At 39.1% G+C, this 114,491-nt stretch overlaps 10 protein-coding genes and 1 non-coding gene across 18 annotated transcripts; 4 read left to right on the top strand and 7 right to left on the bottom strand.

Moving 5' to 3' along the window:
• Positions 1–3,978: 3,978 nt before the first annotated feature.
• LOC103722787 (transcription factor LAX PANICLE 1) lies at positions 3,979–4,602 on the bottom strand. Its single transcript, XM_008813468.1, has one exon. The coding sequence runs from the start codon at positions 4,600–4,602 to the stop codon at positions 3,979–3,981; it is 624 nt and encodes a 207-aa protein (XP_008811690.1).
• An 11,773-nt stretch (positions 4,603–16,375) lies between these two features.
• On the top strand, positions 16,376–21,811 carry LOC103722772 (BAG family molecular chaperone regulator 4). The gene is made up of 4 exons (XM_008813447.4): positions 16,376–17,082; positions 17,454–17,710; positions 17,808–17,954; positions 21,410–21,811. Exons 1-4 carry the CDS (start codon positions 16,881–16,883, stop codon positions 21,605–21,607), a joined length of 804 nt encoding a protein of 267 aa, XP_008811669.2. The 5' UTR covers positions 16,376–16,880; the 3' UTR covers positions 21,608–21,811.
• Positions 21,812–23,824: 2,013 nt separating this feature from the next.
• LOC103722773 (mRNA turnover protein 4 homolog) lies at positions 23,825–32,510 on the bottom strand. 3 transcript variants are annotated; one of them, XM_026799838.2, is made up of 8 exons: positions 32,334–32,510; positions 30,615–30,780; positions 30,146–30,236; positions 30,005–30,063; positions 28,947–29,007; positions 27,438–27,498; positions 27,219–27,295; positions 23,825–24,280 (listed from the first exon to the last, which is right to left on the bottom strand). In XM_026799838.2, the coding sequence occupies exons 1-8, from the start codon at positions 32,359–32,361 to the stop codon at positions 24,164–24,166; spliced, it is 660 nt and encodes a 219-aa protein (XP_026655639.1). In that variant the 5' UTR covers positions 32,362–32,510; the 3' UTR covers positions 23,825–24,163. The 3 variants fall into 3 exon arrangements, with proteins under 3 accessions (XP_026655639.1, XP_008811673.1, XP_038988348.1); XM_008813451.4 differs by having other exon boundaries at positions 27,438–27,528; positions 32,334–32,509; XM_039132420.1 differs by lacking the exon at positions 32,334–32,510 and adding an exon at positions 30,872–32,296 and having other exon boundaries at positions 27,438–27,528.
• A 3,237-nt stretch (positions 32,511–35,747) lies between these two features.
• On the top strand, positions 35,748–35,821 carry TRNAI-AAU. Its single transcript has one exon. It is a non-coding gene; the product is annotated as a tRNA-Ile (tRNA).
• Positions 35,822–37,334: 1,513 nt separating this feature from the next.
• On the bottom strand, positions 37,335–41,130 carry LOC103722776 (probable phytol kinase 2, chloroplastic). The gene is made up of 6 exons (XM_008813453.4): positions 40,766–41,130; positions 38,749–38,816; positions 38,544–38,675; positions 38,252–38,367; positions 37,888–38,002; positions 37,335–37,792 (listed from the first exon to the last, which is right to left on the bottom strand). Exons 1-6 carry the CDS (start codon positions 41,051–41,053, stop codon positions 37,615–37,617), a joined length of 897 nt encoding a protein of 298 aa, XP_008811675.2. The 5' UTR covers positions 41,054–41,130; the 3' UTR covers positions 37,335–37,614.
• Positions 41,131–47,592: 6,462 nt separating this feature from the next.
• On the top strand, positions 47,593–50,369 carry LOC103722788 (U-box domain-containing protein 1-like). Its single transcript, XM_008813469.3, has one exon. It carries the CDS (start codon positions 47,952–47,954, stop codon positions 50,025–50,027), a length of 2,076 nt encoding a protein of 691 aa, XP_008811691.2. The 5' UTR covers positions 47,593–47,951; the 3' UTR covers positions 50,028–50,369.
• A 1,023-nt stretch (positions 50,370–51,392) lies between these two features.
• LOC103722778 (UTP--glucose-1-phosphate uridylyltransferase 3, chloroplastic) lies at positions 51,393–67,507 on the bottom strand. Of its 4 annotated transcripts, none has more exons than XR_005514370.1 (19): positions 66,700–67,507; positions 64,817–64,997; positions 64,548–64,697; positions 62,636–62,797; positions 62,301–62,473; positions 62,115–62,181; positions 61,574–61,740; positions 60,357–60,515; positions 58,519–58,610; positions 58,323–58,417; positions 56,121–56,198; positions 55,522–55,617; positions 54,092–54,166; positions 53,931–54,022; positions 53,683–53,845; positions 53,545–53,605; positions 52,450–53,117; positions 52,181–52,223; positions 51,393–52,075 (listed from the first exon to the last, which is right to left on the bottom strand). XR_005514370.1 is itself a non-coding variant. In XM_039132418.1 (17 exons), exons 1-17 carry the CDS (start codon positions 67,377–67,379, stop codon positions 53,005–53,007), a joined length of 2,604 nt encoding a protein of 867 aa, XP_038988346.1. In that variant the 5' UTR covers positions 67,380–67,507; the 3' UTR covers positions 51,393–53,004. The 4 variants fall into 4 exon arrangements, 1 of the variants encoding a protein (XP_038988346.1); XR_005514369.1 differs by having other exon boundaries at positions 51,393–52,223; positions 52,450–52,543; positions 52,631–53,117; XR_005514368.1 differs by having other exon boundaries at positions 51,393–52,223.
• Positions 67,508–70,197: 2,690 nt separating this feature from the next.
• LOC103699823 (GDSL esterase/lipase At2g40250) lies at positions 70,198–72,748 on the top strand. Its single transcript, XM_039132671.1, has 2 exons — positions 70,198–70,821; positions 72,425–72,748. Exons 1-2 carry the CDS (start codon positions 70,198–70,200, stop codon positions 72,746–72,748), a joined length of 948 nt encoding a protein of 315 aa, XP_038988599.1.
• A 2,156-nt stretch (positions 72,749–74,904) lies between these two features.
• LOC113460966 (transcription repressor KAN1-like) lies at positions 74,905–77,017 on the bottom strand. Of its 2 annotated transcripts, none has more exons than XM_026799840.2 (5): positions 76,493–77,017; positions 76,294–76,370; positions 76,140–76,170; positions 75,913–76,021; positions 74,905–75,811 (listed from the first exon to the last, which is right to left on the bottom strand). In XM_026799840.2, the coding sequence occupies exons 1-5, from the start codon at positions 76,737–76,739 to the stop codon at positions 75,205–75,207; spliced, it is 1,071 nt and encodes a 356-aa protein (XP_026655641.2). In that variant the 5' UTR covers positions 76,740–77,017; the 3' UTR covers positions 74,905–75,204. The 2 variants fall into 2 exon arrangements, with proteins under 2 accessions (XP_026655641.2, XP_026655640.2); XM_026799839.2 differs by having other exon boundaries at positions 76,134–76,170; positions 76,493–77,016.
• An 8,532-nt stretch (positions 77,018–85,549) lies between these two features.
• LOC103722779 (SAM50-like protein SPAC17C9.06) lies at positions 85,550–94,478 on the bottom strand. 2 transcript variants are annotated; one of them, XR_003382795.2, is made up of 5 exons: positions 93,884–94,478; positions 90,959–91,444; positions 86,750–87,271; positions 86,298–86,661; positions 85,550–86,013 (listed from the first exon to the last, which is right to left on the bottom strand). XR_003382795.2 is itself a non-coding variant. In XM_008813460.4 (4 exons), the coding sequence occupies exons 1-4, from the start codon at positions 94,412–94,414 to the stop codon at positions 86,581–86,583; spliced, it is 1,620 nt and encodes a 539-aa protein (XP_008811682.2). In that variant the 5' UTR covers positions 94,415–94,478; the 3' UTR covers positions 86,183–86,580. The 2 variants fall into 2 exon arrangements, 1 of the variants encoding a protein (XP_008811682.2); XM_008813460.4 differs by lacking the exon at positions 85,550–86,013 and having other exon boundaries at positions 86,183–86,661.
• A 12,716-nt stretch (positions 94,479–107,194) lies between these two features.
• On the bottom strand, positions 107,195–113,007 carry LOC103722780 (protein MALE DISCOVERER 2). Its single transcript, XM_008813461.3, has 6 exons — positions 112,560–113,007; positions 112,321–112,456; positions 109,408–109,694; positions 109,139–109,329; positions 108,918–109,050; positions 107,195–108,080 (listed from the first exon to the last, which is right to left on the bottom strand). The coding sequence occupies exons 1-6, from the start codon at positions 112,654–112,656 to the stop codon at positions 107,515–107,517; spliced, it is 1,410 nt and encodes a 469-aa protein (XP_008811683.1). The 5' UTR covers positions 112,657–113,007; the 3' UTR covers positions 107,195–107,514.
• Positions 113,008–114,491: the final 1,484 nt, after the last annotated feature.

Genomic DNA, 114,491 nt, shown 5'->3' with positions numbered 1-114,491 from the left:
GGTCCCGCAGTTTCGAGGCGAAACCCGGGCTGGAAGAAAAATCGGGAGCGGATTAATTCCAACTCCTCCCCCGACAGACTTGACCCAACCTCCTCAGGACCGAGACCCATTTTTACAGAAGAGCGAAATGAGATTGAAAATGGAGGATGAAAACTGGGGAAGGAAAAGGAAGAGGAACCCTAGCAGTTGCAGGGTAGGGACCTACTGGACATCGCCGGAAATCGCTCCGGGCACCGACGGCAGGAGTTGGACAGGGAATAGAGCAAGAAGGAGGATAGCAAAAATAAGAAGCAGCCAAATAAAATCTTTAGGGCAAACTCGAGGGGTTTATATAGGCCCCCCTGACCGCCCAGATCGGCAGGGTCGGTTCCCATCCCCCGGCCGGATTGCGCCACGTGTCGACCTCGGAGGCCGAGGCACCGTATTCACTCCGGATCAATAAATCGGGTACGAAATCGAAATGTTGTCCCATCGGATCTCGGGGCCTCATCATGGGCCCGCAGAATCGAATCGCCTTGAAGAACGAGCGGACGGCACCCCCGCTCCCCTCATTTAATAAGGCCCTGGGGCACGTGGAGCCCCGATGTAGCCTCCAACTCGCCAGATCCATGATCCGGTAACACGAGATCGGAAACGTCCGACCTCAGATCATGCCGCGTGTCCATTTTGAAACACAAAACGGCACACTCATTGATGAACGGGGAGCTTCGACCACAGGATCAAGGCGCCGCCTCGCCGAGCTCGAGGACCCTCATCATGGGTCCGCCGCACGAAGCGACCTCGGTGATCCAAGAGGCGCCACCCCTGTTACAGCCGCCTCGAAAAACGTAAGGATACAAGCCTCATCATAAGTTCACTGAATAAAGCAACCTCGAGGCACCAAAGGGCGCAAGTTTCACCATAAAAACTCCGACAAACACAAGGGCGCGGACGAGATTCGCCCAACTTTAATGATAGACTTTACTTCCCACGTCCGAGCCCGCAAGCCGCTCGAACTCGGAAGTCGGGGGTAGTGTTGGGGGAATAAGACTTTTCCCCCCCAATGACACGAATGCCCCCGAGAAGCCGCACAATCGCCGACCCTGGACAGCCGAAGTCGGCGTCCGACCTCGGAACGCCCGACCTCAAGACATCCGACCTCGAGACCTCCGACCTAGAAAAATCCTGATGTTCAAAGTCTACCTTTATCAGCCACCTACTACGGCCATGCCCCTCTGAGGTCCGGCCGAGGACCATACTCTGACGCCCCCCCCGGCATTTATTGCGCATGGCTACTGTAAACCTCCAGTTCACTCAACAATTAATGCGGATCTCCGGCTTACTCCACAATTAATGCGGATCTCCGGCTTACTCCACATTTAATGCGCACGGCTCCTGTCATCTACGGACTCTCAGCTCTCCACGGCAAGTTAGCCCAGCAGAGTTTAGTCAACCATGATAAGTCTCTGATCTCGGCCATACCTCCGACACCAATGCAATAATTCGTCTGGTAGCGTGCAAGCCCAGGTCGTACGACGACCTCACCGCCGACATCAACGCAATGATTCACCTGATCGTGCGCCGACCTGAACAACATGCCGAGCCGTACTACGGCCTCGCCCCGTTACATCACAGGTAAACCGACCCCCGCCTATAAAAGAGAACCTTGGCCCCTCAGGTGGGGGGTGTTGGGGGGTAAAATTACGCACCCTACAAACACTATTCTTCTCCTCTCTACACTATTTGCCCCCTCCCTGACTTGAGCGTCGGAGGGTCGGCGCCGGAAAACCCGGCCACCGGCTTGTCTGCAGGCACCCCAGACGGAGGACGCCGCCCGCCGACGGATCGCCGCCCCACCGTGAGGACCTGCTGCTCCCTCTCTCCGACCACCCCAGACGGAGGACGCCGCCCACCGACTGGTCGCCGCCCCGCCGTGGTGACATCCCGCTGCTCCCTCTCCTCGACCGAAGATTGCCCCCGGGTCTAATTTCCAGCAACAGGTGGTTTCAGTTTGTGGGATCATGTAATCAGCTCTTTTAAGAGAGCTGATCAGATCACTTGATGTATATTCTTTTATCTTCTTCCTTTCAATAAAATCCAGATGGCTTACTGCTTCCCATTCTCTCTCTCTCTCTCTATATATATATATATACACACACACACGCACGTGTACCGGCAAAATAATAATTTCCGGAAGGAATACGCGCGTAATAAGCAATTTTTACAGGGATATATGGATAAAACATTTATAAAATATCTAAGACTTATATAAACATACATAAATTACTTGCCTTGACTTTCCATCAACTTCACACAATATCGGCATTTCAAGACGTTTGGGCTGACACGATAGAGATTGCAGCTGCTACGTTGGTGTGTCTGATGATCTACTTATGTCGTGTCTTGCATTCTACGACGGCTAGTGTACACATGTTCGCAGGGCCTTTTGACGCCTCGTCTCAGCCTTGTGCAGCGCATCATGGACTGCGGACGCGTGTAAGTCTGGTAATGTGGCAGTTAATCTAGTAAGACCATATCAGATGTTGGCCTTGCCACATCATCACTTTGCTGGCACCGTATTGCCATGTCAATTATGATATAAAGTTGGATAAGTAAAATTATGAGGGGGAATAACATTACTTGTCACCATTTCTTTTCTTTCTGTAAGCCGATGTCTTTCGCCAGTTTAGTCACATCATATTAAACATAGCAATACGAAACACGAACCCCGCGTGCCACAAAGTTAATCATAATGGTTTGAAGACCTGAACAGTCGTAGGTGTAGAGTAGTTGCCATCACAAACTTCTTTTGCGTCAAAGGGATGGTTATAATATGAACGAAGATAACAAATGCTTCGCATATCTGTTGGATATTTCAAAACACAGTATATACAGGCTACTAAAACCAGTACCAGAGAGAGAGAGAGAGAGTTGAAGGAGATTTTTAGGTTTGCATCGAACACTCAAATACTGGGAAACTGCAGTGATACGTTGCGAAATTCAGACCTCACTTCTAACGTCGATCATATCTTATATCATAAACCTATTCCCTAAACCATTTACCATGTCTTGCCACGTTGTACAAGGAACTCGAAACCATTTACCGTGTCTAGCTACATTGTATAAGGAACTAGCCTATTTGCACCATGCATGCGATAACAAGATGGGTTCTTCATCAGTGCTGCAACCTTCTTTACCTAGATAATGTTCACGACTCACAAAGTTGGCGAAACACACGCCTCTGGTATTGTTCTTGTGAAAGAAGAAAAAACATGCAGACAAATGAGTATATGAATTTTGTCTAAAGAGAAAAAAAAGAGAGAGTAAAATGTGCAAATTAATATGGATGAAGAACTATATGAGAAAGGAAAATGTTCCAAACTAACGAATATATTGGAAGCATTTACGTTTCGTAATTTCTTCCGTTATAGGAATCAGTGGCTTCGACGTGCTCCATGCAACCACCAATGCTCTAGGTAACTGGTGCTCGTGGCGACAAAGTTGGTAATAACGACTTCTCATGTGATCGATTGTCAGGTAGTCACCTCACAGTAATGGATTAATACCAGGTAACCAACTGAACATACGCAAGAACCTTTCTAAGCCTTGTTTCTACGGTAACTACTGTTTTTTCGAGAAACAAGACAAAGAAAATGGTATGAAGCAGCATGAACGCATCCCATGCACAAACAATTGACAACAGATTGTGTCTTTAGAGATTAAACCTTCTCTACCCTAAAGATGTCAAAATTTGGCAAAGCAACAGTCTTCTTCTCTTGTGAAAGGAAAGAACTGTCTTCATATACTAAAATGTTCGGATATTTTCTCTTACAAGTAGGCCTAGCAAGTACACGAGTGTACTCATTCCTCTCCATTTTTGTTGGTCGCAACACTTTCAACTACAACGCAGGTCCATCTTTCAGCAGCAATGCATGAGAGAGAGAGAGAGAGAGACAAGTAAACCTATAGGTATCATTACTTAGCAGATAAGCCAGAAGGCTAGTAGTTGAAACTGACATGATGGAGAATCTCTTCTTCACCCTGGAAACAGGAGAACGGGAAAGGAGGAAGAGATGGTGTTGGAGGGGGCAACGAGTTGCTTAAAATCTGCTGAGGAGGAAGCTCGCGAGAAGAATAAGAAGAAGGAAACACACTAGGAGCGAAGTCACTACCACTGGCACCTACGGTAGGTGTAGCACTTCCAGAAGCAGGTGTAGCATTTACAGTAGATGGGAAAGAAATAGGAGTGTCATCCAGAGGGAGCATCAAGGCAGCCTGGTGGAACAAAATCTGGGCCTTGAGGAACTTGACATAGTGAATAGCTTCCTCCAGCATGGACACCGTGTCCATCTTGCTCCCCCCTGGCACCAAGCTCTTTAGAATCCTGAACCGGTCACTGATCCGGTGCCGCCTCTGTCTCGCCGCCACACTTTGAGGGTCTGTCGAGAGCTTAACACCACTCCCTCTCCTCCCTCCCCTTCTACTCTCCCTGGGGTGCTGCAGAAGGTAGGAGGGTTCTCCCTCCTTACCCCAAGATGAAGGGGGTAGAGGAGGAGATGGGATGGGCGGTTTGTAGTGACAGGCTTCCATCAGCTCCATGTGTTGGTCTCCAGATGTATCCATTTCTATATTACCTTGGTGTCTTGATGCTTTGATACAAGATAAATAAGAAGAATGCAGCTCAACTGAGTAAGGTATATATGGAAGAAGGTAGAGAGAGAAGACGGAGAGAGAGAGGAGATATGGATGCGGCAAGCGGCACTAAGGGGTGAGTCGTGAGTGGTCATGTGAGTCAGCCGATCTCTGGCGCGGGATACGGGTGGCCAAGGTCCTGTTACGAAATCCTAGGGTTTTGGTGAGGATTGGAGTTAGGGAATTAAAGGAGGGAGACGTACGCCTTCACCCTGCATTTCTTCTACAATTATATTGATATGATATATATTGTCTTGGTCTCCAGCTTTCACTCAATTGTACGGTTGACCAACCTGCAGCCCCACACTTGTAGGCAATATGAATTCTGTGGAATTTCTTTTCTTTCGAACCTGTTGATGTGGCTGGTTTTTCTTCTGTCGAGACTTGGAGCGAATCCGAATTAGGGACATCTTTTAGCAGGCCAAGTAGCTCCTTACTCTACCGTATGTTTTCCTAGCCATAGGACGACCAGCATTTAATTGTGTCATCTATTTTAACTAAATAAAGGTTTCCATCATTGATGAATAAAAAATAGAATTATTCATTTAATGGTTCCATTAGTTTGCATATAATATTCGTTATTTTTGCTGATATTGGTTATCAGAAAAGTTATGACTCACCACTCAATAGTTAATAATCTATGAATTAGTTTCTTAGGCTGCGAAAAAAATATAAAAGCTGGGAATGCCTTTAAGCATTTCTTCTTCCTTGGCCCCATTCTTATCTGCTTTATAAGAAAGCTCATTCTTAGCTACTTGGTACTGGCTCAACTAATAACTAGAATGACCTGAGATATAGGTTTATCTTAGCTAAGACGGACAGTGGAGAAACTTTAAAACAATTGGGATATTTTGATTTCTGGACATAATGGGACTAAGATATTAAAAATCCATCATTTTAGAAAAAAAGAAGAAGGATAGACTACCATGTAGATATTTTAATAAAAAAATAATTATGAAATAGTGAAAAGGGATGTGTTGGTTCACGTATAGATGTGCCCCTGGCTGATACGCAAAATATATTAGTTCATATCAATTGACGTCCCATCCAAGATGAAAAACCATATTAGGACGAAAATTCAATAATGCGATACCCAAATAATGGACCACCTTGATTGATGTTATTTGCCTAATGCAGTCCAACTTATTAAAAGCTTAAAACTTCTAGGTTGTATTTTTTTGAAAATAAAACTATGGTTGCTATAATTCATAATGACTACTGCGATGGAAAAATTAGGATAAAGTAATGGTGCTATTTGGTTACATTTTAGTTTACATGACAAAATATCATTTATAACTAACATATGCAGTATTAAGAAAAAAAATTTAATTGGATGGATATCAAAATTCGCATGCAATAACTATTGTAACAAGACAATCTCCAAGTAAAGGCTGTCATTTGAATACCCATCACGGCAACATGTAATTAATGGAGTAGATCCTCTAATGTCATCACAATGGTCAATATTATTCTAATAATTATGGTAAAAGCATGATAGACCGTGTATTTATTCTCGCATTCAAAATGTAAATAAAGCATATCATGTGTAAAGTAAAGTGCTGAATTATAGCCATATATAAAGGTTAACCAAAGGATAACTTAATTAACACCCCGATAAATTGCTGGAGAGAAGTTCGCAGTACCACCACCAGAACCGCACGGACAGATAGCTTATCCCGAGAAATATAGTTCTATATTCAGCTTTTCTGTGGACTTTGCACATCAGCTGATTCATGATCTTGTTTGTTGCCTCGGAAGTCAGGAGAAGCACAAGCGAGTCGTCACGTTTCTCGTCCTTTCTCCACCAAAAGAATGTTATTTTAGCAGCTGCCACCCTCACCTAAACCACTACTAAATTTCCCACTTCCACTCTTCCACACTGAGTCTGTTCTTTCTGAGTTCAAACGATAACAAACAAACAGACTAGAAACGGATGAAACCGAGAGACTGCTCGTTCTATGTCTGTTGCTGACGTGCGAGTCGAAGTGAAGGAAGCCTTCTTGTACCCCAAAAAAAAAAAAAAAAGTGAAGGAAGCCTCTAGGGTTAGAATATAATACCTTGTCCCACTGAAACACCCGTCATTTCTATATAGATATCAGACGGGTATAGAGTGGACGAGAAAGAAGCAAAGGACACAGGTCACGAAACAAAATGAAGAAGAATAGATGACAGGTGACTGAGCAGGGATTGATGGATGTAACCCTTCGATTGGATTTGGCTGCAGCTGCTCCAGGGCCACCTGCTCCTCCTGCTGGCTCCCAACGTCTCCTCCTCGGCGGTGTTTAATATTGTAGGAGCAGTCAGCTCTTGCCATTTCAGATCAAACATTTGGTTATAACATGGAAAAGAAGGGAAAGATGTTGAAGATAATTCTCTTGCCGAGTCCAATTCCGTTACCAAGTAGCTTCGGTTTCCGTGATAGAGACCAACTCAAAGTTCGTGTCCATGGTCGATCGAGTTTCTTCACATGCATATTGCAAAGTCCTAATCATGCTAGGATAGAAAATTAATTGAATATTAATTGGTATTCTCTTGAGTGCATAAAATCAGCATACTTAATTTGTCAAGTTAGCTAGGACTGCAAATGGACCAGATGAAATTAGAGCATTTTTTATCTTGACCTAACCTGATTTCATATTCAAGTATTGCTTTTGATTCCGGACCTATTAGCCAACTGGGTCAAGTTAGATCCATGAAAAAAAATCTAGTTCCAATGAGTCACTCGAGGCAGGTTGAGTATGATCTGGCCCTACCGAATTTTTCGGTTTCGATAAGGTTTTGTATCTAGTTATTACTTAAAGCTAAAATATAATAATTGATAGTTAAATATAAAAAATAAAAAATAAAAAAAATCAAGTTAGACTTGAATTTTCAATCAAAATTTTTTAATTTTATCTGGACAAGCGGATCATCCTTAAGTTTACAAACTACAATTTTTAAAATATATTTGACATACTTGATAGAATTACAATAAGAATCCATCAAAATAAATAATAAAAAATGAATAATTAAATATAATTAAGTGAAAATAGATGAACCGAGCTATAGATATTGAGGTTACAGAAAAAGAAGAAATTAGTTTAAATGAGAGCTTATTCAAGTTTTAGGTTGCAATGGATTGGTTCGAGTTCATTTAAGTTAATCAAAATTAGACATGATGACGCATGGGCTAGCTAGGGCCATAGGTTGACTCAATCCATTTGCAACCCTAGCACGCTAATGCTTTGTCCTATTAGAAACCAAGTAGTACAATGTTATTGGAGTGTAAGTCCAAAACTTCTCATCTAACCAGAAAGCATTACACATAACATTCTATCCCTTGGCTTTATTCAAAAAGTGAGAATAAACTCACCTTGCGTTCATGAAATGTCTTTTCTTATTCATTCACATTCTGAAGCTATTTTGAGTGAGGCGTCAAAGTCCTCTTCCCATTTTTGTTTCGCGAGCTACGTATCATGCATGCGAGAGATGTATAAATTTGATCCTCTAATACTATCCTAATAAGAGAGTAGGGTGATATGCCTCATGTTAAGGATGGCACACATGCAACAGCCATGCATATATGGTAAGGAATTGCTAGGGCGGGGGCCGTGGCATTCACCAACTCCGGCCTGCGCCTATTCATAGCCCTTTTATACGTCGTATTCTAGAGCAGGCCAGGCTTTGAGATTGCCATGGAGGCTATGATATATGCCAATAAAGTTGTTCTCAGGTGCTGTTCCATAAAAAGCAATAAACCATACGGCCATCTGTATACTGCGGTCACGTAATGTTCTCAGTGCAATGCCATCATCCGAATTAAGACCTCTTTGAATATGTTGGTAGGTGTTAACCGAGTACGTCCAGCTAGAAGCTCATTGCGCAGCAAACTATCTTGCATCTGTTGATATCGTTGGCCGCATTGCCGATTGCAGCTCGGGGTATTTTAACTTAGTCTAAACGAGGCTTCACTGTTTCCTTGTCAATAGCATACACATTATTATTATTATTTTTGGTAAATGCGGTACTTTATATAGCTCTAACTTGAGTACATCCTGCCAAATCGCGAGAAAATAAAAAGTACAAAGAAGAGGAAATCTCTCCTATAAATATTCATAGAAAATTTCCGGAGTGCCGGACGACAAAGGAGGTGACTCAGTCTGTTGCCCTATTCTCCCAAAACATATGTGCTGCCTGTAGGCCACCCATCTCACGATTTGCAATATATTAATTCCAAAACAAATCAGCATAGTTGTCTCGTACTTCAACTTGGACTTACACCTATGCTCGGATCATTATATGGCCATAGCCATTATCACTCCTAAAACTTGCCATCTTCACAAAAGGACAAATTTCCTGGCAAGAAATTTTGTCGGCTGATTTCTTGGCTAAGAGTGACGTCCATCTCTATGGATTTCTAAGCGAGCATGAGTACTTTATGGTGCCCGATCGATTTGTATTATAGAGTTCGGTATATCGCTCGATGGCTGCCATCAAGAGATAGATGACTATTATCTTTATGTGTTATATGCAACATATCTTGTTTGATAACTATTCATCCTCCGAAGGAGGCCATCAAGCATTGCACGAGACCCGGCAATGCAAACAGGGAATCCTTAGCCTTTTCTTAGTTCTCTCCAAAGCTTATCTATTTATCCGATGTCTTGTTTCCTTTCTTAAGCATTTCTAATCCTTCTTTCTACCAAAAAAAGAAAAAGGCCAACCATATAAATCCATCTAGATCATGACGCACCCTACCACATTGAGACCAGTCGAGGCCCTCAAACTTCTAGCCTAGTGGCATATATGGTTTTTTTTGGTAGGCTACTATCACATATGATTTGTTAGGAGCTAAAATCGACCCAATCTATTTGCATTCACGCAGATATGCGAGGACAAATCCATATAATCCCTTCCTTTCTTCAGTAATCAATCCTTGCCAAATGTTGTGGTCGTCTATAAAGGAAACATGGCATAGGGGAAAAGGTGGGGAAGAAGAGCTCCTATCATCAAATAGTGGCCAAGGTAGCATAGCCAGAACCAGCGGCGTACAGAGAATATGAAAGCCGAGGCGGTAAGGGGGCATAAAGCGTCACATGCATTGACTGCTCCACATCTTAGGTTCTCCATGTTCCTTTGCTCAGAGGCTCGAGCTAGCTAGCCCTTGACCTTGGGGTGCTTTTCATCGAACACAAAGCGGATCACCGGCGTCCTTCGAGGATACGCTCTTTAAGTGCCTATTCTCACATTTGCAGCTATTAGAGATGCTTTCTCCGTTTCATTCGTTTATATATATATATATATATATATGGACATGGTGAAGTTACTTCTTTTTTTAAAAAAAAAAAATGAAAAGATCAGTCCTTGGTAGAAAATTTCTTTGCTTTTGTTCTTGTTGTAGAAATTTTTCTCTTATTTTATGACAGCCATAAGAATTGGGCTATGCATGCATGCACCTGAAGAAACAACCAATGGTGCCTTTGATTACTATAATGGGCGTAATGAAATTGTAGCGTTTGCCATGTCCAAGCCTAACCCACTAGAATCTCTATATGAATTCTGCCCATATAAGCAATAGAATTTGTGTGGGATTTGATTTGATTCTATATAATATATAATTTTCATTCTTAATGCATATTGTATGGAATTTGATTCTGTCATATTATGTGAAATTGGGAGTTATGTGGTATGTGCAGGTTTTATATCTATGCTACTTATAATGGGAAAAAGGCTTGTAGTGGAGCCACGCTTGGCTAACTCCGCCTTTGTTTCTAAACATGCCTCGGGATAAGCCATATAACTATATAAGCCATATGTGACGGGCTCCTATTTTATGAAACATTTTTATGCTTATTTCTTTGTCCATGTCTATGCTTCTCAGCTTTGTGAAGATAGATTTTAAACCCCACATAAATTCTAATTGGACGTGTGTCTCTGTTCCGAGAACCATCAACATACTTCTGCTCGATTACTCTTCTCTCACGTAGCAGTTGAGAAATATCAATTTGACATGGTTTACTAGGCGTGGATTATATATTATATCGAGAATACAGTTCAAACGTCTACTATCCTGGTTGTAGAAAAATTTTATAGTTAAAAAATATAAATAATTCACTAGAATGTCTGATCTAATTCCTTTTTTTTTTATTTTTTGCCACACAATCAAATCAAGTCATAGAAATTTCCACATCGAGCACCAAAAGATAGGGGGGTACCGCTAAAATGCTAAAAAAAAGATGTGGATTATCCCTCAGCTCACACGGCTCTTGCCCCGACAAACATGGTTGAGGCTCACTGCCATACATGTGACAGCAACCGAGGTGGTGGCTGCTGATAGATCCCGAGGAAAAAGAAAATGAATACAAAAAAAGATTGGACGGGACATAACAAGTTCAACAAGTCACCCCGAACTCGGCAACCTCGAGACATGTGCAAGACTCACGTGTACCCGTATGCCACCCCCAACATTAGCCAAGTGTCCTCCCCAATCCCTAGAACCATCGTGAGCAAGGAGAAAGAAGAGAGAAGTGAATTTTTTTTTTAAATTTGATGAATTAGGGAAAAGAGAGAGAACTCTTCACAAAAGATTTTTTTTTTTTCATCGACAACTCATATATAATGGATGCGAGTATTATTTAGTAAAATATACTGCAAGAAGAACAGAATAGAAGCCTGATACACCCATATAAAATTGCCTGAATGATATACCGCATAGAAGGCCATCCAATTCGCTGCACTATTGCTCTCTCAGTAAGCATGAGAGATCCGACGGGACAAAAGAATATCTTTCTTTTGTTACCGACAAAGAAAAGAATATTCGTCCGTACGTGAGCCGAAAATAACGCAAGGGGGCATTGAAACTAGTGTCGCCATGCATCGACCACGAGAGTCGGCTACCCCGAAAGTACACCGACGATGGCTAGGGAGCCTAGAAGGACATCTCGCTGCCGGTGGAGTTGTTGAACCCCATTTCTTTGTGGGCCTGGTTCATCCTTTGGGCTTGGAACGGCTATGTGGGCTACTCAACGTGCTCCATGTGAGTCAGGGAAAGAAGACTCTTGATTAGGAGTCTTCTTCCTCTCCCAGTCTGGCAAGGAGCGGACTTCAAAGGTATCTTGGACTCCGGCAGTGCCTGAATTTGGCCTATAAAAGAGCCATCTGTCTTCCTTCTTGGCATCACTTCTCCTTCTCGTTCAATCGCCGGTAATCGCATCGAGTTTTCCTTCAATTTTGCCTAAAAGAATTTCACCATATCACCATCGATTCAGTTGAGGGAGCTTGTCAGAGGTAAGATAAGGTTTTCCAACTCCTCTCTCTCCTCCTTTCTTCCAGTTTGGGCCATGATTCGCCTTGAATTGAGCCAGCAAGTCACTAGATTTCCGTCTGAAACAGGGTTGCTCTATTTCTACTTCTTCTTCCGAGCTCCGTTGCATTCTAGGACCTTTGGGATCATGTGGACGTCAGTCAGGAAGATCGGCTGTGATCTAGGCTGAGTTACTATGAATCAACCTATATTTTCTTGGTTTTCCTCCCTTCTTCCTTGTACCAGCTTGCCACCGTCGCCGACGAGGCTGCGGGTGAAGGACCGTCATGGGCTGCCGCCATCGGAGCAGGCTGCCTTGGCCACCACCACCCTAATCTGAGAAGAAGAGAGCGAGAGAACAACTCTCCCCTATTTTAGGGAAGAAGAAGAGAGCCCTCTCTCTTCTTTCTCTTTCTTCTCTCCTCTCTCTCTTTCTCGCTCATTTCTCTCTCTTATTTCTATCTCTTCCTCTCTCCTTTCTCTCTCTTCTTTCTCTCTCTTTCCATGGTCCTATGGACCCAGCAGGAGGGTCCTAGATGTTTTTATTGTGGACCTGGTTCGACCCCAACAGAGAGTCTTGGACTAGTTTCGCTGCGACTACCCATCCCACTAGCCTTATCCCGACCATCATTGTGTACCATTGAACTTTATCATCATGAATCTCTATTGTGTTATCTGTACCATAGTTTGATTCTTGTTTCATAATTTGACTGGTTGGATTGGCTAGAACGGACTGACCCGAACGTCAGATGCTGCTACCTAGTCAACTATGTTCGTCCTGCACTCGACTGTTGTTGGCCACCATTTAGACCCATAACTGATAATCCTTGATCTATTTTCTTGATTGGATATATATTTTTTGATCAGATAGATTGAGTTATACTATACTGATCGATTCGAACAAGTGGGCGTTGTCATCTAGCTAGCCTCGTATATCTTCATATAAGAATCTATTTTCACAGGGGCTAAAGTCATCCAGACAGAAAGAAGCCCAACGAAATTTTATATTGTAGTTTCTCTCTCTTTATATTGGTAATATCTCTCTCTAGCTTGATTTGGAGAAATCATTGGTTGAGAAGGGCTACTGGATAGTCCTGGGTTGCTATGTAATGGTGAACCCTGCAGTGGACAAGTAGAGGGTTCTAGGTTGTCGGATACCTCGGATAATTTTTGATGTTGATTTGGTTCTATAGAAGAACAATCTTTTGGACAAGAGGACATTGAGCAAGATTCTGTGCACCTCGGTTCGTAGATCACATAGTGGGCAAGTGATTAGTCTATTTGGGTTGTTAGCAAAGAGGTAAAAATTTTTATACACCGACCTGCATGATACAGATATTTTTGTACCTATATATGTATGATATACTAATGATCAAGATAAGTAAGAAGCAAGAATAGTTTCATGATGATTTTTGTATTAAATCATATTTTGATCAAGTATACTTATGATTGATAGTACGATATTTATGTATATGAGCACGACTTGCATTTGCATGAGCGGACTAATAAATGTGGTGCTCTGAACTAACCATATTATATTGATTGCTCCGTCATTGATGGAAAACGCAACCGTGGTTAGTCTAAAGATGGAAATAAAAAAAAAATTGATGTGTTGATGTGAACTTGATTGAATGAATAAGGTCTTTGGGTATATCTCGTTATCATTAGTTGCCCCGTCATAGGCTAAAAATGTAAAACTATTAGTTGCCTTGTCACAAGCCGAAAATATGAAACTATTGGTTGCCCCATCATAGGTCAAAAATATGAAACTATTGGTTATTCTGTCACAGGCTGAAAATGTGAAACTATTAGTTACCCATCACAGGCTAAAAATGTAATACTATTGGTTGCTCTGTCACAGGCCGGAAATGTAAAACTATTGATTGTCCCGTTATAAGCCGAAAATGTGAAACTATTGGTGGCCCGGTCACAGGCCGAAAATATGAAACTATTGGTTGCACCATCATAGGCTAAAAATGTGATACTATTGGTTGCCTCATCACAGGCTAAAAACATGACCGAGATTTGGCCCAAAGTTGAAAAGATAATTGATTCGGATCAGGTTAAAAAGGAATGGAACGAAAAGTATTAAAAATACTAATGAAGATTTATGAGATATCATATGATATATCACTCTTTAGTAGTTGGATTTCTATTCATATTTAATGTACATATTTATACTGATTATTCGAGCATTATTGATAGTAGGTTTGTGATTTCATGATATGTACAACAATTTCTTGCGGTTTTCATATTTATATTATTATTGTGTTGGTGTGGATGTGTGAGAATTCTTATTTGGCTGTAAAGCTCACAATCTATTCCTCTTTCTCTCTTTCAGTGTTGTAGGTCACTTGGTACTTGGTAAAAAGAATGATTAGATAGAGCATTACTGGTACTGGTTGGATATTCATTGATACTTCTTTTTTTTTCTTTTTCCTTCGTAACCATTTGTTAAACTTCTCTTCTGTAATGCCGAACATGTGCTAATTGTACTAAGGCATGCTTTTATCACAATGTGTTATATCTTGAATGATTAATTCATTAGCAGTTCTTTTCCAGTCCTTGAGTGCACATCAAATGTTCTTCATCAAACAAAAAGAGTATACATCAAATGTTTAGGAATAATACACTATGCAAGTATGACAACACCCATCCATATGATCAATGAGCATACCAAATGTATTGGATACCATCTATTAATTGTTCAGGTTGTCAACACTCGATAAGTCATGATCAAATAGCCTATTTCACTCGCCTGGCATCCTTGTCGTGGAGGTCGATTGCAAGAAGTAGCGAAATCTGAGACTCAGGAGTCCAAACATGCATGGTCTGGTAAATTGTGAAGTGCGCCAAATGCTGAATTGAGGAGATCAAGGGTTGTATATCAATTACCACATCAAATTATTTACTGTTGCTGGCCGGTAGGCTTGAATAGCCCTGGAGAAATATAGAAAACAAGAAAAGAAGAGAAACCGGGGGATTGGATACAAGATATGACCAGTGGTGATTCATGCGTGGGTCTCGGCTGCCAATGCGCCATGGTCCAAAGAAGTCTTGCTCTAGAAATTCGATGAGGGTTGCATGAACGAAGGGTTCACCTTCCTTTGTACGAATCTATCATCAGATAATACAATAGCCGCTCTAAGATTTATGCAAACAAATAATGGATGAGTTAAGAAAGCTTTGAAATTTGTGCAGGGTACGATGCAATAGTGAACTCCTCACAATTATTATATCGCATGAAGACTCTGGCTGCTTGTTGGAAAAAAATTTGGCTGCTATATATCGCAATACATGACCGTCGGTGGACGAACAGAAAAGGATAGATTTAATTTAAATTCAATAATAGTCCTTTGCACTCAGAAGTCGTATTTGAGGTGTGGGTCGACTCATATTGTAATATATGGCGATCAAAATCAATTCCTCAATTTGGACAAATATATCGCCTTCATGAATTGTAATGTATGTCTATCAGCTGTCGTGAAACTCCTAGGGCAAGGCTTGGACCACAAAAGCTCAAGCTGGCTTACAATGTGCTCGCCTATATTTTCAAGCACACATATTATTCTTGTATAAAAGGTGGATTGTGCTGCTCCCAATTGAATAGTCCAGCATCTACGCAAGCATGCATAAGATTTGGAATTGAATTAATCGAGTCTTCTGTCCATGGTGCCCGATGTGACAATGTGATTCGGATTTCTAGGGAAGATGGGAACAATGGGGTTGCCTGCTAACTTTTTTTTTTTGGCTGGTTATAGTTCATACGGTGTTGGGTGTCTCGATGACCACGGCAGGCCAAGTTGATATAAAAACATGGGGGAGCACCGCCACGGCATTGGCTTGCGCCTTGTTGCGTTACACATGCTGAAAACTTATCTAATCCGCGACCATGGTGACATGATGTCTTGGACACTTTGATGATTTCTTTTTGAGTAAAGATACATACTATGATGATCGCAAATATAAAGATATTTTAATTTTTTCATTTTGGTTGCGCAGGACCAAATGAGATCTTGTAATTACTTTTATCTTCTTTTTAGAGCTGATTATTGGCCGGGCTTAAGCACAAAAAAATATCAAATTTTATATAAATCCGGCCAGAAGTCTGATTGAAAATGAATAAAATTTAGACAGGTCTAAAGCCCGGTTCATGATCAGCTCTACTCTTTTTCCCATAGTGAATTCAACAATGAAAGGTGAGACCTTGCCGCTCCATGAATTTTGACAATGTTATTCTCAAACCAAGTGTATTTTGACCTCTCTCTCTCATATGCTATGTAGGGATTCTAACAATTCTCTACTTTCCCCAGTTTTACTAAACAAAAGGAAGGAGGAGACTTTATCAGCTTAAGCCAAGATCTAGCAACCAAACCCCAATCTCATGATGCCATGGATCACAATCTATCACCTGTATACAGCCAACCTTGGGGTTGTGCAGTCCCTATCCATTCCACCACCTTCCTCTTCCAACCAACACTAAAACTCCTCACATGTCGACTTATCCACCTTCCATTGACCTTCCACCTTCCACCCTAAATGTGATAAACTTCAACACTACAAACATATCCCCATGCCCCTCTTTAAATCCCCAATAAATTCTTCTTACGAGCTGTTAAATATATACAAAACAAATACCAAATCCATTTAAATACAAACAGCCTCTTCCCCTGTCTCCCCTTTCCTACCAAGTTTAGCTCCCAAAATCGTCTCTATAAAAATCTATCCTTTTTCTGTGTACTTTGAAGCTGGCAGGGACGGTGGCTTTATCAACAACCGTCTCTCCTCCTTTCTATTTGTTTGCCGAACCCTTGCTTCTCTGGGAGGGAAGTCAGAGAGAGAGCCTTTCACCATCTGTCGCCGACCATCCCTTTCGCTTTAGCTTGGCTCTCTTTTCTTCCTTTTAGTCCCCTGGGTTGGCCGAGGATGAGGAGATCGAGCTCGAAGCCGACGGGTTCGGAGAACAGCAACGGGAGCAAAGAGGGGATAGATTGGGAGCTGAGGCCTGGAGGGATGCTGGTCCAGAAGAGGGACGATGGGGTTCGGGCTGCTGGGCCTATGATCAAGATTAAGGTCTCCCATGGCTCCTATCAGCATGAGATCACTGTGCCCGCCCAGTCCACCTTTGGTAATCCCCGCTCTTTTCTTGGTTTTCGTCTAATTGTTGCTGGATCCTGCTTATCCTTGCGAATTTCGGCCGAATTCTGCATCAAGAGATGATCTTTGATTGTTTCTGCCACTTGTTCGATTGTTTGCTTGTTTGATTTCTGTTAAAAATTCCATCTTTTCTTGGAAAAAAGGATTTGTTGAACGAGTTTGTATGTTTCCATCTTTTTTCTAGTATCTATCGATTTCTTCCATAAAATTGTGCTCCTTTAGCGATTTTGGCTCATAATTTAGTACTTCTTGGTTCATTTTTTGTTCCTTAATGCCGGAAAAAAAAGGGGCCAATTTTTGGTGAATTACATTGTATTCGCTCTTTTTCTTTTTCGTGCGAAGGGGAATTGAAGAGGGTTTTAGCCCAGGAGACTGGTTTGGAGCCTCAGGAACAGAGGCTGTTGTTCAGAGGGAAGGAGAAGGAAAATGATGAGTGTTTACACATGGCGGGGGTCAAGGACATGTCAAAGGTGGTTCTTTTGGAGGACCCAGCGAGCAAGGAGCGGAAGCTGGAGCAGATGAAGAGGGACGAGGGGATCTCGAAGGCGTGTGAGGCTGTTGCCCGTGTTAGGGCTGAGGTAGATCAGCTCGCTGAGAAGGTGGGTGGGCACTTTTTTTGAGAACGCGAGGGGTTAATACTTGGCCCAGAGCCATAAATGATCTTTATTTGGTGTTGATATGCTTGTCCACCTCTAGGTTTCTTCTTTGGAATCCGCGGTGCACAGCGGCACAAAGGTTGAAGAGAAGGAGTTTGTTGTGTTGACTGAGTTGCTCATGATGCAGCTGCTGAAATTGGACGGCGTAGAGGCAGAGGGTGAAGCAAAAGTGCAGAGGAGGATCGAGGTAACTTGGCATCCATTTATTTAATTCTCTTTGCATTGTGAATTTGCTGCCGGATCTTCTGGGGGATTTTCGTTATTAGTTGGAGTGGTTGATAAACCTAGTCCCCATTTACATTGCTTTTGATATATCTTGATTTTCATTGTCTACTCTTTATTGATATATGCATATCATTTGTTTATTTATTTGGTTGTCAACTTTGTTTAAAAGAATGAATGATGCAATGTGGCCTAACCAATTGCTTATGTTCATCCTAAGAAGAGTCTGCTTTAAAAAGAGGAAAAAAATGAAAACTGTAGTTGCCAATACAACTAAATTTGGGTTAAGATATATTGGGATCATTTACCCTGGAAACAGCCAGCTCAGTTTGGAAGGACTGAGATGCTTTCACTTGAAACAACAGCCATAATGCAAATAACAGTAGAGAAATATAGATCAAAAGCAGGACAAAAAGGCTGGTTGAGTTCTTATATGTGAAGAGATCAACTAGCAATTGAACCTTGAAAGCTTTAAACGATGAAAAGGAAAGCAAACGTGCTGAAAGCATCTACATACATTGTCATCCAATTACTGGACTTTCTCAAGCCTGCAACATTGTAACCTCTAATCTTGTTATCATCCATATTGACACTCAAAAAGATCTTTCTTTTTTTTTCTTTCATGAATCCAGACTTTCCACTAGACAGGAAGCATGCATGATTTGATGCAGACTGCTAGTTTTCAACATATTTAACCACTTGTAGCTGAAAGAATAATGTCCCATTCAACGAGCCATTTCACCAAGCTATTCAGCAAAGCGAAAGGCAATTCTTGTGTCACCAACATGATGCAAAATTGCAAATAGCATTGCTTTGGTTGTGAAAATATATAAAATCCAATCTGGAGTAGCCACTTGGGCAATAGGTTGTGCCCCAACTGGAGCTCTTGATTTCGCATCTTCATTGCTTCTCCTACTTCTTAAATTTTTCGAAAACAGTCATCCTTTCTCCATCATCGGAATGCTCTTCCTCACTTGGACTTGATTCAAGTGTCTTATTGTGAGACTGTTTTCTGGATTATTTTGTTTTTTTGTCATCTGACAAACCTTCTGTTCATCTTTATTGGAAAGTTAAGCATATGTGCTGCTAAATGTTACATCAGTCGCTTCTTCTTCTTTCTTTCAATAGGTAGAACCATTTGTTTAGATTGCCTGTCTGAAAGTTTTTGCCATCTCTCACCTAGAATTGTGCTATGGTTATAATTCAACACTTATGTATCCTTATTTTGGTTCATTCTGGAAGTTACCTTTTCTTTGCGATTAACTCCTTTTGCCCACAACTGCTATGTCTCTAGTTGGTCCATTAAGACCTTTTAGAAGCCTGCCAAGGAGGAAATTCATGTGTAGCATTCCACCATAAACTTGTTTCTGATATGGTATTGATGGCTATTGAGTAAAAATACATCTTCTTATTTTAATTCTCATTTCTCTTTGCCTTGGTCATGTCTGCCTCTTGGATTTCTCACCCTAACCCCCCACAATTCTTACACCACATGACTTCATATGCATCTTCGTGGCTTCACATCATCATTTTCTTATGCTATGATTCTCACGCCATTCATCTCTAAATATGTTATATACAAGCATTCTTACCACGTATTGAAATAATTATAAACTACATATTTTGTTACATACATTTGTCAAATTTCTAGGCTTACACATCATCACTGTGCATCTTCTTTTTTTTATCCACTGTAACGGCAATTGACAAAACTTTAATATATGGCTGGCCTGTAAACACATAGTCAATTCAAAGAAAGCTGCAGAATTTTAACATATTCCAATTTTTCAAGGCTCTCTTCATAGAAGTTAGCATCCTTGTATTGCAGATATAATATTGTTATAATGTCTGTCCATGCATTAAGACTCTACCCTGCATTTCCATTTTGGCTCTTTCATTCATTTAAGAGGTGATAACTCTGCTTTAACCAAACAAAAGGGCAAAAAGATTTTGACAAGATAAAGGAAAGTGTTGCAAATTACAATTTTTTACTAATCAACCTTGCACTACGTAATGCCTGTCCTTGTAGTGCTTCAAATGTTCTATCTTTCACCGTATTACATGTCTTTGCCAAATCCTCTCTAAAGTAAACCTTTGAGCTGTCCCATATTTTAGACATCATTGCATATTTTAACTGTTACTATTTGTAATTTGGTAGTGTCTACACTAGGCCCTTCATTATGATCTTGAAGATTGTTGAATAAATTGATCGACTTACGCTCCTTGTTTCCACATGCATTCTCTCAATTTATAATAACATAGCAAAAATCATACTCAATGTTCTCAAGGAAACCATTGTCGCAGGATTCATATAGGTTTTTATCACATATATGGTAATGGGCCAAAATTGTAGATAAGTAGAAATCATATATTTCTTCATCCCTTCTCTGCCATCACTGGCAGCAATTTTCTCCATACTAGAATTTCAAATTTTCTGATCTCTGTATTTCTGTTCATCATTTATTCTCTCTACGTATTTCATCCATGCATATCTCATCCATACTGTGTTTAGTTATTCCACGACTCTGTTTAGACTCTACAAGGCTAATAAATACAATAAATAATTTTTGGCAATTCAGATTCACATTCTTCCTCATATTTGCTCATTGCAAGCAGAAAACCACCTGAGATAATGTATCCTCATACTTAATTATTTGCCCTAGTCCATTAGGTGTATTCTTGCATTTCTTTATTACCATAATTACCATACAAGTACTTTATTTTCATGCAATCTATAGTAGAATTTATTATTCTATAACGGGCACTGTGCAGATGCCAGATTAGATGGCATTTTCTTCATAGCCTAAGTGGGTTGGCATAGTAACAGGTGTTGATTAAGACAAACACTGCAGAAGTCAATACATGATGATCTTATGATCATGCACAAACTCTGGGCAATGTCATCAGATGTGTCTTGATGTCATCATTCTTTTTGCTGTTACAAAAATCATAGGTGCGCCACTACTATATGATGTTTGGGTAAACATTAATTTGGACTACATATAAACTTGGATAAGTGGAGTTTCTATTTTATCCTGCCAAATATTCTCTTACACTCCTTTGTTATTGAGGGGTAAAATGGGAATTTACTTTAAGAAGCTTTTTGGACACTTATCTCAAATGTTGTATAAAGATATTCTACCTTTATGGCAGAATACAGGTATTCTACATATATTTGTACAAATCTACGTTATCCCTCCTTTAGGCAGAAAACTTTTATTCTTGAGCTCTCCGCATACAAAGCCTAGCAGCACATTCGCTTTATATTGAAGTAGGGAGAAGCAATCCTTCATGATAGATACGATATTACCGCATTAACGTGAAATTTCATGTGTTCATTATCTGATTAACTACTTATCAGTAAGATCACTATTAAGGAGGCAGTGCCTTTAACAATGCTGTTTCAAAAAAACTTTTCAGGTGTGCCGGGTACAGAACTTTGTGGAGACACTCGACTCGCTGAAGGCCAGAAACGCCAACCCCTTCAGCGACAGCAGCAATGCCGTTTCAGTGACAACCCAATGGGAGACATTTGAGGCTGGGTTGGGCAGCCTGAATGCACCTCGTCCAATGGCATCCTCGACTAAAATAACCAATGACTGGGAACTCTTTGAATAGCTTCATAACAGGAGCCAGTTATCTTCCTTTTAGTTGAAGTTTCTTCTTTCCGAGTCCCTTATTTTTCTTGGAGCTCAAAAGTCTTCTGCTCAGATAGTGAAACTGCTGTACATATTGACTCCAGAAATTGCTGCATAACAAATTGCTGTAGCTTTTATACTGAATTCCTTATATATATCCATCAGCTTTTACAGTTTTATCTAAGAGTTTGGTTCTCAACATCATCTCTGTTTACACCATTTTTGTGCATTGCTGGGATGCTCTCCTATAGTTTATGCTTCTCCGACCCCAGTCATCAGGAGCTCCTCAGGCATCCTCAATGGTACAAAAGTTCTAATGACAAGCAGAATGATGGATGTAACCACGGCATTCTAACCTATCACAGAGCATGCACGAGGAACATTCTGCATGGCATGTTAAAGCCCCGCAAGAATTCAAGCAATGGGTGTGCAGCATGCCAAGCGTGTCATCCACCTTCCGCAGCAGCCTTGATTTCTTGTTCAGATGCATCATGGTGTACAAGAGGCGACTTGTTGTGGCGCCGATGTTCGAACCTTGCCGGGACAAGGTTCGCCGAGCCAGGGTGTAGATCCGGCTCCGGATTATCCCTTGAAGCTTTGGGAGAAGGAAGCTTCGTTGAATTGGAATTGAAGGAAGTTGGCCATCATGCTGCAGAGTCGGACAAAGCCTCTGCAGAGAGATCCAAATCTTCCTCTGGTAATTCTACTGCACATGAGGTGCACTTTCAGAACCTTAAGCAAAAGATTGATCTATAGCTCATGCAAAAAGGTGAGTCTTCTCAACAGCCATTCAGTAAGGAATCGTTGTAGCTTGGCATAGGGACTTGGGGTGAGTTAGCTTTACTCATGTTGATAGACAAGTGGCCGTTGGTCTTTATCACCCAACAAGATGGGACCACTTCGGGAGTTGAACGTAGAGCTCTTTGGGAGCAAGCATCCCTGGCCATATCCTTGGGTTTTCCTTGTCTCTTTATAGGAGACTTCAATTGTATCCTACAAGCAGGGGATTAAAAAGGTGGCAAATCCCTCAAGGCTGATTGATTTAGGTTTTCGAGGGCCAAATTATACCTGGTGCAATAACAGGTTGAGGTTGACTAGAGCATGGGAACGCCTCGATAGAGCCTTTGCCTTCGATCAATGGATTGACCTATTCCAAGGATCTACCGCGAGTCATTTAGCAAGATTTGCTTCTGATTATTGCTCTATCCTATTATCATTGACCAACGATAGACCTAGAGACTCCACTCCTCTTCCCTTTGAAAAAATGTGGCTCAATTGCAAGAGCATCAAGCGGGTATAACGCCTTTGGCGCATGGGTTGCTTGGAGTTTTATGGAAAGCCCGCAATAAAGGGCTATTCCAATAGGTGCAGCATAGTCCCAATGAACTTATGAGAGGGATTTACATACGCTGTGCTGCAATGGTTACTGATATGTTCTTATTTTTTAATACTCCGTCAAGGCTTTGGGACGCTGTTAATTTCTTCTAATATTATTTCATCAACTCCTGTTAACATTGTATGGTGGCAACCTCCTCCCTTCGGAGTGTTAAAAATAAACTTTGATGCAACTGTGGCAATGCATAGGGCGGCATCTGGCTTCGTGACCGGAGATCAAGATGTTGGCTGCCGGTGGTAAGTTTTTATCTGTGGCCACCTTTGTTCCTAATGCAGAATTTAGCTGCCGCTTGGTTGGGCCTACATAATGCTGTAACTAAGCTCCAGGCAGCTAGGGTATGGCTGGAAGGAGATTAAGCAACAGCAATTAATTGGATTCAGCACTTATCTAATTCTAAACATGTTCAATTCCCTCTGTTGTTGGATATTGACGCTGGAAAATCTACAAGAGGTTACTTTCATGTTTCTAAGCAAACACGGTTCTGTTGCTAACAAGGTTACTTTCATTGTGGGTAATGTATGCAGATCTATTGGCTAATCATGCACTCAAAGGGAAAATTTCTACTAACAGAAGGCTCACCAGTCTCTCCAGCTTTACATTATTTGCTCATGGGATGGGCTGAGAGCGGATTTCATTAGGCTAAGATCGTTCTGTTTTCTCAATAGCCGGTTGTCTTGGTTTTTCACTCTAGAGTGTACCTGCTGTATGTTTTATTATGTCTGTCATACCGAGCTCAGCTTTGCTCCTTGTAATACCAAAAACGAAAAAAAACAGAATTTAGAAAAAGAAGGCAAGGAAATATAAGCGAAGGCAAGTAGATTTCCTCAAATGAGCTCTGCATAGATGTAATATTTAACTTTTAAAAAAGACTAATTAGAATTATCTCTTACAATGGTGGAAGGTGCAAAATTACATTCCAATCACTTCCATAAAATCTTCCGAACGAAGCAGCTCGCATGCTTTAAGTAGGTGATGCAAGGAAATGAAAATTGCAATGCACCGCCAAACTGCTGCCACCACTTGCATCATTAGCACTGCATTGGGGTCGCATCCAAAAGATTCAACCCTTCTCTACAGACTTCAGGCTTCCATGATGGACAAGGTCAAGAGACTTCAAATTTTAGATAGGATGGATGGTCCCTATGAGGATTCGACATCTGAAAGATCCAACCCTTCTCCATAGACTTCAAAATTATCAGGGCTCCAACCACAGACAAGGTGGACGCGGAAGGTAGCCATCTTGATTCCAAGCAAACGCTGCAAAAGTGGGGGTGTCAAGTGGTCAGATCAAGGAATTACATGTTGCAGCCAACATATGTTTACTTGAACTGAGAATTTGACTGAAGTTCTTAGCTGTTCAAATGTTCCGATATTACTAGACAATCTACTTCAAGCAAATAAACTGCTTCATTTACCAGGAAATGATGAGGAAATGAGGAATGGTCAACTCAGAGCTGACCAAGTCATGCTCTTCAATCATACTCTAAACAAACACGATTTTTATTTCCGAGAAAGAACCCACTGGCAAAATCCATGTGAAGTCTGTTACCTAAGAAGCAGCACAACCAAGTTTCAATAGCAAGCAATTCTTTATCTTCAATATTTGCTTCTAGTAATGAAATCAAGTCCATGTTCGCTATGGGACGACCGCTTGATGTCGACCAACCAGCAATGCAGAGATTGCCAACAAGAAGTGAGTTTCTACATTGCTATGCAGTTTAACATGAACAAATTTGTCCAACAAGCTGGTTCCCTATACAAAGGTGGTGAGTGTTTTCACCTCTACATCAGCTTTGCGGGGAAATTTTGGGGGATAAATTAAGCCAACTGAATGGAGGCTGATTTTTTTGCCCCTAATAATTTGTAAGGTAAGCAATCATTGATGGAGCCAAAATGGAGGGGTTGGGGATGAGGGTGGGGTGGTCGGAGGTGTCAAGTTGCCCCGCCTAAAATTTTGAGATTGTTGATACGTGGCCTGTTGCCAAGTGAATCTACATAAGCTTGCCCTTTCTACAATTTCATGAGATAGGATGAAACTTATCACTAGTTCTCTTCCTAAATTTTTGGTGTTGGTTGAATACAGGCATTACATTGGTGGAATTTCCAAATACCCACTTTCTACATGTTTACATACCTGTGCACAAACTTCTCGTGTATTGAAGCTTTTATTTTAAAAGAGAGACGTAGGCTGCTCAAATCTGCTGCTCACATGTTGAATCTCCATATATCATGTCCTCCCTAGCCCACATTCCCCCCTCCCCCCACCCTTGCATCCTAATGCGATATGCTCCTCCAAATTCAAAATAATAATGGACATTGGGTATGTTTCTTAAGTGAAGGAACCTTGCAGAGATCTGTATTTGAATAGGCATGCTCTTTTCTAAATTTTTTAAAAAATTTACCAAGTAGAAGAAGAAGAGGAAACTATAAGTAGACAAATTTTCTTCCATCTTTTTTTTTTTTTTTTGAAGTATGCAATATGACACCTTTTTAGTTCCTCACATGATCTCATCTTGTTTCTAGACTCTTATACGCACCCTAGACCCTAACGGCATAATGCAAATATATCAATTTTATAGTAAAATTCTATTTTCTGGCTACTTCAAATAAGTTTTTAAATTTAACATACAAATGGTTATAAGTTATTATTTCCTCATCTATTGAAATCCTGGCTCCGCCATTGTAAGCAAGAATCCATTGTAGAAGATGCCTAAGATAGTCAATCTTGCAGCATTAAAAATCAAAAGTAGAATATTAAAACTCCAAATATAAGTATGCTTACATAAGTTTAAGAGAAAATAATATTTTTACTCACACAGGCTATGTTGAACTTTCACATTCCTACTAATAGAATATCTTTTTTGTGCCTCAAAATAACAACTAAAGGAAAATGTAGAATTGAAACGATATTTTTACTTCATCATCCATTATTGAAAGATAGCAACTATTGTAACTTTCCTCCATAAGTTGATGAACAAATAATCAGAACATAAGTGAAGACAAATATTTGATGCAATACAAGTAGACAAAGGATTAAGGTTATTCATTTTCTTTGATCAGTTTTTCTAAAGATTATTGGCTTTTTTCTTTTCTCCGATATTTTCTGGTAGAAATTTTATGGTAGCATGTGTTTAGGATTCAAGTCAGTTGCCTTTTCAGAGGTGTACTCAATGAACAAAAACATGATTAAAAGCACCGTTCTTGTTTTGTAGCTTGACTCAGGTCCCAGATTTTCCAGTTTCATAAGTTGGTTGATATTATTTTTAATTTTTTGGACCTTTCTGGTTGAAAGCATCTAGAATGGAGGTAACCTGCCAAGGGGTGTCTGCCTTGAGACAAGTGTATTGATGCTCCAAAAACAAATTTCAAAAACTTGTGATCAATAAAGCCAGCAAATAAGTAGACATTTATGTGTAGCACCAGCAAAGTTGCTTAATTATACATGTGGATGTGAAAGAACTATAAAATGCGCATGAAAGTCTTGCACTAAAAAGCAAATTAAATGATGAATCTTTTGCATCATGAGTTAAACTTCTAGAGTTACGTAATGTGGTGATAATGTATTTAGTTTTTCCTACAAAAAACTGATGTGACAAGGGTGGAGAAATTTAACTAAAAAGATTGTTGTAGTTTGATCCCACCAAATCAAAGATAAGATTTATTTAGGAGAATGATTTTCCTAATAAAGCCTTCTATGAGATTCCACTTCTCACAAAGAAGGATTATGAAATCCATTTTCTAGACATGATACAAGCAACTTCGAGCAGGTTCATACTGTGCAAGCTACAAGAGCCTAAAAGAAAAATCAATACAAGGAACGATGTTTCAATTTTCTTCATTTATATAAAATCAAATGTATTTAGCAAACAAAAACGATCATCAGCAAGGATATCCATACTTCTCAATAAATACCAGAATAATCATTATTGTTTGTGTTAGTAAAATTCTTTTTAAAAACAAATTACTCTGGTCTAAAAGAAATCATGAAACAAACTTTAAAACAAATCACGATCTAGACAAGTTTTGTGGTTGATCTAACAATAATTTCCTTTTGTAATTCACTGCTTTGTTGAACATATTTCATATGATTTCTAATCTCGATTCTTAGCTATGATAAACATTGTATGGTGTAGTTGCCTTTTCCAGCAGACATTACAGAATTGAAAACTCAATAATAACTGTAAGACAGACATACCAATGTTCGAGCTGATTCAGGGGATAGAGCCTGCCCTTCTTCACACACAACAAAGTCGGAGACTAGCTCTATGATTCCTGCTAGAAGAAAATTTCAAAATATCAATTTTCATATACTTGAGGTACAAGTTTTCTTTCTTTTTCTTCTTTGTTTTTCTTTTGCATGTGTATATGATGACAGATGCCAAGGCAAAGATTATCATTCAACAGAAACTTGTACCTTTGTTCAAGCGAACAGGCAATCCCTGTTTGCGGAGAAAAGGCTCCATTTCATGCGAGAACTGTTCCAATGTGCCTTCTTTTAGTTCCACCTGGAACAGACATATATTATACAGAAAAAAATTGCAAGAATGACCTAGATTTAAAAAAGAAAAAAAACAAACTGCATTTCAGTTTCCAGTAAGAGATGTACATCAGGCTAGACCTGCCCATGATGTACTTAAAATAGCACCAGGCTGCATTTAACTTGAGTCTGAAATTTCTGGCCTGACTCAAACATGGCCTGAGCATGGGCCAGCATCTTGCACTCAAATACTAACAAACAAAACCTCATCAATAAATTATTTATTATGTGTACAGTGTATGCATTTTTGGAGAGAAGGAGATGAATAGAAGTCGGACCACATTCTGCTCATTAAAACTTTAGAACTAAGAATCATTTTGACCATGTCTGCATTAAGATTAATATCCTTTAGATTGATAAAGGTGTTCAATGACCATTATTCATTCCTACCACCTTAAAGGGATCAATCTTGACTCACATATATAGGTAAAAAGCCATCGATCAATATCAAAGGTTTGATGAGAAGTGCGCAATCCAACGGATACATGACCGCACATGCATATGCACCTTTAGGTTTTACTTGATTATTGGACTGATATAGAACTAACATCAAGTTGACACCCAGCATGGCCGACACCCGGGCGACCTAGCTTAGCTCATGGTGCTTGGGGCTGAGTGCAAATATCTGGGTGGTGGTTGAACTAAGCTTGGGTCAAGGCTTTGACATCAGGCTAGGCCTGCCCATGATGTACTTAGAATAGCCCCAGGCTGCATTTAACTTGAGTCTGACATTTCTGGCCTGACTCGAACATGGCCTGAGCATGGGCTGGCATCTTGCACTCAAATACTGACAAACAAAACCTCATCAATAAATTATATATTACATGTATACTGTATGCATTTTTTGAGAGAGGGAGATTAATAGAGTCAGACCACACTCTGCTCATTAAAACTTTTGAAATAAGAATCATTTTGGCCATGTCCGCATTAAGATTAATATCATTTAGATTGATGAAGCCATTCAATGACCATTGCTCATTCCTACCACCTTAAAGGGATCAATCTTAACTCACATATATAGGTAAAAAGCCATTGATCCCAATATCAAAGGTTTGATGAGAAGTGCGCAATTCAACTGATACGTGACTGCACATGCATATGCACCTTTAAGTTTTACTTGATTATTGGACTGATATAGAACCAACACCGAGTTGATACCCAGCATGGCCTACACAGGCGACCTACCTCAGCTCATGGTACTTGGGGCTGAGTGCAAGTCTCTGGGTAGTGGTTGAACTAAGCTTGGGCCAAGGCATTGACAATGCAGGTCAAATTCATGTTCACTGTCAACCAAGCCCAGCCACTTAAATGTGCAGATTCTCCTAATAATGTGTAGACAATGATAAAAAAGAACAAAAGCTTGTACCAATAATACCAATTTCAAACCTTTTCAGTTGCAATGCTCCCTGTCCTTGCAAAGTCATGTTCTTCAAATTCTTCAAATAACCTGCAAAACACATTGAAACATAAACTCCAATCTCTACCTTATGCAGAATATTCAGGCCACCATTTATGTACCAAATATATGCTTTCATCTTTCATTAAAGGAAATTCTCCTTCACAAAAAGTAATAAAGTTCCATTGCATCATAAAAAATAGGCAGGCATGCAAATTGTAAGGAATTATGACTGCAAGAATGTCTGCATGTGAATGAATTTATTATATAAATAAGATCAAAACAGCAAGCTGTTCAACAACAAAGTTCATATTGTTCTATCTGGTGGTAATGCCCTACAAAAGTAAACAAAAAAAGGGCCTTTTAGTTTATTGAAGATCTCACTTAAGAATGCTTTCAACCCCATTAACAGAATTTTCTTTACTTTCAACAAAGACCAAAGTAAGTTACATCAAAGTAATACTACTTTTTATTTGTGATTTTCAATATAGTGAACCATGCTTTTGAGATTGCTTTAATAAAATCACAGAATATGCACGTTCTATTTTCGACATCAAATAAAAAAAAAGTGGCTCTCTAATTTAGGATCTCCAAGCTTCCTGCTTCTACAAGCAATCACTCCCTATTTATGTTATCTTGAATTAAAGATGCTTCACAACCAAATAATATCAACAAGATGAAATGTTTACATTGGATAGAATTAGGTTAGATAACAATGTATTTCGTTGAAATGATAATTGAAGAAAGATTATACCGTGATTGCAAAGAATGATAACCAGAGATTACTGAAAAGAAAAAACCTCTTCAGTCCTATTTAAATATGATGCATCTGAAATAATTAGCCCTAAATAGAATGATAATACATGCATGGTTAAACTAGAACACAAAATAAAAGCAAACCGTATAAACTAGATCTCGTTTGCATTTAAATAAAATAAAATATCAGGATGATATCTTTAAATTAAAAAAGATGTGCTCCATAAGTTCGTTAAGAGATGTGAGGTAGAGCATCACTATCATGTGCAACAAAAAGAAAGAAAGCAAATACCTTTGAACCTCCTCTTTTTCCAAATTAGTGAACAAAAGTCCAGTACCACCGCGAAGAAACTGAAAATAATATAGGAATTTTCATAAGCACTGGTGAGAATACTAAAAGTCCTCAAACATTGCAAGCAAAAAAAAAATCAACCTTAGAAAGTTTATGAATGCCTGGCTTGTTTTCATCAGCTACTGATCTGCCCAGGGAAACCTGCATGACTTTATTCGACCCAAGAAAAAATCTGCTAACAAGAGTTTAATGATGCACATTAATGACTAACATGTAGCAGAATGAGTGGATACACTAGTCAAGAACATCTGGATAAAACTATGGAATATTTGCTGCCTTATATACACATTCCAGTTGAAAAACAAATAAATGGTAGTTTCAGTAAGGGACTAGTTAAAGTGGTTCTGAGCTATCACGGAATGACTAGGGACTTATAGTAAAATTTAACTCAATTGTAAGATATATTAGTGTTCTTTTGAGTACAAAACAAGAAAAAGCAGTATGTGTACATCAAGTAATTAGGTTCATATTTTGTATTCAGACAGAAGAGTAGAACTGCAGAAGTATGAGGCATAATATAAATTAAAAAAAGAAAAACTACTTCACGTACCTGCTGCTAGATTTCAGTTGCTCCCTGAGCTCCTTAAACTTCAGATTTCTCATGTTCTCAAGAGTGAACACATAGACAGAACTGTAATCCTCCAGCGCCTGCTTTATACCATTCACTATCGCTTCCTTATGCTCTCTACCCTTTTTCTTTGTCTTGGACAATGTCACTGCATATGAAACATCAGAAAAGCAATTATACTTTGCATGCGAGATAGGGAAAGAGGAAAAAAGAATTTCATAATAATCCAATGTTTGTACATTATATTCTCTCATGATTGATTCTAGTTGGGGAGAGGTTGATGAGAGAGATGGCTTTATTTTGCCTTGATGCAAGGACTTAATTCGCTGAGTGATTAAAACAAAAGCAAAAAGTACAAAAAGCACCAAACAAATGAACAAGATTAAACGAATGGGAACAGATCAACCTTCAATCAATCTCAATTCAGATATCCAGATTCATCTAATATATATGATTGGGAAAAACCAATATATCCTTTAGTAGGACGGATCTCCGCTCTTGAGAAGAATCCTAAACCTATGATAAAGGACTAAGGGAGACCATTCAGTATAGAAAACCTTTCTAATTGTCGTAGAAGTCAACTGTCCCAAATGAAGTCTTCTTGCAGCCTTTTATCATGAAAGAGGAAGTTATTTCCAAAAATAATTTCCCTTGGGTAGCAGTTGCCAGCAGTTCAGTCCTTGAATAACTCTTTTTGTCTAAATAACTCTTCTAGGTAGTCAATTCCGGGAACAAACTACCGATATGGGACCTCTTGACAAGTGGCTAATCATGGTCCCTCCAAGTATCATGAATAAGCAATTATTTAAAAATTATGATCCATATAATATTCTTGATTATTCATTATGGTTGACTTTCTTGATTATTCATTGTGGTTGGCAGAAAGTCAACTACTTTTTGAATGTGAACACCCAAAAGATAGTCTTAAATGAAACCAATTGTAAAGATTGAACAAGCTACTTTGTATTAAAGTGTGTACTTCAAACCAATACAAAATATATGGGTTCCTGCGAGCCAATAAAACATTGAAACATTGTCCTCAAAAGCAAACTTAACCACAGAACTCTTTGTAAGTAGATGGGAGCGCCGGTGTTATACTTCCGATCCAAATTTCCCCAAAGAGAGGTCAAGTTAATTCCAATACTCCTCCAGGATGTTAACTTCTTATGATTTTTTCTTAGATCATACATCTTTCATCACTTATCCCAAAAGCCGGAGGCGAGAGTAGGCAATCTGAACCTCCAAATACCAGAATCATGCAAAAATTAAAAAAAAGTTAGACCAAGGTACACCCAAAAACAACATGTGCATTCATGCTGGTCCTGAGGACAACACTTCTAATTTCTTTGTTTCTTGTTTTTCCTATACCGAATTCTCCCATTCATTGCTATAGTTCGTTGAAATCGAACAGAGTTTTCCTACAAAGTCTTCTAACACCAAGAAAGTTCCGAAATTGAATTCAATAGATGGAACTTCAAAAAACAGAACTCTTTCAGGTGGAACTTCAGAAGGCATTGTTCCAGTACCATAATTCCAAACAAAAAAAAAAAAAACAGTTCTTGAACTATAAAAATATTTGGAGGTTGACGACTAAGATCAGAACAGAACCACAGATCAAGCTATAGGCCCTCAAATATCCACATAAAAAAAACATACAAAAAAGAAAGAAAAGAAATGGTTTGATGATTCGTAGTATCCCACCAGGTCGGTTGCGTTTCGACTTCGGCATCCTCCTGGGGATAGATCGAACGGCTGCTGCAGCTTCGAAATGTCGTCGGCCTTCTGCTCTCTCTCCCTCTTCTTGGAAGGGGTTTTGTCTAGGGTTTTGCGAGGCGCACAAAATTTAGTGCAGACCAACACGCACGAGAACCGGGGCCGTGGAAAGATGCTCGGTTTAAGTTGTGGGCTGAGCCGACGATGAGGCCCGATGATGCGGCCCGAATAAACTTTGATCAAAGGGCCAGAAAAAAAATGCCCTACGATCCGGTCCGACATATAAATATTCTTATTTTTTTTTTGTTGGTTAATCAGATGATTCATACAGATCTAGTACGAATGCATCCAACAAAATCAGAAAATAGCAAATCACGAAGTGCCGTAGGCAACTTCCTCTTCCCACTCCATAGGGTACTCCTGGAGTGGTCGGCTACATACGAGACCACTCAGTCTGCGACCCCAATCGCCTCTCTAAAGACATGCCTGGCCTGAAACTCCATACCCTCGGCCATATCCCAGATATCGCACAATAGGGAATATATAGGGATCCGTGCAGGAAACATCTTAAATACTTATATAGAATAAAATAAATAATTTTGTCTAAATTTTTTGGATGAGGTTCTCTATTGCTACAAATGGTGGCAAAATTGACTCTGCCTATTACCCATATAGGCCAGGAGAAATTGCAGCATATGTCGTTTTAGGATTTGCCCTGGAGCTTATCAGGAGGTTTATGATTTGACTATTTATGTTTGATATTAGAATCTTACTCTAACGAGGATGCCCGGGCTTAAGGAGAGGATATGTGAGAAACTATAGAAATATTTGTTTACTCTCATATTAGTTATATGTTGAGGAGATGTTAGACATTTATATAAGATTAAGAAATATAAATAATACAAGGTAATAGATTGTTACAAATAGTATTAGAGTACGCCTCATATATAATACATTTGTTACTAAGTATCAAAAAGCTGCGTCAAGTGAGGAAGACCGAGATTTAAACCTTAGGCTTGAGCCCCTAACCATATGGAAAAATTCTTTTGACAATATTTGCATAGCATCAATCCATCCATCCGATCGATGTAGAAAACCCAATTTAGAACACCACCATGGCCAAAATCATCAAGCAATTGTTCAAACCACTTGGAGTCAGCTTGTGGTACCCTTATTTGCTGAGCATTTCTCTTCATGGCTGCCTCTAATCTTAAGTTCAAACTGTTTTAGATGTCTCGTGTCCACGTATTCGTCGCAAAAATATCTAAGAATCAGAGGGGGCAGAAAATGACATATCCCGGATGGCAGCACTAGCGGTAACCTTCCAGACTGAGTTATTGCACGACATGGCTGGTGACTGACAAAAGTACCCAATGGCCAGCAGTAATAAATTTGCTCTGGTTCGATTCCTTGGCTAGAAGAAGAAGAAGAAGCAGAAGGAGGAGGAGGAGGTCTGGCCTCCCCAAGAACAAAACAATAAATGGTTGGTGGTATATACCTTCCCAGATCCAATGATCCGAAATCTATGTACTTAGGGAGGGCCACACCTCTTGATAGGGTACAAACACCGATAGAGAATCCAGATGCAGCACATAATCTCAAAAATAAATAAACAAATAAATTTTAGTAACTATTTTTATTTTTTATCAAGCATGAAAAAATTTTTATCTTTAGAGCTCAATCGGAGATCAAAATTCTGGCTACAATCAGCCCTGTATGATCCGAGCAACGTACCGCCGAGCCCTTTAGCATCCCTCTCGGGATCTCACCGTCAAAGTCACCCACGTATTTGAAGCAAGTTCTGCATTATTGAAGCCCTTTTCCTTCTTTCTTCTTTGATTTGTAAACTTGGATTCCATCGAGAAAGTAGGTCCTGCTTCTCACCTCTCTAATATACACCTCCTCCGCATGATGAGAGTGAGAAGTAGGAGGAGAAGAGAGTGATAGAATAAGGTGAAGACAGAAGTCATCTGAAACTCTAGGGACCCGGCCCGTACGTCCTCTCCCACCCACTGAGGATTACAAGGAGAGAGCCTGGCTTCTCACGAGTATGGGCTACGCGTCATCAGTTGCGACGGCTCCCAGTCAACCGGGCAAAATAAAGGCTGCGAAGGATAAAAGCTATATCTTGCATGGAGAGATCATGCTGCTGGTTCTGGTCGCGCTCTTTGCTCTCTTCCTATCCTGCCCGCTGCTCTGCCTTTACCTGAGACGCCGACGAAGGGCTCGACGGGAGGAGTCGGACGCGGCGGAGCACGGCGAAGGACAGGCCCGTGTGGGCTCGGCGATGTACCACAGTCCATGAACGAGGTCCGAGCCGTTGGCCTCGAGCAAGGTTTCATGGCGGAGCACCCATTAGAGTGTGCAGACCCAGCAGACTGATGTCTCTCACGGGAATACGAGGTGTGTGCCATTTTGCAATGCTGTGAGGGCTCCATTGTAACTCGTGTCTCCCATTTGAGGAGCTTTGGTGGCTCCATGGCTCCAAGTTTGATAGATTCTGTTTATCTTTGTGTATGAAAATTATTAATTAGAAGCCCAATTCCTCTTGATAGGTGACTTTGCACTGAGGATCTGAAATCGAATTATGCTAGTCACCTAGCTGCCTGGCAGAATGTGTTGGTTCTCGCTTGGCTATCTTCTTTTCCTAATGGGGGATATGGAGCTAGCCTGTGTAAGATAAGAGAGTGGCGAGAATCTAAAGTGCTCAAGAGACCACAAGAACTCGGATCTTTGCTGAGGAAAATCTATCCTTGCCGATCGATTTGAAGCCCACAACTTTCTTTGGCTGGACTTGCATAATAATTTTGGGAGCTGTCAACCTAGCATTAGCCAGACAACCACTTGTCGCGTTATATCACTTGTATGGTCTCCATTATGATTGAGATGCCAGAGGTAAGCTTGGATGTGGGAGTGCTCTTCCGTTTTTCGATAGTGGAAGTGATGGTGTCTTTTTATGCCCATAGCCCATGTATGGTTCAGTAATATGTGGACACTTATAGATATGCTCACCTGCTCGAGAGTTTGCATTATCCCCTATAAGCGCATCTTTCTTTGATCCATGAATGCTTGCATGTAGGTTTGCTTTCTTGAGGATTTCTTTAAGCTTTCAGTATTTAGGTCTTTATTCTTCCGATTAAAAGATTGGCTCATTCAATCAGTGGAAGTGGCATGCATATGGAAGTGCCAATTCCAAATTGGCATCATGGTTGTTCTACTGAGAGATTTTTAGTTCAAATTTAGTCTTTATTAATCATCAGGATTTCATGTCAAGAGATTAAGAGCTGTTTGGGATAGGGGCATCCTCAATTGCGCAACCTATTTGCTACTTGATTTTTTAATAAAAAAATGGTTACAATTTATTACTATTTTATTTAAATTTTCAGCATACATCTATTAATTGGCCTATTAGCTCAGTTGGTTAGAGCGTCGTGCTAATAACGCGAAGGTCGCAGGTTCGAGACCTGCATGGGCCAAATTTTTAGGTGACAGTCTTTAATCATTTTTAATATATAAATCTTAATTCTTTCAAAATATTACCTGATGGGCCATAATTTTTATTTTTCCTTTTTTAAGAAAAATCAATTTCCACTATTTAGATGACAATCTCAATCATTTTAAATACCCATGTCAATTCTTTCAAAATATTACCTGCATGGGCCATAGTTTCAATTTTTTTCTTGAAATCTCGTTTCTTTTCAAATATTTTTTGAACCTCCACCCCAAAAGATAAAATAAGGAGTAGAAAATATTCATGATTTTATTCTCCTCACTTTTGATGAATTGATTAACCTCAAGATATTTTTCCAGTACTAGGTTGACTAAAGAAATAATGGCTAGAAAAAGGCCCCTCCTTTGGGTTTTAGAAACATCGCATACATGTACATTTAATAGCTATAAAATAATAATAAAAAACATAATATCTTGGTTGATACAAATTAATAGAAAATTTTAACTTAAATATTAAAATATATGATATAATTTATAAGAATGCAAAGGTTGATTAATAGAAAAAGAAACTATAGAATAATATTTTAAATGATAAAACATAAATTTAAAAATATAATAACTTGAATGAAACTTAAATAAATAATAATTTTACTAAGTGAAAGAAATAAATGAAATTTCTAAGAACAAAAATGTAAAGAAAAAGAAATATGAAATCAGTAAAAACAGAAAATAGAAATTGCATATTAGAGTATAAGAACAATAAAAAAAGCCATGAATATTATGCTCGACATACAAAAACAGGAATAAAAAAAGTTTAAGCAACAGAGAGAACTAAAATATCTAAGTGTAGAAATACAAAAAAACTTTAAGTATAAAATTAAGATTGTGAAAAATTTAAATACAGATATTTTATAATAATTTATAAAAATAAAAAGAAGAAACAAATTAGCAAAATAAAGAAATATTGCCGAAGGATTGCATTAAGGAAAGGAAAAAAGAAGACCGACACTAACTAGAAATGGTGGTTATTGGGGTCATTTAAAGAGGGGAGGTTTGGGCGCGAATAATTTAAAGAGGGGAGGTTTGGGCGCGAATAATTTTAGGAGAAAGAAGGATAGCCTAAGAATTGTTAGAAGGTCGAGTGGTTTTATGAGACAGAAACATGGAGGGCTTCGTTTAGATGGATAAGAATAGAGATAGATTAGTTAAATTAGGAGATTTGAACTTAAATGCAAAAAGAAAATTTTCTTTTCCACATTTACACATGCAATTAGTTTCCATTTAATAAAGTTTTATGTAACAACGAACTAATGTTCTACCCAGGGTAATAAGTGATGAACATAAAGAGAACTTAATTGAAAAGAATCATCTAACCAAATCTCCCAAAGCGTGGATAGTAGCCTAAAGAACATATTGTCTGCAAGATTTCTCAATTATTAATAAGCAGATATGAATTTGATAAGCTTGGATAAAATACCGGAGCATTTGCTGCAGCTGTTGAAACTTGACATGCAGTTATTTGAGTTGAACGTGGTAATGTAACATAATTTGTTGTTCCTTCCAGACCTTTCAATGTTTGGTGCAATGGTGTTACATTTATAAAATCTCACAGATCAATTTTCACATTAAAACAAGATGACTGTTTTTAGTCTATTGATTTTGATAAGCATCGACTGAATTGCTGCTCAGAAGCTGCCATTAGAGAAGAATCGCCAACACCTGCGATTTCTCAAACAATCTCCATGCACCATACTACATCCATGTAGGCACATTATTTTTGTGTAGTATACAACATTAGATCCAAGGTTCTCATGCAGAACTAAAAAACAAGGCCAGAAAACAATAGGGAAGTAAAGGGAACTGTCAAATTGTCATCCAGCTCGGAACTGATGGGAAGCGACTCCACAAATGCTGCAGCTAGAGACACGAAAAAGAAGCGTAGGGCCATGTCCCAGCTTTCGTTGACAAATCCAAATGAGTGGTAGTAATGCATGTACCTGGATAGCATCATTATAAACGTATGAAAGATCTTTAGGCTTTCAGTCTACAATGAATTGCATAGAAATAAATGAAACATTTAACCTACGCTTACCCAACGGATGCTATGAAACCTGCAAATACCATTGCAAGGCTACCGGCAAAGGACTTGTTAGGGTTGTAAGGAAGCTTATGGCGCCCAAATCGCCTTCCTACTATGTCAGCCACACCTGTCAGCAAATACATAATTACAAATGCTGTCTATGTAGCTGCCTTGGAGCTTTCAAAGAGCTTTCTTAGATCCCAGAGAAACAATAAAATCTATTTCTTCCGCAAACCATGCAATCCAGAATTTCCAAGTTTCTAATCCCATTCTAATTCAGTCAGACTACGCAGTCAACATACTCAAATACTAATCTGTCAAAGCATTATAGCCAACAACACAAACGGCGCTTAAAAATGAATAGCAGTATGAGTACCATCTCCAGCACACAGGTTGCAGATTGCAGCTATCCCAATAGGAGACGTTCGCCAAAATACAGAGGTAGCCAGAGTTATAGTGCAAGCATAGTATAATGGCCCCTTCAAAAGCTCCCTACGGTAACAAAAATAAGAGGTTATGAATATGAAATGTAGAAGTGTCCTAGTTAGAAGAAGATGATCATCAACTAATACACAATGAAGCAGGCAAAGACCTTTGGATAAGTTCATAATTAGAGTGAGCCACAGATTCATTGTAGCATGGAAAAATATGCCTATAAAAACTGTAACCTGTAGTCTCCATTTCTGCTTATTGACTTGACCATAGCATCATTTCTCCAAATTCCAAGTCCCATGAGCAGCATCCTTATAGCATTGATCCCCGGTGCTAAAGCTGCAAGATATGGCGCCTGGCTTCCCGAACTGGAATAAGCAGGGACCAAGTTATAGGAAACACAATGTATATACATAAAAAATGCTTAAAAAGTATACTTACCTGAACAAAGGCCAAAAGAGCATGAACGCCAGACCAATGCTTATATGTACAAGCTTTCGATTCAATTTCTAGAGAGAGAAAAAAGAACATTATCCCTCGAGAAGTCAATAGATAAATATTTCATATGCATCAAAATAAGGAATTATTTATCCACACATGTACTTCCTTTTTTAATGCATCTGCATTTGAATTGATTTTTTTCTATTTAGTTTAGATATTAGGATGACCATTTGACACTTCTCAATGGAGAAAAGAGCATCTCTGCTTATTTATAGATTCTTCTGGCTAGGTTCTATACAACAGAAGACAATAGAATATGTATCTTAGGGCAAGCATGAGTAACATAGTTCGAATAACAAAGGATGGTTCAGAATTGCAGTAATGCAATTATAATGTTTAAAGAGACTACAATATATATACCCAAGTAGAATGTGCGCCCTACATTTAGATTTCACTGTTATCTTAGGTGACAGCATTTACACAATACATCGAGGGTATTTTGATGATTATGCAATTAGTTTTTGTGTTGCACTACATGTTTATCACAAGTCCTGTTCTACTTTTTATTGGTTTAGCACTGCCTCAACATTATAGGCATACAAAATCTGTACAGTGATGGATGAGGGACAATTTTGTCAAATTTCTTAACGATAAATGTCTAGCCACAGTTGGTTTAATCTTAAAGAATTGGCGAACGTTAGATAACAGTCCCAAAAACTTTTACGCTAATGTTACTCTGATCCTATAAAAGTGCAGCTTATATGTTCTATTGAAATTAGATTGATGGTAAACTTCCTTTCTTTTAAGAAAACTTGTGGTTTGGTGCCAAGCTTTCCACATGATCCGGTGCCATTTAGGCATTTCTCAGGAAAAAAAAAAAGTGAAGTTCTTTGTATAATATCTATTTAATCTTAGTTTATGATTTATAATATAAACAAAAATTATAATATAGGAGGGTGTAGAGAAGAACATATCCCAAACAATCCATAGAAAACCTAAGCATCACCCAATTCCAGGACTTCATATCTGCAACCATATTAATTAAGTCGAAACTTTTGAGTATTCCTTTGAACATACTATATTTGAATCAAAATTTTCAAGTAACGAGTATGGAAATTCTTTTATTATTTCATGTTGCAAAGTTTTCATAGTTGTGGACATAGTGGCTGTCGACTGAGGACTCTTCAATCACATTTCTCCTAAACTGAACTGTTTCTTGGCATGCCAACTTCAACATTTCTTGTTCTGCTTTCAATATTGGCTACTTTTGAATAAAATGTTTTGGGACCCGAAAGATACTATATCTGGTTAGGAACAACCCTCCTTTCCCTATACTTGAGGGATTTTTCTTACAAGAATCATATACAATTTTCTTTGTTCTTCACTTGCTGTAATAAAGTTCGGTGACTTATAATTTGTACAACACAGATCCACATCTCTCACAAAAAAATCTTCATACTTTTTTTGGTTGATCCGAGTTTGCTGGTTCAAAGTTCCAGTCTGCCTTGTCTATACACCCAAGATAGGTACATAGTGGTTTGAAATTGTCATTTGAGAGTGAACTGGGTGTCGCATTCTTGTGGACTCAATCTAAACCGAATCTCTTATTTGTTTTAGTTTTCCGCTTAGATATATACAAAATAAACCCTAGGGTCCCTTTGAACAAAAAAAAAATACTCGCAACACAATGTAAAACAAGCTCCTTGATTTAAGATCAGGGAATAAAGCAGTGCAATATGCTCTATTAACACCAATACTTACTTTTACATTTTTTATCATTACAATCAAAATAGGGAATACCGATCAAACACTATTCCGCTTCAACTCTATCAGCCAAATACGCAAACCACGCCAACTCCCCAAATTCTAGGAGAATGTAAAAGCCTAGAAATTTATCCAAATCCCTAGCTTAAACAAGTTTCTATGAACTAAATAGCCAACTAAAATCGCATCCAAGAAGAGAGAGAGAGAGAGAGAGAGAGAGAGAGAGAGAGAGAGAGAGAGGAAGGGGGAAGACCTGCTCGAAAACTCCTCGCTTGGCCAACTCCTCCCAGAAGCGGAGGAGCCCCAGGGCGACCCCTGCCGTCACCGCCGACGCACACACGTCGCGGAACAGCGGGCTCTCCGGGGACATCGACGCCAGGCTGCGGAGAGCTCCGGCGGGAGCGCGGCGGCGGGCGGGGCGGAGACGGAGGCACAGTAGAAGAGGAGAAGAGCGACCGAAGGCGGCGGCGGAGGGGCGGACCAAGAAAACCGCCGATTGGACGGGGGGAAGGATGGAGTGGAAGACGACCTCCGCGACCATTTTCGCCGCCGACGTTTTTCTTCCCGTTATATATCACGGTGACTTCTAAGCGCTGGGATCTCTCCCCTGCCGGTGTCATCCTGAAGCAGCACCGATGCTTTGTACCCTGGAAAAGGGTACTTTCAATGGGCTTAGATGTGCGACAGGTGTCTAATCCAACGTGTAAATCACTTAGATACGGATAACCATATATGAAGTCGGCAGCTACAAGGTGGGTAGTCAGAAACTAAAAAGCCTTTAGATTTGAAGTATGCTATTGAATGCTTTTTTCTATTATTATTATTTTCTGATCCGATCGACCTCATTCACACTATATAAGACTTCGTTGTACCAAAAAAAAAAAAAAAAAAAACATACTATAGGAGGAAAGATGCATGCATTTTTATTGAGGTGGTTGGACTGCATCTGTTTCAACCAACAAGGACATCAGAGAATTAATTGAACATGGCAAGTACTAAATTGAAAAATTATTTTCTTTTTAAGGAAATACACTTTAAGATAACTAGTAAATTGGCATGTGCAGATGCATGCCAATAAGAAAAGTCAAATTGATAGAAAAAAATTGGCCAGATACTTCATCATAAGACATTAATGGATATTCTCAAAGAAAACAACTTAAATGAAACTAATTACATAATCTTTTGATGCAAGCATCCTATTATATTTCATTTTTTAAGGGCATCATAGTATTTTATTTTTATGAAAATTACTAGTAAAATTTTTTGAATATTATTCTCGTAAAATTATTTTTTTATGAAAGATATTTGCTATCACTTACAATATATCATCAATAGAGTAAAATTGCTTTCATTATGACATTTTATGAGAAAATAATAAATAGTAGACTTTCTATACAGATATTGTTAATTAAAATAATGTAAGCATAATGGAGGATTTTGTTGATTGCTAAGCCATCTGTATAATTTGGAAATAAAATGATATCAATAAAATAATTAGATTTTACGTACGTGCTTTGGACTCTCAACTAGTTACTTAATGGATTCTTGCCAATGTGGGCTATACATTGTTGCTTTGGTCTAGAGTTTATTATGGGTCGGGCTTGGGCATAGAAAATGTCAAAGTTTAAATAGGGCCGACCTAAAACCTAACTAAAAATGAATATAGTTTAGGTCTAAGGTTCGATCCATGATTAACTCTATTTTGGACATTTTGGAACTTGATCACACTGGACCTATTCTGCAAGGGAAAATACTGGACCTACTCTATTGAGATTAAATGTTGTACACTAAACCTACTCTGCAGGAGCTAAATATGTTATACTGGGTCCATGTATAGATAATATCATCATAGTCCTTACGCTATGCTAGGTAAAGTACTTTATATATGAAGAAGCTCAGACTCCAGAGGCTTCAAAAAACCATTAGAGGAGTGAATAATCTTGATGCTTCAAGAGGGTTAAAAGTGTGTGAGGGGTAGTAGTTCGGGGGGAGTGTAACAATAAGAGTTTCACGATTTTAGAATTTTGACAGCAAGCATTTTAGCTTATAATAAAAGGAATTTTAGGAGACTGGAATTTTATGCAAAAGTGAAGAGCTATTTTGCAAACAAAATGAGTCGGGATCCAAACTGCGCAATGTGTCACCATCTTGAATCAGTTTCTCGACGAACAGGAAGAACGTGGGCAACAAAATGCATGCATGGGAGCATCAATCTTGGGGCATATAAAGCTCTTTGTTTTATCTTGTCCACCTTCTGTTTCCTTACAGCCCACTTTGTTTCCCTTGTTACGTACCTACCCGATTTTATTAGTTGGTGATCTTTAGCTATCCTTCTCCAACCCCCATGGCTTAAGGGACAAGTGGAAGGGCATGCTCGGTCCGGCGGAGCAACTCGAGAACGGCCCGAGCTTAAGCCTCAGCAACGGGGCGTCCAAGGCAGCTCTGTTGGAGAGGGTGAGCAGGAAGCTGCAGCTCATGGAGAGCCGTTATCTTGGAGAGGCTGCATGCTTCACCAGGAGGACCTTGTCCATGAGTCCTCGGAGCGAAGAAGAAGGCAGCGGTTGCACCAAATAGGGGTGCTGGAAAAGAAGCAGCTGCGGCTTGGTGAAGGAACTGTGAAGATCCGTGCGGAACGTGCAGGAGATTTTGGATATTTATGTAAGACTAAGGAATCAAGAATATCTTTTGGCTAGCCATTTTGGGTGAGATTAATTCTTTATTACAGAAACAAGCCATCAGTGGAGCAACGCGAAGGGGAAAGGGTTTGGGGCAGCAGCCGCCGGACGAAAGTAACGGGGAGATGGAGAACCAGGATGCATGGTGGTTCGTCAAAGGAACTGCATCGATCCCCTCTTGACCCCATGAGACTCAGAAGGTGGGCTTAAGCAAGAACACTTTTCCTTAATTTCCTTGATCGTTTACCATTAATCTTTTCTTCTTCTTTTGTTCTAAAGGATTAGCTTGAGATTGGAGATCCATGGAAATTTGTTTTCGTACGTAGGCTGCACAACAACAGGATCACTGGCAAGTGCTCGAAGCTAAAGTGGGGGGAGGTGAAGATTCTGGACGTCGAGGACGCGTACAGACGCCAGATGATGAGAGCATTCATGTAGAGCTAGACATGTAAAGCTGTATTAATTACGAAGTTTTAATTCAGCATAGATCTGGTGGTAGAGAATATATATATATATTGATTTCTTTTTTGCCATGTCTCCTAGATATATATAGTTCTCACGAAATCTTGTACATTCTTGTTTAGGTCACTATAATTACCATTTATTAAGCTTGGGAAGATTATAATGATACCATTAACTTATGGGTGCATTGAGCACATTGTTACCGTTGTCTTTCCAAATGCTCATTAAAATAGATAATGTGCTCAATAATTTGCCTGGGTGAAGAGACTGGAACATGTTTAACTCAATATCTTGCATGGATTGTGTTGCTGGAAATTGGACCCGGGGGCGGCCGTCGGCTGAGGAGGAAGGAGCTCCGGCGAACATTGGCGGGCGGCGATCCGTTGGCGAGCGGCATCCTCCGTGGGGGGCCTGCAAAAAGCCGGTGGCCGGGATTTCCGGCGCCGGCCCTCCGATGCTTAAGTCAGAGGGGGGCTTAATTTTGGAGAAGGAGATGGACCGTATTTTCCAGTCCAAAATCTTTTCTTGGGAGGAAGAAGCCATCTTTTCTATAGAAAGAGTGGTAGGGTTACCTGTGATGTGACTGGGCGAATTAATGGGTTACCGTCACGTTGGACGTGGGCGTGTGAAGTAATTGAGTTGCCGTGGATGGCCCGTTTCCATCATGGGAGGAGATGGCGCGTAGCCAGAGCTTGCTTGTGGCGCGCAGTGCAGTACATTCTTGGGAATGGTGAGGCGTTGACAGTCGTAGCAGGGTATGGTCCCTGATTGATATGCCATGGCGTGGCCGGCAAGCAAAGCATGGTGCGGTAAGGCTACTGCAGGGCATGGCCGCAGCATGTGGATGAGGTCGGCCTTTTGAGGTCAGCTCGGCCTTCTATGATTAGCCTTCTGTGCTCGGCGGCCTTCTGGATGAGCTCGGCAGCTTCTGTGCTCGGCCTTCTGGGCCTTAGCCTTCTGAGCTCGGCAGCCTGGATGAGCTCGGCCTGAATGAGCTCGGCAGCTTCTGTGCTCGACCTTCTAGCCTTAAGTCTTCTGAGCTCGGCAGCTTCTGTGCTCGGCCTTCTGGCCTTAGTCTTCTGAGCTCGGCAGCCTGGATGAGCTCGGCAGCCTTCTGTGCTCGGCGGCCTGGATGTGCTCGGCCTTCTGGCCTTAGCCTTCTGAGCTCGGCGGCCTGCATGAGCTTGGCAGTCTTCTGTGCTCGGCGGCCTGGATGAGCTCGGCAGCCTTCTGTGCTCGGCCTTCTGGCCTTAGTCTTCGGAGCTCGGCAGCCTTCTGGTCTCGGCCTTCTGTGCTCAGCAGCATGGATGAGCTCGGCAGCCTTCTGAGCTCGGCTTGCATGAGCTCGGCTCGGCCTTCTGAGCTCGGTCTTCTGAGCTCGGCTCAGCCTTCTGAGCTCGGCAGCATGGATGATGAGCTCGACTCAGTCTTCTGAGCTCGGCCTGCATGATGAGCTCGGCAGCTTCTGTGCTCGACCTTCTGGCCTTAGTCTTCTGAGCTCGGCAGCCTGGATGAGCTCGGCCTGGATGATGAGCTTAGGCTTGTTGTCAGATTTGGGTGCTTTAATTGTACGTGTGGGGTGGTCTATTTTTTCCCCCAACTGATTGTAAAATAACCAAGAATTTTTGTTTCTAGGTGCAGAAGAAAACAAGGGCATGCACTTCCTGGCATGATCTCCCACTATTCTGATCAGATGACACGACAGCGGAGGGAGAATGATGAACTTAGGAGAAAAGTAGCCGGACTCCTCTACCAAAGATTGTAAATGTAATGAATCTAGTAAGAAGCCTTGCAAGCACTCTAAATTGGCTCTATAACAACTTTGTTTTATATTTTTAGCTCAATTGAAGACGAGGAAGCAAGAAGTAAAGCAGTGGGGAAAGAGATACAATCTGCAGCAAGAGTTGCTGATGCAGCATCGCGTGCGGCAAACCAGGCAAATCCAGCAGACTCGGCCGATGCCACTGCAGCGATTCAACATCGCCCATACCGTGGCCTTACTCTATCCAGAATATTCTCCTTCGGGTTCAAAACCAGATACAATTCTACCTCTCTTGGGGTCTTTAGACCTTTACGGAAGATTTTAAATATTCAGTATGTATCAATACGGTACCGATACTAAAAGATAAAATTACCGTATTTCAAAAAATTGATCAGTTTCGACTAAGAGAATTAGTACGGTGCCGTCGATATACACCAATATCGGTAGTCATAGACTGGTACAGGCCGAACAATAAAGTAGAGCTATTTTGGCATCCATAGGACTGCTGGTTTAATGCTGAAATGGTATGATACTGATCGTAGTGTCATGTTTCGGTAGTTTTTGAAACCATGCCTTCATGATTGACACTATCTTTTGTATTGATTAATTGAGCAGAAATAAAATGTAGGAAGCATAATTGTAATGGTTTTAATTATGATGTTATGACTGTATAATGTAAATTATAAGGTAAATGAAGTTCCTTTATAGTCATCACTAACTCATGTAGCATCTTTTCCCTTGTTCTTTCGCCCATTTACAAGAAAACCTTGCTCGTGGACTACCCAATTATGCACCAAATATTGGCATCAGACGTGAAATGCTTTCCTTTTGAAGGTGTAACTTGGTCCGTAGTGATCTCGATCTAACCTAATGGAATATGTATCTTTAATTTATTGGGCGAATTTATATCTGATTTTGGCGGGACCTGAATTTAATCTAACTTAAGTTGGATCTCTTTCAGATTGAGTGGGGTCCAAAGATTGGATAACATGATGCAATTTGATTCTAACTTGAATTTAACTTTTAAATATTTATTTATCAACTTATTAAATTATATTTACTCAGATTGCAGATATCCATGTAAAAATCATTTTTTGCTCCTTGCTTTGCTTGTCATCTAATGATTAAAGCATGTTAACTGGAATCTTTAACTCGGAATCCCTTGCTTGGATGGTCATTTATGTCTCCTCACATACAAACAAAGTATTAGATGAGCACAACTGTGTATAACATATAATTATGCATAGTTAGGCATAAATAAGGCTGTCGCTGAAACCTGTAAACTTGATACAGACTTGAATCTTATTGAACCCTAATCCGAATCGATGACAAATGAGTTAGATATAGGTCCAAAGTCAGACCCATCAAAACTTTGGACTCATAAACTGGACCAAAATGGTAGAATTACCTGATTTATTGTATAAAAGGATGCACATCCATACTTGCATACGTATGCATATCATATAAGTTTTATTTATATATTATTTTAATTTTTAAACTTCAATATATGGAATCGCTCTCAGAGAGATATTGAGTACAAAATGATAACTTGTAAAAACATGTTTGGATACTTACACTTTGAGTATATCTTTTCAAGTTTTAGCCAATCATTATTATATCAAGTCTTTGTTGTTCATGATTTAATGTTTGTAACATATATTGAATGCTTTGTTTATGCACTTCTCAAATCATGCATGAATTATTTTGCTTGATCAACTCTTCAAATTATAATGTTTGGTTTTCAATGGATACCAAACTTGATCTCCACGAAACCCGAACCTAATGCATATTTTGTTATCCAAATTCCAATCAAATCCAATCCTAGACCAAGTATAAAATAAAAATTTGAAACCCAATAAGCATGGATCTGTGTTTACTTAACTTGATCCGAGGGCACTGTGCATATAAAATAATGCAAAAACCAGCAAAAATTAAATAATAAATGAAAGTTGACAAGGTACTATTTATTTGCTATCAAATCCATGGCGTGGATTTAAGTTTTTCTTTTTTCTACCCATCACATATATTAAATACTAATGCAACTATGATAGTTGAAGGTGTAGATGAGCATAATATTACGAAATTTTATTAGCTTCCACAATGGTTTTTTTTTTTTTTTTGGGACAGGTATTACGTACCTTCCAGAATGCGACACAAGACGGCGTGCTCCGCGGGACACGCCGGAATGGCTGCTGAAGGGCTACGAGTTCAAAGGCGCTGCCATTTGTAACCGTACTTTTGGACTCATCCCAAGCAGCTCAACGATCGCCGCTGAGAGCACCACCTAAACGGAAACCGGCGCCAAGTAATAACCAAACCCCCGTTCCCGGCCATCGCTCCACGTGGCACCTTCCCATTAACTTGCCACCCTCCTCTCCCCTAGCGGCAGCTACCATGCAAACGCAAACGGACAGAGTCTTCTTTATCTTTTCAATTTCTTTAATCCAAATTCCAACCCCCAACCCTGCAACGCCAAATCTAAAGACTTTAGAACTAGAGGTTTCCTCGATGAAGGCAAAGCCCCACAGTTTGTGGACTCCATGGATCATCCCCCACCACCTCCGGGGCCGGCGGCGTTCTCCGGCTTCCTCCCCTCGGCCGCCCTCATCGAATCCCTTGTCCATGTCTCCGCCGAGGTGGCGTCGATGGAGCCCCTTCCCTTCCTTCAATCCCGCAACCTCTCGTCCACCGTTCGGAGGATCAGACTCATCCTGTCGTTCTTCGAGGACATCCGAGACTCGAACGCTCCCCTCCCTCCCTCCTCCATCCTCTGCCTCACCGAGCTCTTCTCCGTCATCCGTAGGACCAAGTCCCTTATCGACGACTTCACCTCCGGCAGCATGCTCTGGAGTCTCATCCAAACCGAGCTCTTTTCCCAACAGTTCCATTCATGCGCCAAGGAGATAGGCCGGGCTCTGGACATCCTCCCGTTAAGCCTTCTCGACCTCACCACGGATATCCGCGAGCAGGTCAAGCTCCTCCACAAGCAGGCCCGGCGGGCTGACTTGTTCGTCGATCCCCGAGAACTAAGGCTGAGGGAAGAGCTCTTCCAAGTGATGGCCAAAGACACCGGAGACTGCGGCGATCATAGCAAGAGCACCGGTAGAAGGTTTCTGGATTGCAAGAAGGTAGAGGAGATCATGAAAAGAGTTGGGTTGCGGAGTGTGTCGGACTACCAAGAAGAGATATCGAAGCTGGAGGCCGAGATCCCTAAGCAGGCGGGCACAGGTGGCCTCGTCGCCATCTCGAATATTAACAATCTCATCGCTCTCGTCTCGTACTCCAATTCAGTAATCTCTCGTAACGGCAGTGAATTAGTCAAGCAGGAACCTGAGCAACAACCTATGCCCAACCCGAAAGACCTTAGCCGGTCGTCGACTTGGTCGGCGTCATCAGCTGTCTCATTTGACTTTCCCGATGAGTTCCGGTGCCCGATCACCCTTGACTTGATGCGAGACCCGGTGATCGTTTCATCAGGCCACACCTATGACCGGAGCTCGATAGCTCGGTGGCTCAACTCCGGCCACCATACCTGCCCAAAGAGTGGCAAGAAGCTAGTTCACATGGCCCTGATACCAAATTACGCACTCAAGAGCTTAATAGATCAATGGTGCAGGGAGAACAACGTCCCTTCTTCGTTTTGGGATCGAGAGGATGGTAACGGTAATGACAGCAGATACTCGCAAGCCATGGATCACATCTCAGCCGCGAGAGCGGCGTCGGAGGCCGTCAGGATGACTGCAGAGTTCTTGGTCGGGAAACTGGCAACCGGCTCGCCGGATATTCAACGGCAGGCGGCTTATGAGATACGGTTGCTGGCCAAGACTGGCATGGACAACCGCCGGATCATCGCCGAGGCCGGTGCAATTCCATTCTTGGTCACCATGCTCGGCTCTCGAGATCCCCGGACCCAGGAGGATGCGATCACTGCCTTGTTCAACCTCTCCATCCTCGACAGCAACAAGATCCTCATAATGGCAGCCGGGGCTATCGACGCTATCATCACCGTCCTCCGGACAGGAGTTGCCATGGAGGCACGGAAGAACGCAGCGGCGACCATATTTAGCCTTTCGATGGTGGATGAGTGCAAGGTTGCGATCGGAGCACGTTCCGGGGCGATCGCTGGGCTGGTCGGGCTCCTCAGGGAAGGGACAGCACCAGGGAAGCGGGACGCGGCCACCGCGCTCTACAACCTTGCAGTGTACAGCGCAAACAAGGCTGGAGTGGTGGCCGCCGGTGCGGTGCCGCTGCTTGTGGACTTGCTGACGGACGGCAATGCCGGGGTGACCGATGATGTGCTCGCGCTGCTGGCCCTTCTTTGTGGGTGCGATGAGGGGATGAAGGAGATTGGGGACAGCAGGTTGGTCGTGCCGATACTTGTGGACCTCCTAAGGTTTGGGTCTCCAAAGGGAAAGGAGAACTCTATATCGGTGCTGCTGGGGCTGTGCAGAGATGGAGGGGAGGAGATGGGCAAGCGTTTGTTGATGAATCCTCGGAGTGTTCCTTCTCTCCAAAGCTTGGTTGCCACTGGATCTCCCAAGGCCAGGAGGAAGGCTCAGGCCCTCCTCAGGTTGCTCAACAGATGCTGCTCGCTGTCTCACAATCCTATTGCATGATGATTCTTCCAAGCTTCGGATCCTCTCAAATCCTGTGAGCTGATGAACCTGAGAGCCATGGACAGCGGCCCCTGCAGTACATGGAAGCTCCTCGTGACCTCCTCCGGAGGAAGATCGGAACTCAAATTCTTCTTGGAATTGCTATATAAGTCGATCTGTAAGAGGATTTGTAAATAGATATTGTGTGCATGTGGTTATACTTCTGTTTACCTGTAACTAAACATTCGCTTTTGGGCGACATTCGGATGCTAAGAAAGTGCTGGGTTCTTCAGAGGCATGTCCTGCAGGAGGCGAACCAGGCGGCTGACTGGGTTGCCTCCTTCGTTGCGCGCTACTCTGGAGACCTTCTCTGGATGCAGCAGTCTTTTTTTCCTTTGGCTTTATGTTGTTTGCTAGATGCTGATGTAGCTGCTTGTGCTCATACTAGGATAGTGTGAGTAGCCATTTTCACCAAAAAAAAAAAAAAAAACCAAGCATTCGGAGTTCCCTTGCATTGCAGCAGCTTGCCAAATTGTGGGGCTGATGTGATGCGAGAAGGTTGCTTGGATGTCTCGTTGTTTGGGGTGAGTGATTGGATTCTGGTAGAAGAGTATATTGCTAATATGGATATTAATGTGGACATGGTTAAGGATTCTTTGAGAATGGCAAATGGTAAACAGTTATTAGTCGAAAGAGTTATATCAAGTAACATACTTATTTTAACCAAGACCACCTGGTGCATAAATATTGCTCACAAAACCATTAATCTAGTAACCAGACAACAAAAAATAAATAGCTTTAATTCATGTCTATAGAACATAAAAAGAATGGAAGCAACTTATTTAGAAATACTCCATGGGTCGGAGAGAGAAAGCTGCATAGTGCGCTCCAGAATTTGTTATGCTTCGGCTTTTTTGAATGTATTAGTACTAGGGCTGTATCAATCATCTGCCTCAGCAAAAAAAAATAAAAAAAAGTTATAAGTGCAAGAGCCTTATGGGTTCTAGCTTAGAACATAATTATAAAGTTCGGTAAGCATAATTTATGCTAGAGGAGGGTAGAGCCGCTTAACATGACTGGAAACCTAGTCTTGACTGGGTCCATTAAAGGGCGTCAGCTCGACATGAGATGGACATGGTGAAGTCAACCACAAAGATTGTTGAATGAGTCTATTCAAGATAAATTTGGAATGTACTAAGGAGAAACTATTTTTAAATTAATGAGGCATACCCTTGAAGCAAAATGCGATTTTCCTCAAAGAGCCAAAATGTGACCTTCCTCGATCTTCAAATCATGTGAATGCTTTTCCAATTTTATTCTAGAAAATATAACTAAAAAATGACTGAAAAATCCTTCATAAATTCTTTAGAAATCTACCATTCCAAGTTGAGCAAAAAAAGAAAACCCTAAAGCAATATACTTCTTGGCGCACAGAATTTCTCAAATTATATCCACATGACCCTAGAAGACTTTCTATACAACCTTGATTCAAAGAAATAGTTCCGATCAACCTAAATTTCATAAACATAATGACTACTATGAATATGTATATACACTTAATTTGGACTACAATCAAAACTCAACGTTTTTTAACTTCACATTTGAAAAAAAAGAAATAAACTTTCTGATTTCCTGAATCAATTTTGAACACCTCTAGGAATCTGGTGCTGGTAACGTCAGAAGATCAGGTTCTTCAAAGGCAATGCTGGGATGAACCTTATAATAATACCCCCGCGTTGAGGCAATGAAAGAATTCTAGCCCACCATTCCTCCCCTCATTCCCTCCCAATATGCACATCCCAGATTTGTCATATTTTCCTTTCATCTTCCAAGCAGAAGAATGGCAAACAAAATTTTCTCAGATAACATCAGATCATACGGCATGTCACCGAACATGGCCTCTGGCTTCAGCTTAGAATCAGCGATTGGAAGCCTTGTGCAGATAATTGGGACATGCAGTTCCCATGACAATTCTGGGGAAAGAGGATTTGATGGATGGCGGCGGTCTCACCAGCTCACAGTTTTGTCCAGATCAGGCACATCTTCATCAGTTTTCATAAGATCTTTAACTGATACATAAAAATCTGATTTTCAGTAATTGTAACACTGATTTTAAAATGTGAATCAAAGGGGTGTATTTAGTGGCGAATGGAATAGTGCGAATGCTGGAAGACCTCCAAATATGGTTCAAAATGTGATGCAAACTTGATCCTGCTACTGTAACAACAAAAAATAGCGTATAAGAAGCACACTCAAGCTAGCAAATCTCAGAAAGAAATAAATAATTTTAGGTAAGAAAGAAACACAAGAAAGGTGCAGATGCTGATTGTGAATGTTCACATTTAAAGAACATTGAACTGTTCGGTTCAGTACATGAATAATCTGCAATAATATAGTTTACATCTGAGTCAAGATGACAATACCAAACACCCTTAGAACAAACCTTCGACTGAAAATACGTTTATATTGTTGACACGTGAGAAAGTTGTCCTCAAGGGAGACATAACGCCGCTAAGACTTCCATCTGAAACTTCAACCTGAGACCACAGATTTTAACCTCAGTAGCACAGTTAGTATTAACACTACATAGCAATTTTTCAATATAAATGGAGATGAAGGAATACCTGGATCATTTTGCTAGATCGCTGTGCCATGACAGTAGTATTCAGCTAAACATGATGAAATCCAGCAGGCAAAAATTTCATTTTATGAACACAAAAAATTTATGGGTCTTTAAAAATTGGCTGAATTCATTAATCTTATCAAACAAAGGCATCAGGTTTATACATTTATATTACAAGAGGAATAAATAAAGACAGAACACATTATGTAGTGAGAGAGCTCTAAAACACCCTATGCAAAAATTACAGTCGTGTATAAGTAATGTTAAGCTGATCAAGAAAAGAACTTGCTCGAGGTGAGAAGGTGAGAAGGTGACCTCTGCATCAATCAGCGAGCTGCAAATCAAGGAGTTATAAATTAATGGTCCATAAAGACACTATAACTCTATCAATTCCAAGTGAATGTGCGTGCCCTTTATCTTGTACTTCCAGAACCAGCTCCCACTATCCATGAGGTCCTCTCTTATGGGTTTTAACTTACCAACAATACCTGAATTCAAAACAAAATCACAGGCTAAATGATCAGCTATTAATGGAGGGACTTAAGAAGAAAAAACAATATACGCAAAATATTAGGAAAGAAATTTTGACATTTCAAGAAAATCCTTTATGGGTTGCACCATAATAGCAGTAGCAGTGTTCTCCATTTAATTATTCCTGACTTTTTCGCTGGATGACTCTCCTAATTATTTACAGATGGTATACTATTCAACAGTTCAAGACTTTATGATTCATTCATGAATTATTTACTCGAGGAAATTTTTGAATCATCAGCAATTCATGTTTGAAAAGAACTATAGCTCAAGAACACTTGTAAGTATGATTGTATGAACAGCCTTATGTACTGTGACATGACTAGATTTGTTAAGCAGATGGAGCAAAGCACCATACTGACAAAGTGCAATTAACTCACATACCTGTAGTATCTGAGCTAATACACATTCTGCAACCACTTGGAACCTCAAATACATGGCTACCCTGGATAGAGGAAGAAGGTAAGAATTCTAATTTAAGACTAATCCAAATGAATTCTGCTGATGTTCTGCTTGTTGCACCTGCAAGACTACATCTGTTGCCTCAAATTCCGCATTTCCATGCAAAATAATCTTCAGACACTCCAATCTCTGGACATCATGCTTCCAATAGACATTGTTTGGAGATGTCCAGTCAATTCCTTTATTTTGTACCTTGACATTCTGAAGTTTGCATCTCCCGCATCTTTGACAAGTAAATTTGTTTTATCAATATAAAATGTTCAGTTTGAAGTACTTAACTGTTAACTTGAACTGTGATGGTATAATACCTGTCTCCATATTGCAGCACAGGTTCGCCATTTTGACTCATCCTAATTGAGCCCATAATGTTCTCAGCAACAATAATAAGGCTTCCTTCAAGCTGAGATTCGAAAAGGATATTTCATTTCGGGATGCACAAAGAAATCAAGTGATATGTGGTGATGACTACCTGAACATCTCTCCACAAAAATTCTGCTACCTCTATTTGTAATTCAGAACCTTTAGAAATTGAGCCACCAAAGAACTGTGAATATTGAAAAAAACCAAGATATTAGTTATAATATCAAGGTACGAAGACTTGTTTTCTAAAGTAAGAGAAAACATATATTTTAAATTTTTTAATGTTCATTGACCACATAATCAAGCAATCTATGACAATAAAGCGACAATTTGTTTACCGCTACCGCTCATGGCTAAGAAACAAAAGCATATGCCAATCGAACCTATTCAACATGCTTCAGATACTAATAAATTCTAGCCAAAGAATCGAATGCAACTTGCATAGTAATCAGAATAGCCTATTCCCTATAACTGCAATGCAAAGAGTAGTGGTTTGTAGCAGCATTAGCTAAAATCAAAGCATAAGTGTTCAGCCATACAAATCAGTTTATATCTGAGAATAAAACTCCAGAAGCTCCAGAACTGATGTCATCTGTTGTATATTTCTGTCTTGAATTCCTGTAAAGCATTTCCTTGATTCAAGCCTATTATGATACATATGGCCATCTCTGTAATTTTTATATAGTGAGGACCGAGGACCATAAGCATAATCTAAAAGCCAAACATAATGGACAGGGATGTAAAATGAAAAGTTACACAAACTCTAAGCATGAGACAAAAGAATCTAGAGCAAACTATTCAATCAAACTATAATGAAATAGAATTTTACTCAGAAGCACCAGAAAATGATAAGGAGACCTTCACTGTCTATGATCGTGGCAGGGTTTAGTAGTATCAATACATATGAAAACAGGGCTACAGCCTAGATGTTGCACCATTCTTCTGTCGAGGGAGGTCTCATGTCGAATTTTTGGGAGACGACTCCCAAGTGCTTAGACATATGCATTATTTCTATGAAATAATTGGTTCTTCCACCATTACTCAACAAGAAAGAAAGGAAGAAAGAATAACTAAATATGGGGCTACACTGACTGATGCTTAGTTTTCCACCCTATTACGATGGGGCATAACTCTGATATTTCTGGGTTTGGGGTTCACATTTTTAAACTGCATTAAAGCATACCACCCAGTAAGATACAAAGGAAAACAGAACTTTTTGGGACCAATGTAAGCACTATGAATTTCTGTATTTTGAAACCCTCAAGACATTTCCTTGCACCTCCAATCACCTTCCAACACCTTTCTAGACCAAAGCAGTTCCGATAGGCATAACTCGACCTCTGTAATACCGTAATCTATGCTCATTTCCCTTTTTCAGAACCCAACATTCTATATCATATGGTAAAGTCTGTTAGTTTACTCATTAACATTAAAACAGGAACAAATACTACCGTATAAAGGACATACATGAAAAAAAGTTCACCAAAAAAAGAAAAAAATCTTATAGACATAAGATTAACAAATGAACATTGAGCATACCTTTTGTCTAGTAATCTCCCAAAGTGGACCTAAACCAGGATGAAGAAATATGAGAAAAGGGGGTCCTGAATGCAGGTATTTGTTGTTGTCTTCAACCTAACAAGTTTGAGAAGATGTTAAAAACATCACAAGAAAACTCAATAAAATTATAATAGATACTTGCATGAAGAAATGAGAGCTCTATAGGTTAAAATAAGGTGACGTTTTGAGTATGAAGAAGCTCACATGAACTCAACTCATTTGGGATATGCCATGTAAATTACGCCCATGCAACAAAATGCCTAGAGACTAATTTATCTCAAGAATATAACACAAGATGGTGCCCTGATAAATGCTAGACAAAAAAGAGGGTATCTAAGTGAGAAGGAAAACATCACAAAAGTTGCAGGTATTAATTTCAGAGACAGATTTGTCCTTAAAAACAAAATACAGTGAACTCATTATGATGATGGAGGAATACACAAAAGAAGATCTTTAATGATAACAATATAATAAACACCTGAAAAGGAGTATTTACTACATTACAAAGTTATAAAGAAGGATAATCGCAGGAAACTAAAGTATTTTAGTTTTAAGAATAACAAAATTACAGGATATACCTTAGGAACCTTTATATGGCAATATGAAAGAAGATCATAGGCATTCCGCATGACATCCAAAATCGAACCATCTGGCGTCTGCGTATCAAAACAGGACAAAACATTTTAACTACAAAAATAACAATAAAAATAATAATTTAACAAACTAAAATAAAAATTCATACAAAACCAAAAACAGGAGTACCAACATAGTTTTACAAAGGGGTAATTGACATCTACCCCCCAGATTGATTGACTGAAAATTTATTCCCACCCCTTGATTTCAATGGCCATTTTGTGTTTAGTCCCTAGACTTGTAACAAGCAGTACTGTGTAAACAGATATAACCATGCAGAGAAACAAGAATAACTGTGTGCAAGAAGACACTAGCCTGCGTACAGGGAGTCAACATACTGTGCAAGCCCTAAACATAGAATGGCAGCCAAAAAAAGGACAGGTACTAGGGAGAATACATTATTCTTTTTATGCATAGACAAAGGCAGCAGTAGCAATCAGGTTAGGCCAGGTGGGATACGGGTTGGGGTAAAAATTTGTCAACAAGAACCTAACCTGCGTATTAAACAAGTCAAAAATCCAAATTTGAACCCAACTTTTTCATTAAATAAGTAAACCAACCTGATCCGCGTAATAGGTTAAGCGGGCTTTAAACGGGTTAAATGGGTTAAACAGGATATGCAAGTCCAGGTCCAAAATGGGTTGAGTAGGTTTTAAACAAGTTAAACAGGTCTCAAAACTATTTTAACGAGTCCGGTCATGACCCAACCCAATTATTAAATGGGTCAAAATGAGTTCAATGGGTCAAAGGTTTAAATCTGAGCCTAACTCGTTCGACAAATGAGTTTAGGCAGGTTGACTCATATATGACCTGAAGACATTCATGCCAAACCTGAACCTACTTAAAGTGGGTCAGTTGCAGTCAGGTTGATGGGTTTGGTCGTAAATTGCCACCTGTGGTGAAGCCCTAGAAGTTAAAAGCTACCACTGCAACATTGCTTAAAGTATCCTTTAAGCTTGCTTATTTCTTTTGTGCACATTAATCAATGACAGACAGAAGGAAGCTTGGAAGCATATTAACATTATACAAGACCAGAAAGCACAAATATAAGAGGCCACTAGTAGACATGGAATATCTGTCAATCAGATCCATTCACCATATGCATGCAGGTCTACCTTCAATCTAAAGTGCTTAGTCATCCAAACTATAATGTCGCCTGTAAGTCCATGGCTTCTGTTACCCATTACAATTGATAACTAAAGTACAATGGTAGCAATACGCAAAAGTGAAGTACCAAAGGAATGAAAAAGACAAAAGAATTCTTTTCTAGAAATAAAATCATGCCTTTCTAATGGTCAATAATATAATGCTAGCAGTAGAAATAAAACTATATCACATACCAAGGTTCGCCGTACCGGTACCGAACCCCGTACCGGTGCCGCATTAGTATAGGCGTACCGAGTGTCGGTACGGTACCGTACGCTCGGTACCGACCGTACCGACATTGGTGTACCGATACCGGTACCCATCGGTACGGATACGGTACGCTCGGTACCGACCGGTACAGCGAACCTTGTCACATACCCTATTTACAAAAAGCTGTTGCAACCTGAAACCAAACTCATGTCATATGCCACTGCTAGCATATGAAAAGACTGCTCAAGTTACAAGAATGTTCTGCATCTTCAATAACGATCTATTACAATTTAAAGGAGTTTAGACATTTAGAGAATGACTATTTTGGTGCTAAGAGTATATAGGCCCTGCAAGGAAAGGGGGTCACCAATGCAATGAACTTCTGAAATGAAGTTTAGAACGCACAGTCCCGGAAAGGGCAGGGCCTCAATGATTTTTGTGAAAAAGTAGGAAAAAATGGAGGAGAGACCCATGAAACCAGAATAAAGTCATGAAGAAGAATTTGAAAGGACTTCCACCGACAAAGAAGATAGCTTTACACAGCAGACAGATGTGGCAAAACAGAATTCACAAAATTTTTCCAGAATATGTCAAATGAACACCACTTAGAAGGGATAAGGCTTACTCAAGTCATGACTGTATTTTTTTAATATATAGATGGTACCTTGATAATCCACTACAGGTCCTAATCACATAAACCTTAGAGAAAAGAGTTCATGAGCAAACAGAAAATCATCATTCATATTTTTGAAATGCTTTCATGCATGGTCTAGTGAAAAGAGTCCACACGCCTGGTGCAATGATTTCTCTGTCTGTTTCCTTTTCCTTTTAGCTGATGAAGTGACCCTTTTTCTTTCATTGTATACAATGAATGTGTCCAGCTTATCTGTAAACATAAGGCAAAAAGAAACTTGTGAAAAAAAAAAACAGCAGAAACTGGACAATATGCCATCTTATTAAGGTACCACAAGCATAATAGCTTCATACTTTCTATGCCTTCACTGTATCTAGAGTTATACGTGTTCAAAAAGTTATCTGCAATACTCTGCATCGTACATTCTAGCCTGCCACCAGAAGCACTGCCATATGGAAAAGAAAGGCTTGTAAATGCAAGATAACTGAAGTCATTAGAAAACACTAGTGAGCAATAACTGTATTTACTATTTTCCTATATAAGAAACCTCTAGCATGGGAATACAATGATTGCAAGAGTGTACATGTGAATACTAAACTTCTGTTGAATATATAACAATTTTTTTTTTTTAAAAAAAAATAGCCTCCAATGTCCAGAAAGTAAGACTAACAAGTTCTACTAAAGCTACTTTATAGTCCGAATAGTATTGGAAGCCCTCACTAAAATCATAAATTACACCAAGACCTAATGAATCGACAAGCTATTTTTCAGTCATATATGACCAGAGTTTCAAATAAAAGCCCAATGAAGGAAAATAGCAAATACACTATGTTTGGTAAAACCAAAGTTTTAGTAATAGTTATTATCATATTTAAGGTATATATGCAAAAAATACATATACAAGGCAAAGACGTATATATGTCTCTCCAAAAATCTATGAAGACAAGCAACAAGAAACCATTTAACAACCTATCAGAGTTCTATAAACATGTATAGGCATGATCCAGACCCTTCAGATTTAATATGCATGTTATTTTATGACAAACACGTCGCACCGTAAGTCTTCTTAGATGTGTACTTCTTTTCTTCTTCAACTAAAAATAATAAAAAATACACATACATAATATCAACCTCCTATTGCAATGTTATAAAGGAAAACTTTTTTAAAAAAATAAAAGATCAGGCCATCAGGGTTTGATAGATAAGAGTCGTATTAACATCCAAGTCTTTGTGGTAGGGTGCAGTTGAATTTATTACTAGTAGCATGTCATCAGTCAATATGCAATGATCAATGTGATGGTGCTCATTAATTGTCTGACACATCCTGATCCACAGTTTTATAAGATAAAACGGTCATCATCGCACTACTGATACCACAGCATGTATGCACCAACTATGCACCAATACTTGAAATCAAGATCATTGCTTCATAAATGTCATTATTCGATTTCTAGAATATACACATTTCCAAGATTTTTTTTTTTGTTTTTTCGCTTTACAGAATACTGAAAGAAGCATGTAAAATAGATAAATAATTTATAAGAAGCAGATATTACAAATATATAAGTTCTTCCAAATGAGCATTGTATGGTTTGGTTTCCAGTGCCGGACAGTGGTGGCAGGCACATACAAAGACAGGCCTACAAGCACCCACATGCATGGGAACAGCACATATGAGATCATTGATTCAAATTTTTGGTTAAAATAAGGGCTTTGAAGTATCTTGTTTTCTTGTTCTTTTTTTCCCTCCTTTTTTTGGGTTGGGGGATGGCCGGCATGGCACAGCACATTTGCATCAGCTCAATGCCATGCAGCACTGCATGGCACAGGATAAAAGCCCCCCAGGCCAACAATGCTTAAATCCTTGCTCCATACATGTCTTCACTTAGAAAAATTGAAGTGTGATGTACATATCTGTTTTTAACGGGAACACCCAATCTAGTCAACTATTTAATCACGAATCTGAGAAACTATTTGCCAGATCTGGATAAAAATATCAGACAAAAACTGCCTCAGTCCATGCTTTCAAGCATGAAGAGGGATGGGAGAAATTTATGTTTTACAATAATAAATATACAACTCATTAGCACAGATTATAAGCAGCTGCAAATACAGGAATGACCAAGAGCATAGCTGTGAAATAGAATTTAAAAAAGCAAAAAGCAGATATAAGTTTCTCGATAACATGTACCTACGCTGAATTCCAAGATGATCAACATAAGAAACAGGCTTTTTTAAGTTTAACACCATGCCTGGTAAGCAACTTGCATCTTGACTAGATCCAACTTTCTCAGCAGCACATAAATCAACATAAAGAATGTTTGTATTTGCAGGAAACTCTGCCTGCAAGCTTAGACATAAAATGGGAGCAAATTCAAAAACAAAGAAAAATAAGAGAAAAAAAGTATATGACGTGCAGTGAAAATCAAATTACTTCATTATAAAGGTAGACATGATACAACCATAGAGAATGATACAAAAGGAACTAGAACAAGAACTATATAAGTATGAAAAGAATTAGCTACATGCATAATATTGAGAATGATGGTCCATCTACATATTTTGTCAAGATTGAAATCAATGAGGACAGACCTTGGTTGCCAGAATCAGAAACAGGTGAGGCAGTAATTGCAGGTACAGGTTTGGATCCAGGAAGCAGGTAATCTAAAAACACTTGAATAAAAGAAGCAGTTAGGAAGCGGGTGCAGGCTTGAGTTCTGGAGCATGTGTATATCCTAGGTGGATGCAAAATATAGTGGCTGGGCAAGAAAAGAGTGAATGCCAAGATACCAGATGGGTGAAACAAGACAAAAGAACAAGGTAAAATATACAAAAAAGTAGGCAAGGACGACTGAGAAAGGAATTTAAGTGATCTATATACCACTAAACTAAAATAGGAAAAGATTTTAACTGACACACATAGCAGACCTCGTGAAGTGCATCAACTTAAATCGATGCATCATCATACAATTCCATTTTTGGATGTCAAAATTGCAAAATGATACACATATAAAATGCATCTATTTAAATGTTAGATGTGTATCACCTGGTCACAACTGTAACATGCCTAATTACAGGCAAACAAAAAAGGGCATCCCGGTATACAAAGCTCCCGCCACTGCGGGATTTGGGGAGGGTCAGATGTATACAAACATACCCCTGTGTGCAAAGAGGCTATTTTTGTGTACTGAACTCATGACTCCCTAAGTCATAATGGAGCAATTTTATCATTACACTAAGGCTCGGCCTCAAGTTACAAGCAAACAAACAACCCCTAAATAACAATAGTTCGAGAAATCAAAACCAGCTGCAAGGAATAAGATATTTTCATGCAAAGGTAGAACATAAAGGATTCTTCTGCCACTATGAAATGACTTCACAACGTTAAGTAACAGATAGCATGCATACCTGCCAAGAGAAATAGGCATATCCCTAATGCCATATTTCTCAAATTCAGTGTATTCAATACATGTAATACCATATGACCATAGCCCATCCAGGTTTTTCTTCTCAAGAAGCACATTTATTCCTTCTGTAGCTCCTAAATTTCTCTGACAGGATGCAAAACCTAATTTCTGCAACACTTGAAACATCAGGCAAGAAGTGCATGTGTGATAGTTCTCATTTGTAACAAGCAGAACATAAAATCTCCACAAGTAAGACAATATAAGTAGCAAAATCACAAGTGTCAGAGACAAAATAGTAGTTGAGATGCTATTCATCGCTTTATTCAGAAAAAAAAGGATTTTAACTAATTTGACAAAATATGGAAATTAATGGCCTATGGTACTATGAAAATGTATCAAACTTGTTAGCGGTAACAAGCGAATGATAATTCAGCTTCCAAACGCTCATGTAAGATTCTTTATTTTAAATTTATGTAGGTATATACACACAGATAGTTTAGAAAGATCAAATGTAGCCAACCAAAGCCAACCATAAATTTTACCTTCTTGTAGTGCAAGCCTAGTCCAGACAATGCCAGAAGGGTTAGATCTGTTGCAGCCACAACATTACTGCAAAATCACAAAAGCAGTTATGGTTATGCTATAAATGTACCGATTATGAATAACAACTATACCAGGGTGTGTCAAAAGAATAACTGTTCACTTTAGCAAAAGCACAAAAAGATAACCTGACTTGTCTTACAGTTGCACCTTTTCTTCCATGACCATAGAACCAATTGAATATGCCTTTGTCATGTGCAAGTTTCCAGATTGCACCATGACCGCCAGGTTTGCATACTGGAATGAGTGGACTGCTTGTCAACCACTGACCATTTTCAGAAGCCACAACTGGTACCAAAGGCTTGGGGGGTGGAGCACACAAAAGTAAGGAATTGTTGAGAAAGATTTAACAGAATAGGCATATCTTGGCTCAAACAATAAATAGACACCAAAACAGCAATGAATCAAAAGCATGGGGTTTTTTCCATAAATGAGGAAATTAGTGAGTATAATTAAATTATACCTGCTCAAAAAGTTGAAAATTTTGTCGGCCTCTCCCAAACCATCCAAGTCTTTCACAGAGTGCAGCTATCTGCTCATGGTTGTTCTTCACTGAGCTTGTCATGATTGCAACAGGGGTTATACATTGCTTCCCATAGATCTTGAAATGGAGGAACTCTCTAGCCTAGCATTCAGTATAGAGATTAACTAGCTTTATACTGACACAATTCAGTTTAAAGGCTGTAAATTATGTGCTAAGTTCTGAAAAAGAATGTGTAGTATATCACGAGCATTGGGATGAAACAATTCATAAAATAGTGTAATAGATTATTTCACATAAGTAGATTTAAAAACTTTTAATAACATTAAAATTAAAATATGGAACAAGGATTAGGTAAATTCTGTAATGTTACAGCCTTCCACATAAATATCAGAAAAATAATGTCATTACTTTTGTTTTCTAGTATTATAATATGTAAATCATATATATACTGGTACAGGCATGAGAACTAAAGAAAGCAAAACCTGTCAGTTATATAAAGCACCACCTTGCCATCAATTTTGTATGACACGAAGTTCATGCCAACTCTTGGATAGTGCATTTTTAATAAGTGAGATGTAGACATCCATTGTCTACATGAAATAAGATTTAAACAACATTTGAATAGATCAGTATTCTAATCATATCAAACTCTATGATTTACATTGTAAATTTTCCTATTTTAATAAAAAAAATATTTTTGTAAAATGAACAAAATCAGGAAAAAGAAGATGGAGGAAACAGGGTCAGATGTTTTCTAAAAATGGGGCAGTTAAGGACTTAAGCACAATATAATCAACACTCAAAAATAATTTTGTTTTATGAAAATCATAACGTATCATGAACATATTAAGATAGAAGCATTTAAATGCAACCTGAAGTTGTAATCCTTCAAAGGACCAACATGTAAGGGCACTGAACTACCCTGTATCACAATTCCTAACTTGGAAATTCTTCTGACACATTTCATATTAGAAAAGGGACTTTAAATAACATATGTTCAGATAAATTTCTAAACCCATACTTAAATATTAAATCTACTAGTATATATGCTCCTTTGTGAATGAGGATTAACAAAGCCAAACCGAGATAGAGTATTGTTCTGTAAGTGCAATGCAGGTGTGAAACAAAAGTCCCTTGATGGAGTGGATGAAAAGGAAGCCAGGTTTACTGCAATGAACAGAAATAAGAAGAAAAAGGATAGAGACCCTCTCAGTAATAGCATTTTGGGAGAGGGGGAGAGGAAAAGGCACAAAAGAATAGAATGGGACAAGAAGTCAAGAAATTAAAAAAAAAAAATAAGGATAGTGCAGGGACGGAGTCAAACTTTTGGATGGAGTGGACATTTACACTAATGGAGATAGTTTAACTTAATAAAATTTAATATATCATTGGGTAGGTGAGGTTTCTTATTTCATCTCTTATTACATAGTTCCCTAAACTATTTTGGGTTTATATTTTTTCATCATTGTTTGTACAATATATATAACATTAATTCATGTTACTGTATATCTTAAACTTCCTTAAATAGTGTAGAGGCCATGTGTATGTTTTGTTTTGATGGTGTAGTGGAGTCCCCATACTGTGTCTTCCCTAACTAGCACGGCCACCATCAGAAATACTCTATGTACGTCCAAAGCCGGATATTCCAGTGAGCACTAAGTAACTAAGCAAGTACTCAAAAAATAGGACAATAACAAAAATATCTGTTCTAAGCTCGTCAAAATTAAAATCCAGTCTAAGTTGCCAAGCTTAAGCAGATATAATGCAACTGCAGAAACAATACAGCATAAAAATCATCACCAAGTACGTAGTAGTATCTAGAATGCTTAATTTATCACAGAGTGACAAATGTGATGAGATATTCAAATTCTAACAAACAAAGATCTACTACCTGTAGATCTCTTATTAAACCTTCTAACAAAGTTCGTCCACAATAAGGAAGCATTGCAGCTGGAAGGCATTCACCCGTGCCAGGGTCAACCAAATCAAGACGATCCCCAGCACCACCAAGCGGATAAATTTCACCTAGTTCTGGCAATCCCTAAAGGAGATGGAAACTTCATTAATTACTTTAAAGATGCCAATGAGAAAATAGAAAAAAGAGCATATATCCACAAGTAGAGGAGTTTTATTCAGCTATATGAATTATATCAAGCCAACCTTGATTCCCCATAAAGCAGCTTGAGATGCATATTCTGTATTTTCCAAAAGATCAAGCCCAGTAGGAACATGAATCTCCACAAGTTCGCTTTTCCATGACTTGCATAAGTGAGGGGACCCATTCAAAATCTTCCTATCCACTTTTGGGGGTGAAAGAAGCTGTAATGCCACAATCTGATACCTGTAAAACAAAAGCAGAGAATAAATAATTTTAAAATTCTAATATAAAAGTTTTATATCTCGTTTCCTCAAAATATCAGGGGTAACAAAGATATCCCCATGTTCTATACTAGAAATGTTCCCAAATTTTGATTAATCATATTTTGGTCCATCAAGCTCAAACTAAACACATACTTAGGATACAGCATGCATGTTTAAGGTAAAGGTAAGGAATATTAGGAGAAGGAATGAGTTATCTAACTACTTAACCCAAGCTGTGTAAATGCAGTTTAATTCAATATTAATCTGTTGTAATAAACAAATAATCAACTGGAAATAAGCGCATGGATAAAGCTGCTCAGGAATGTCGGATATTTTAAATAGGCTTACACTACCTTCAGCAGTGGGGTAGATTTTTTTAAGTATAATAAGGGGAGTACGAAAACCATGAAAAGCATCTTTCCTACTGTCAATCAAGCATAAGAGCAACCTAGTTGTCATTTCACAAACCTTAACAACAATTAAACTTATAGCATTGTCATAGCTTAAGTTCTGGACCCAACTTCACCAACTTTTCTTGTCCAGGAGCAAATCCTTCGAAATGAGAACAATATTTATGCCTTGAACTTCCATCTAAGTATTCTTTCATCTCCATCCTGATCTAATAATTAATCTAGACAATTATCTCCTGTGAAAGGCTGTTCCTAGCCAAATTCCACACATGCTCAAGCTATCTTAAAATGGCTTTCCTCAACTCTACCTCTTTTAGAAAAAATCCTACCTTCAATTAATGCACTCATCTAGTCTTTCTTTCCAAGTCTTATCAAACATGCAGAGCAAAGACAAGAATGCCAAACAAATAAAAAAAATATAGAAAACAGAAAAAAAAAAAAAAGAATATAGCACAACTCAAAATAAGGTTTTTAAAATGGCTTTGATCAAACAAAGATCTAAAGTAACAAATCTCCAAATTTAGCCCCCACGAGGCAGAATATTCTAAAATAAGCTAAGCATCCTAATTTTCCTCTCCATCCTTTTCATAATATAACTTGATGGACATTCTACTAAGCAACAATCTTTCTATGGTCTCCCAATCATTGCATATAGTATACATTGATGGACATTCTCCTAAATGACAAATTTTTGTCATTATCATCACATATCTCTCTATCCACATTTATAACAGAATACGTTAGAAATTTCACTAGACAGCAACCCTTTAATGTGATCAAGTAATCAGGAGGACATAATCAAGACAGAGTTTAGAACATTGCTAAGCACTTTCGATTTTTGGTTTCCAGGGAAACTGCCTGAAAAACTTATTTTTCTAGAAAATCTAATTTTGGGTATATTTATTTCAACAGAAAGCTGACGAATTTGGAAAGCTTATTTCTAATAAAAAGTGCTCTAGTTTTGTTATCTCTCTCTCTCTCTCTCGTATCTATTTTTATCTTCTGCTACTTTCTCCTTTCAGTTACCAAGTCCGTGGCTTCCATCACCAATGCAAGACCTCTCATTGACTGGTGTTGACCCCAATTCCCAGGGGAACAGAACTCTTAAGTACATGTAATAGGGGCCTAAATTACCCCATTTTTAATGCTTCATTATCAAACTAACTCCTTTCATCCTCCTCTTAATTTTCATTATCAATGAGGTGGGTTTTATATGAAAAAAGGAAAAATAGAGCAAAAAGCAGATCGAGTTATTAACTAATGAACACTCACCCGATGATCCCTCCAATGCAACCATAAAACTGCTCGACCTCACTCAAAGTCTTCAGAAGCTTCTTTAGCGGCTCCATATCTCTAACTCCACCATCACCAATTCGATCACCATCAACCCACTCACCGTCCAAATTCCCCTTCTCTATAAGACCCGCCAACGCAAAGAACGCGCTTTTCAACGCGCTCCCTTCCACCCGATGCGCCCCGCCGCCGCCCGTATCCAGCTCCGGCCCAAGAACATGCCCCTGGCCGGCCGCAACCAGACACTTGAGCAGGACCACCTCTGCCGGCTCCAGAAAACCCAAAACCTTAGAAATTCCTCCCCTCCGGGGGGCAAAGAAATCCCTAACCCTAGAATCTGCGTCAAGAACGCGAAGCTTCTCGTTCAAGCTCTTCGCCTCCCGGAGGCGGGCCCGGATGGCGTCGAGGCGGGCGATCTCCTCCCCGAAGTCGAAGTCCGGGGCTGGGGCGCGCTCGACGGGAGCAGTAGAGACTCTATGGATGCGAGAAGGAGAAGAAGGAGAGGAGGAAGAGGAGGAAACGAAGGAGAGGGAGCAGGAGTTGCGAAAGACAAGTGATTGGGGGCGAGAGGAGAAGAGGAAGGGGAGAGAGGGAGTGGAGATGGGAATAGAGGAAGAGAGTGAGGCATGGCGGAGGAGAGGATAGGAGTTCGCCGCCATGGGAATCTGGGGAAGAAGGGCGGGGAGAGGTAAGAGGTGGGTTTAAGTTAGGAAGGGATATCAGAGTCGGGATGGAGAGGGATGAAGCGGGGATAAGAGACAGAGAGATGCTTTTGTTCCGACGGCATATGCTTCGCCGACTCCGTCGGAAGTTTTTGGCTCTATTGATTGCTCTTTAGAATGGTACGATGGCCCGCATAGATCCGTGTTCCGTATTCGTCCGACCAAGTGCTGGCGTGGCCCGATGGAATCCAAGATTTTATCTATAAAGTCGCCCCTCTCCTGAGTTGACGCAATCATCTCCTGCCACGTTGAACACGAAACCCTGGGCCAAGAACGGCTCCATTGCGGCTTCAGGAGTGAATGCCATGTGGCAGAGAGATTTCTCTGCTACCTTGTTGGGCCCCAACAATACGTTTCGTATTGGCAAAGAGTAATAAATTTTTTTCATTTTATATTTTTATAAATATGATTATTGCATATTTATCGTTCGAAAGGTCACTATTTGTATAAGCATCCTATGTTTTCCATGTTGGCAATACCGCAACTTGCATTAAATTTTTCATCATCGACCCCAATTAGCAGCCATATAAAATGACTTTATTAATGTTTTATATTAATACCCTCAAAACATTTCAAGCTTAAATTTGTATTGTGAAAAGTTGTACTTTTACATAAGTTTGTCAATAAGTATCAGAGTTATTTTCCTTTTTTTTTCTAAAAAAATAGTTATTTTGCACCTACACTTTCTATTTTTTTGTGTTGGCAAATGAAGAACCGTCTTGAGGCACATTGTTACAAAAACATGTCGAAGAGAGAGAGCGCGAGATACACAAATGGGGATTTTCAAAAAAATGTACAATAAGTTTTGTTTGCAAGGTATGGGCACAAAAAAAAAGAAGTTAAGAGATTTAGATTGCTAGTTAGAGCCATCCATGGTTTTTAGCAGTCCAATCCAATAATGCCACTTTTTAGTATTCTCACTTTCTTTTTCTTTCTTTATTTCACGTCATGGAACCCATATGCTTCCTTCTATTTCTTATTTCAATTGTTATTCCATACAATATGTTTTCATAGGCTTGTTATTTCACGTGCTAACAAGACTTTTTGGCACATTTTTTCTACTTTGTATCTAGCTACAAGATCAACGATCGGAATCCAAAGCTAAATCAATGAATTGTTTCTAATTTGATTATGGGTGCTAGCTTGCTAGCTAATGTTCTTCTTGGATAGGCAAGTTGGCTGATTTAGCTGAGAGCGAGATGTCTGTTAGAATAACTTTAGTCAACTTTCATAGTTGACTTCTCATATCATACTTTTGGAGTTGATCTACTATAAACTTGCATGAACTTTAAGCAAAATTGCAAAAATACTTATTATTTGATTAAAGAATTGTCATCTAATCTCTGTCTCTCTATACCCACACAAGAACTGCCGTTCAATATTAAGAAGGCTAATGGAGTTTAGTAACAACAAATTTTGGACTGATTTGGCTACATGAGAAGAGTCTAAATATCTGTGATTGTCATAGATAAAGCTTTGGATAGCAAAACCCCATCCCCACTTCATTTATGTATAACGTTATTACATCATCGTTGAGCCCATTTTAGACAGTCAACTATGTTGGCTTTAAGATTTTTTTACTCCATCTTTTTAATGCAAACATGTGTATTGCACATGCAAGATTCTTCTACATATGAAAAATTATTTTATACATGAATCCAAAATTAGAATTACATCAAAAGATTTTCCACTACTTCTCTATATGTTTGACTGTCGCTAAGAGTATCCATATTCAAAGCCGAAGAACGAAATTTTGATAAGTTGATATTGACCTCAGTGCAAGACGCACATCCGATGAAAATCTCATCCCTTTTGGAAAAATAATATCTTAGGGCTTATTTGGATATTCGTATAAGATTGAATTGAAAATTCTGCAGAAATCAAACATGTTGGCTCATCTAGCTTTTATTTTCTAAGAATTTGTTCAAACTCAGCCCAGATCCTAGCCTTTGAAAAACTTTATTCTTTTCCAGCAGGACTTAAAGTTGGGAGGAGTTTGGTTGGTACAGCACATACTTAAATGAACAGCCCAATCACGAATACTATAGAATTTTTAGCTCAATTCTATACAAATAGCCAAACGAATCTTTAAGAGAATTCCAACTGTGAGACCAATGTGGAATTAGTTTGTTTTAGCTATTTGTTAGAGGATTTGAAAATAAAATAAAATAAAAGAAAAAATCCAACTAGTGCCACAGGCCCACATTGTATATATAGGTTCCAGCTACAACCATTCAAACCTTCAAATTATCATCCACATCCAAGAAATTTACGTGGCAACAAGAAATTTTGGATTGAGTTGGCTACACTAGAAGCGTCACACTTAGTATTTGAAACTGATTATTAAGTAGTAAAGTCGTATACAAACTTTAGAGGCACACCTTAAACGATCCAATGTATCGCACCTTATCCCAGCCATTCATCTACTTATTTTAAGTGAGCCAGCTCCAAAATCTTGTTCTCCTCTCCATCAGTAACGGTGGACGCAAGAATCGGAACGACGCACACATATTATAACCAACCAACGTGTACCAGCTAGTACGTGATCTACCGTCCGGCCCATCACAGCCGTTCATCTATTCTTTTTAAGCGAGCTCCCCGCAACCGTCGCTCGGCTCTAAACTTTTAAACCAATCCAAACTCCAGCGATAGAGTCTACGTACCCACCCTAGATGCTCTTCGCTCCTCCATTACCTCCCTCTATATTAATACCAAGAAAACGTTGCACGGGGAAGCACCACGAGCACCGAAAGCCATGGAGAACGGAAAGCTCGCCATCTCCTTCCTCCTTTTCTCCACCCTCCTCTCTCTCTTCCACCCCTTCGCCGCAGCGGAGCCGTCGAAGAACATCTCAGCCGTCTTCGCCTTCGGCGACTCCACGCTGGACGCCGGCAACAACAACGACCTCCCGACCCTCGTCCGAGCGGACCATCCACCCTACGGCCGTGACTTCCCAAGCCGAGTCCCCACCGGGAGGTTCACCAACGGCAAGCTCATCACCGACTTCCTGGTGTCCGCCTTAGGCCTCAGGGATGTCCTCCCAACTCACTCCGACCGCAGTCTCACCATGGCCAACCTAACCACCGGCGCTAGCTTCGCCTCGGGGGGTTCTGGATTGGATGACCTCACCGCGACCACGTCAAGCGTGACAACCATCGGGAGACAGGTAGCAAACTTTGAAGCCTACATCTGGAGGCTGCACGCAGCATTAGGGAACGACGAGGCAAGTAGGATAATAAGGGATGCAATGTTTGTTATTGGTGCTGGATCTAATGACATGATCATGAACTACTACATGCTTCCAGCCAGAAGAATGACCTTCACTACTGTCTCTAGTTACCATACGTTCCTCCTTTCTCAGCTTCGGAAACTTGTTTCGGTATTCCTCTTTCCCCTTCCTCTTCCTGCTTTAGGTCTCTATTTATTTATGTATTTAAAATGTTAAAGTTTTGATAGCAGGAATGCTCAGAAAATTTTACTCACATAGCCATGGATATTTCTCCTGTGGTTCTGTTTCTATTTATTTTTCTTTTTTCTCCGGTGATTCTGCTGTTATTTTATTTTTTTCTTGTCTGTTCTTGCAAGTTGTGACTACAAGACTTTGTAGTTTCTTTAGTTTTTCAATAAATTAAGGGTGGCTTTTGCCTCCCTTTCAATCAATCAAAAAAAACAAAAAGAGAACGCAAAGTACTCAAGCCTTCATCTACGATCTTAGGGCCTTCGATCATGGTGAAGCTTTGCCACATACTTATTATGAGGGGCTTCACACATACTTATTTTTTAATAAAATAAATCCCACTTAGTAAAGTTGTAGCTAGAGTAAGGGAAACAAGGAGTATATTATTGCACCTGCCCAACTCTGATACTATGAGGTAGCAGTTCGGTCGGTCCTATTTTTGAGTTATCTTTGTGTAGGTTGGTCAGTTAATTTTGCTAGATTCATACTCAAGAATTGGCGTCTCAAGTTGGGACCTGAATCCATCAATGAATTATGACTTACACTTCCAGTTGTTTCCCGATTATATTGTGTTTAGGTAAATAGAAGTTTATGTTGGCAGTTTTCAGATCCCAGTTAATTTTGTGATGAGGTGTCAAATATTTTTCTAATTCTAGAGTGTGAAAAAAAAAATCCAGGTCCTTCTGATTTTTGAAATACAAAGCACTGGTATTCTGGATTGTGAAATTACAGTGTCCATAATATATTAAATTGACTAGAACTTTTAGTTGTCAATAATATTTTAACTGTCCTATTCTACACTTGGTATGGTAGCACCAATGGTATATATGTATGAAATAGAACAAAATTTGATAAAACTAGTTTGCTTTCTTTGTACCCTCCAATGCACCACAATATAGTGATGGGAAGAAATTATACCTTGCACCGTGTGCGCTAACATGGCTGTACATGCACCACGCCGATCACCTTAGCTTGTTCCTGTGGGCCAGTCATAAAGACGAGCACAAGATGAATGAAGCCCACATATATGAGCTGAAGTGATTGGCATGGTGTATGGCCATATAGTGCACATGTTACGTATAAGATACAATTTCTCATATGATAGGCTCGCATGATGGTTTTCCTCATAGTAAGTAAGAACATGTATTAATTAATTCCCTGCATTCTGGCATCATCTTTGTAACCATGGCATCACTCTAATAAATTGTAGTCTAAGTCATGATTCTATCCGTCGCCGCATATGGTTGCATACATGACGCACACACAATAATACGGGTCTGATCCATGGCAAGTGCAGCCATGAGAGCTAGCAGCAAATGACTCCTCCAAACCCAGGATGCAGATGTCATACAACTCAATCCACAATCAAAACAATGCATGTCATGCAGAAAATAACAATGTTATGCTATTACTTCAATCACACCAAATTCCGGGAGAATAATGATGGGGAAAAAACCTTCAAAAATTGAAATTCTCTTTGTTATTTTGCTATAATTTAATTTGCATCTTCTGGAATAAATCTCAGTATATTTGTTTAACTAATAGAAATTTAATGCAGCAATTATACAGCGTGGGTGCAAGAAAATTCGCAATAGCAGGCCTTCCACCGCTTGGATGCCTTCCGTTACAAGTAACTTTGGAAACCATGCGATCAAGTCCGCCCACACTACAACGCACTTGCATCAACCAACAGAACATCGATTCCATGGCATACAACGCATTGCTCCAAGCCAGCATCCGCACTTGGAACAATACACTACCCAACTCTAAGTTTGTCTACGTGGACATATACAATCCATTGATGGACATGGTCACACATCCTCTGAAATATGGTAGGATTGCAAGCTAATAGATATTATCAGTTACTTGCTTTTATAATAGAATTATAATAACATTCTTACACTGCTTAGTATCATCAGTGACATTAATAATTCCTTAGATTGGCTGGCTCTGGTAGGTTGACACTTTTGATTTCATTTTGGTTGCTTTGCTTCTTATGATGTACCAACTACAACCAGTTGAAACTAATTAAGTGTGTTTTTAAAGTACTAAAATACATGGGTGCAACACTAGAGCTTTACTGAAGCTTTGATTCCAGTTTTATTGCCATGAAAGTTGACTGAATAACGCAAACACATGCATGCTCGTCTTATTGGTATCTCTAAATGATCCTTCTGACATTATTCTTTATGTTTGGGTGTAGGTTTTACTGAGACAAATTTGGGTTGCTGCGGAACTGGATTCATAGACATGGGACCATTATGCAACTCTGCTCTTCCAACGTGTCCCTTTCCCAACAAATTTATGTTTTGGGACTCCGTCCACCCATCACAGGCAACATACCAAGCTCTCGCCAACCAATTCATGAAAACTTTGATGCCAGAATTGCAGAAGTAAATTTCGAGCAAAACAAATCGAGTAAAATTATGCCTAGAGAAAGTTCTATGTTCAGTGGTGGATTTTATATAGTTTAGGCCTTTATGAGAAACATGTTAGCCTTACAGTCCTTAGTTCTAAATTAAAATATGCAGGACAATTTAGCCTTTTTCTTTAGTTCAATCATAATATTTTCAGTTGAAAGGAGGGTGCCCTCTATTTTGGTCCTATGCTTCCAGTTATTCTGTGGTTATAATAGATGCTGCTAGCATGCTACTCTTGTTAATAGAATGAACAATGGGAGATATATACTTGATAAACAGTTTGTGATGACTGATGCAGACATTGGCTATAGGGGCATGGGTAGATCTTTGATACTTATATAGAGCCAAGAAATTTAATAATTTTTTCTAGCTCACATTTTTAGGTGAGGTCTTGGTTTGATATAAATGGTATCAGAGCAGATCAGGTCTATATCTAAAAGTACGGGCGTCATGTTTGTAATTGAATTTATGATGCTTGAAAAAGAATTTGTAATTACTTGTAAATAAATTTGTATGAATTTAAATTCTTGGCCTTACAAAGATATCATGGTGTTAGGGGGAAAAAACATCGCCGTAGTTCGGTGAGCAGACCCCCCGAGCGGGGGCCGACCGAGCAGACCCCCGAGCGGGGGCTGACCGAGCAGACCCCCTTTAGCTTGAAGTTATCTCCTCTCCAGACGATCAAAGGGTTACGTCTTGCGTTTGCCATCAATTAATGCGTATGGGCTGCGCAGACACCTGATTCACTCAACAATTAAAGTGTATGGCCTCCATCACCTACGGACACCGAGCCTCTTACGGCAGATACGCATGCCTTCAAATGATGGCATGACTCTTCGATGGCTTAAGGCTCCGGCCTGATTTCGTACAATGATAGCATTGACTTACATGATCGAGCATTAATGGCCAATTGAGCAAACGTACGACCTGCTCTCACAGAAAAAGAAAGGCTCTCTCCCTCTGGCTCTAATCTCTCTCTCGCTCCCCCCTCCTTCCTCGTATAGACTTCTTGCTGACTTAAGCATCGGAGGGCCGGTGCCGGACTGCCCGGCCACCGGCTTCTTGCAGGCCTCTGGGAAGACGCAGCTCGCCGACAAGCCGCCGTCCGCCACTCGGGCAGCGGAGCCTCCCCCTTCCAGCCGACGGTCGCCCCCGGGTCCAATTTCCAGCAACACATGGCATGAGAGATTTGTATAGGCATGTGTTTAATTAGTCTCCACATTGGCTATTTACAGGATGAAATCCCAATAATATCTTATGACCAATTCTTTTCTGGATGTGAGTTGTTACATAGTTCAAACTGAGGTGCATGTAACTTTCGTAGGCCCACCAGAAAATAACTACCTCCTACAAGAATGGTGGAAAAAGTGTCCTCGCGGGAATGCTAGTCCACCTGCTTGACTCCAATTGATTTGATATGTCATTGCGGCAAAAGTAGGATAGAGGAGGACAATTCATGGGACGTCGGTCCCTCACCCCTATGAGAAAATGTTTAATCAAAACTCTGAAAGCTGGCAATCTAATCAAGGCTTAAAGCTTAGAAGGAAGACACGCAAGCCCAGGAAACAAAAAAGCTAGCAATGATACAGTCAATGATGCCTAACCTTTTCAACATTCATAATACATCACTCAATCACACAAGAAAATTAATGGTCACAACCAAGTTGCAGACTTGCAGTCAAACGGCATGTGCATGCAGCCATTTTTTCTCCTAAACATTATTAATCCTGGGCTGCAAATTACAAAGGGATACAAGAAAGGCACATACCAGGTCCTGTTAGGGCCCTAATGCCTCCTTAATGAGTAGAAAATAGTAAGTGAAGGAAGGAAATTAGGAGTTAAGTGTTGGCCATGACCTTCCTCTTTGTACAAGTACCACAACATCTCACCACATTGCACTTATATAGTCAGATCCAGAGTACTCGTCACTCTTGCGTTGCTCCTCAATACCAACTTCTTCCTCCCACATCGTATGATTTGAGGCCTTCTCGACATCTCTAGAACATCTTTCCATCCTTGAAGGACCAAACAAGGAGAGAGATAAGCTATCCAGTTCTTCTTCCCACCTCCTTTGCTTCTTCTCCTGCCTTGGTCCTATGTTGAGCGAGAGATTCAGATCAGGCCCCTCATCATCAGCCTTCCATCTCGCCGAGCTCTCCCCTTCCGGACTAGTCGCCAATCCTCTTTCTTGCGGCTGGGTTATGGAGTAGGCTTCCCTTTCTTCTGGTCGATATCGCGTAGTTCCCACTCTGCAATTATGAAGCAACTGGGACTCCCCACTTGCTTCGCGAAGCTCGCCGCTAGCTCGACGATTCAAAGATGAAGCGTTTATGCGGAGATCCTGATCATTGCTCTTTAGGCTGTCGCTTCCTGTGAAGATCATCTCGGTTATGGAACCATAAGATCTTGATCCCAGGGTAGAATTCATGGCCCTGCTTAGGACTTGATTGTGCACCCAATTTTGATGGCCAGCCCATGAAGAGCCATCGGATCTGATGAGAGGTCGCAAGAGGTTGCCATGGGGTGTTTAGATAAATTGAAAATGAATCGTTACTAATAAGGTGCATGCATGTATTTGAATAACTTCATGTACCTTGAGTTAGGAATGAGACTTTGATGAAAACCATGTAGCATGGGAAGATGGCTAAGATTGTATGTATGCTGCCTCGTTCCTTTCATCACACTCTTAGGATCAGCTATAACTGCAATTAGGGGCAAAGATCCAGAAACAGGAGAACTGGTTAGTTCAATAAATCAAATAACATAATTTATTTGGATTCTCTTGAAGGAGCGGTCTTTGAGAAATTAGCAAACCTTGACCTGACTCATCGATCTTCTTGCTCCTATACATCTGATGCCAACCAGACCCCAAGGAACAACAACAACAACAAAAAAAAGTTCAGTTTACAGGAAAAAGGAATGGCGCCAAAATGAGCTTTGATGGTTCTCTTGTGAAAAGGGCTGAAAGAATTACTTGTAGATGACTCTTGACATGAGCTATGCTAAGGCCCTTAACATTCATCAATTCAAGGACCATCTTCGGCGTCGCTCCTGCACCTCGAAGGGGGCAAACAAATAAAAGAGAAAAATTAAGTTAAAGGATGGAGTGAGCAAGAAAAACTAATCGTTATCCTGATACTACTGATATATTGAAAGAGGTTCGATCCTCTCACGATCTTGGCCACCGAGCCTCTCGACGGCATGAACAAAGCAAAGGTGGAGTTCCGGCGTCCACCGAAGCCTTGGGTTCTTGGATCTGACATACTGCCTCACAGTCCCCAAGCTCGCCTTCCGCTCGCTCTCCTCCACGGTGCTACTGCTCGAGCTCCCTCCATTTCTCAAGTTATCCTCGCCATCCTCCTCATCCTCCTCAACCTTGGAAGGGCTTCTCCTTGATCTCTCAGAACTCGTGCTTCTCATCTCCACCACCACCGCACCACCTTCCGCCCCCTTAGAACTTATAGGCAAAGAAAATAACCGAAGCACTACACTCTAACCTTCTTCTTCAGTTGTCTTCATCTCCTCAAGAATTAATTAACCTTGAGTTTCTCCCACCGCTTCGACCCCGCTACCCTATCAAGCAAGCCAGATGGGTCGAGTTTATCAACCCACCATCATGTCATCCTCTCTGACGTAGGTGGCGAAAAAGAAACAAGACACGAGCCACAAAAAAACCCTAACACTAAAAGACAACTCTCTCTCTCTCTCTCTCTCTCTCTCTCTCGGAGTGATGAGGGTCAAGCATACGCATGCATGGGCATGTGGTGAAGTAGGGTTATCCTATATGCAGATAGATGCATGCATGCATGGATGGCTTTGGATGGTGGCAGGAAGGGGAGCATGCAAGAAGGAGAGGGATGGGAAGGGCATAATGGAGCAAAGAAAGCAGACAAAAGCTGGTAATGTTAGGGGGCGCCTTCCTTTAGTTCGCATGAAGGGCTCCTCTGTCGCTTGGCACGACGAGATTGGTTTAATTCACCGGAATGGTTGAATTCAAAGTTGCCAAGTCGGCCTGAGAAGAAGCGTGTGAAGGAACGGGAGCCTCAGAGTGGTTTCCAGTTAAGCGGTGGGAAGCTAAGGATGGGATAGTTAGTTCACGGTATTACTGACTTGTTTTCGATGCTAGCTGTCGGTGATGCCGACCCAATCCCAGATAAATGTCGCTACCCAGCCTCACTTCACGTCGAGAATCACGGAATTGTTCCTGCTTGCCACCGAAAATAATGCAAGGCCCGTTTTTCTTTGGCAGATAACCCCTTCTCCAAAGTTAGATTTAGATTTAGATTTTTTTTTTTTAAAGTACAAACTTTAGGAGTGGGATAAACCATTTCTTAAATCATTCCTTTTTTCATTAATACCGGATAACAACAGCTACCTGCATCATTTGAGAAACACCTTGTAATTTCTCAAAGACCCTGTTTGTAATTGGAACTTTATATTTCACTTCCAATTGCATAAATAGTACGATGTTTTGTTGAATGAAAACTAGAATCAGATGGGTCGGATCACATCCTGGTTGTCCCAGACCTATGCCAACTTCAGCTTAATTAAAACCAGCTCGACCCAAACTAGCGCCTATGGGGTAGAAGGAGTCCAAGTCTAAACTTAATTTTGTAAAGGGTCAAATGTAGAATAAATCACTGTATGACTTGACCTTGGAAAAGAGGGACAAAACGATCCCAGACCAACTAGCACTGGAACAACCAAGCAAGACAAGATATGGTCACTATTATGTATGTGCTGCAGCCTTGACTGGAAAAATGAACTCATAATTCTTAGCACATCATGTTTTAGTCAAGCGAACATTAATTAAGTGCACATGAAAAATTAATTGAACACACAAATACTGAATTAGCAATTTAATAATCGATCAACTCCGTGTGTGGTAGCAAAACAAGCAAATTCAAATCACACCAATATTCTTAAACCATACAACAGCAAGAGATTGAATTGTTTCTGTGCATATAACACGAGCTCCATAATAATATCTTTTTAAGAAGAAACGAAGCGTAATTCGATCACAATACCTAAAATTGGGCAGCAAACCCCAAATCCAGAGTAGATCCTAGTCACCCTCCTCTCTTCTTTCCAAACCACTTGTGAATTTTTGAACCCAGTCCAATTCCAACATCCATGCCGGTTTTAGGTCAGTCGTGCATATATGTTCTTTCTGGGTATGGCATAAGAATGACTGAAAATGGGCAACTTTTCCAACCTCTTGACTTGCATGGTTTTGTTGTCCTTCAAACCTAACCTAGAGCTAATCATTCATAGTTGTCTCTCGCTAAGGTTAGAAGATTTAATTTGGAAGTCTCAGATCCCAGCAAGAGTCAATACTCACTGCATAGACTCAGAGAACCGGTTCATGTATTGGGTCATATGGATTGGTCCAGCTGAACCGGGACGTGCACCACTCTAGATAGCAGAAAAGCCACTCTTATTGGACTAGTAGATGACTTGTTCAGGCCATAATATTCCCTTAATGCATCCAAACCAGCTGAGTGTCATTAATAAGCTGGTGTAGTTCGGTAGCTAACCCAATTGGCTTGCTTTGTACAAGACCTCATTCAAATATTTTTGGCTCAACAAGCCAAGCTTACTCATCACAAACTCGGTAATAGCTCAGTGGCTAATTACTCTTTCCATCTAGATGGAGATTCAATATTTGAAATTTATTGAGAGGTGCTTCTCATATCTGATCCAAACAATTCTAACTATTGATACTCCCCTTTATTTTTATTTTTTTTAAAAAAACTCAATGCATTTTATGATTTTTTATTTTGAATAATTAAATTAGGCCAATAAGCTTCAAAGAGGCATTTATTTAGTTGCTTCTCTCCCTCTTGCACACCCGTGCGATGGTAGGGGCATGGTCACCATGCACCAATCATTTCTTTATAATTTCATAGAAATATGAAAGAACTACTTCTTCTTCACCCCCTCTATGAAGTGAATTCTAATTGTTTTTTATCATTTTTTACAAAAATTAATATTTGATAAGGCATAAAAATGAATTTATAAAACCAAGATTTCTGTTTAATTTGAGAGTTGTAATTCCTCTAGAATGTGGTCTATGTGCGAAGAGCTAGGTGATAACATTCAAACAATGTGCCTCTTCGTGCCATCATAGTTTTAAGTAAAGACAAATAATAAAGATCTACGAGAGAGAGAGAGAGAGAGAGGGAGAGAGAGGAGAGGAAGTGCATGATTACACCGGAAAGACATGAAGTGCAATTTTGAGTTATTGAAACTTGAAAAGTCATAGAATATGAAGCCCCTGCCAGTTGATCCTTAAATAAAACCCCTCTCTCTCATTGCTAGAATGGCTGGTCCATTGAATTAACGAACAAGTATCAAAATATAGTATCCACTCTACCAACTAATGTTCTTCTTCTTTTTTTTAGCAACAAATGTTCTCCAACATTGCTCTCTTTATTCAAATTGTGTTGGAGCCTCCACCTTGTCTTTGAAAAAAAAAAAAACAGTACTCCAAACAATACACGCTCTTTCCGTAAAAATACCATAATATCTTGTAATCAATTACTTATATCTTAGTATTATGTTAATGTTAATATGTTGTCTCTATATGCGTCAGTAAGTACCTATATAATTGGATAGGTGGGATCCTTTATTTTCTTCAATGCACTCTTGGTGATGGTGATAAACTTTGTCCCTACCTGCGGAAAGACGTACTAGTGTTCAGAGCCAACCTGCAAAGAAGCTAAAAGTTGATAACTTGATATCCAATTATGCATAGTTTATACTAATCCATATAGCAAACTTTCCAACTTATATTACAAGTGGGCCCTCACCCACCCCTATCGCACAAAGCCAAGCAACTGACATGGGATACCAGCAGCTGCTACCAAAGTATTCCATGTGGCAACTCCCCATCATGGCTTCACTTCCTTGAACCTTAGCCAATTGTCTCGGAGTCATCTTTTCCACTAGGTATTAGTGCTTCAATGCATTGGTTGTTTAGGGAGTCGTCACTGATGTTTGTTTCTATGCCTCCATCCAAGTGAATCCAAACAAGAAGTCTCAATTCCAGCAAAATGAGACGAACTAATGTCTAAGGTGGGCATGACAAACTTCTAGTTGTCTAATCAATAACCTTTCTTTTGAACTGTCAAACATAGCAGCTAAGCGTGATTGAAAGAAACCCTTTATGCATGACATATGGGGGCGGATGCTGTGAGGGGGTTGGTTTCCATAGAAAGGCACATATTCCATAGGATATATATATATATATATATATATATATATATATATATATATATATATATATATATATATATATATCGGGTCAAATTGTCAGCATTAGGCCATGGCTTCAGTTCTTGACGTCTTTAATCTTGGTTGGTGCGAGGTGGTGGGAGTATTTGTTTCATTTCCACTCAGTTGAGTCTGAAGGGAAAACTCATGCATGTGCATCCCCCTAGAGTCATGAGTATGTGTGAGCGCTATAATTGCAATGTTCTCTAAATTGTCTGAAAAGTTCTATAATTCAAACAAAGTCATCCATCGAAGATGCCAGCTCTTAATTATTCTGAAATAATTGAGCCATTATATATGTTTTACACATAGTACATGAATTCTTAGGTTTACAATACTTAAATATATTTTTTGAATGATCTATCGGATCATTGATGTTATCTATTTGTTGTTTTTGGTTTCCTCATTTTTTTAAGGAAAAGAATGGGATGTTATGCGTATACAAGAGCTCCGGGTTCCATATTTTGTTGTCGTCATCCTTGTGTTTATACAATTTGTCTTTCCCCCTCTCCTTCATGTTTGATGATGTTTTGATATGTTTGCACTGTTTGAGCAAAAACCGCACACGTTCCCCTCAAGGAGATGCGATTATTGGGCATGTGTCATGCATGTACATGCATGATAGACAACCAGCCTGTACTTCAGCATGAACATTTTAGTACTTTAGTAAACTGCCATCAAACTAAAATCAACATATATATGAACTCTTTAACTGACTCTTAATAATGGAGGCTAGTCCCTCCAATTTGTTTCTTTTGCATATATGTTACCCGAACCATCCATAAGTACCAATGCATTCTGAAGCACCTAAATTGTCTCTTGGGAGTGGATGGTTATATGTAGAACTACTCAGTTCACACCACAAAAATCTGTCACATCCTTGCGAGTCCTCTTGATCTCACTTCTTTTGGCATAAGTGTAGATAATGGAAGTACATCATCAAGAGCATAGAACCTCTACGGTGCATGCATGGGCTGCATCGTAGAGCGCTATGGAGTCTTTAACGATCGCCATCATAAGATGGATGGCCATCGAATTATAAGATGATCTATAAGCATAAACACATACCATATCATACATAATGCACAAGCTATGGCTTTGAGGATCCTGGTTGCCTTAATAACCCCTAATAGTTTTAGGAGACATGATAGGATCTATTAAGAGAGAGAGAGAGAGAGAGAGAAAGAAAGTATGATCACAATAAAAGTGCGTCTCCCCCTAATAGTTTTAGAAGAGATCTATTGAGAGAGAGAGAGAGAGAGAGAGAGAGAGAGAGAGAGAGAGAGAGTATGATCATGATAAAAATACATCTCCATAGTTTCAGGTCTCCCCCTTGAGAGAGAGAGAGAGAGTATGATCACGATACAAGTACATCTCCATAGTTTCAGGTAAGGAAATCCAAAAGGCAGATCCTGTAAGCCAGCAGTATTACATACGTAAAAGTGCCAAGGGTGGAAGAAGAAAATATTCCAAGGTGAGGGGGGTGGATTTAAAATGCTCTGGTGGTAAGTCAGGAGATCCCGTGAGGATTTTTAATACCGATCGAGTTTCTTGCGAAAAATTTCACTCGCACACTCGGCCTGGGAAGTGGGAAGTCAACCCACCAATGTTCATGCGGTAACGTATCTTTCATGGCTACACTCGAATCCTGTGAATGAGAAAGGATGTCTGTCCACATGTCATGGGCCTCATCATCATTTATCCATGCAATGCATGTCGACGGCCATATACGATCCACGCCACTATGCCTTCATGTGTCACGGGTCCATGGCGACTTCTCACTTGGCCCACTCTATGAACCATGTAAGGACCCTAATTAAAATAATTTAATACTTTTCTTTCCACATAAGTTGACAGTAGAAACTACTGCAAGCCTTATTAAAATGGGGTAATTAATTCCCACCCTTCAAAAGACGGTGCTATAACAAAAAAATCCTTGGTCTTAAAACTTTTCGTTCAGTATCTCCACTAACTTTAATTTCCGGTCCCTTAGCTTCTTTCTTTTTTTTCAAAAAATACTGAAAATGCCCCTGCCCCTTTTGATCTTCCATTCCCAGAAGAACAAGAAAAAAAACGTACGGCCGCCGCCAACCACTGCCCGTCCCCGCCCGAGCTCCCTCCTGTGGCCGCCGCCGACCCTGGCTCGCCCCCTCCCAAGCCCCCTACCGCGGCCTCGCTCCCTCCCAAGCCCCCTCCCACGTTCCGCCCCTACCTAAGCTCCCTCCCGCGACCGCCGCCAGCCCCGGCTTGCCCCCTCCCGAGCCCCCATCCACTGCCGCGCCGCCAGGAATGCCCCCGCCTCTTCACGAGCCCCCTCCTGCGGTTGTCGCCGGCTGCAGCCCGCCCTCCTCCCGCGTCCGCCGCGGCCCAGCCCCTTTCCGAAGCCGCCGGCCTCGCAAGAGGAGAAGTGTTCTCCGCCCAGCCGCGGCCGCCGCCGACGGCGGCCCCGCCCCCTCCTGCGGCCCCCTCAACGGCCGCCATGGCTCGGCTCCCTTCCGGCGCCGCCGGCTCGCAGGAGGAGAAGAAAGAAGAAAGAAGAAGAAGGGAAGAAGAAAAGAAAGAAGAAGAAGGAAAAAGAAAAGAAAAGGAAAGAAAAAAAGAAAGAAAAGAAAAATGCATAAATAAATAAATATAAATAAATGAATGAATAAATAAATAATATATTCTAATGAAATAAAATAATTATAAAAAATAAATAAATAAAGCTGCCACGGTCGGGCCCTCTCCCGCGGCCTCCTTCTGCAGCCGCCACGGTCCGGCCTCTTTCCGACGCTGCTGGCTCGCAGGAGGAGAAGAAAGAAGAAAGAAGTAGAAAGGAAGAAGAGAAGAAGAAAAAAAAAGAAAAGAAAAAAAGAAGAAAAGAAAAAAAAGAAAATAAAAAAAAAGAAAAAAAATAGAAGAAAAGGAAAGAAAAAGAAAATTTAAGTGTGTGTAGATAAAACTTGATTGGGTATAGAGAACACTTAACTGTGTGATGCACACAATTAACTATGTACAGAAAAGATTTAAATATGTGCAGAGACGACTTAATTGTGTACAGAGAATACTTAACTGTGTGCAAAGAAGATTTAAATGTGTATAGAGAAGACTTAATTATGTACAGAAAATACTTAACTGTGTCATGCATGTGTATAAAAGATTTAAGTATGTACAGAAAAGACTTAATTGTATACAAAAAAACACTTAACTGTATGATGCACGCAGTTAAGTGTTATCTGTATACAATTAAATTTTCTCTGCATACATTTAACTGTGTGATACAGAGAATACTTAACTATATGCAGAGAAGGAAAAAAAAAGAAGCAGGAAATAAAAAGAAGAGAGGGAAAGAAAAAGAAGAAAAAAGGAAAGAAAAAGAAAAAAAGGAAAGAAAAAGAAAAAAAGGAAAGAAAAGGCAAATGAGGAAAGAAAAAGAAGAAAAGAAAAAAGAAAAGAAAAAGAAAAAAAAGGAAAGAGAAAGAAGAAGATAAAAGAAAAAGGAAGAAAAGGAAAGAAAAAGAAGAAAAAAGAAAGAAAAAGAAGAAAAGGAAAAAAAAGAAAAAAAGGAGGAAAAAAAGGAAAGAAAACGAAGAGAATGAAAGAAATGTGATGCATAGAGCACTTATTTATTTATTTATTTATTCGTTCATTCATATATATATATATATATATATATATATATGTGTGTATATATATACATTTATTTATTTATTTTTCTTTTCTTTTTTTCTTTCTTTTTTTTTTCTTTTCTTTTTTCTTCTCTTCTTCCCGATGCCTCTTCTTCTTTCTTCTCCTCCCTCCTTCTCCTCCCGCAAGGCTGGCAGCGCCGGAAGAGTGCCGAGGCCGGCGGTGGCTCGGCGACATGACCGGTGGAGCGCGGCCGAGATCCTTTCTCCTCCGGATTCTCTCGCGGGCGGCAACGGTGGAGAAAAAGCACGGGTGGAGGTCGAGGGCAAGGGAGGCGGCGGCAAAGACAGAGTCGCACTTAGCCTGGAGGTCGGAGCCGATGATGCGGAAGCGGAACGGGCACACGCGGACCTTACAGAATGGCTTGGAAGGAATATGATTCAAAACAGGGAAAAAAAAAGGGAAAATGAAGATGAAGGAGGTGAAGGGCATTATGGTTTTTTCATGAAAATTTATTATGCATTGGAAATGGGTATGGATCAGTTGTTAAAGTTATGTTCACCAGGGATTAAACATTACGGTCAAAAAATGGACCAGACATTAGTTTCCCCTATTAAAATTAGGACATCTTAACACGCATCACTTCATGGACTTGGTCCCTCTCCAATTCACTGCTACCATACACCGTGTATGGTTGAGGAGGACCGGGAATTAAAAAAAAAACATCTAGTTATATAGACCAAGTGTCAAAAAGAACGGTGAAGAAGGGCTTATTGTTACTTGTTAGAGTTCGATCTACCGAGGGATCGGTCAATAAGAATTCCCTCAAAATTATAAGGACTTGTAGATACTACTTCACGTTGGAGTTGGTATGCCATGTTCATCGCAAATGGAAGGTTTCTAAGGATACATGTCATATCCTAATTCCTATCACACAGCTGAGATCTGATGAGATCTGCTCTATTATATGTTATCATCTATAACGTCAACTAGCTTCCTACAGCAGTAATTTTGAAAGCTAAGAAAGCTTTGTTGATCAAATAAGAAAGAGAGTAATGGAAGACAGCAGTTTAAGCAAAAAGTATGGCAAATTGGTCAGGTATGAGAAGAGACCATTGGATCCTGACCTATAACAAGATTACCAACTTGCCAGGTTTTTGTCACTTTTATTCCCAGAAATAAAAATGGTGCAGCAGATTGGTAGCCAACATGGCTGCTCCATCCAAATATCTACTGTTTGGATACAGGATGGCTTCAATCATTACTCTGTATGTTAGATTGTGGTATAGATGTCTACTGTTTGGATACAGGATGGCTTCAATCATTACTCTGTATGTTAGATTGTGGTATAGATGGTACTGAAATAGGTTCATGCAGAACTTTGAACCTTTTATATATGTTGCATCTTTGGAGCACTAATGCACCACCAGAAAAAATAAAAATAAAAAAAAAAAAATCACACATCCTCGATCATCCTCTCTCTCTCTCTCTCTCTGTACACTTAATTTATTCAACCAATCGAGAATAAATACATCCATATCTTCTGTAGATGCTGAGCCCAAATCTGTGTAAGCAATTATTCACGGCACCATGCACTAATCTTTTTTGACTCCCTCGAGCATCTCCGATCGCATGATAGAACCGCAGGTTTTAACAGCCTCCTGATCATGGACAATGAAACCAATGGATCATGGCAGGTATGCTTCACCTTAGGCTAAATGAAGAGAAAGGGTCTCCATGCACCCCGAGTTTCCAAAGCTTATGGTCAAAGTTTCCCATCCACCTCAGGGGGAAAAGCTATTTCTGTTCGTTTCTGAAAGTGTATGTTGCCCATCAGTCCGATTAAATATTCATTTTAAGCCTTTATGCTTAGTATTAATGCAAAACAGTTTTATCTGACAAGAATAAAATAAAACTGCAGTAATTAAAGAGGCAAAGAGTTGATTATAAAATAAGATGCAGTAAGAAATCATAATTCAACAAACTAAAATGACAGAAGTCAAATGAATAGCAATTGAAGAACTCTTTTAATTCAATGCAGCAAGAAAAAATAACTGCAAAAACTAGAGGACTGAGAAGTTAAAATGGAATAGCAACCTGAGGGAAAACATTGTATTTCAATCACCCATCGGACAAGGTATACCTTTGGATCATAGAGTTGATACCTCAACAACGAGGACAAAATATAAAAAAAGCAAAGAAAACTCGAGCATTGAGAGTGGCTGAAGAAGATGACAAAGGCCACCTTGTACGACCATATGTGGGTAAAATTCCTTTCAACTCATTTGTTTTCTCCTCGAGATGAAGTGCAAAAATTATCAATAAAAAAGTAAGTTTTCTGGCATTGGAAAAGTGAATCTCTTCAGTCGGAAAGCTTCTATCATGGGGAGGAGAAGTTAAACTGTAGGCCGGTCTTTCCATTGTCATGCCCAAACTGTTTCAGTATGTAACAGTAGTTTATCTGAAAGTAAAACCCATATTTGTTAGGAAACGCAAAAGTCAATCTTTTTAGTTAGTTAAAATTCAGATTGACATGTTTTGGAACAAACCTCCATACGGAACAGTTTTGTGGGAAATATTATGCCAAATCCTGCAGAGCTTCTAAATGACTCCCCAAAGTTCCAAAATGAGAAATCCTTGAACGTGTTCTCTGTCAATTTAGCAAGATTCCCAGCATTGATAAATACATGACCATGTATTCCAGATTCTCTGAACAGTTTAAAGGGTAGGTCAAATGAAAGATCGACAAAGGCAGCAACTGCAAGGTCGCCTCCCAGGACATCCCTTTCAGAAGAGGCCGGGGAATCATCTTTATCGGATTTGCTAGCGATGAACCTTCTTGAGTCAGTCGGGCCTAATCCTCTTGTTCTGAACCCTAACAAGGAAGTGGGCCCGCTCAAGTTGCAGACGGGAGAAGAATGACCACCCATGTAGAATCGCTCAGGCAATGGTGAAGGCAAGTCCATAAATCCCCTTCCCCATGGCAGAATGGCACCTGCTGCAACTCCAATATTGAGAGCAGCTGCAGAGTTATAAAATCCCAAGTGAAAAGCGCCTCGAAGATCAAACTCCTGTTACAAGGTATGACGAGAGCAGACAATAATGAGATGAGATACAATTCTGCCTCATGGAGATCAATAACATGACTTTATAGGCCTAAATCACGAAGAGCTGCTATGACGTATATAGTATAATGTACTCGAAGAATGTAATATGCCATGGAAATGTACAATATAGTATAATTTGAACCTACAGACAGTCCACCCAAACAGGGAATGATTTAAGCCACCAGCCACCCAATCACCACAGGAACGAAACACTGTCTAAGACTAGTCCCACCCTCTTCACTCCCTATACCCTCCCCCTCCCCCCACCCCAACTCCATTCCATTTGGTGTCCCTCAATAATCAAATCTTTTAAGAATGATTCATAAGCTAGCTTAGGGCCTACCTGGAATTAAACCACAGTTAGATGATTCATTACCTACAGCCAAAAGGACCCATTGATGGGAACGGAGCCAGAGAAGGCTGAAATGGGAAAAATACTCCTTTTAACACAACCCTCTATTAGGTTTCAAAAAGAATAACATCACAAGATTACTATTGTTCCATTGAAACTAAACAAATGCAACTTCGTTTTTGTAGAACAGGTCCTTGCATATCATTCTTTTACCTGAATATCTAATTCCTCCCATCATATACCATGAGAATGAGAGGTTCATTTCAGCAAAACTTTCTAAACCCTCCTCTTCTCCAACACAAAACAATGCATATAACAACAGTGTTTGAACCCGAGGACACACGCCAAACTGCTCAGGCGGCCAGATCATGGGTTCACGGTTTAGCCACAGGTCGATCAGCAGCCAAATATATAAGCAATGAAATTCCAACCCCTCTTCACCTATAATTGACTCACATCCCACAGTCTGCCTTCATCTCTGCCGTCCGAGCCCTTCCTTAGCCGCCGCCTGCTGCTGACTCAAGCATGGTAATGCAGTCCCTCCCTTTGCTATTGGCATCCCTATGTTCCCCCCATGCCAACTTCAGCACACATCCGCTTTAAGAAATCCCTACACTGTCCATCACTTCGCCATCACTATCATCCATTCCTCCACCACCTCCAACTCAATCCTCTAAAGCAGTCCCTCCCTCAACTAAGCCCTAATTGCCATCCCTCGCCTCTTGCATCGTCAACCTTTCCCTCTCCCTCTACAATATTGAGGATCCACAATCAATCATCCCTTGTCCGATGCCCAGGCTACCGTCAAGGACATGTTGCAACCACCAATAGAGGAACAAGAACGAGGTAGCTAGGACTTGATATAGGGTATTCCTGTTTGGAGATCGGGGATGCCATTTTTTCTCTCTTTTGGGGACACATGGTTTATTGGTCACTTCACCTGGCTATTTTAAACAGCCAAACAGGCCGATTGATGGTCTGAGCAGTTTTCAACCATTTCCTGGTTTATATATGACCTAACCTGTATTTAGTTTCCGGGAATGGGTTTGGCAGGTTGACCCGGTATAGCACTGTCTACTTGTTCATTTATTAGCTAAGTTTTACATTTTCAGATACTAATTGGCATTCTGCTTGTTTCTTTACTTTGTGATCAGAAACAACCTCACATTCTCTATGTGAAATGAAGTTTCTGCATCATTGTCCACAATCATGTCTTTCAAATTGCCTCATCCACTTCATCATCTCAGAATATTCACTTGAACTACCGCTACCAAGCTGCTACTGATTTCTTCTATGCCGGAATGTCTTTACCAGCTTAAGCAAGGTTAGGAACTAATCTTATTATAATGTCTTTAAATTCTGCCATTCTCTGGTCATGAATTTTCTTCCTTGTCTACCTCAAATGGAGATGTAAAAATGCAGGTTCACTCGAAAACATGAGAACTTTTGTCAACTAGAATGTCGAATTAAACTTGCTGTCTTTGGAATTTTACATTTCCCCATAACTAGAATTTTTTCATGTTTTACACTCTTTTTGATGTATATGTTTCCTTCTAATTTTACCTATGCATCATTTGATTTATCACTTAACTTTCATATTCTTTTAACAATACTAACGGTAATAAGGTAGAGCTCTTGGTGGAAGTGCAGATTATCAATACATTTTGAGAAGGAGGAGAATGAGGGGCCAAAATATACCCAAGGCCAGAAAAATCTCAATTTTGATATTATAATACTATACATATGACAGTTATTGAGTTCTTTTTTGAGGAAATCAATGCACCTATACCAGGTCTAGAGTTTTGGTGATGCATCACCCAAAAATCAAACCCAGAACCTTTGGTTGCTAAGCAAAAGGATGTGACTTTTAGGGCAAGTCCCAGTTCCAACAGTTAAACAGATTCTTAACTGCCGGAAAAATTATCTGAGGAGGGCACCCATTTAGTTTCACATGCTAGTGTATCAAAGAAGGTAGCTATGAGAAAGGTGTAATGCTCATCTCAACTACACTTTGCACAATTCATATGTCCTTGTAAACTAGCAAGCAGTTTATTTAATAGAAATGAATGAGGACCAGGAATACCTTGACACAGTTTGCGTATTTAAAAGTACACAGATTACTTGTCAAATACAAGGAGATAAAATACAACTTATGAAACCACGTGAAGCAGCAAGCAGTTTCTTTAATAGAAATGAATGAGGACCAGGAATACCTTGACACAGTTTGTGTATTTATAAGTACACAGATTACTTGTCAAATACAAGGAGATAAAATACAACTTATGAAACCACATGAAGCTTAAGGACGAGACCTGGAGAGACCTTTGCTTGGAGGCATACCCATCCCAGTGCTGCCTTTATTATTAACTTAGACTATTCCGAAGAGTCTAAGATAAAAACTGTGAACCTTTCTTATGTGAAATCATTATAAAGAATAATCCTATTATTAAGCTCTACAACTTGAGAGTTTGATCTCTGCCACATTCTGGAAGGTTGATTTGTGGACGGATGCTCCCTTATAACACATTATTGCTAGAGCACTTTGAGGTAAAGGCATCTACAGACCTTTATGAATAAACAAAGTTGGATGTTTGTTCAAAAATTATGATTGATTGCCAACTTCAAAATGTACAGTTAATATATTCTGCTCATAATAACTGCAAAGTGTTGAAACCTAAACCACAATTCATGAATGACTGAACAAAGAAATCACAATACGCCACTCAAGAGCCTTGGGAATAAGAAAAAAGCACGAGGCACAGAAATTTTGAGTTATAAAATCACTATCATCTAGGTCAGAACTAAAATAGCATGGCCATATATAGCAGTAATTTTCAAGAAAAGAAACAGCAAATTAAGTACATTATCATGAATATCTATATGAGCTTTGCAAAACTCAACACTATCATGCTAAGGCATCCGTAAGACAGTAGAATGCAAAGGAATTTCAGCCTTGACTGCAGTCTAAAGCTAGTGCCCAAAATTGTTCACAAATTAATGGGTTCTAACCCACCATGCAAAGCACATGCACAGTATCTGCAGTTGAAAGTAGGAAAGTTACCCCATTAACTACGGAATGATTCACAGTTACAGACATCCAAAATAAAAGGCTATAACAAAATCAGCTTCAGAAAATTGCTGTCTATGACTCACAATTACACACTAGCAAACCTTTGGTGTAACAAATAAATTAATTTAAAAGTTTAAATCGTGCTGCTAGAATTATGGAGAATGTGTGGCTATCAAATTTATCCCGGGAACTCTATATTAAAATAAGAGGAAAAGGTAGAGCATTGTACCTGCCGAATAAATCGTAAACTTTTACTATATGGTCCAAGACCACCAACTTGAGTAGTAGAAAGAAAAGCATATCCACGAGTTGGTCTCAAATGTGAATCTCTGCGATCAATCTTATACGTGTATTTTACCGAGGAGAGAAGACTATGTCCTAACAACCTCCTTACTATCTTGGATGCCGTGCGACTTGGATCAGTTAGGTTACGCCACGTAAGATTGTAAGCCAAGTTATGGTGCGTTGTGGAAAGCAAACCGAAAGAAAGGCCCAAAAGATGTTCTTTATATGATGAAAACTTCAACCAATCTTGAGAAAGTAATGAAACTCGAGCCATAAGAGGAGTTGATATTGCTTTGAATCTGGGCAAGGACAATCCAGCACTTATCTCTGATGCTTGGTCCCAGCCATAAGCCCCAGAAGCATCCCAAATGTCACCGTAGCCAGATAAATTTTTCAACTTAAGTGATCCTTCAAGTGACCAAGATCTAGCCTACAAAAAGCATGCTAAAACAATCACGAAGCATGCAAAAGGAAAACCATTTAAATAACGTCAAACATGAATCAAGTGAATCTATACTACAATTCAGCACTAAAAATCTCCTGCTCTCATTGAGTAAATTCAAACCCCGGAGAGAGAGACACTAACTGTCAACATGTCAAACAGGACAGAGAATATTAAAAGTTCCATAAAAGGTCCATCGTGCAGATATTAGAGAATATGACAGAAATTTAAGAATGATAAGCAGTAAAAATAAGTTAACAATTACTATTTCAGATAATGAGTTTTAAGATGTATTTATAACTACCAACAAAAAAAGTGTTTATGGGTGCATCCATGTGCATGAAAGAGTGATTGTACACAAAAGAAGAGAATGTATTTATACAGGTGGGCATCATGGTCTTAGGAAAGGAACTTGCTACATGCACTCCTGCAGTCCTACTTTTATTGTTGCACTCTTGTGATGTCTCTTTAAAGAATTTGTTTTAGACACATGGATAGCGCAATTGTGGCATGAGTATAGATTTATGATCCTTTTAATTCATAAACAAATTAAATTAGCAGAATATCCTATGGCAGTCCGTGACCATTATATGACGGTGTAATTACAGATTTACAATAAGGATTTTATGCAGAAATAAATGAGCATTTGGCAGGATTGTATGAATGTGACTGATCTATGATGACTTTGACTTCATCACATGCAACATATCTAATTGAAAAGAATAACTATTAGATGGTCGTGATAAATATGACTTACCATTATTTTTCATTTTTGTGAATAATGTAGCACATGATTCTATAGATATTTTTGATCCCATCCAATATTCTGAGCATGGTGTTTTAATTAATGATGAATGTTTAAATAATCAAGATTTAATAAACAAGTGATGGGCTTGTATCATGAGAGAAAGATAATTTGAAAAAAAAGGAACAAGTACATTTACTAATCTTCTATGAAGGGCAAATTGAAAAAGAAAGAAGATTTTCATCCTTATTTGAATATAGAAAAAAAGTTAAATGGTTCGCTAAAAGTTGCATGGTTGAATCAACCCAAATATCAAAACAAACAGTATAATTAAAATTAAAACAAATACACCAAGACCTACCTTTAGAATGCTCAATGGTTGTATGCTGGAAATAGTCAGCAAGAAATCATGTTCCTTTAATCTCATGATCAGAAGATGGTTTCAATGGTCAAGCTGATACTTCAATTCAACACTTTTTGTGACCACCCTAAAGTCCATTTTGGTCCATCTCCTGTTTAAGTGCAAAACATATTCCAATTGGACTCTTAAATCATTGATCCATCTTTATGTCTTTTAGTTTAATTCGCTGATTTATTTGCACCAGTGGAGAAAAATATACAAGTAACTGCTTGTTGACTGGTCACACAATTGAAGGTGGGCTCGAACTTGAAGTCTCAATTCTCAAATTCTAAGCAGTGACAATGGTCACAAAGGATTTCACCCTCTTCCAGACCTAGCTTCCTTTCCCTTCCAACTTGTTGAAATTTACAAAGAGTGATTGTCCTCTCTAGAATGCATGAAATACATATCCATACTAAATATGCAACAATATGATCATTGGTCAGAATGAGTACATCAAAATGTGCGATTTTATATACAGATTACGGGTGAGAAAAAGGATATAAAAATCCAAGAATGGACAGAAGTACTTAAAAATGTTTTGAGTACATTTTCCATTTCGGACAAACTGACCTATAACATCGACAAGGAATATCTGACTATGGGGATCGCACACGAGAACTATACCAATGATGTTGCATCTTCCGGCATTCTTTTGTCTGCATACTTAACACCATTACTGATCCATTTCGGACAAAAGCACTAAAAGAAAGCAAAGTCAATACTTTCTTAGCCCATGCTGCCACAAAACCAAAAAAACTTCTTTTGCTTGTTCTCACACATGATCCTAGAGAACCAACTCAAAGTAGATGACATGTTGTGAAAATCCAAATGCAGTATAGGGTTTATCCATAAAAAACAAGCAAAAATATCGACAAACCCACCCAACCTAGTCAATCAACTGGGGGAGTAAACAAGCCACTGAAAGTCCTAGACCTATTCCTTCTGGGCTAGAGAGAGGGTCCATCTATCGAATCACTCTAAACAACAAAAAGCAGTACTCCTTCAGGCCGGACAAAGTGAGGTCGCTGTTCACAATAGTGCTGATAAGAAGATCGTCGAACCCTCCCAGAACCAAAAAGAAAGACCCAACGAGGTGGATCGAAAGGACGATCCTAACTACTGCCCGTATCAAATAACTTCACAATGCTTTCTTCTAGCAAAGGGAACCTCATTTATCAAACCAACCCGCAATGAAGCAAGAAAAAAGTCAGCAGAGTCGCAAAGAAACTAGTAAATCTCCTACTTATTGGAAAAAAAGAATAACGAGCTCGATTCTTACCTCGGGCTTCGTGAGGATGCCAATATCGCCGGTGAGTGGATTCTTGGCCTCCGCTACATCGATGATGACATTAGCGGTGCCAGGAAGCTCCGGGGGGCCAGCATCAAGCGTGATGCTCACCGAATCGAAGACATCCATCCGGCGGAGCCGCTCGTTTGCGGCGCCGGCGGCCTGGAAGAGCTCCTGCATCGTGGACGCCGACCGGAAGGCGTCGAGCACCTCGGCCTCGATCAGGGAGTCCTTGGTCTTGGCGTTCCCCCTGATCACCACGTCGTGGACACGGAGCCTCACCGGCCCGCTCGACAGGCGGCGCAAGAGGCGCTCCACCTTCTCCCTCTCCGACGGAGGCCCGCCCCCGCTCTTCCTCTCTCCTTCCTCCTCCTCCTCTTCATATTCTTCTTCCTCTCCTCCGTTTTCGTCCTCGTTCTCTCCTCGTCCTCCTCGTCCTCTATTGCCGTTCTCTTCGGATTCCTCAGCTTCTTTCTTTTCTTCGGCGGTAGGGTTTTGATCTTTCTCCGAGGGTCCCGCCATGAGAGCAGGGGAAATAGGACGGGTTTTTGATGCTGCTCGGCGAGGTTTGTGTCGGAGAGTTGGCTTGGTGCGCAGGCTCTCGTCTCAGTACTTTTACGTCTTTTCCTTGCCTGCTCTAGATTTCCAGTCTGATGGGTCGAACTTTAGATGGGCTTTGACATGAGCCCATTGATGCCTTATGTTGGCCCATGCCCACATAAACCCCCAGTTTAAGCACAGGGTGGGTGGGTGTCCAATCCTCTTTGGGTTTGGTCTAAAATCACAAGTCATTCTTTATAACAACCTCTTCAAAATACTAGTCGAAAGATATTATTTGAGTTTCTTAATCCTGTATAAGTATCTAAGTGTTGGAATTTGAATGAATTTTGAAAAGTTTTAAAGAGGTGTAAATAAAAAAGATTTGTAACCCCCAAATTTTTAAAAGAGTTGTTGTAACATTTAAGTATTTCAAATTCCATTTGGAAGTTTCAAAAACTTCCCATTATCTTTCATTATGGCCTTAATGAGGCCATAAGTATTCAACCGTTATGGTTGGATTACACAAGGCCTATAAAAGAGCCATTCCCTGCATCTAACAAATATACAATTCAAAACCCTTCTTCTTCCTCTCATTGTTTCTCTCTACCACCATTCTCTCTTTTACAATTTTCTATATTATTGGGCAACCGATATAGACTAGGTAATCTGCCTACTACAGACGTGCACTGTAGATTAGGCCCGCTGTGAGCCGTTTGGGTTGTATCTTGGAGCCGTCGCTGACCGCCAATACCTGCACGTGGGGAGGCAACAACGGTTTTAGGACAGTGCGTCTTTTGGCGTGCCTCTCACACCTCACAGGCCAGATATTTTCTTACCACTATTTTATTATAATTGTTAGATTTTCTTTTTATGTGATTTAAATATTTTACAAAGCATCTTGATAGATCAACATTCTAAAACCGTTGTTATATTGTTTCATTTATATGTTTATATATTCTGCAAGATGCATAGTTGAACACTGTTTTTGTTCATCTTTGATAGAAATCATTGCTGAATACACTTTAAATAATAATATATATATAGTTTAGCTTTAGATTCTCAATTTTAATATTAAACTGTTTAATAAAAAAACAGTTTACTGCTTAATTAAAAAAAAACAGTTTACTGTTTAATTTAAAAAAAACAGTTTACTGTTTTAATAAAAAAAAAGTTTACTGTTTTGATCAAGAAAATAGATTACTGTTTTAATTAAAAAAAACAGTTTACTGTTTTACTGTTTTAATAAAAAAAAAGTTTACTGTTTTGATCAAGAAAACAGATTACTGTTTTAATTAAAAAAAAAAACAGTTTACTGTTTTAATTAAAAAAAAACAGTTTACTGTTTTAATAAAAAAAATAGTTTACTGTTTTAACAAAAAACAGTTTACTGTTTAATCAAAAAAAAACAGTTTACTATTTTAATAAAAAAAAACAGTTTACTGTTTAATAAAAAAAACAGTTTACTGTTTAATAAAAAAAACTGTTTAATCAAAGAAAACAATTTACTGTTATTAAAAAAAAAAACAGTTTACTGTTTCAACAAAAAAACAGTTTACTGTTTCAACAAAAAACAGTTTACTGTTTAATTAAAAAAACAGTTTACTGTTTTAATTAAAAAAAAACAGTTTATTGTTTTAATATAAAAAATAGTTTACTGTTTTAATTAAGAAAATAGTTTACTGCTTTAAAAAAAAAAAGTTTACTATTTAATATATATAAAAAAAAAAGTTTACTGTTCTGATTTAAAAAAAAAAAATAGTTTTGGTGAAGATATAAGTATTAAATCTAATTGGTGACATTAGGGTTGTTTTCCTTTACAATTATTAGTAAAGTTATTGTTACATAGTATATTATTAAGAGATACTCTTAGGAACATCTTGTTTAAATTTATTCATTAGTGACATTATTGTTATTATTTTTCCTCATAGTTGAATACTCTACTGCCCTTTTTAAACTTTAAAAACTTAGAGTTTAAAATTTAGAATGGCAAATATGGAAGAAGCTAATAGTATTAAGCCTGAAAAATTTAGTGGACAAAATTTTCGTAGGTGGCAAAGACAACTTAAATATTGGTTGACTGTGTTAGGACTTGTATCTGCAATAGAGGAACCACGGTCTAATCAAGAGTTACCTTCACAAATGACTAATGAGCAAGTAGAGTACCACTGCTATAATAGAATACTTAGTGCTTTGTCTGACCATCTTTATGATGTATATCATGCCACTACCTCAAGTGCAAAAGAACTTTGGGATGCTTTAGAGGCTGAATATGGGATGATAGATGCTGGCATTGATCGGTTTACTGTCTCAAATTTTAATAATTATAAAATGGTAGACAATAAACTAGTGGGAGATCAAATTCATGAGTATCAAGAACTTCTGAGAGGAGTTGAGAAAAAGGGAACCAAATTTAGTGAAGATTTTAAAGTCTCATGTCTTATAGATAAGTTGCCATCATCTTGGAATGATTTTGCTAGGACCCTTAGGCATAAACAAGGAGAGTTAACCTTAACCCAAGTCATAAACTCTCTTAGAGTTGAGGAAAAACATAGAGCCAATACTAAGAAAGAGGATGAAAAGACTCCTAAGGTGAACCTAGTTGAAAATAATACTAAGAATTTTTACAAGAGAAATAATTTCCAACATAGGGGTAAGAACTTCAAGAAAAATAATAGGTTCCACAATCGTTCTAACCAAAACCAAAACTTCCAATACCGTAATAATAATAATAATAAAACATTCAAGGGCAAAGGAAGTGAGAAAAGGCTATGCTTTGTTTGTGGGAGAACTAATCACATGGCGAAAGATTGCTTCTTCAAGAAGAATGAGGAGTATAAGCCGAAGCCCAAGTCAAATCACTATCAAAGAGATCCAAAGGCTCAAGTCTATATGTTGATGGATCAAGAGAATTCAGCTGAGCCATCCTTTAGGTATAACTTTAGTTCTTCTACTATTAATTTTACTTATGGAAATAAAGATTGGTGGTTAGATTCTGGAGCTAATGTACATATTTGTTTTGATCATGGTTATTTTAAAACTTATCAGAAATCAAGTGGAGGAAGTGTAACATTAGGTAATGACTCTGTTGCACGTGTGCTTGGAGTTGGAGACATAGATTTGAAGATGACATCTGGAAAGATCTTAACTTTGAAAGGAGTGCGACATGTTCCAGAAATCAGAAGAAATTTAGTTAGTGGGTCATCCTTAGTCCAACAAGGATACAAGGTTGTTATGGAATCCAATAAAGTTGTAATTTCAAAAAATAATGTATTTGTTGGGAAAGGATTTATTAGTGAGGGGTTGTTTAAATTAAATGTACTTTCAGAAGTTAAAGTTATCTCTTCAAGTGTTTTCAATGTTGAATCTTCTAATGTATGGCATGAACGATTGGGACATGTACACTTAAAGAAAATTAAAAGAATGATGGATCTAGATTTAGTCCCTAAATCCAATCTAAACTTTAAGCATAAATGTGAAGTGTGTGTACAAGCCAAACAACCTAAAAGGCCTTATAAGTCTGTAGAAAGAAACACTCAATTCTTAGAGCTCATACATAGTGATGTATGTGATTCGAACAGACCACCTACTAGAGCAGGAAATAAGTATTTTGTGACTTTTATAGACGATTGTTCGAAATTTTGCTATGTGTACTTAATAAAAACTAAAGATGAGGTGTTTAATAAATTCAAGATTTATAAGACCGAAGTAGAGAATCAATTAGAAAGAAAGATTAAGAAACTCAGATCCGACAGAGAAGGTGAGTATACCCTTACTAATTTTAGCATCTTCTGTGAGGAATATGGAATAGTACATGAAATAACTCCGCCATACTCTCCTCAATCTAATGGAGTAGCTGAAAGAAAGAATAGAACTTTAATGGATATGGTTAATGCGATGTTGATAAGTTCTGGACTACCTGAGAATTTATGGGGAGAAGCAATTCTTACTACATGTTTCATATTGAATAGAGTAACTGTGAAAGATAATGATAAGACCCCTTACGAAATTTGGAAGAAAAGAACACCTAATCTTAAAATCTTGAAAGTGTGGGGGTGTTTAGCTAAAGTAGCAATCCCTGAGCCTAAGCGAAAGAAGATAGGGCCTAAAACTATAGATGCTGTCTTTATAGGGTATGCTCAAAATAGTAGTGCCAATAGATTCTTAGTTATAAACTCTGAGATTAGTGAAATTTCAAATAACACAGTTATAGAATCTAGAGATGCTACCTATTTTGAAGATATATTTGCTTATAAAAATAAAATTTCACACCAAGTAATAGATAAATCATCTACTAATGATAAACCTTCCACTAGTACAAATGCATCTAAGGAACCAGAAACACAATTAGAGTTAAGAAGGAGTAAAAGGTCTAGAATAGAGAAAAATTTTGGAGACGAATTTTATACCTTTTTAACAGAAGGAGATCCTACTACCTATAAGGAAGCTATGTCTTCTTTAGATGCTCCATTTTGGAAGGAAGCTATACAAAGTGAGATAGAGTCTATTATTCAAAATAACACTTGGGAGTTAACTAATTTACCTCCTGGAAATAAAGCTATTGGGTGTAAATGGGTGTTCAAGAAGAAGTTAAAACCTGATGGAACCATAGACAAGTACAAAGCTAGACTAGTAGCTAAAGGTTTTACACAAAAAGAAGGAATAGATTACTTTGATACATATTCACCTGTATCCAGGATAACTATGATTAGAATTTTAGTTGCTTTAGCATCAGTGCATAATCTAGTGATTCATCAAATGGATGTTAAGACTGCCTTTCTAAATGGAGACATAAATGAAGAGATATATATGGAGCAACCTGAAGGTATTGTAGTTAAAGGTCAAGAACATAAGGTCTGTAAGTTAGTTAAATCCTTGTATGGTTTAAAACAAGCTCCTAAGCAATGGCATGAGAAGTTTGATAAAGTGATCTTAGAATATGACTTTAAGATTAATGAATATGATAAGTGTGTGTATTACAAAGAGAGTAATAGAGAACATGTGATATTATGTCTTTATGTTGATGATATATTAATATTTGGGACAAATTTGGAGATAGTAAATGATGTTAAGTCTTATCTTTCTAGAAAGTTTGACATGAAGGATTTAGGAGAAGCCTATGTAATTTTAGGAATGAAGTTGGAAAGAACACCTAATGGAATTACTCTTAATCAAACCAGTACAATAGAAAAGATGTTAAAAAAATTTAATTATTTTGATTGTAAATCTATATCAATACCATATGATCTAAATGTGCATTTGAAGAAAAATAATGGTGGACCAGTATCTCAACTGAAGTATTCACAAATGATTGGATCATTGTTATACATAGCAAATAAAACTAGGCCTGATATAGCATATGCTGTTGGGAGACTTAGTAGATATACTCATAATCCTAGCAAAGATCATTGGGTTGTTTTAGAGAGAGTCTTTAAATATCTTAGAGGAACCTTGGAATACTAATTGTGTTATAAGGGATTTCCGAATGTAGTTGAAGGGTATAGTGATGCGAATTGGATAACAGACAATATGGATGTAAAGTCCACTTCAGGGTATGTATTTCTTTTGGGTGGAGCAGCAATATCTTGGGGATCTAAGAAACAAACTATTATCTCTCGCAGTACTATGGAGTCAGAACTAATAGCTTTAGATACAACTTGCTCTGAGGCTGAGTGGATTAAGAACTTGATGCTTGACATGCCTTTAGTTAATAAACCCATACCTGCCATTTCCATACATTGTGATAGTAAGGCAGTAATAGAGTTAGTAAGGCAAGCACATACCAATAAGAAAATGAATAGGCATTTGCAAGTGACGTATAAATCAGTTAAAAGCCTATTGAATAAGAATATTGTGTCTTTGGAATTTGTAAAGTCTGAGAAAAATATAGCTGATCAGCTGACCAAAGCTCTTTCTAAGAGAGCTATCATTGACTTGTCGAGGGGGATGGGCTTAAGCCCATAAGGGAGTCACCTAGGGAGGTAACCCAACCTTTGTGATTGGAGATCCCATGAAGAAGGTTCAATGGGTAGAAACAATCCATATTGCGTGACTCATTTCAGCACTACTTTTAAGGAGAGAGTCTCCTGCTCATCCCTATGGCAATAGTGCTTTGATATGTGACATTAAGGAAGGGTATTACCCTGAATGAGCCCAAGGCAGGCATACTCCTGCAGGATACAGGTCACATGTATTCTTGGAGGACTCACCTAACTGAGAGTTGTCGTGAGGCCGCTGTGAGAATTGGGCTGTTCTCTAATAACTCTCATGAGAATCAAGATTCAGCGCATGGCCATAAATAGCGCTTACCCGCACCAAGTCTATATCAATACTATGTGTGTGGCATGTTAAAATCTGGTCCAAAGGGTCTAGTTCAAGACTTAGTTCACTATGATCCTTCAGGTTAGAACTGTCAACACTAAGTGTAAGTTCAAGTCCGGAAGACACCTGCACCCATTGCATAGTATAAAGCTGCCCAAATTCCTCTCTATATATATGTATATGATTTTATAAAGTTTTGAAACTTGTGGGGGACTGTTGGAATTTGAATGAATTTTGAAAAGTTTTAAAGAGGTGTAAATAAAAAAGATTTGTAACCCCCAAATTTTTAAAAGAGTTGTTGTAACATTTAAGTATTTCAAATTCCATTTGGAAGTTTCAAAAACTTCCCATTATCTTTCATTATGGCCTTAATGAGGCCATAAGTATTCAACCGTTATGGTTGGATTACACAAGGCCTATAAAAGAGCCATTCCCTGCATCTAACAAATATACAATTCAAAACCCTTCTTCTTCCTCTCATTGTTTCTCTCTACCACCATTCTCTCTTTTACAATTTTCTATATTATTGGGCAACCGATATAGACTAGGTAATCTGCCTACTACAGACGTGCACTGTAGATTAGGCCCGCTGTGAGCCGTTTGGGTTGTATCTTGGAGCCGTCGCTGACCGCCAATACCTGCACGTGGGGAGGCAACAACGGTTTTAGGACAGTGCGTCTTTTGGCGTGCCTCTCACACCTCACAGGCCAGATATTTTCTTACCACTATTTTATTATAATTGTTAGATTTTCTTTTTATGTGATTTAAATATTTTACAAAGCATCTTGATAGATCAACACTAAGATCTACTAAGCAAATCACCGATGTAGGACTAAACACACGCCTGCACAAATAATCCACATAGATTATAGGTAGGGTCCGCACTGGTAGCATTTGTAACAATCTAGGACCTCCCCAAAATACTAGCCAGAAGGTATTATTTAAGTTCCTTGATCATATATAAATACCCAAGCTCTGTCCAGTGAATAATCAATATAAGACTAAATACATGCCTGCACGAGTCCTCACATATGTCATGTATGGATGGCATATTATAGAATCCATAAGATTTGTTGCATCATGGACCATCATGTGAATCATATACAGCTTGTTGTTTGGAAGTTGGTCTGTCGAGTTTAGCCTTAAATTGAAGAGGATTCTGAGTCCATACTGCTATAGAGCACAGATAAAGTGGTGACTTTTTGTTCCTAAAAGAATGTACTGGTTTTATGAAGGAGAAGAGAGAGGATGGGTCGAGGATAGTTCGAAGGAAGTAGGCTAAGACATGGATTTAATTTTGATGTAAAAATCTAAAAATAAGAATTATTATTTTTTAAAAAATAAAAAGGATCCTTGAAGTAAATATAAATACAAGCAATAGAATGCTAGATAAGAAGGGAGGGTTTATTCATCCATGGTGTAATCTAGTGCCAAGGGAGAATACACTATTATATGTTATCTCTTTGTTTAACCTTCCCCCCTCTCTCATTAACCTTTAGTTCTGCATATGTTTAATTAGTTTATGGAAAACTAGCATGATTCATGGTGCATATCTTTTATCTCAATTTTATAATCAGGCATAATGCATACATGCTTTGTGCTAATGAAAGTATTGTAAAATTAAGAATTTCAAATTCTGGCCATGATTGATTTGGTGCTCTGCTGGGGAGGAATGTGGCAGCAGAACATAGGTGAAGAACAAGCAATCTTGTCCTCAAAACGATTGCTGTGTGATTGGAGACAGTTGCTTCGGCCTTCTTTTTTTTCCCCAAGAAATTTTTGTGCAATGTAGGCTCCATGACATTGCGAATCGTTGACGTGTTTCGTGAACGCAGAAACCGTACTCACAGATCTTGAAGTTGCCGCTTTGGTGCACGACAGAATCGGTGGCCACACAAAACCGGCGTCTAATAATATTCATTCGGAATTATTTTTATATCCAAATCTATTCGAATATAGGTAAAAATTGAAGCATCCGACTAATATCTGTATCGGTATCTTTATTTATAAAAAAAAATATTGATATAGATAGACAACTATCTGATCCGTATCCGAATATACGACTCCATTTGTAATCCTATTTAATTTTATATAGCATTTATGAATTTTTAAAAAAAATAAACGACCACATTAATATACTATTAACTTAATTTATCATCTATTTAGTAATATCTTTGGTTTTGTAATCATAAAGTTTAATTATTCAATTTATATCCGTACTTGTATCCATACTTTTAGTATCTAATTTGTATCTCTATCTGTTTAAAACAAATATAAATATGAATTTTTGCATCTGATTAATATTATGTATCCATCAAATAAAATAAATGTGGATATAGATATGCTAGTATCTGGTCTGTATTCGATCTTATTGCAACCTTAATGGATGATCGACATGTTTTAAATGGATCTGAATCTAATTTTTAAGCCCGATGGTTAGACCTAGCTAATTTTGGTTATACATTATGTTGGGCCGGCATGCTCAATAAGCAAACCTACTTAATTCAGAGCGCAAAGAACAACAAATCCCTCTAAGATCTTTGCGGAGATTCAAGCGCATTTTTTTTAACGGGCAACAAATTGATGAATAAATTTGTGTCTAAATAAAGGCAGAATTATTTTTTTTTAATTTTTTTGTAGGGATTTGTGGGTACGGTCCACACTAAATTGCCAATTTATGACTACATGCAGACTGAAAAAAAATCTTTCAATAATCTTCGTAGAGATACACTATAAAGGGATTCCATTCTGTAACTACCAAAAATGGATTTCTATTATGTCACCATTAATAGTTTTCCTTTTTACGACCTATTCCAAGTAGCCCTTCATCCTTAAATCCCAATGCCAGCGCCAAAAGGCCAAAACACCTTACATTTTTTCCCCCTCATTTTTCCTCTAAAGATGGCGGCCAAGCAGTCCTTGTTCATCGTCAGCATTCTCCTACTAGCTCTCGTTGTATCAGCCCAAGACGGTCAGTATCACAAAAATTCCTCTCTTTCTCTCTCTCTCTCTCTCTACACACACACACACACACACATACACACACACACATATCGATCTCTATTTTTTATATATAAAAGTTCGTTTCTTTCAGCTTAGAGTTTTTGGAAAGCCTAATGGCGTCTTTGCATGCTTTTGGTTGGCAGTGTCGAGCATTTGCCATTTCGTTGGGACGTGCAACTATTCGGACGAGTGCCCCAAAGTGTGCCAGGGCTTGGGTTTCGATCGGGATAGCCTCTGCCTCCCCAATCCGAAAGCCGGCCCCAACTCCCCGCAGGCTTGCTGCTGCGTGAAGCCCGGCGCCGGCCTTCCTCCTATGTGATCTGGATGGGAGCTTAGAGAGGTTTTTCAGCGGACATGGAAATATGATTTCTTTGATGCTTGAATCTTTCTCCAGTTGGACGCTTGCTCCTGTTCCGTAGTTTCCCTTCATATGAATAAATACTAGGTTGTCTCAGTAATAGGCATTTGTTATCATAACAATGAATTCATATTGAACAATAGAAATCGTGAGAAGAAATTTTCTTCATTATCTGCGTGCTCCGTGTTGTGAGAAAGTAAGCAGATGGCTTTTAAGCAATCAACTTCCTTGTTAATAAGAATAAGATTCTTATTTGAAAAAAAAAGAGGTGAAGATGGGAAGCCTCGAAATAGTTAGTAGAATCCCACGTTTGAACTCTGAAATGAGTTGCATCTATGAGCACAGATATACTTTTACATAAGAATCTAAATAATTATTATTACTTGAGGATTCGTTCTATGTTCAGGCACTGTTTCAGAAGAAGGTGGTGGATATCCATATATACCAAGAATTCATAGTTTCATCATATTGGAGATCTCTAAGCCCTAACAAAAATTTGCCTGGACTTTGAACATATCTTTTCTTCCTTCTTTAGAAAGAATGTATTATATCTCCTCCAATTTCTTAATGAAGCTGGTGGTGTCTCGCTCCTTCTTTTCTTCAAACTAATAATAAAAACAAAAGAACATATTGAAGTTGCCATATTTTCGATAAAAAAGAGCAAATAAAAAAAGTTCGACATCCTATGGATATAGCATTTTTCTAAGCAAGAAATGGAAACCAGTAATCTTAATAAGCATGATTTTGACTCTTTTTTTTTGATGCATTTGATTTTATATTCACTTCTGCTTGTTTATTTTTTTGTTTTTAATCTGCAAAATCATATAAAATGGTGGCTAGTAAATTAAGTCTCTTGCAGGTTTTACACAATCTTAGGTTCGTACGTACTCTTCCTTCATCAAGGTTGCAAGGTTCAGGGTCCATCGCTTATAAATCTCTTTCTACCGAGAAGGAGACGAAGGATGGCACTTCCATGTGGTGCTTATCCTATTCGCAGAATAAATAGCAGCTTTTTTCTCAACATATTGTGGTTGAAACTATCACAAATTTTGTTTAGTAGTTCATCATCTACGGATTGAATAGTTGTTAGGAAAAGAACATTTAAAGCCACAGCAATGGGAGAGGAACTAGTGTTTTTGGGTGGAAATTGAGATCACCTGTACTCCTTTCTATGGGTTAACTTTGGCAATTAATTATTAGTGCATATACTAGGAGAGGCGGGAATAAAAAGGCAGTTTATGGTATGGGATGCAGTGATGATGGGCATTTTAGAATTGAGCCTCTAGTTTGAGAACCCTAAAAATTCTAAATTTTAGAACTTTTGTCATGAAAATTATGGATGCTTCTCTTATGTATATTAATAAGACGAGGATAGAGAAAAGGTAGTCCTAAAATTTATTATTACAAAAATTCTAAAACATTAGGTTTGTAGGTCTTCAAACATGAGACCTTTGCAACAAAATTCCTTCACTTGTACAATACTGTACTTGCACCTAGTTTTCTCATCATTTTAAAAACACTGTAGATCCTTCACTGTATCTGAAATTACTATAGTACCAAAACAACAAAGAACGAGGGCCAAGCAAACTTTAATAAGAACTTTTTTTTTTTGAGAATATGGTAGGAGTATTACTATTAATTCTCATGAAGAGTGCTTGGTCTATAAAAGAAATTATGCAAATATTTAATTATTCTTATAAGGAGAACAACTTTGGTTATATGTATTCTGTTAAAAATTAGATTCGACAGCAAGGAAATGAACTCAAAAATACTTGATCTTGGTTGAATTCAGAGTATACACCAAGTGAATTAATACAGAAGAACTAGGTATTGGTCAAGTTCAGAGTATGCTCCAAGAGAAAGAATCAAGGCTGATGACTCATATTTCACATCCATGCAATCCAAATCCTCTGCATCAAATCCTCCCATTTTTCTGATTTTTATTTAATGCTCAATGCATATGAGCCTATCATATGGGAAATTCATGTGAGCATATATTTAGTCCCACATCGATCGTGCACTAGGAAGATCTTAGGTATCTATATAAAGATCTAAATAATATATTCCTACTAGTCTTTTTGGAAGAAATCCTGAATTATTAGAAATGGAATCAAAATGGTGTTTATGATTAGATCTGAATTACTAGCTTGGCAAAGATGCTAGGGACATGTATCTGCCTGGTGTTTTTCACAGATCGGAGCCATTAAAGGGGTCTAGGAGATCTGGATGATACTGGTAGGTTTCCCGAGGGTTGCCGGCATGATCTTTGAGACAAAAATAGAGGTGGTCTCCATCCGATCTCCATGATCGCCAATCACCTTCAGATGCAGTGCCCTCCAACAAAACAGGATGAGGGGTTTCAATAACAACATTGTCATTCATGATTGATGATTGAACGCTTGGCAGCAGTCAAGAACTCCTGACTTCATTAGAGCATGCAAAGACTCGGCAGAGTACCCCAATAAGTGCAAGGACACGGCTTACAACCCCGATGATGCCTCATTGCATTCCGCTTCCAATGACTCTTGAGTTTCTTGTTGCGCCAGGCCTGATTTCATCTTTGAGATTGTCCAAGATGTTGTTTATGAAAAAAATTGATGAAGTTTGACAGATTTGTAGACCCAACTTGTTCCTGTTTTTTTTTCCTTTACCTAACTTTTTCCTTCACAATATAGCAATAGATTTAACAAGAGATGGACGAAAGAGGTGAATTGAGCATTGCTGTAGAGGTCATACCCCTCTGGATGAAAAGAAGAGGTCTAGATTCAAATCTTGGGTTCCAACCCTCAAAATCTCTAACCTGAGCTTTTATTGAGAGAGAGAGAGAGAGAGAGGACTGCACTTGAGAAAATCCTCATGCAAGGAATCTGGTTTCCTAATGTTTTAGTTGTGCAGGTGTGCAGCACATGATCCTTGAATGTACTAGAGAGATCCAGTTAATTTGAATTCATCTTGATTGAGTTAATGCTACCACCTATTCTATTTGTGCAAACTTGGATGATAATTTGGATGCACACTCAACTAAAATAGCTGCAAGTAAGACGACAATGCGACAAAGGTTGAACTGATCGAATACTCCAATATGAAATAGAGGGACAGAAGCTCTTTTACATACCAACATTTCGTATATCTTTATAATTCTTCATACAGGCATCTGTATACAATTCTTGGCATGCTCCAACATACACCATCCTCGACTTTCTGCACAGCTAAGCAAAACCTAGAGTGTACAATTTTAGTCGACTCACAGGATTATAAACAAATAACTGACTCCAAGGATTAAATTGGGTCGTAAAGTTCAGGGTTTTTTATGAAGTTTTGCCAAAAAAAAGAAGATGACATTACTGTAAAACAAAAAGCAAACCCTCATTAACTGCTGTCTACTTCTTCATTCCTAGCCATCCTATGAAGATGCAATTTCTAGGTCAGCCCACCACAATGGAGATAATTTCGGAGTTGCTTCATCTGGCGGAATCGCTGTAATTAGCCTCATCTGGTTGGCAACCTCTGCTATTGTTGGTCTCTTCTTTGGCTCTGGATTTATGCAGGACCTTATCACCTCACACAGTGCACTGATATCTTCCTCTCGGACCGATCTGAGGCTTGGGTCAGCCATGTTTCTAAGGGGTCTTTTCCCAGTAAGATAAGCTGAAGCCCAGAGCACAAGCAAGCCATCATCCTTGGAGAATGGAAGTCTCCCAGAAATTATTTCCAGCAGCATTATCCCAAATTTATAAACAATGCTCTCCTGGTCTGAGGCATCAGCAACTGACTCAGGATCTTTTTCTTCATCAAAAAACCCAAGATCCGAAATCTTGGCCGCATAATCTTCAGTTAGATATATAGATGATGAGTTCAAATTTCTAAGAACTACAGGAGGGTCGAGACCGTGCATGTACTCTAAACAGTACACTACTCCCATGGCTATCCGTAGACGTGCAGCCCAATCCAACTGCTCTGCTTCTTTAACTGCAAACACCACCCAGTTTCGACAGAAGTCAGAAAAAAAATGTCTAGAAATCAGGTAAAATGAATAGAAAAACTGAATTACAAAGAAGACATACTTTGACTTAGTTGGAAATTCTTTTTTCTTCTTTTACACGTTCTTTTGATAACCTTTGCAAACATTATTTGAACATGTACATATAAAGGGTTATTTGCCAGATCTTAATTTGAAATTCCTGGTAGTACTAAAAATTTAACATAATAAATTTTATGAAGACATCTGTCTCCAAGCTTTATAGTACCAGGCCTCAAATACTTACAATTTCATAAGACCTGAAAATTTTTTATAGTCCCAGGCCTCAAATACTTACAATTTCATAAGACCTGAAATTTTTTTATAGACCCAGGCCTCAAATACTTACAATTACATAAGACCTGAAAATTTTGTTTCAGTATCCATAGACAAAATTTATAGCGTTTTCACTTTGTCATTGCTTCACTTATTCAAATTGTTCTACAAACTTACTCTTTGGATGGGTCACATGAGAGGGGCTGGCACAATGTATAAGATGAACCTTTAACTCTCACAATACCTTACGGTCTTACGCAAGGCCCATCTGGCATCATGATATGTAAACCACTCTAGGAAGACAATGTTCCTATAAATATATGTTCCTTTTTTAGTAATTTAGTTTTTTTTTCAGATGTTATACTCGTGATATGTCATCATAGAAGGCTTGCTAGAACCATCGTGGTGCCTCCAGCTCCGTCCAACTTAGTGACAGTTGCTGATCTGTGTCAAATTCTTTTCAACAGTTTTATCATACAGTAAAATAGAGGATAGACAAATGAGATACTCACCATGCAAATGCTCAAAAAGCGTTCCATTTGGAGCATATTCAAACACCATCATCCTGGTTAAAGGCTCTTCTTCCTCACAAAAGCCAAGAAGGCTCATAAAATTCTTGTGGTTTACTTCAGACAGCACTGATATCTGAAACCAAAGCCCAAACTTGATACCAAATCTAAGCAAACTCGTAATGTAAATATCTGCAGGGAAAGATAGTGGATTGTTATATTACCTTCTTTCTGAAGGGAGCTTGATATTGTTCTAACCAATCCTTGGCCGATGTAACAATTGTAGATGTCACTGCTATTTCGACCCCACTGGACAGAGTTCCCTTGTACAATGTGCAATCTGACAAAGAACCAATAATATTGCTGAAATCTTCACAAGCTATTTCCAGTTCCGAGCGTCTTAGCGAAGGTACACCTGCAATGTGAACTCAAAATCATGAATATGGATACAAATTTACAAGAAGTTCTAAAATTCTTCAGAAGGAAAAGCAACCTGTCAGAAATGATTTCTGCAATTGCCCCCTTAAACCTGTTGTCCAAGGCATGACAGTGACAACCCTTTTTGCTCGGCAATAAAGCAAGTATATGGCAGATAAAACCAGCAGAATGGATGCTCCTCCAATTGACCCGAGTATTATCCAAGTCACATGCTTTCCGCGGTCTGTTGCTGATGTCAAGGTTGGAACAAGACTTTTATTTGGTGAGAATGATGGAGCTGGAGCTGGAGTTGGTAGTGGAGATTGATGCAGAAGTCTCCGTATGGTTGCAAACTCAACATTCCTATCAGGTATTAAAGCAAATTCGGGAGGCTATTATAGAAAAGAAAAACTTTTCCTCTTTTTTCAGAGAGAGAGAGGAAGAGAGAGAGAGGGAGGGAGGGCAGGAGGGAGACATGCCGACACTCTAATTACTAGGATCCAGATTTTTGGGGATATAGCACCCAAGAATCAAGCCCAGAACCTCTGATTACTTGATCATTGAGGCAAGCCCGGTTCACCATGATAAACAATTTATTACTACTTATCATTGTCTTATAAAGTTGCATTTGAGAGAGTATGCCAAAAAATGTGCCTTGGGTTGATACCAATGCAATCCTCAAGTGCATATCTACCAAAAGAGATTTTTGTAGCTGCCAGTACAGAAGGAAAGGTCAACCGCTTATGTGCACATGATTAGCATCCTGAACAAAAACTAAATTCAGGCAAATCATGAAATCCTAGTATCTAGCACCATCCACATCCACTGACATGCATAACTTCCAACCATTTTGTCCATGCCTGCCTTCTATCAAGGGAAATCACTAGACACAGGCTTCATGTGAGTCTTGTCATAAGATCATGCAACTTAATTTGTTTTATACCCAATATGGAGTCTTTCTCCTTTTTTTTGGTCGAGGTATTCATATGGAGTTGATACGGTTGAATTGTGTAGAATCTTATAATATGATAAAGTGCTTATGGCATCAGTTAAATTTATAACCTGCTCTCACAGAACAAGACAAGTTTGTTCTTTCTTTTCTATCATGCTTCACCCCAATGACAAATCGATACTCGTCAAAATTGTTATATCAAACTAATGATGATTTTGCAGTCAATTTTGTTTGGAAGCCTAAAAACACAGAACACATCATAAGTTTCTCATTTCCACTTCTTTTCATGTCTATGCTGAGATGAGGTGTATTATTGACCGTATAATCTTTTAGGTATTCATCACTTTTCAGTAACTATGGTTATTCAACATCTGCTAAACCTAAGTCTTTTAATCTCATCATGGCATATTATCTCCATAAAATATCTTTGGCAAAACGCATATTCAGCACAGTTGACATATACCAAAGATTGGAAATCCTCCAATCCAGAGTCTGGGGTAAGACATTTAAGAAACCTACTCTACAGTATTTTTTAAATACTAATCATATCTATGTTAGTGTATACAGGGGCTATGATAAAATGCTCCTTCACTATCAGATGTCCTTCCTTCAGTAAAGAAATCTGGGGTCCCATCATTTTCTTTTCACATGCTTTATGGTCACATATTATGTAGTTGATGGTTGTGAAATATAATTCTTTCTCCATGCATGATTTACCACTTTATTTCTTTCTTCCCTTCCCACAACTTCAGTAACAAACTTTCTACAAGATAGATTCAATCAGAGTCCACATCAACAAGCAAATCATATCTATCATGACAAGGAAGACTAGCACAATATCTAATCAACTCCTTCAGAAGACAAGACAAGAATCAAGTATCCGCTAACTAGAGATTAGTGCACTCCACATCTTCTGAGTTTCGAAGAAGAGTAGTGTCAAACTTAAATCCAACTAACAAAATCAATAAGTTGCAAATGTTATATAATACTAAAAAAATGAGAAAATACTAAAATTTATGATTGCATAAGTCGAAAACAGGAGCACAAGGAAGAGAATGTTATGCCTACGTATCTCCCCATGAAAGTCTCATATGGTTTTAGAACAAAGTCATCAAATACACTCATCACAAAGATGCTTCTCGAATAATGGTTCGCCAGTAACATACGTTGTTGTTGGAGAGACAGAAAACCAGAGTTCGAGCAGCATAACAGTAACCAGTGAGAAAACCACCTCGTGGAACATTGCTGAAAAGTTCTAATGGCATACGTGTCCATGGATACTTTTTTTTTCTTTTCATTAGCTCAAAGGCTTCACAGTTCAGGAAACACTAGTTTTCTTTAAGGCTTATCACTCTCTCAGGAAAACATGCCATCCTATTATGTTCTTTACCAGATCGACAGTAATCCGAGGGTACGCTCAAGATTTCATAAAAGCTACATGCTAAGACAAAGCTACATGTGCAACAGACAAGAATACCACTTGTGACAATCCTGAGCTTCAGTTGAGGATTTTGGTAAATGATTAGCCCATGGGTTTTGGACCTATGTACTTGCACTCTTTACATATCAGTGTGATTCAACCACTTTCCCCCCTTTTTTCTCTGATGCAGGGGACTCAACTACCCCTGACCCGAAAATTGGAAATTTTTCAGGTGTTGCAATTGTATAGTTGTTGGTAGCTATTGTTAAAGCCCTTCTGGCCTCAGAACCGAGGGCCGTTTGCCTCCACCAAGGCACTTGCAATGGTATAGTTAGGCAGCCCAAAAACTATATATTTTTACCTAAAAAAATTAAGGTTAGGGTTATCAAAAGAAATGTAAATTGATTGAGAGAGAAGAACAGGGTATTACTAGCCCTACTATCTAATTATCCAATCCAGCAAACTAAAATATATGTATATATATATAAAACTTGATCTGAAGTAAACAAAAACCCATCCTTTTGCATCTTATTTGCTCATGATGTCAACTAAATTCGGAAAAAATGCAAAAAAATAATCCAGAAAAAGTAACAAAAAGGTAAAGCAATATTGCTTACGGAGCCACGACTCTTCCATCATCCGAGCACACGGCCCCGAACCAGGAGCATGGATCAGCATCACCTTCTTTCCAATTGGAAAGGGCACCGTGGGGATCGACTTCCACCCTCTCTTTAAATCTCAAAAGCGCCCTTCCTATTTATCAAACAACAACCAGAAAAAATAAAAAACAAACACCCGATCAAAATCCTTTCCATCAAGCCAACCTCGCAGCTCTTTCAGCATCAAAAGATCATACCTTCAGCATTAATGGAAACGCAAAGCTCCAACCTTTGATACACCAGAGCCACCCACAGCAAAAAGGACCCCATTTGTAGCAGCCTCCATCTCTCCATTTTTCAGTTCACAAAACTCTTCCTTTTCTTCTCAAAGAACCCGAGCTCTTCTCTTCCGCCGAGGTTTAAAGCATCATAAAAGATAAAAAAAAGAACCGAAAGCAGCGGAAAGATGGAGGGAATAAAAGGAAGGATTTTTTTTCGGAATTCGGGATTCCCCCGTCAGCCTGGCACGCGGAATTGGAACTGTGGAGTGATGCGAGAGACGTTGCTCAAAGGGATATCCTGTGGGAATTCCCGAAGGTGTTCGATATCATCACAAACGCCACTCTCTAGTTCTCGGGTCGTCTCCCTTTGGGAGTCAAGTCTCCGAGAAGCTGGTGGCTGCCGTGCTGCCGCTTCATGGGGTGCGTCGAGACTCTGACCCCCACCTCTGATCTGGATTAATATAGGTTTTTTTTTTTTTTTTTTTATTTTTAAGAAAAAAAATAAATAGAAGGCATGATGCATGCGAAAAATGCCATGCATGCGACCGGGTTCAGATCCTCAACAGCTTTAATTATGTAAAATTTTTAAGGATTAGGATGTATGGTAAGTTTTAATTGGATACGTGTTTCCAAAATAGTGGTGAAGAAATATGCATTTAATTATGTAACAAATCAAACCTACCAAGTATACAACTTGGTGGTTTGTAACTCATATAAGGAGTACTTGATGAGTGGCCATATGTCCTCATCAGCAGCGACTAGTAAAATAAATGGTCATGATCCTATATAATTTTGATGATTTATTTATTTGTGATCGGAATTAGTATTTGATGGATGGTTATTGTCTAATTTTATTTTTTATGATTATGTTTGATCTAATTTATTTTTAATTTTTTGTTTATCTAAATAAAAAATATTTGTTTGTGTGTTGTCTGTTTTTTTTATTCTATGAAAGAGAATTTATATCAAGATGCATGTATTACCAAAATATATAGTACTCGCAAAGGTGATGATGATGGTGCCATCAGACAAAAAATATAAGAATAGATGGATACGTGATGTTGGTAATGTTTGATCCCTTCTCTATTTACTATTGGAGCTTTGAATCCTTAAAAGAAAGCTTGGCATGCCATGTGTGGAATCTCCTTCATAACCGGCAAGGATCAAGAACCATACTTGCATCAATCATTCAATATTTCTCATTACATTCATAGCACAACTCAACACATTGAATCATGGCACTACAATTTCCAGGTCAAAGGAGCAAATAATCACAAAAGAAGAGATGTCATCATGATTATTCATAATTTTTTTTATATGTTACCCTTGATCGAGCATCAGCACATCCATTTGTGTTTTAACTTTAAAATGAGATAAAAATGAAAGGCATGGTGTGACCTACATAGTAGTCATTAGTCCATAAAATGTTCTTATTCAGATTTTTAGATAGGATGACTTATTCTTTCTTATTACAAATAAAATACATCCTTTGGAATTCATGAGGATTAGTGGCCTTCAGAATATACCTAATTTAAAAACCTCCTGAAGAACTGGCACAAGTAAACCTACCAAACTATCTAAAATAATCCTTCTTCTTTTTTTAATCTACAAAAGAATTGGAGACATGGTGGTGGTTAAAGCTAGACTGCAACAAAGAAGATTGGCATTGCCAATTAAATAAACAACAAACTCTTTTGACCACATCTTCATATTCCACAATGAGTTGAACAATGTAATTTAACCAACCATCAAACATTTTATACCCCTTTTTTTCTTTTCTTTGTCTCATCATTGCCATTAAATTTCATGACAATGTTAAGCATCCTCACTCCTAGAGCCTTTGTTTGAAGAATTCCTCCCTTTCTTTTTCAGTTCATAAACAAGTGGAAGAAGGTCTTCTACAATCGA

Source organism: Phoenix dactylifera, chromosome 12 (assembly GCF_009389715.1).
Source record: "Phoenix dactylifera cultivar Barhee BC4 chromosome 12, palm_55x_up_171113_PBpolish2nd_filt_p, whole genome shotgun sequence".
NCBI classification, from domain to species: domain Eukaryota; kingdom Viridiplantae; phylum Streptophyta; class Magnoliopsida; order Arecales; family Arecaceae; genus Phoenix; species Phoenix dactylifera.
The sequence above is the reverse complement of the archived record's forward strand: the minus strand, read 5'-3'. Positions and strand labels throughout refer to the sequence as shown.

Excerpts from the sequence above, each read along its gene's own strand:
- LOC103722787 (XM_008813468.1), bottom strand. The coding sequence starts at position 4,602 with ATGGATACATCTGGAGACCAACACATGGAGCTGATGGAAGCCTGTCAC.
- LOC103722772 (XM_008813447.4), top strand. The coding sequence starts at position 16,881 with ATGAGGAGATCGAGCTCGAAGCCGACGGGTTCGGAGAACAGCAACGGG. Across the intron at positions 17,711-17,807 it reads TAGATCAGCTCGCTGAGAAG|GTTTCTTCTTTGGAATCCGC; the intron begins GTGGGTGGGCAC and ends GTCCACCTCTAG. Across the intron at positions 17,955-21,409 it reads AAGTGCAGAGGAGGATCGAG|GTGTGCCGGGTACAGAACTT; the intron begins GTAACTTGGCAT and ends AAAACTTTTCAG.
- LOC103722773 (XM_008813451.4), bottom strand. The coding sequence starts at position 32,361 with ATGCCGAAGTCGAAACGCAACCGACCTG. Across the intron at positions 30,237-30,614 it reads CAACTGAAATCTAGCAGCAG|ATTTTTTCTTGGGTCGAATA; the intron begins GTACGTGAAGTA and ends TCTTGTTAGCAG. Across the intron at positions 30,064-30,145 it reads GCATTCATAAACTTTCTAAG|TTTCTTCGCGGTGGTACTGG; the intron begins GTTGATTTTTTT and ends TATTATTTTCAG.
- LOC103722776 (XM_008813453.4), bottom strand. The coding sequence starts at position 41,053 with ATGGTCGCGGAGGTCGTCTTCCACTCCATCCTTCCCCCCGTCCAATCG. Across the intron at positions 38,817-40,765 it reads AGCGAGGAGTTTTCGAGCAG|AAATTGAATCGAAAGCTTGT; the intron begins GTCTTCCCCCTT and ends TTCTCTCTCTAG. Across the intron at positions 37,793-37,887 it reads GGTTTCATAGCATCCGTTGG|GTACATGCATTACTACCACT; the intron begins GTAAGCGTAGGT and ends GATGCTATCCAG.
- LOC103722788 (XM_008813469.3), top strand. The coding sequence starts at position 47,952 with ATGGATCATCCCCCACCACCTCCGGGGCCGGCGGCGTTCTCCGGCTTC.
- LOC103722778 (XM_039132418.1), bottom strand. The coding sequence starts at position 67,379 with ATGGCGGCGAACTCCTATCCTCTCCTCCGCCATGCCTCACTCTCTTCC. Across the intron at positions 61,741-62,114 it reads TAGGCTTGCACTACAAGAAG|AAATTAGGTTTTGCATCCTG; the intron begins GTAAAATTTATG and ends CAAGTGTTGCAG. Across the intron at positions 53,846-53,930 it reads GTGCTGCAATATGGAGACAG|ATGCGGGAGATGCAAACTTC; the intron begins GTATTATACCAT and ends TACTTGTCAAAG.
- LOC103699823 (XM_039132671.1), top strand. The coding sequence starts at position 70,198 with ATGGAGAACGGAAAGCTCGCCATCTCCTTCCTCCTTTTCTCCACCCTC. Across the intron at positions 70,822-72,424 it reads AGCTTCGGAAACTTGTTTCG|TATATTTGTTTAACTAATAG; the intron begins GTATTCCTCTTT and ends AATAAATCTCAG.
- LOC113460966 (XM_026799839.2), bottom strand. The coding sequence starts at position 76,739 with ATGAGAAGCACGAGTTCTGAGAGATCAAGGAGAAGCCCTTCCAAGGTT. Across the intron at positions 76,371-76,492 it reads GAGGCTCGGTGGCCAAGATC|GAGCGACGCCGAAGATGGTC; the intron begins GTGAGAGGATCG and ends TTCGAGGTGCAG. Across the intron at positions 75,812-75,912 it reads AGTCTCATTCCTAACTCAAG|ATCCGATGGCTCTTCATGGG; the intron begins GTACATGAAGTT and ends ACCTCTCATCAG.
- LOC103722779 (XM_008813460.4), bottom strand. The coding sequence starts at position 94,414 with ATGGCGGGACCCTCGGAGAAAGATCAAAACCCTACCGCCGAAGAAAAG. Across the intron at positions 91,445-93,883 it reads GCATCCTCACGAAGCCCGAG|GCTAGATCTTGGTCACTTGA; the intron begins GTAAGAATCGAG and ends TGCTTTTTGTAG. Across the intron at positions 87,272-90,958 it reads GTTTACGATTTATTCGGCAG|GAGTTTGATCTTCGAGGCGC; the intron begins GTACAATGCTCT and ends ACCTTGTAACAG.
- LOC103722780 (XM_008813461.3), bottom strand. The coding sequence starts at position 112,656 with ATGGAGAGATGGAGGCTGCTACAAATGGGGTCCTTTTTGCTGTGGGTG. Across the intron at positions 109,695-112,320 it reads GATGGAAGAGTCGTGGCTCC|GAATGTTGAGTTTGCAACCA; the intron begins GTAAGCAATATT and ends AATACCTGATAG. Across the intron at positions 109,051-109,138 it reads AAGCTCCCTTCAGAAAGAAG|ATATCAGTGCTGTCTGAAGT; the intron begins GTAATATAACAA and ends CTTTGGTTTCAG.